The sequence below is a fragment of the Lycium ferocissimum genome, chromosome 6, assembly GCF_029784015.1.
Source record: "Lycium ferocissimum isolate CSIRO_LF1 chromosome 6, AGI_CSIRO_Lferr_CH_V1, whole genome shotgun sequence".
Lineage (NCBI taxonomy): Eukaryota > Viridiplantae > Streptophyta > Magnoliopsida > Solanales > Solanaceae > Lycium > Lycium ferocissimum.
This window is the reverse complement of record NC_081347.1, coordinates 55180525-55324703: the sequence shown is the minus strand read 5'-3', so window position 1 is coordinate 55324703 and position 144179 is coordinate 55180525.

Below are 144179 nucleotides of genomic sequence, written 5' to 3'. Positions count from 1 at the left end.
TCTCGATGATAATCATGCTCATGTATATAAATATAGGTCATACTTCTGAGGAACGTTCAGCCCGATCCATATCCCATATAATAGTGTCGAGGAACGTACGGCCCGATCCATATATCATCATCAAGGTGCACCAGCTGATCAGGTGGTAATGCGTATATAATGCCTATCCATTTTCCCATACCCCATGTACGTATAATATAAGCGTATATAACGACTTCTGTTCATGGGTCAATATGCATATGTATATGAATGCAATGCATAACTGAAATGTATACATAGAACTCTCGGAGTGACATAAGGTCATATTACCTCCGATGGACAACTTTTGAGCTAACATTATCAACATAAGTAATCTCAAGACCCATGAATAGAAGGAATAATCATACGGGGTATAGGGACATCAAAGACTGAAATACTCCTAGTGTTTCTAAGAGTAGAGTAATATGAAAGCTCATTTAATCGCTTATTGGCTCATAACATCGGATCATGCCAAAATGAAGAAGGAATAGCCTTAACATACTTTAACGTCTTCTTAATCGCTTAATGTTCTCCTTTCACGTTCGCAAGGTCTACATTTGAAAGGATCATACTAAGGTTAAGTCTTAAAGACACTCTTAAGTTCAAAATAGAATAATTCATGAGCTAGCGAAAATTGGGCGAAAGATTTCCCCGTTTTATCGACTTCCATTATATCATAAAACAAATCCCAATCAACAATGACATTATCATCAATTTCGTAATTAAAAGACTTCATTATATGCCCAAAAATCCTTTTCATAACCACCACACAATAACAATTACTCTATGTACACTCGTATACCACACTTCCTCATCATCATTACTACCATTCATAGCAAGATTATACCCAGAGTACTCCAACAATTACAACTCAAGTCAATTTATTACCCATAACATCATCAACCCACCTTATACAGTCCGTATAACTTATACGGTCCGTATAAATGGACCATATAATCCCACCATGGTTGCACCCTTCTCTGGAATGGTTATACGGACCATTATATGGGCCGTATAACTTATACGATCCGTATAAGTGGTCGTACAACCCAACATTTTCCGAAACTTTCTCGCGTCGATTCATTCAACTCCTATTCCTTATGGAACCTTATTGGCACTTGCATAACACTTCATTAACCATCTAAGGAGCCCTATAGCTCCTCCTCAAGACATTACTAAATAATTATTAGCTCAATTGTTACGAAACCTTCTCAACATAACTTGTGTTTCACTTTCTTTGACGAACTTAGTTCCACCGGTTCGTATGACTTCAAAATTTCATGGTACGCACTTAAGGTTATCAAATACTCTCATTTATCTCGTAGGACTTCATGTTCATGTTAAGCTCGCGTTGGTCTACTAACAATGCAACAAATCTGAAATCTCTGAGATGTAATAGCCAAACAACAATAACACCAACAATCACTCCTTAGCCTTCCTTTTTCGTTGAGCCTCAAGTTCACGAAAGTCTAGGCATATTCGAAATCTAAATTATAAATCATGAAGATCAATACCTATATTGCTATCATTCAAATTAGGTCAAAACCAACCCTAAAATTTGGGAAAATGGGGCCCACAAGGTCAAAACAGGAAATTCAGGGGCAAATTATCCAACTAAACACTAGGTGATCAAAACCCATCAACCAATTGCTAAATTAACTCAAGGATTCATCCAATTTCGAAATCTAAGGAAAACCCCCAATTTTGGTTGTAAACCCTAACTCTTAAGTTCAAGAATTCAATACTAATAATGGAAGCTATATGATTAACAACCTTATATTCAACATAATCTACAACCTTATATTCAACATAATCTAGTATAAACCCAACCAACAAATCTTGATTTAGAAGCCTAGATAAAATATCCATTAAACCCACTTTAGTCTTCTTTTACTAATGAACTAATAAGGAAAAGGGGATTCTAAGATAATTAGGAATTATGAAATAGCAAAGGGATTAGAAGGACTTACCACTAAGAATCTTCTCTAAGAATCCTCTAAAATTATTCACAAGAGCTTAATTTTCGAAATGGAAATAAATGAGAGACTTAAGGCACTTAACACTTCATTTAATGAACCAACTGCCCGTCACCCGCTTCCGCAACAATAATACCACTCCGTCAGTGCCGCCCCAGTTGTCCCATGACCGTTATAGTGGTCTTGCCCAAATGGCACAGACCGCTTTAGCGGTAGGGTGACCGCTATGACGGTACTGTTGCCGCGATGCTGGAGCCGCTAAAGCGAGCACCAGACACCAGAAAACTATCGCCAATTTCACAATTCAACTTGAATTCTCAACTAACTCCCGAGGCCCTTTTCTCACAAACCACATACACAGACACACATAAAAACATGCTACGAATGCACTCGTGGCCTCGGAATTGCCAACGGAGGTCTCATTGATCGAGTCAACCCTCGTTACCTCAATTCTAACTTCCCAATCTAAGTCCCACAATGCATCCAAGTGCATTGGGAACCGAACCAGATATGCACACAAGTTCTAAATGACCATCCGAACCTCTCAGAATCAACGAATTTTTGATAAAGGTCCGTTTACCCAAAAGTCAACTTTAAGTCAACCCTTTTACGCTTTAAGCCTAAATTTCACAAAAAGTCACCCGAATAAAATCTAAACACCTTGAAAAGTGTGTCAACGGTCCCCTCGGGTCAAAAGGGAGATGACCAAGCTCGGAAAAGGGTCAAAAGGGTTAGAAATTCAATAACGACCAAACGGATCGTTACATCAGATACCAATTAAAAAATCGCTCGTCCTCGAGCGACAAGGAAGGGAGAGTGTAAAAATGCTCGAATCGGCAATAACTGAAGATATCGGCTACGCATGTCAGACTTCTCCTTACAGGAAAGATTCTCATCGAACAAAACTGAACCCCAACGAATGATACAGAAAACACCAGAACGGTACTTCTTCAACAAAGAACCATGGAAAACCGGATGAACAATTGACAGATCTGGTGAAAAACTAACTCATAGAACAAGGGTCCAACAACAGGTAGTCTCAATGGCCAATACACCTTGGGCTCACTTTCCCTCCTTCCCAAATCACAAGTTAGCCTTGCCGAGTGTAACATTAAAACATGATCGTTCACTCTACCAGTCACAACTCTCTAACTTAGCTCAAGCTCCAGTTCTTGTATCTCCGCTTTCAAATTTCCTTCACAACTGATCCTCGAATAACAATTTGCTCTTACCCGAATTCTCTGATTGTATAACACCGCAATCCTGAACGCAATCAATAAGCCCCACCAACACTTTCCGAAACCAACACAATCCTTTGAAACCTGGTCACCAACCATAGCCCATTCTGAACCCATAAAATGCTTTGATTCCGCTAAATCCTTCTCCCACATCTTTTAAAGTCGTCACTCGCACCGTAATTTCTTAGAAACATATGAACACAAATACCAAAATTATGAACTCATAACTTACCCTCGCCAGAAAGAATCCTTGATTCATCTGCGATCTCTACACAATTCTATCAAAACTAATCTTACCGGAAGCCAACTTGGCCAGTTCCAAATCTTTTTGAACCTTCAAATCACAATATAGGAACCATACCACTGAATATCTCATCGAGCAAACAACTGATCACTATAGAGACCTCTCGCGCAACAGTTCCTCCTAAAATCTGTACTAGGCTCATTGCATACTCTTATTCTTTCTCGAATAACAGTTCTCAGAAAGTATCATCAAATTCACTAGAAAACTATTACAAAGCTTGATAAATCTGTCATACCCCAAATCTGAGCCGAAATTTTTCGAGTCCTTAGATGTCTTCCTGGAGGTGTAATAATAGACCTTTAAGCTTAACTCGAACCATGCTGACCCTGAATGAATGCACAACTCTCGAATATCACCAATAGTCATTAGAACTGACTCCGAGTTTCGAAACCAATCACAGCCATACCATGCATAACAAATCTTGTCTATCATTTTTGACTCCACAAGTTGAGTCCTATCCAAGTTATCAACTTAGTACCGAAGAGCTGTACCTTACGCTTTCAATCTTCATATTTCTCAACCTTTCCCCAATACATAATTCTGATACAACCCCGAACCTTTCGACGCGAAACCTGAAGCCTCATATAGTAATTATATAACCATCGAGCCTTTCATAGTATCACCTTGATAATATAACTCTAGTCCTCACATGATAGGAATTCCACAATCTTCTCTCTTAAGGCATGCTAACTTATCCACTGTAGAATGTTACGAAACTTATCCAATGGTGTACCACCAAGCCACTTTTTATAAACCTCAACATGTCGGTTCACTGAAATTTGCTTCTCATTAGTCACTGATCACGAACCTCACGGAGCTCTTTCATATCACATAGTCCATTCCTGTAAATTTCCTCCTTAAGCTCATGCAACAATCACATCTCAAATGGAGTATGCAAGAAAATGATACTACAATCCATACTGACTCAAGAAATCCCCAAAATGTACCTTTTTCTTAATGATTCACAATCAACTATACCTTTTCTCGACTCGTCAATTTCTCAATTTCTAATCAATTCATGATCATCAGTACCGTAGTAAATCCTCGAATCCACTCAATCGAATACTACATAATCATAAGTTCTGCAATCTAACCGAATCAATCTGGGAGATAGGATGATACCACACACTTTGCACATTAGAGTTTTCTTAACGCTTACAACTCAAAATTGAACACTCTCTAAATCCAGCGTATCAAACAACAAATACTAATATCCTCATGTATCTCATTGAAGAGTCCTTGCCCGAATTGCCTTACTCAATATCTGAACTGTTATCCCGTACTTAACTCAGTTAACCCATCATCGATCTACCATTTTAAGTATCCATGTTCAGTAATCCCTTACTCAAATCCTTAACGTTACTAGTCCTCGAAGAATCACCTCTCACCTCAATTATCAAATCTAAACACCTCTAACCACTCGCACCCCAATCCCTCTTTTAACATCGCTAGTAGCGGGATCTAGACAATTTTACACAACGAATACAAGGTTCCTAACCTTAGTCCACCACTGATCTCTATTAGTCTATGACATAACCGAACATACCAACTCATCCATAAACTCTCAAGCCATTTGGTACTATACAATTGCAACCAAGCTCTCACATCATAACTCTTGTTTCAATGATTTTCTTGCTTCCCTTAACCTCACAAATCCCGATCAACCTCATCGGTCACTCTTTTACTGTACACCATGATATAATGCCCCCGCAGTCCAACACAACTCACGTACTCATGTTTCCTCACCTCAATTCTTACGAACCTCAATCTCCTGAACTCAATTGCAAGATGCCTCATTTAACCCTTCAGTTCCTGTATTCTATCTCAAATCACTCTATCACTATCAACCAACAACACTCAAATCCACTCGATCCTCTAAACCATTCATCCCTCTGAGCCGACCGAACCACAAACAATATCAATACTTCTCCTCAAATCGAAGTGTAGCAACTAGCAACTTCCCAAGTCATTAACTCATCACATACGCCCATAACTGAAGTCATTTATATCAGTCGATTACTAGATCCTCAGAAGCCTATAACCCAGTCAAATTTACCGACCAACGATTAGACCATAGCATTTACTGGCTAACAGAGTATTCCTTTAATATTAATGAGCTTATATCGAGAATGAATTTTAGTACCATATCTCCGAGATATCATGTGAACCTGTAAGTACAACCATTGCCAACCCATGCCTAATTATTCCCACAAGATTCAATACTCTATAATAACCATAACTCAGAAAACCACCTCCATCAGTACCGATCCGTTATGCTGAACCCCTTTTTACCTTTCACAACTGAACACGAAATTCTCCCTCACATTAATTGCAACCTTATCCTGATAACCATGTCAGATACCAATTTTTCCTTTCCTAATATCATGGAAAGTACTCATATCCAAGATATTCTAAGAAGTCTTACTTCACTACACACTTGCACAAAAGCTTCCTTCATGTCCTTATTGTCAACTTCTTTTCTTTATTACCCGCGATTACAATATGTTTGCCCTCATTCGATGGCCATCACCGAACTTGCACTTGTTCTCACATACCGAAGTCTAATACTCTAACATTGCTGAATCATAGACCCGCCATTAGTTCACAAGTGTCACGCATACTGTCATAAAGCCCTGACGAAGCTGAAGTCAAACATATCGTATCATTGAGCAACCCACTAGTGTTAAGAGAAAATTGCACTTTGTCACTTCCGAGCAACCCAACGCTGAAACATAGAGGCCCTATAACCCTCTGAACTATCTTCTTATTTCTCACAATAAATGAGTCTAATCGTGACTAAGTACAGTAACCGAGTCTAATCGCGACTCCACACAATCGAAACCTCAGGCTATAACTAGAGACTGAACTTAATCACTTTCCCAAATCAGAATAACATATCTCGCACCAAACCACCATACGTCATAGATCAACCATTCACATAAGAATTTAAGGATGAGAGTCCACCCTCCGTAGGTGATTAAGATAAGAAAGTTCAGATACCAATTGGAATCGACTAGATACCAATTTGAATAAAGTCACACGAGAGAATGAAAGAATTTAAAGTTTTCTAAATGTCTTATAGCCTCTCGCAGATAAGTACGGAGCTCATCGTACCGATACACAAAACTCTACTAGACAGGCTCTAGTATTATAGACTGGGTAACCTAGGGCTCTGATACCAATTTGTCACGATCCAATTTAGCTAAGTCATACGAGCACCTATCTTTTTCATCACGGTAAGTAAACCCTCAACCCAACGATAGTGAAGATGTAAATATATAATTAAATAAGCAGAAGAGAATAAATCACGTAAGTCTGACGATAATAATACAGAACAAGTGCAGAAATAACAAAATACACTCCAGAGTCTAGTCTAATCCATACAAGAGCATCTAACTAAAATCTACAAATCTTAATATCAATAATACATTAAGTTTGAGTATGTCTTGGAATAGAAAATAAGACATAAATAAAGAAGAATATTCAAGGCAGTGGACGTCTCGTGCTTACCCTGTAGACTCTAAGTAAATCTCGAAGCGACTATCAGCCACAAGAAAGAGAAATAGATTCTACAGAGTTAACGCAATCATAAAAGAATGCGGCCAGTGCGTTACAGTCAAGATAAAATCACAAGATTTGGTAGGTATCATAAGCCGACTAAGTATAGCTAACATAATTCAGATAATAAAGCAAGATAAGCAGATAAATCAACAAGTATAAGTCAAACACAAGTCAAAGCCAAGTACACGTTATTACCTAGGTTGAAGCATCAAAACCTAAGTATGCCAAGTCTCAATATATCCAATTCGAAACAAACAACACAAGTAAATCACCAGATCATCACAATATAAGCCATAATGCAATGTAATGCAATGATGTATGAATGCAATAAAATGCAATGCTGTGTACACATGTACTCCGGACGGAAGTATCGACATCTCGGTAGCATAACTGTAACGACCCATTTTGTTGTTATCGTGATTATTCCATTTTTTCCCTTGTTGACCCATTCTTGAGTCTCGTTAGAACTATTTAGACCTGAGGAGATAGTTAGCATGACTTCCTAGCCATCATTTTGGGCTTTAGAATGATTTTCAGAAAAATTTGGCTTTAAGCGGAAGCCATTTGACCGGGAGTTGACTTTTGGGCAAACATACTTTTTCAAGAAATTCATTAATCCTGAGAGGTCCAGATAACCATTTGGGAGTGATTGGTGGGTTTGGTTTGGTTCCTAATGCACTCGGTTACATTTTGGGACCTGGGTTGAAAATTAGTTTTGAGGTATCGGGGGTTAACTCGGTCAACGAGATCTCTGATGGGAATTCTGAGGCCACAAGTGCATTCTTAGCATATTTTTATGTATATCCACATATTTGATTTGTGTTCGGGAGGTTCCGAGATGGTTCTGAGAGTCAATTTCAAGTTTGGAAGACACTAGAAAATTCTGGTGTCTGGTGACCGCCATAGCGGTAGGATGACCGCCATAGTGGTAAGGTGACCGTCGTAGCGGTATACCTCCATAGCGGTAGGGTGACCGCTGTAGCGGTAGACCGCCATAGCGGTAGGGTGACCGCCATAGCGGCCGACGGGCCAGATTTTCAATTTAAAAACCCTCAAAACCCTTAGACATTTCCCATAACTTCTAAACTCATTGTAAACACTCTTGGAGGTGACTTAAAGGTCTAGAGAGCCATTTTCTTCCTTGGGTAAGTGTCCTAACCTTATGTATATCCATTATGATCTTCTAAACATGATTTCAACCTTATGATCACTAGAATCAAGTAGGGTTTTTATGGGTTTCATGTGAAGAAAGGTTAAAAATGAAATTGATTCTTAGATGATGTTTAATGATGAAATTGTTGTTGTTCATGCTAGATAATGTCATATCTAGGCTTATTAATCATTAATCTTCCATTCTAAGAGTTGAAATTCTTGAATTAAAATTAGGGTTCTTAGACCCAAATTTGGGAGTTTTCATCTTAATGATGATTTTGAGGATTAATTTAGTATTCCTATGATTAAAGTAATGGGTTTTGACTTTTTAGTATTGAATTTTATATTTTGGTCATAAAATTTTCGTTTTGCCCTTGGAGCCCTTTTTTCCTAAATTAAGGGTTGAAATTTGACCCGAATAGAAAGTAGCCAATATGGATATCATTATTCATGGTTTCTTACATAGAATTCATATATTATAGAGTTTTATTATTTGGAGATGCTTCGAAAGACAAGGCAACGTGTGGGTTCGTGGCACCTATTCGGCGCCAGGTAGGTTATGGCTTTCCCTTTCAGGAGACTCCGGTTAGTTTCCCATATTCGTGTATTAGAAGGAACGGAGAATTCATGTGTAGGAATTGGAGATTTGGGATGGAATCCTAGGATGTTATTGATGTGTGATTGTGTGTTCGGGCTTGTGGCTTGTAGATTATGTAGGATGTATGATGTGGCTTCCTTCAAAATCGGTGGATTTTATGTGACTTGGGAGCAGGGGACGAAACTTATTTTTGTGCCTAATGATGAAAATTTCCCGTAATATGTGATTACTTGTATTATGCCATTAAAAGTGAATCTAGTGGATAAATGTGAGGATAAAATATACCAATGATTATGATTGAGTCCAAAATGAGTTGTGACGAGGGATTTTGAGTGTAGGGTGAGATTCGTGTTCCTAATTTAAGGAAGTGGCAAAAATGTATATCGATTGGTTAACCTGTTGTGTTGTGTTATACAGTTCTATTGTGTTGGCTTGATGCCATATGTAGTTGTTAGATATCGAATTCTGTTTGTCATTCAGATTGGGATGGATTTGACATACCCACTGTTGGTGTTGTAATATGATATATTGTTGTCATACCCATTGTTGATATTGTGGTATAGATACATTGTTGGTATTGCGATATTGATATATTGTTGGCTTACCCACTGTTGGTATTGTGATATGATACATTGTTGGCGTACCCGTTGCCGATACTTGTGATATTGATATATTGTTGGCATACCATTGTTGGTACTATGATATGGCACATTGTTGGCGTGCCCCATTGTTGGTACTTGTGATGTTGAACTTGATTATAATGATTGATATATGCATTGCACGCATTCTCTCATATTCATGATGTATGGCTGACACACGGTGATGATTCGGTATCGTTGATTGAGAGGAACTGATATTTGCCAAACTCTTTTACTTGAGTGGCTGTGAGATGGTCGATGTCGGATGAGCTATTCCGGCATCGTTGTTTCATGGCCGATTCCGATGTTATCTCGGAATTGTTTTTAGTGCATGGACTACGTGGGTCCCCCAGAGTGGTGCCAGTGAGACTCTCCCTGTGAGAAATTAGCCAAGGTCCCGTCTATTTATTGGTTAAAGGTCCGGGACGGGTGGCACTTAGACTTCGCGAGTCACACAGGGTTGTGCTACCTAGACGTTGATATTTCCGTCAGGAGTACATGTGTACACCTCATTTGCATGGCATGGCATTGCATTCATACATCTTGTACTGCATTACATTGATACATCTTACATTGCATTGCATTATGGCTTATTTGAGATGATTTGGTGTTTACTTGTGATGAATGGATTCTGATTGATTTATTCAGACTTGGTACATTTGGGATTAGATGCTTTACTTAGGCAATGACATGTACTTGGATCTGGATTTATTTATCGAACTTGTTGAGCTATCCTACAGACCATCTGTAAGATTAGTTATATGTTTGGTCTCTATGTGATGTAGGATAATGGGTGTCTTAATGATGAGTTGACTACTAGATTGAAATGATCGATTTAATAATATGTAAGTTCCGAGATCGTTGTGAGCTTGACTGGTGAATTATTAGAGTGAATTTAATGCTTAAAGGTATTGATACACAGTGTGTGGTAGATAGACATATGACTTGATTGGATTGTTATCCTGATTATCTGTGAATTTTTTTACTGATATGTGTTACTAACCATTGTCGACCTATGATACTTACTCGGTACGCGTGGTTTGTACTGATATTGTACCTGCTACACCCTTTTGGGGTGTAGATTGTTTCAGGTGATTGATCGAAGCATATGTGGAAATACGTGGTGCCTACCTGGAAGGCCTCCTCCCATTTCATTCCGGGACAGAGGTTGAGTTTCAGAAGGTAGTGGTAATCTGAAGTCATTAGTCGCTCTTGTACTAGTCTAACTTGAGTCATGAGAACATGGATTAGTGCCGTAATCATGTATTTGTTTTAATCATATGAACACTTGAGTTTATTACATAAATATTATGATATTCCGCTGTTATTTCTAAATATATATTGGTTTAAATGAATCGTCTTTATTTAGTTGATGTGTACTCAATGAGAGGGTTCGCGTACCGAGATGGGAAGGATAGGTGCCCGCGTGATCCCGAATTGGGTCGTGACAAGCTAGTATCAGAGCTTAGGTTACTAGTGTACTAGGTGCAAGAGCAATGTGTAGTAGAGTCTCGTCGAATGGTACGGAGACGTCTGTGCCCATCTGCGAGAGACTATGAGGCATCTTAGGAAAAACTCCATTCATTCTTTCTCTTCGTGCTACTTCTGTCAAATTGGTATCTAGGCGGGTCCAATTGGTATCTAGGCGATTCCAATTGGTATCTGTGTATGCTTGTTGTGTTCTCCCTCGAATGGCAGAAACCCGTTCTAATTTCTGTGCGATCGGTTTCGTATGTCAGGTTGCGATATTATATGAGATGTACATCCTTGATTCGGACGCTTGACCAAGTTCAGTTTTACTTATTGCTTTAGTTTCCGTTGCGGGAATTTGGTTAATACTGTTTCATTGATTGGTTCCTTGAGAGATGGGGAGTTGGTAAGAAGAGTCGAAGAATATCTGCGCATCCTTGTTTCATCCTCCCTCAAAACAATGAACACTCGTTCTCATGCATTTTATTCTCATACATTATGTGGTGGTATGGTATGAGAGGTGTCATATCGGTTTAGATGTGTGGCCTAGTTCAGTTCTACCTTGGGAAGAAGGTTTCGACTTCGATGATGTCACGACCCAAACCGATGAGCCGTGACAAGTACCCGACCACTACCAATCGAGCACCCTTAAACTCGCATCTGCTCTATACTAGATAACCTGGTGGCCTATCTTTAACTGATGTCTGAGCGATACCGCTCGCTATAGCGTTCGTGTAATGAGCTCTACCGCAAGGCTTATAAATCATGCATGTAGATACATACTCACGGGCGTACATACAAGAATGACAACAGGGGCTGACTTGGCCACTACACGTACTGTACACAAAATAATAGATAACAGGACTGCACGGCGTTCCAACTGTACACAACTGTCTACAGACCTCTATGGAGTATACTGTAGAAAAGACAGGACAAGGCCCTGTCACACCCATATATGTACATATCAAAAATAGCATACCAAAGGGCTATAGCTCCGGTCCGAATGGAGCTTGCTGGCTGGAACTGGAAAGAGGACCTACGGGTCTGGCTCATTCGGCTGGCTATCTGAACCTGTGGGTATGAACACAACATCCACAGGAAGGGACGTCAGTACGAACAGAGTACTGAGTATGTAAGGCATATATGATAACATAATAATGAATTATAGAAGACATAAGAAGAAAGTATAAGCCTTGCCTCTTAAGGCGGAATCATGTATGCTCACCTTTACCTTTTAAACATATTACACATACATACATAATCTGTCTGAATCAAATAACATCATTAGCCCGCGTCCGGGGTAATCATCTCACGCCGCCCACTAGTGGTGCTGCGCGGCCATCTAGGCACGGTGTAATCATCATCATATACTTATCATGAAGCATGCATAGGAGCTCAAATAAAAACTGTAACTCTATCGGAGTGATGTAAGGCCGGTAACCTCCGATTATTTTATGGAATAATCATGTTCGTCATGTCTCACCTTGAGGGAACTAGCATTATGAGGCAAGACTATCAATGAAGAATAACATCAGGGGAAAACATAGAATAAAATCATAAATCTCATAAAGCGTCAACTCATACACTTTGGATTCTTTAGAAATAGAGTCATCATCAATGAATAAAATTGAGAAAAATCAAGAAATAGCTCACCATTCTCATATTCACATTGAAATCATAAGCTTGGGACCTTTAAACATGAAATCATCATCATCATAATCGTCATAGAAATATATCATCATCATCATAATCGTCATAGAAATATTCTCCTCTTTGACATCATTGTTGTCATTGTAAAAACATGTCCATCGTTGTTGTCATAAGAGCTTACGGAATCATAAATCTTTGATTTGGAAAATACGAACATTTTGGAAAGCATTTATGGATTATCAGGAAAGGAGTCATGCCTTTGAATCATAAACTTCTAACTTGTGGAAGTAATGAGGTTATGAAAATATGTAGGGAATTATAACATAGGAATTTCTAGAAATAGAAGCATCGTCATCATAAAACATGCTTATCTTTAGCATCATAAGAACTCTATGAATCATGAATCTCTAGCTTTTGAGAATAAGAACATTCTTGAAAAACATTTATGGATTCACAGAAAGGGATCATGGGACATTTGGAAAAACATCTATTGGATTCATAAGAAATTAATCATGCCTTTAAAAGAAAGGGACTAGCCTTAACATACCTTTTTGGTCGCCTTAACTTTAACTACTCAACGCTTGTGCTCCCAGGCTAGTAAATCTATATTCAAGAAAATTTATACTATTGTTAGACTCACCTTTATACTCTTGTCTTAATTCTTCAAATAAATCTTTCTAGAATGCGAAATTTCGGCGAAGATCTCCTCTGTTTATATGCCTAGCCCAAAATCGTAATTCAGCAACCAACAACAACAACATCAATACCAACATTAACAACATCACTTTCAACACCAACATGTGCCATAAAACAGCCCACACGTTGTTTTCCAACTTCCATGACTAACCAACTTACTATACAATTATTTAAAGACTTTGTCTCCGAGAATAAACCGGTATTAACGTAAATAGAAAGAGATTCATACCTTACTCTTGTTAAAACAGCAATATCCTCGATATCCACTTGAATCCATGTTAAAATCCACTGCAAAACAATACTAGAATCACAACCATGCGTTATCCGGGCCTTGATTAACGCTTCACCACTTGAAAATCACTCAAACCCTCAATTTTTTTACGACAAAATTGCCTTTGTGTTGCTGCTCTAAAATCTAATTTTTTTTGGTGAAAAAAATAGGGATTTTCCCCTTTTATAAGGTTCAAATTCGGGTCGGGTCACCGTTAGCAAGATCTTTATGCACGTCTTTGCAGCGATTAGTTTGTAGCACGCGTTTCTGCTTTGTCAGCTGAACTTGTAACGTCCATAATTCTCTACTCTGATGTCCTATCGATGAGCGGTTTGTTGCGTTGAAAACTAGACTCGACGAAATTCATTTTAGGCTTTTGAAATATCTTAAAACACTTCATATGCTAAGAGATATTTTTCCCTCAAGTTGGACCAAAATTTTCACATGAAACTTTACCCATCCTTTCTCCAAAGTCATACTACTCCATTTCTTCCACTCATTTCCTTACAAAACCTTCCGGTATACCTTGTATACATCCTTCACTCATTAAATATACTTAATAATGCTTGCTTATATTCCAAAGTGATTTTACTTAACCATAACTCAACATACTTATGTTTCAAATTTGATAAATGCTTTTTCGAAGATACGGGGTGTAATAGATGAGGTTTGTGATAGTATGCGTGGCACAGGTGAACTTAGGGCAGACAATGATTTTGCAATGGTTAAGTTTTTTTTTTTTTTTTTTTTTTAGTATTGATATGCGAGGACGAGAGTGAGTTCGCTAGGGATTACCAGATTCGACGAGTATAGTGATTGCGTGTGGTAGATAAGAGAAGTTGAGAGTAAGTACTAAAAGGATGATATCGTGAGAGAGCATACAGAATCCGAATTCTTAAGGGGATTGGTATTGGTACTTGTTGTGTAGATGGAATTGAGTCGTGATAAAAAGGATTTGGATAGAAAATTCCTGAGCACTAAAATGGAAATAATTGGTATCTGGCATGCTTATGAGAATGTGTTTGTCACTGTTACGAGAGTGAGATTCTAGTAACCAAGCAACTGTTAGGAGTTATGTCTAGTATCAGATTGAGGTTGAGAGCCTTTGTGGTCGTTGTGTGGCTTCGGTGGGTTTTGTTGTTTATCGATGTTGTTATCCTATTGAGTTGATGATATAGTCGTTTGAATGGTTAGGTGTGGTTAGGTTCGACAATGGAGACGTTCTAATCTAGTGAATCAGAGATGAGGCTTAAACCTATTTGAGTTATATGGATCATTTTGGAATTCAAAAAAAAAATAGGGAATGGAATAAGGGAACCTTGGTAGAGGAAAGTGGGTCATTTTAGACCAAGTATGTGCTTCGTTGGATTTGGAGTCTAGTCCGGTTAAACTCTAAAGCGTTGAAAGGTAACTCTAATGTGTAAAGTGTGTGGTGTGATTATATCCCCAAGGTTGGTTCGGTAGTGTGCAAGACTTGTGATTTGCCGTAATTAATTTAGCGGCTTCAAGAATTGGTTAGTGTTAGTCGAGGGTGGCCAGAATTAGGTACGCCCTTGGGAGTACTCGAGTCTATTTGAATAGTGGTTCTGTTATCTAGTATGGAATGGATGAGCTTGTGATTGTTGTGAAATTTTGAGAAAGTAAGTTTATGAAATGGGTAAGTGATAAGAAGTTGTGACCAGTGGCTGAGTGAGAAGTAAGATTTCAGATAACCGACATGTTGGGTTTATAGGAAGTGGCTAGTGTGGTACCCTTTGGATAGTTTCGCAAAGACTTTGCAGTGAATAAGTTAGTGTGTGTTTGAGAGAAAGGATTTGTAGAAATTCTCAGTATGTTATAGCTATCAGTGTTTCTAAGATGGAATCGTGTTGTGCTAAGTGTTTCATGTTATGAACAACATTGACAGAATGACTTTGGATATTATGGGTCCGAAATGATTATGCTTGTTAGTGCCAGGGATTATGAGATTTAATTCTTTTAGAAGTATTATGAGTTATTGAGATATTACAATGGAAAGTTTGATAATTAAAAGATTAGTTTATGAGTGCATATGTCCTTAGTGTCGAAAAATTTGGGTTGTACCAGGTATGTATATTGGGTAATGTTAAGGAATTTGAGGTTGCATTCGCAAGATTTAGTTATCCAGGACCTTGAGAACAATTTGGATAAGTTTCAGCTTTTAAAGCCGAGAGCGGTAACTTATAGTTTGCTATGCGCAGTAAGACTGTGATGGGTTTCAGATATTGGAATAGTTGTGTGATTACTGATATATTCTGAAATGGTGCATTCATTGTGGATCATTATGGTTTGAATGGAACCAGTTATATCGAGATTGTAACTCCAAGAGAACTTATGGGTTCCAAGTAAATCAGTTTATGGATGCGATAATGAACGCCTGATTTTTGAGGTTTGTTATTAGTAGTCCTTGTGGTATCTCACTAGAGTCCCCCTTCAGTTAGTACAATGGGTTGTAATGATAATGGTTGTGCTTCAGAGAGATTCTAGGATTTCGATAAGGCTCCGTTCTGATCATTGGATATTGGCAGGTCTTGCTCTATGCGATACTCGATGGTAAGTTCCTAGATAAGTGATTTGAAGAGCTAAGGAGACTTAAGACTGACCAAGTTGGCTATGAGAAAGATAAGTTCCGATAAAATGGCTTAGAGTTTTCTAGAAGGTTTAGGATTCTCTTTTGGGGAAGAGTAAGTCATGGCTTCAGTTTGTATTGTGTACTTCTAAGAAATTATGATTCAAGGAACGACTTGGAAAAAGGGTGAATCAAAAGGATTAGCTAGCTTAGAATATCTTACCAGATCAGAGTGTTTTATGATTTAGTTATGCCTGAAGGTTCGTGCCATTTGATTTATGTATATGAGATCCTTGTTTGTTCTAGAGGTATGGTAATTGGGTCTTTCAGCTAAGTGCGAGCAAGTTACGGTTTGGGTTTGGTTCTTGTTGTAAGAGCTTCGTATAGGTTGGGATATGATTTCCTTGGTTACCGTAAGCTTGTACGACTCTCGTTTTTCGCTCGAGGATGAGCGATTGTTTAATTGGTATCTGATGTAACGACCCGTTTTGTCGTTACCGTGATTATTTCGTTTTTGCCCTCGTTGACCCATTCCTGAGTCTCGTTTGAACTATTTGGACTCGAAGAGATAGTTGGCATGACTTCTTAGGCATCGTTTTGGGCTTTAGAATGTTTTCTAGAAAAATTTGGCTTTAAGCGAAAATCGTTTGACCGGGAGTTGACTTTTGGGCAAACGGAATTTTTTTGAAAATTCATTGATTCTGAGAGGTCCAGATAACCATTTGTGAGTGATTGATGGGTTTGGTTTGGTTCCTAATGCGGGTTTGGTTTGGTTCCTAATGCACTCGGTTGCGTTTTGGGACCTGGGTTGGAAAATTAGTTTTGAGGTATCGGGGGTTGACTCGGTCAACGAGATCTCTAATGTGAATTCTGAGGCCCCGAATGCGCTTGTAGTGTGTTTTTATGTATATCTGCATATTTGGTTTGTGTCCGGGATGGTTCTGAGGGTCAATTTCAACTTTGGAAGACACTAGAAAATTCTGCTGTCTGGTGACCGCCATAGCGGTAGGATGACCGCCATAGTGGTAGGGTGATCGCCGCAGCGGTATACAGCCATAGCGGTAGGTGACTGCCGTAGCGGTAGTCCACCATAGCGGCCGTCGGGCCAGATTTTCGATTTAAACCCTCAAAACCCTTAGACATTTCCCATAACTTCTAAACTAATTGTAAGCACTCTTAGAGGCAACTTGAAGGTCTAGAGAGCCATTTTCTTCCTATGGTAAGTGTCTTAACCTTATATCTATCCATTATGATCTTCTAAACATGATTTCAACCTTGTGATCACTAGAATCAAAGAGGGTTTTTATGGGTTTCATGCGAAGAAGGGTTAAAAATGAAATTAATTCTGACATTATGTTTAATGATGAAATTGTTGTTGTTCATGCTAGATAATGTCATATCTAGGCTTATTAATCATTAATCTTCCATTCTAAGAGTTGAAATTCTTGAATCAAAGTTAGGGTTCTTAAACCTAAATTTGGGGGTTTTCATATTAATGATGATTTTGAGAATTAATTTAGTATTCATATGATTAAAGTAATGGGTTTTGACTTTTTAGTATTGAATTAGGTATTTTGGTCATAAAATTCCCGTTTTGCCCTTGGGGCCCGTCTTTCCTAAATTAAGGGTTGAAATTTGACCCGAATAGAAAGTAGGCAATATGAATATCATTATTCATGGTTTCTTGCATAGAATTCATATGTGATAGAGTTTGATTATTTAGAGATGCTTCGAAAGACAAGGCAACGTGTGGGTTCGTGGCACCTGTTCGGCTGCCAGGTAGGTTATGGCTTCCACTTTCGATAGACTCCGGTTAGTTTCCCATATTCGTGTATTAGAAGGAACGAAGAATGCATGTGTAGGAATTGGAGATTTGGGATGAAATCCTAGGATGGTATTGATGTGTGATCGTGTGTTCAGGCTTGTGGCCTGTAGATTATGCAGGATGTATGATATGGCTTCCTTCAAAATTGGTGGATTTTATGTGACTTCGGGGTAGCGGACGAAACTTATTTTTGTGCCTAATGATGAAAATTTCCCGTAATATGAGATTACTTGTGTTATGCCATTAAAAGTGAATCCAGTGGATAAATGGGAGGACAAAATGTACCAATGATTGTGATTAAGTCCAAAATGAGTTATAACGAGGGATTTTGAGTAGGGTGAGATTCGTGTTCCTAATTTAAGGAAATAGCAAAAATGTATATCGATTGGTTGACCTGTTGTGTTGTGTTTGACTGTTCTATTGTGTTGGCACGATGCCATGTGCAGTTGGTAGATATCGAATTCTATTTGTCGTCCAGATTGGGATAGATTTGACATGCCCACTGTTGGTGTTGTGATATGATATATTGTTGGCATACCCACTGTTGATATTGTGATATAGATACATTGCTGGCATACCCACCGCTGGTATTGTGATATTGATATATTGTTGGCATTCCCACTGTTGGTATTGTGATATGATACGTTGTTGGTACACCCATTGCCGGTACTTGTGATAATTATATATTGTTGGCATACCATTGTTGGTATTGTGATATGGTAAATTTTTTGGCAAACCCCATTGCTGGTACTTATGATGTTGAACTTGATTGTAATGATTGACATATGCATTGCACGCATTCTCTCATTTCATGATGCATGGCCGATACCCGGTGATGATCGGGTATTATTAATTGAGCCGAAATGATATTTGCCAATCTCTTTTACTTGAGTGATTGTGAAAAGGCCAATATCCCAAGATCCATTCCGGAATCGTTGATTATATGAAACTGGTGTTTGCCAAACTCTTTTACTTGAGTGATTATGAGAAGGCTGATGTTCGAGTTTTAATTCCGGAATCGTTGACATATGCATTGCATACATTCTCTCATATTTATGATGCATGGCCGATGCCCGGTGATGATCCGGTATCGTTGATTGAGCGAAACTGATATTTTGATAAACACTTTATTTGAGTGACTGTGAGGTGGCCGATGTCGGATGAGCTATTTCGGCATCGTTGTTGCATGGCCGATTTCGATGTTATCCCGGAATTGTTGTTAGTACATAGACTCCGCGGGTCCCTCTGAGTGGTGCCGGTGAGACTCCCCCTGTGACTAATTGGACAGGGTCCCGTCTGTCTGTTGGGCAAAGATCCGGGACGGGTGGCACTTAGACTTCGGGAGTCACACTGGGTTGTGCTACCGAGATGTCAATATTTCCATCCGGGTACATCTGTACACCTCATTTGCATGGCATGGAATTGCATTCATACATCTTGTATTACATTGCATTGACACATCTTGCATTGCATTGCATTATGGCTTGTTTGAGATGATTTGGTGTTTACTTGTGATGAATGGATTTGGATTGATATATTCAGACTTGGCACATTTGGGATTAGATGCTTTACTTAGGCAATGAGATGTACTTGGATCTGGATTTATTGATCGAACTTGTTGAGCTATCCCACAGACCGCCCGTAAGATTAGTTATATGTTTGGTCTCTATGTGATGTAGGATAACAATTGTCTTAATGATGAGTTGACTACTAGACTGAAATGATCGATTTAATGATATGTGAGTTTTGAGATCGTTGTGATCTTGACTAGTGAATTATTAGAGTGAATTTAATGCTTAAAGGTATTGATATACAGTGTGTGGTAGATAGATGTTTGACTTGATTGGGTTGTTATCCTGTTTAGTTGTGAATTCTTTTACTTATATGTGTTACTAACCATTGTCGGCCTATGATACTTACTCAGTACGCATGGTTTGTACTGATATTGCACTTGCTACACCCTTTTTGGGGTGTAGATTGTTTCAGGTGATTGATCGAAGCATATGTGGAAATACACGGTGCCTACCTAGAAGGCCTCCTCCCATTTAATTCTGGGATGGAGGATGAGTTTTAGAATGTAGTGGTAATCTGAAGTCATTAGTCGCTCTTGTACTAGTCTAGACTAGGTCATGGGAAGATGGATTGAGTCTGTAATCATGTATTTGTTCTAATCATATGAACACTTGAGTTTATTACATAAATATTATGACTTTATTTCTAAATATCTATTGGTTTAAATGAATCATCCTTATTTAATTGATGTGTATTCAATAAGAGGGTTCGCCTACCGAGGTGGGAAAGATAGGTGCCCGCACAACACCGAATTAGGTCATGACAACAACCCATGGGGGACCCGCGAAGTCCATTTACCTCATGGTTTCGGTACAAACCTTAGCAACCATGTCACTCAATCCATGATTCTGGGACAACCATCAGATATCGGACTCTCACGTGACTCTCATGCAACTGAGCCCAGCTCATCCAAGTGTTTTCCTCAAGTATCATCAATGTATCAACAGTATATCGTGAAGGATGAGAATGTGTGCAATGTTTGAGTCAACATGAATAATCAGATCAATATCACAAGTACCTGTAACGACCCGTTTCATCTTTAATGTGAATTTCAAAGAAACCCGCGACTCTGGCTCCTTAAAAATGTCTTCGTTTAGTTATGTTTCGGGAATTTTCTAACTCAATCGAAAATCATTGTGCACATCGCGTGAGAGATTGAAAAGTAGGCCACCAGGCCCAGATGGGCCGCCACAACGCTTGTTTAGGCGCTACAACGTCACAAGCACTGCCACAGCGGTAATAGCAAGTGGCTAGTGGCGGCCACTCAGCCGCTCTAGCGGCACCGCTAAAGCGATAAACATACCGCTGGGGGGGGGGGGGGGAGGGGGTCACATAGTGTGAAATACCTATTTAAGACTTCATTTCGGGATTTGACCTCATTTTTCCAAACCCTAAAGAGTGCAGCCGCCTTTGGAGCAATTATTGAGCCAAAAACGATATTTCCTTTGGAAAGGTAATCCTTCTAACTTCATTCATTCATTCTTCACATTAGTGACTCTTATTAAAAATCCCTCACTTAGAAACCACAAAAATGGATATCATAACTTCCTAGACCTAAAGAGATGATTAGTTAGTTGTTCTTGTTATGGATTTCATTGAATCATCCCCTCTTGTTCATCACCCTAGAATGGTTCCAAGCTAATTTTCTCATTTCCTTACAAGCTCTTAAATGGGTCTCTTCCATAAAGCTTTAAAATGGTAACTTTACCTAGCTAAAGGCTTAAATAGTTGACCTTATCCATGGAAGGAAATGGATAGATCACCTAGTTTACAAGTATGAATGAAATCTAGAGGTAGGTTAAGTGTCCAAGCATTCCTTATTAATTCGAAGTTTCCTATAAGGGTTATAATGATGATTTCTATTCTTGGGTCTCATGTTTTCTCAAGTTCCTTTGTGCCGATCTCGACGGGACACTCAAATTGAAGAATCAACGGATGTTCGTGGCACCCGCTGGGCCTTGAGGTGGGTTACGACTTTCTTTTTTGGTAGACTCTGGTTAGTTTCTCATATTCATGTATTAGAAGGAACAGAGATATTGTTGGCGTACCCATTGTGGGTACATGTGATATTGAGTATGATTATTGATGTTGATACATGCATTACACACACTCTCATTCTTCATGATATACTGTTGAGATACTGATGATACTTGATGAAATACTGTGATGAGCAGGGCTCGATTTTTACTTGAGTGACGTGAGAGTCCAATATCTGATGTTCGTTCCCGAATTGTGGATTGACTGAGTGTATGGACTCTGCGAGTCCCCCAGGGTGGTGCCTGTGAGAACCCCCCGTAGACAAAGATCCGGGATATCGTCTGTCTTTTGGGAAAAGATCCGAGACGAGTGGCACTTAGACTTCGCAAGTCATCTTAGGTTGTGCTATCGAGATGTCGATATTTCCGTCCGGAGTACATGTGTACATAACATTTGCATGGCATTGCGTTGCGTTGCGTTGCACCCATACGTTAATTTGCATTGCATTCATGTCCTATATTGAGATAACTTGGTGTTCAACTTGTGATGTTGTTTTCAGATTGGACATATGGAAACTTGGTACAGCTGGATTTAGATGCTCTAGTTAGGCAATGATGTGTGCTTGGTTCCAAATATGGATGCCATATACTTGTTGATTTAGCTCGTAGATCATTCATAGGATCAGTTATATGTTTGGCCTCTAACAGATGTAGAATAAAAAATATCATCATGATGAGTCGACTTCTAGACTAAAAACGCATGGTATAATGATATGTGATTTATGTGATATTGTTGTGGAATTGACTTGGGAATTATTAGATAAAAGTTTATGATTTTGAGGGGCTTGGCGTTATATTGAGCGATAGATAGATGTATGACTTGATTTAGTTACTTATCTTGTTTATTTGCGAATTCTATTACTGATATGTGTTTCTAACCATTATCGGTCTATGATACTTACTCAGTATGCGTTGATTGTACTGATACTGCTCTTGCTACACACTTTTTGGGGTGTAGATTATTCCAGGTAATTATTTGCGATGTGTTCAAAAATGCGCGGTGCCTATCCCGAAGGCCTCTTCCCACTTCTTTCCTTGATAGAGATTGTTTCTTAGAGTAGTGTTATAATCTGGATCCTTTAGTCGCTTTTGTACTAGTCTAGGCCAGGTCATGGGAAGTCGGAATGAGTCTGTAACTATTAAATTGTTGTAATCTTTTTAATCTTAAGTTTATTGAATAAATTGATCTCCGCTACTATTTATATATATTTACTGGTTTAACTGAATTGTTTTATTGGTTGATGTGTTATTTTATTGAGGGTTCGCCTACTGAGGAGGGAAAGGTAGGTGCCCGCACGATTCCCAATTGGGTTGTGACAAGTTAGTATCGCCGAAGTTACCGGCCTCACAAATTCAAGAGCAATGTCTAGTAGAGTCTCATGGAATGGTACGTAAACGTCCGTGCCCATCCACGAGAGGCTATAGGGCATTTAGAAAATTCCCCCTTCTTTCTTTCAAATCATGCTACTTCAGTCAAATTGGTATCTCGATGGATTCAATTGGTACTTGGACGGTTCCAATTGGTATCTACGCAGGAGAGTGTGTTATGTTGTTGCTCAGATTTTGTTTGTTCCGTGAGTGCAAAATCGTCGAAAAAATTTAAAGTGTATTATTTAGTGGTACTGCCACAGCGGTCCTTTAGCCGCTGTGACGGCACCGCTATGGCGGTTTATTCACCGCTGTAGTGATTTATCAGCTTCCCTCATGACCATCGTTACGGTGCCATCTCCGCCGAAGCGGGACCGCTATAGCGGTCTGAGAGGCCGCAGATGCGGCGTGCTTGAAGATCAGAGCCCCGAGTTCCCCTGTTCCATTACCTTACCTGTTCTGAATTCAACCAAAAACAGAATGCACAACAACAAGTCTACCAACAGCAGTCCCATGAAATAAGCCCGACAAGGGCGAGAAATCATCCAAGACAACTTATTACAACCCAAATTATCCTAAAAAACAAAAAGAAATGGCCCAAAACAAAGAACCAAACCACCAGGATCCAACAAAAAGCAAACCAACAAAATTGTTTCAAAAGCATCCAACCCAACAAGGTAAACCAAATAAAAATATTGTCTGGAAATAAAGGCCCTACAAGGGTAACCAAGCATCATATAAAGGGGAAGGGGATCTCTAGGCTGCCAACATGCTAGTCGCACCATCATCATCCGAGCAGCCACCACTAACATCATCAAATCCACCCTGGTCACCATCCTCCCAGGGCACGCTCTCGAAGGAGTACTGCTCAGAGTCATCATCATCCTCAACTGGCATCAGCATATTGGGGTATATATTACACCACACTCCCTTGACACCCCTCCAAGACCTGATGTTAAGCTTGTCACGTGATTTGTTCTTCATCCTCTCCCTGTCAAAGTCACAACGAAGCTCACCGTGGTTTTTAGCCAGCGTGGTATATGCAGTCTCGAGGTTGAGTGAATCCCCTATATTCTTCTGGGTATCAAAATACCCCTTCATCTCCTCCTATGTGGGGTAGCTAGCAGCAGCTCCTGATAAACTGGAACCGCCAAAAGCCGTGGACATCGTCTGAAACATGGCCACCATCTCATCAAAGCGTGAATCTATACAATCAAAGGGACCCCGAATACGGGGAGCCTCGGTCCCGCACCATCCCCGGCTCCAAGAGTCGCCCCGCCCTCCGCTCCCCCCCCCCCCCTCTCGTCTGCATCGTCCACCTTCCTCCTCTTCCGACTAACAATTGCGATCCCGAAACCCTTCGCTCATAATAGATGAAAAGGGGGATCAGGCTGGACTCAATCATTATTATCCTCCTCTGGAACCTTAGCACTCTAGCATAAGAAAGTGATCAGAGAAGGGAACATCAAGCTTCCCCTACCTCTATCCGCGAACTCCTTCCACTCCATATTAACCTGCGCCCCCATATTTATAGGTATGTCGGTACGAACGTAAGCAATAACAAGGGCACGGGCATAGGTCACATCATAGGTGTTCAATGAAGGGCGGACCTGATGATTAATAATGTGCAACTATCTCTTAGCTTCAGCAGTAAAACGATCACTATATATCGCTCCCCTACCATCGGCCCAGGAGGTCTTCTCTATATCATCCGCCTGTACCAATTTGGAGGCCAACCACATAAAGACCTTCTCCGCTGCCTTCTCCACATAGGGCTCCTCCGGATGATCATCCAACCGATAGACCCGATTGATAACCCTTGACCCCACTTTTACTGGAGTACCCCTCACTATGATTACCTAGCTGGGAGTATCCCAATCAACGGAAGGCAACATGGCAAAAATTCCCTTACCCATGACTCATTACAATTACTCGAATTTCGGACCAAATGAGTCCACTTTGTTGTTATCAACCTGTTCCAGAAATTAGGAGCCCGCCTTTCCACATTTGTCATGTCAAATCCCCACTCCAATAGTAGAGGAATGGACCTTTGGCTCAAGTGTAGCCATTTGCTTTGGCAAGTGGGGAGCTTTTCATATGTGGGCACCTCCTCATTTTGGGGTACCGCCCTTTGGTTTTGAGGTGCCTCCTCTTGATTTTGATACATTGTACCTGTAAAGGAATTAGAAGTGTGTTAGTTTTCATGTCTCAACAGCTTCATATCATTCTAGTAAGAATCAACATGAAAAACTCGGTAAAGAAATATCCTCGGGCAGAAAGCGCACACCTAGCAGACCCGCAGTACAACCGTAGCTACCGTTGACCGTCATGGCGCAAGACCGTACTAGCGAAAACATACCACTACAGCAGTCTCACCCAACCTCTTAATGACCGCCACAACGGCAACACTGCAACGGTCAATCAACCGCTTTAGTGACATGGTCTTGCCCGATAGAAACCCCAAATTTTCAAATTTCAAACCCCATGTTTCAAGTCAAAAACTTGTTTTAAAGCATGGATCAGGCAGGAAATCAGTGTGCATGAAGTTTAAACCCCATTGGGGTGCTATTCTAACAACAAACTAGCCTAAATTTTGAGAAAACTCCAAAATCTATTCCAAGAATTTTCTTTACAGTGTTCAAGCTTTGCGGCTTAAATCTATACTATAATCACGCTACGCTCGAGGGGAAGGCTATCCTAATGATTAACTGTTCAGATTACTCCAAAAATTCATCCTAGTGGTGTGTCAACCTAAAACCCAAAAACCCCAACTTTATACTACGAAAATTCCAACCCCTAGGTTTGTTGTTTCTAAATGCGGTGTCATTGTTAACTATGGAGCAAGTGGAAACAAAATTTTACCTGATCTTGTCGCGAAGGAGTGAATGGAAGTGGATTCTTTTTCCTTGGTTCTTCTTCTTCTTCTTCTTCTTCTTCTTCTTATTGGGGAGAGAAAAGTGGGTGAATGGGGAGGCTTTGTTAGTGTTAGATAGGGAGAGTAGGGTATTGGGAGAGTTTTATTTGAAATAGGACTGAAGTGGGTGTAGGAGTTTTGAGGAATTTGGAGAGGTTTTTCGGATAGGTTAGAAGTGGGAATTGAAGGGATAGGGGCTGTTGCCCCCTTATATTCTGCCAGTAATGGCCACTGTGGCAGTACCGTAGCCGCTGCAGCAGTGGCGCCATAGTGGTCAAGAGGTCGTTATGGCGGTCTACTAGATTTCATAGTGGCCGCATTGGCGGCATATGTTAGCGTTTTGGCGGGACCGTCCCAGCGGTCATATAGCCGCTGGAGAGATTGACCAATGCAGTACATGGAATTCTTGATATGTCTTGGGTATATTCGAGCCTTACGTCTCATGGTGGACTTCTAGTAATTCACTCCTTGCCCTTGAGTCCTTCTTGCCTTGATACCTTGTGAAGCTTTTGTAATCCAACCGACCAAATTTGCTCGGATTGTAGTACGAGTTATGAGGATAGGTGACGGTTACCAATATAGTATGGGTACGTGAACCCGGAATGTCAATTGTAATCGAGTGATTTTTTTTGTTGAGTTATGTCTGAGTGCGCTAAGTCACGGAAGGTTCCTTGATTACGTTATTCGTCCTATGTCCTTCTGTTAAATTCGGAGTACAAGAGCAAGAATGTACTATTAAGTCCTGGTTGCTATATATATCACCCATCACCACCTGTTCATTCCCTTGCCATTCGGGGATGAACGGTTGTTCAATTGGTATCTGATGTAATGACCCGTTTCGTCGTTACTGTGAATTTCAAAGAAACCTACAACTCTGGCTCCTTGAAAATGTCTTCGTTTAGTTATGTTTTGAAAAGTTACTAACTCAATCAAAAATCATTGTGCGCATCGCGTCATAGATTGAAGAGTGGGCTGCCAGGCCTAGATGGGTCGTCACAGCGCCTGTTTAGGAAATATAGCGTCAGAAGCATCGCCACAGCGGCAATAGCAAGTGGTTAGTGGGCCTCCATGGCGGCCACTCAGCCGCCCTAGCGGCTCCGCTAAAGCGGTGAACATACCGCTGGGGTGGTCACGTATAGTGAAATACCTATTTAAGACTTCATTTCGGGATTTGACCTCATATTTCCAAACCCTAAAGAGTCCAACCACCTTTGGAGCAATTATTGAGCCAAAAATGATATTTCCTTGGAAAAGGTAATCCTTCTAACTTCATCCATTCATTCTTCACATTAGTGATTCTTATTAAACATCCCTCATTTAGAAACCACAAAAATGGATATCACAACTTCCTAGACCTAAAGAGATGATTAATCAGTTGGTCTTATTATGGATTTCATTGAATTATCCCTTCTTGTTCATCACCCTAGAATGGTTCCAAGCTAATTTTCTCATTTCCTTACAAGCTCTTAAATGGGTCTCTTCTATAAAGCTTAAAAATGGTAACTTTACCTAGCTAAAGGCTTAAATAGTTGACCTTATCCATGGAAAAAAATGGATAGATCACCTAGTGCTGTTATGAAAGAAATCTAGAGGTGGGTTAAGTGTCCAAGCCTTCTTTATTAATTCGAAGTTTCCTATAAGGGTTCTAATGATGATTTCTATTCTTGGGTCCCATGTTGTCTCAAGTTCCTTCGTGCGGATATCGACGGGATTCTCAAATTAAAGAATCAACGGATGCTCGTGGCACCCGCTGGGCCTTGAGGCAGGTTACGGCTTTTCTTTTTGGTAGACTCCGATTAGTTTCCCATATTTGTGTATTAGAAGGAACAGAGAATGCATGTGTAGGAGTTGGAGATTTTGGAAGGATCCATAGTATGGTATTGTTGTGTGATTTGTGTGTTCGAGCTTGTGGCCTGTAGATCCCTTAGGTTTTTTGCATTGGTTTCATTGATGTCGGTGGTTTCTATGTGACTTGGGAGAAGTGGTGGATTTATACTTTTCTATGGGTTGAGGGTGAATTTCTGTAAGACATGCCTAGATTGTGCCATGCTATTATAGTGGGCCAAATCAGCATTGGGCAGAGGAAATGTACCTGTGATTGTGTATAAATTCTAGGTTGGTAGTAGATTTGTCATGTAAGAAGGAAGTGAAATTATCACATTGTAATGATGGCTAGATATAAAAAGGGAAAGTGGTAAGATTATGTTGTGACTGATTGTTCTATGGTGTTGGCTTGATGCCACGTGTTGATTCTAGATATTGGAATCTGTTGTTCCATCTTGGTTATGATATTATTAGCGTACCTACTGTTGGTACTTGTGATTCGGTTATATTGTTGGCGTACCTATTGTGAGTACTTGTGATATTGAGTATGATTATTGATGTTGATACATGCATTGCACACACTCTCATTCTTCATGATATACTGTCGAGATACTGATGATACTTGATGAAACACTGTGATGACCTAGACTCGATTTTTACTTGAGTGACGTGAGAGTCCGATATTCGATGTTCGTTCCCGAATCGTGGATTGAGTGAGTGCATGGAATCCACGGGTTTGCCAGGGTGGTGCCGGTGAGAACCCCTCGTGGGTAAAGATCCGGGGTCTCGTCTATCTGTTGGGAAAAGATCTGAGACGAGTGGCACTCAGACTCTGCGAGTCACCTTGGGTTGTGCTATCTAGATGTTGATATTTCCATCTAGAGTACATGTGTACACAACATTTGCATGGCATTGCATTGCACCCATACGTTAATTTGCATTGCATTCATGTCCTATATTGAGATGACTTGGTGTTCTACTTGTGACGTTGTTTTCAGATTGGACGTATAGAGACTTGGTACAGCTGGATTTAGATGCTCTAGTTAGGCAATGATGTGTACTTGGTTCCGAATATGTATGCCATATACTTGTTGATTTAGCTCGTAGATCATTCATAGGATCAGTTATATGTTTGGCCTCTAACGGATGTAGAATAAAAAATATCATCATGATGAGTGGACTTCTAGACTAAAAACTCATGGTATAATGATATATGATTTATGTGATATTGTTGTGGAATTGACTTGGGAATTATTAGATAAAAGTTAATGATTTTGAGGGGCTTGGTGTTATATTGAGCGATAGATAGATGTATGACTTGATTTAGTTACTTATCTTGTTTATTTGCGAATTCTATTACTGATATGTGTTTCTAACCATTGTCGGCCTATGATTCTTACCGCACGCGTTGATTACCGAGCATCGCTCTTGCTACACACTTTTTGGGGTGTAGATTGTTCCAGGTAATTATTTGCGATGTGTTCAGAAATGCGCGGTGCCTATCCTGAAGGCCTCCTCCCACTTCTTTCCTTGATAGAGATTGTTTCTTAGAGTAGTGTTGTAATATGGATCCTTTAGTCGCTCTTTTACTAGTCTAGACCAGGTCATGGGAAGTCGGAATGAGTCTGTAACTATTAAATTGTTGTAATCTTTTTAAATCTTGAGTTTATTGAATAAATTGATCTCCGCTGTTATTTATATATATTTACTGGTTTAAATGAATTATTTTATTGGTTGATGTGTTATTTTATTAAGGGTTCACCTACCGAGGAGGGAAAGGTAGGTGCCCGCACGATTCTAAATTGGGTCGTGACAAAGACCAAGCATGGGTACGCCAACCATATCATGAAAGACTACTCAAGTCATATAGAATACTATCGCTGTATCAACATCAACTAGTGAGGTACCACAATATCATGAACAAAATATATCAATAGTATCCAATATCTAATATTACCACGCAACATCAAGCCAATAACAATAGTACAATCAAGTCATAACACAACGGGGTGGCTAGCCCCAATCACACAACAGGGCCCAACCTAAGACAATATGGGCCCAACCTAAGACAATATCCAACCCAACTTCATATCCGAAGGTTTACATGCTTTCTCTGACTATATCATCTAAATATATGCTTCGCTACACGAAGTCTCACCAAGGGTAAGCCATAACCTACCTGGATGGCCGGACAACAATAACACCAACAATCACTCCTTAGCCTTCCCTTTCCACTGAGCCTCAAGATCAAGAAATTCTAGGCATATTCGAAATCTAGGTTACAAATCATGAAGATCGATACCTATATTGCTATCATTCAAATTAGGTCAAAACCAACCTTAGAATTTGGAGAAACGGGGCCCATAAGGTCAAAACGGGAAATTCGGGGGCAAATTATCCAATAAAACACTATGTGATCAAAACCCATCAACCAATTGCTAAATTGACTCAAGGATTCATCCAATTTCGAAATCCAAGCAAAACCCCCAATTTTGGGTATAAACCCTAACTCTTAAATTCAAGAATTCAACACAAATAATGGAAGATATATGATTAACAACCTTATATTCAACATAATCTAGCATAAACCCAACCAACAAATCTTGATTTGGAAGCCTAGATAAAATATCCATTAAACCCACTTTAGTGTTCCATTACTAATGAACTAATAAGGAAAAAGGGATTCTTAGATGATTAGGGATTATGAAATAACAAAGGGATTAGAAGGATATACCACCAAGAATCCTCTAGAATTGTTCCCAAGAGCTCAATTTTCGAAATGGAAATAGATGAGAGACTTAAGGCGTTTAACACTTCATTTAATAAGCTAACTGCCCGTCACCTGCTTCCACGACAATAATACTACTCCAGCAGTGTCGCCCCAGCGGTTCCATGATAGCTACAACAAATTAAGTACCCACTTGGCACGTATCGCTTCGGTGGCAAAAAGGATGAGCATCGGTAGGTACCATGCGTGACGCTCGGTGCGCCTAAAAGCGGGCACCAAACACTAGAAAACTATCCCCAATTTCACAATTCAACCCGATTTCCGACTAACTCCCGAGGCCATCTGCTCACAAACCACATACACAGACAAGCATAAAAACACACTACGAACGCACTTGTGGCCTTGGAATTCCTAACGAAGGCCTCGTTGACCGAGTCAACCCCCGATACCTCAATTCCAATTTTTCAACCTAACTCTCACAATGCATCCAAGTGCATTGCAAACTGAACCAGATAAGCACACAAGTTCTAAACGACCTTCAGCACCTCTCGGAATCGACGAATTTTCGATAAAGGTCTGTTTACCCAAAAGTCAACTTTTAGTCAACCCTTTTCGCTTTAAGCCCAAATTTCACAAAAAGTTGCCCGAATCAAATCTAAACACCTCGAAAATCATGTCAACGGTCCCCTCGGGTCCAAAGGGAGCTAACCAAGCTCGGGAAAGGGTCAAAAGGGTCAAAAATGCAATAATGACCAAACAGGTTGTTACCGTAATAGATCAATTTTAATTAAGGGTTATTTGGTAATTTTATCTAAAACGAAAAAAATGGAAAAAAATGAATTTAGTGGGCCAAGCCCAAAAAGGAAAAGGAAAAAAAATTAAAGACTTTAAAAGTCTGATGGTCATAAGACGTGAAACATTAATAAAAGCTGAAAGAAAAACAAAAGACACGAGAAAACAGATAAAGGAAAAAACCAGTAGAAGAAAGGAAAAGAAAGGGAGAAAGAGAAGGGAAAATGGGGGAGAAAAAAAAAAGAACTTTCACCCCAAATCATCAAGGTAATGACTCTACTCTCTTATTTAAGTTTATTATCTAAATATGGGGGATTTTTATGATGTTAACATGGGAATATTTTGAGGACTTGGCAAAGTTTAGCCCTAGGGTTCTTTAACCTAAAACATTAATTTGAAGGGGCAAACAGTGTCAGATTTTAGAATTCTACATATCGTTAGAATCGTCTCGTCGAGAGCTTTTCGATAGCATATGCCTTGTCAGATTTTTAACCTATTGACCAGAGGGCATTTTCATCCTTTAAAGTTTGACTTTGACTATTTAAGCCTGTAATAATATAGAGTGGTTTACCCTAATGATTTTGACCATTCTAAATCCATTTTTGTGTAGTTTGAGGCGATCCCGAGACTCGAGAACACAATTTTGATTTATTGGGAAGTGCGCTTGAATTGTGAATTTGAGGTAAGTGAGACTTTAAGCATTGGGCACTTGCTTCCCAAAACCTGTTTTAAAAATATATTCTGTCTGCCTGGTCTATGCGTTGGGGCAAGCATGTGCTTTCCAGAATAGGTGGTCCTCAAGGCCAGCCGCATATACATTATTTTCAAATACTCTAAAACTCTATTTATAAATTATTTCGTGATGTGATATGGCTGTGAGCCATGAGATTGGGGCATTGTGCATGCTTCCCTTAGCGTTGTGTGTGCTTCTTGATTTCACTAGTGCATTGTGTATGCTTCCCGAGCATTGTATATGCTTCTTAATATATTTGGCACATTGTGTATCTTCGTGGATTCATGGTGTTGATTAATTCTTTAACTGTCATTTATGACATGTCTTTCGTGTAAATTGTGTTGAGATATATAATATACTTGATAAACAGTGGTTTGGTTTGGACCTTGGTTGATATTGTATAATGATGTATTCATGTGCATAATACTTTTGTGCTTGTTATGTATTTGTATTTTCTAACACTTGTTCCAGGGGTATTTATAGTGACGGGTTGAGGATCTTACTGGGTTATATTTACGTATAACTCACTCCTTACCTGTATGTCCATGCAAATACTGTTGCTAGAACGAGGCTTGTGGTTGAAGATTTCGTGAGTGGATTCTGTTGCTGAGGTGAGCTACTGCATTGTTCGTGGAGGCGGTCATTTCAGCTTTATCTAGTTTATTTCTAGTTATATCCATTATTTTGGGTTTACATGCCCGACATTCAATCTGATATAACACTGTTAGATGCTCCATGATCTTAGCGTGGAATTTGGGCTAGAGATTCTTTTATCTTAGCATTAGTTGGCTTTCATTAATCGGTTATGGATTTGGTTGTTGACTATTTCGTATTTTATTATTAATAATGTCGTTGGACCTGTAGTTATTTTCTTTTAGTGCTTTCATAAATGATTAAGGGTATGATATATGGCTCGCCTGGCGAGTTGTGTGTGTTGGGTACCAATCACTTCTAGCGGATATTTTGAGATGTGGCAGGACATGAAGTCACTAGTACAAGAACGACTAATCCAATACAAGTTGTCACCACCCATTTTAGGATTGTGCGGGTACCTATCATTCCTACCTCGGTAGGCGAACCCTTAACCCAAAACAAATACATAACCACGTAAGAACGAAATTCACTATCTTTCAACATATTTTATAATCAAAGCGGAAGTCAAACCAATATGCATATATAACTAAAAATAGCGGAAGTGCTTACAACAATTGAATAAATACACAAGTTCCTTTTCCCATGACCTGGTCTAGACTAGTACAAGAGCGGCCAAGATTGGAATACTGAATACAACTATAACTCTAAGACTCAGTCACCATCTCAGAATGAGAATGATGGAGGCCTTCCAGATAGGCACCTTGCATCTTCCGGAAAATTTCAAATCAATCTATAACCTGAAAAACTCTACACACCAAAAAGGGTATAGCAAGAGTAGTATCAGTACAACACTAGTACCGGTAAGCATCATAGGCCGACAATGGTTAAAAGGACATAAAGGCAACATAATATACATATAAGCATAGTAAGCAACTAAATCAATGGCACACATCACCTACCACTCGCCTCAACAAGTATACGATCCTCATTCTACTAAGCTCATACTTAGGGGTTCATTTAACTGACTTACTTTATACTCCCTTCTAACTCATTTAACATACAATAAAAAATTCGCCTCAAGTATCAAAAGTCAATTACCATTTACACTATTCACTCTTAGAATCAGGAAGTTATCTCGTTATTCTGATGTTCATTATTAACCTGATTTAGGAAGCCAATCATAGACAACAGGACCAACTAGCATCAAATTATAAGAGATTCAAGATCATGACCTATGGTTATAGCAACCAAACCCAACTGTGCCAAGTCGCTGATATAGCAATCCGAATCAGTACATCACAATAGTGTCACAACACTCAATAGAAACCAAGATCAATGTAATGTAATAATGTATGTAGGATGAATGCAATGCATATGCAGCTTTGTACAACATGTCCCAGACGAAATGACTCCACGTCTTGTCGATCATAACCCATGGGGGACTCGCGAAGTCCATGTATCACTCGCTCCGGAATATGATCTCGGATCACGAGCACACTCTTATGATCTCGGCAAAGACCTCGGGCATCGGACACTCCATTTTTCCCGACAAGAAACCTCAGGCAACGAACACTAATCTCACTTTTACGCTCTCTAGCAGAAACCTCGGAGGATACACTCTCTCACATATTATCATTAGTACCAGAACCATGCATATGTCAATGTATCATAGAAATGCGTATGAATATGATGAAATGTGATATCAACAACCAATGTGATCATAAACAGTACCGCACATGGAACACAAATAACATCAACAGTAAGGCTACGCAATAAGCCACAATGAATCACCATTCTCATTTCAAAAGATCGAGCGAGTAAGTATCGCAATATCAAATCCATGATATATCACTAACCAAAATTACCAACGTCTCAAGTATCAACGAATTAACAAGTAAATAGATCAAGATGAGTCAATGACACCACATCGTTCCTTTATTTCCTTACTACAATAACATACGGTAAATACGCTTTCTAACTCATCAAGTCAAACACTAAAGGTCTGGTCTAAGATCATTCCACGTTCCATTAACTCATTTATCATCTTCAATACCAATTTAAGATTCAATATCAATAAACAAATGACTTGATTGTACATGTCATACTTGAAATTCTTATCAACAGGATGTATAAGACAAGTGCCATACGACTAGTCTCCTAAGTCACATAGAATCCAGTATTACGCAAAGAAACGCCAACATATGAACCTAGAGAGTCTACAGGCCACAAGCTCGAACACATAAACCACATAACAGTTCCCATACCAATCTCCGAAATCCTATACATGCATTCTACGTTTCATCTAATACACGTATATGTAAGTCTAACCAGAGTCTACCAAAGAAGGGAAACCGTAACCTACCTCAGGGCCGAACTGGTGTGTGAACATGCACTTGGAATCCATCTTCCAACTTCGTAGCAAGCTTGTAGGTCCGGAAGGTTTAAGAACGATGGATGCATTCGAGTGAGAGACAATTGAGGAATACCGGGGTCATAGGGGTAAAATCGCCATTTCTAACATACTCAATCTAGATTATTGCTTACGCTATTTCACCTCCTTTATGGAGAACAAGATTTTTACCTAAACCAAACTTTCCTTTCTACTACACATAAACCATTATTAGCCTCTAACAATTTAACCCATTTAGGAAAAATAGAAGATTTAGGCTTTAGAACTTGCTATTTAGTCTAGATTTGCAATAAAGAACTATCTTGAAGTTACTAATTATTCTAAGTCAATCATTACCACATTTACCCAAAAGGTCTTATAACATTTGGGAAAGTATCCTCATTTAGTATTCTACCATAATCATAAATGGTGTGTGAAGAAAAGGGGAAATTAAAGGAGAAGATAAGAGATTACCTTCCTATCATTTTGGTCTAAAGAAGCTGAAAAACATCTCCAGTTGGCGGCTGTAACTTGGGTAAATGAATACTAGGTCAAGTCAACAAATGGGTTTTAAATAGGAAAATAACTGTCTGTCAACCGCTGTGGCGGTCTAATGGTCGTTGTGGCGGCACCGCTTCAGCGGTAGCCCCTACACTGGGACGATCCATTAATAATCCTCCAATCCGCTTCAGCGGAACTTCATGGCGGCAGGTCTATCCCTATAGGTGTATAACTGGGCCCAGTGGCCCAAATTCAATATTTTACACGTGACTCGCACTACTGGTCTGATTAAGTTAGCGATTTTAAGAGCGTAAGAATCTAGAGGTGTTTTTAAGGGGGTCAAGGTCGCGAATTTCCCGAAAGTCAAAGTAGCGATGAAACGGGTCGTTACATCAGATACCAATTAAACAACCATTCGTCCTCGAACGGCGAGGGCAGCAAAGGTACAAAGAATGGACTTAGCAGCCGAACTTGCAGGAGTCAAAGGTGTTCATCATTTGTGACAATAACAAGGAAATATGTACTGCCACGTATGGAAGTTGGTCAGTGAAATATATGAGAAAATCCTCGATTGATTTGGAACAACTTATTGCGAAAATTTGGGCCAGCCATAATATGAGGAGTATTTACTTAAATCAGCTAGAATAATGAAAGGCGCGAAGGAAGTAACACTAAGCTTAACGATTTTTTTCAAAAATCATTATCGCTTCCGTCCGGTCTTATCAATAAGGATCATCATACACGAAATTAACTCTGGCAGCTTATAATTGAGATGGCTCGGCTAATATTTTATGAGGAGATTTGAAAGGGTAATAACTCAAGGAATCAAGTTTTGAGAAAGAAGTCAAACGTCTACCAATCACAGATATAGCAGAGACACAGGGCAATTTGCGAACGAATAGGGACCATTGGATCGTATGCGTCTCACGAAGTAACCTTCAGATTAAACTCAAGGCAATAAGCGAATCATCGAGTAGTTCACCGCTCTTGGCCCACCAGGAGCCACATGGGCGGGGTATAGGTCTCGGGGTACCTTGAGATGAACAATGATGTTGACATCTAATTTTTCCCTCCAAAAATTTAAATTACCTAGTCATGCTTCTTGAATATCAAACAAGTAAAATAATTGTTCAGAGAAGCGAAAAATACTCTCTAGACTGCTTTTGTAATATTTTGTCATTTCATTCGGCAAAATACCATAATATATATTTTATATATGTTACATATGATTATTAGTATTTATTATGTCATTTACGGCCTAATTGTTCAACTTAATCCTTTTTTTTAATTAACAAGTATTTTACTTTGTTAAAATCAAGAAGCTTAATTACATATTGAATAAATGATTCATCTCAGTTTTATTTCAAAACGACTGTACTGGTTTTAAATGTGGCTATATCTTTAACGGTTCAGCCATAATTGAAACACAAAAAGTGCTACTCCCTCTATTTCAATTTATGTGAACCTATTTCTTTTAATCCGCGCTAAATGAATGGCTCTTTCCTCTTTTAAAACAAATTCACTTTATGAAATGATTTACAACCACACAAATATTCAAAGACTTATTTTGAACCACAAGTTTCAAAAGTCTTCACTCTTTTTTAAATGTCGTGCTCAATTAAATAGGTTCACATAAATTGAAACGGAGGAAGTATATTTTAAAGTCAATTCTAGCCACACTTCAATTCCCATATTAGTCCCCATTCTTACAAGCCATTTGAGCTCAAATCTCAAAAGCCCAGTTCAGTAACAAAATGATCCGACCCATCCCAAAATTGGGATTTCATCCCTTTTCATCTTTGCCCAAGAAACTGAACCAAACGAGCCCTAAGGCTTTTCAGCCACGTTCACAGCAAAATTACAACGGTTCCGGCTAAAATTAGCAAAGCTTCAGCGATATTTTGCTTGCTCCAGGTCTTGCTTGCCCATTTTGGGTAATAGCATTGATGATTCTCGTCCATCTTTCCTTGTCCAGCTTGCATACGGTAACTTTTTCTTTTCAATTTCGTTTTGGTTTTCTTTTGCTTGACTTCTCAAGGAAGATTCGGATTTCAAAAGCTTTTAAACAGTTTTCGGACTCAAAAAGTGTCCCACATTGATTCCAAGCATAGGAGACCTAGCTTTTGGGGTTTCTATAAATAGATCCCCATTTCTTCATTATCAAACAAGTTTGGAATACCCCAAGTTCTGAACTTTTCAAATTATTTGGCTTTAAACAAGAAATTTCTCTTGCGAGTCGAGTACTTGAATTATCGGAACAAGTTAAAAATAATTTTTTCGAGTTTGAGTTAGTCGTGGTCTTGGTTCGAAGGTGATCGAATAACTCCCGTCCCCCCCGTTGCTGCTTGGCAAAAGGGTAATTATCTTTCTCGTCTTAAGTTTTATTTATTTTGAATTTTCTGTAATAGATTAATTTGGTTTTAATGTTAAGTTGATGATTTGTAATGTAAATTTCCTCCTTGTCTTAACGTTCTTTTATCACTTTAGTTATGTTAGTTTAAATTCACGTGGAGTGTTTGGTTTTAATTTTATTGGAGTAAGTAATTAGTGTACTTTTTCCCTCATATGTTAAGTATGCTTGCTGTGTATTTGTTTCAGTATGAGCTAGATTAGTTTAAGATTATGTAACATTAATTAGACTAAGGATGAGGATTAAGGTATGTGTTTAAAGTTGTACACTGTACACTGGTTTGGTATACTTGTTAGTATGACTTTGCTCTAGTTTTTGGCAAGTGTTTTTTTTTTTTTTTTTTTTTTTTTGGGTCGATGTTGATATATGAACTTAGCTATGTATTAGGTGTTTTAAGTTCGAAGTGTTTTGTTTAAGCACAACTAAATCACAACCATGTCCAACTTCAGTTTGTTCCTTTTCTGAAACTAAATCAGTGAGTAGTCTTAGAGAATAAGAGTTCTTTCTGTTCAGCAACATTCAAACTATTTTTTGATTTAAATGTCTGATTTCTTTTTGTGTGGTATTCTTACCATCAATGTGAAGTAATTAAAACGCAGGGAAGTTATTGTAACGGAGAAATCCATCGACTAGTTGATTAAAATTTAATTTTGCTATCCAGATTTTGGGAGTAGGCAGTTCATGTTCCTATTCTTCCCTAAGTTTTTTTTTTTATAAGGGTAATGATCTTGGTTTCCAGAATCAAAATTTATTCTCTCTTTATAAACACACTTAGCCTTTTATTTCCAAATTTCTCATATGTTAAAGCATGTCTTGATGAGTTGGAGAAGCAAAAATAATTAATGGTATTTGCCATAAGGCTGTCATCTTCCCTTAATACTTTGGTTTGTTCAAATGGTTGAAGTTGTTCTAACTTAAGTATTTTTCCTGAAAAGAATTAGTTATTGTTTTTCTTAAAAGCGATCAGTAGAAGTGTTTGAAGATCTCTTTCTTTTTTGTGAAAAATGTTAAGATGACCAAATGCCAAACTTCTAAACTATTTTTTCCTATTTTAACTCATCCTGGCTTTCTAAATATCATAAGAATAGCCGACTCTGTCCATGTTCACTGTTAAGGTTCCTGCCCGAATAGTTTAAGTTCCCTATTTTTTCAGTTATCATTCAGTGAAATGTAATATCCTCTTCCTCTTGTTAATCAATGAAGCATGCTTTTATTTTTACTTTTGGGACAGTGATCAGCCTACCATTCTTTAGCTTTAATTTTGAAAAAGAAAAGAATAATTTGTATTCCTCTTTGCCCTATTTCAGTTAGTGTTTGTTGTGCTAGTTGATTTCTTATGGTGTAGTTTTAAGTAGATTTGTGTGGGGTTTAGCTTTGAGCGACGTTTGATAAGTGTAAGGCTACAAAAGTTCTGGTATTTCATTGCTTGAGTTGTTGCACAATTGGTGATATTTTCAAGTCTCACTTGTTTTACTTCCTAAGTATTTTGGTATTTGTTTTTAGAACAAATTTTCTCTTTTAGTAACCTGAAGCATGAATTGGTTTAGTTCACCATGTAGTTCCTTTCCAAACTTTAACAAGCCGATTTGTAGGATTACTTCAGATATTTCCTATTTTTTGAATTTTAAAAAAATAGTAACTGATTTTGCCCAAACTCTAAGATCGGGTAAAATTCCCTGAATATTTTCTTTTTCTCTCAACTAGAAGGTAGAAGAATTGACTCCCTCAATTCTATGTTCGGCAGCTGTTTTATAAGTGTCAAATTAGAGTTCTTATATATATATATATATATATATTGATAAACAACCTGAGAATAGTCCCCAGCTTGTTTAATTGTACCCTTTCATGAAGGGTTAAAGAGATTCAATCTATTGATCAACTGTTCTTATTTAATGGGCTTGATTAACCTAGCTTTTAAAGTGTTAACTTTGCATCAAAATTGTTTTGAAGTGTTCATAGCTGTTTGGTGTGATTTTACTAGTTGTTTCCATAAAAGTGTTCTTTTATTTTAGTTATATTTTTGAGTTCCGTAGTCTCTTAAAAGCCAGCATGTGTGCCTAGTCTTGCTTGATTAGGGGTTTGAAATTACTAGACGCATTGGAATGATTAGTTGTGGCTCAAACATTTTTTCAAAGCTCCTTTTGTGCCAGGTGCTAGAACCCCCAATGTTCTATTGTTAGTTTTTTAAGTTTCAGCCTTATTCTTAGTATTGTTATATTGAAGAACCCTAGTAAGTGAATGATTTTGGATTCAGCCTTCACCAATTTTAAGTAGCCGCTAAGGGTTAGTTTAGTATTTGGTTTCAGTCATCTTAAAATCCCTTGGAGATCGTCTTCACTCTCCTTGCTTAAAATACATTGAGTTTGGTGCTCTAGGCAGTCACTAATGATGAGAAATGCTTCCTTTAAAGTGTTTAAATTCGTATGTTAGTTTAACAGTAAAATTACCCGGCATGTATGCCTTTGTGATGAGTTTCATTTCATTTGGAGTCCCTCCTTGTTTATGTGCAGTGAACCATGATAAAGTTAAACACATATTCTTCCTTTTCTTTTAGCGTGATGAGATTCATTACATTTATTGCTAAAAATCAATCCTTATTTTTTTTAACTAAATGCAATTGTTGACTTTAGCCCTTATTTGATTCTTATGTTTACAATTGAGGTGCTGATTAAATGCTTCAAAACCTGTGAGATTCATCATAAAAATGTGATTGGCTTGAGCATATTTTAAGTAATTTATCTATTGTCTTGCATACATTAATATTCCCTGAGTATTAGGTTTCTATGTCCGGATGTTTGAATCAAGTTTGGCTCCATACTTAGAAGGGTTTAAGGACAGTGTAATGCCTCCCATAGCGGCTCTACATCTAACTTATTTGATGGCCATGTTTGAAGGATTGATACTACTGGTTGAGGACTGTAGGTTTTCTTCTGATTCCTTGAGAAAAAAAAAATCTTTTTTTTTTTAAAATCAATTACTCTTTGTTGATTAGACTTTCAAGTATAAAGGTGTTGTTGGGGTCTTTAGCTTGTTTCAATTCGGATAGCCTCTGGAAAAGAATGCCATTTTTTGTGAAGAAGCTCATGTTACTTGTTTGGAGTATAGCTAAGAGAAATATATATTAGAAGGGCTGTTGTATTGTTATGACCTCGCGTTAAAAAGGTCAAGTTAGTCGCTTGCCTGTGTGGTGCTTGAGTGATGAATTTGATGACGACTTGCTATACCAAATTTCTCTGTTTGATAGTATCAAATCTGGCTTAAGTACTTCCCATTCATGCTAGTTGTAAAAAATATGTCTTTAACAAGTGTTCTTCAAATAGGCAGATTCTCAGATTCTTTATCTTTGGAGTTATCACTTATATTTGTCTGACTTGTGATTCTTCAATATTCATAGTTACATTATGAGCATGGTTTGTTGTATTCATTTACTCTTAAGGTCTTGAGCTTGACTCATTTTGTTATCCTAACCCACTTTTCCACTTAGACTGAGTTGGATTGCCGTCTTCTTTTATTTGTTTTGGCTGCTGCTTTGTTGGAAATTATTTCCGGATACTCATTCTTCTCTACCCTTCTTTTCTTTGCATGACATGGGGGATTTTCAAATCCTGAATGTTATCGTGTTGTTGTGCGGTCTGTTGCTGCATCTTTGAGTCCCACTCCTGCTTCAAGTTTAAGTGAACAGATGCTACACTTGAGACCTCGGAAGCTGCTCCCACATTCGGAATAAATGGCTGTAGCTTGAAGGGGATATTTGCCACATTTAAAGGGCTGAGCTTCTGCTGCATTTTGAGCCAACTGCTGCTGCATTTTCTTTAAGTCAACAGTGTGCTTAGTTGCAGCACTTTGATGATTCGTTCGCTGCATCGCAACTGCCCTATTAAGGCAGTGTTGCTGCATTTTGAGGCTGTCTTGTTGCTACCCCTTTAGTTGAACTAATTTGCTACTGTTTTTGAGCACTTTTATGGGTTATTTGCGGCACTTTAAGGCAGCCAGTTGCTGCACGATTTGGCCAAAGTATCGCTGTGCTTTGTGGCTGCAAGATGTGGCACTTTTGAGACAATATTGAGGGCAAAATACCTGTTGTATGGCTGCTGCACTCCAGCCAGATTGGGGCCAAGTAACTGCTATAGTCACGTAGATTTGTTGCATTTTTTTTTTTTTTTTTTACCATACAGTTGCTGCATATTTGGGAAAATTATCTGTTGGATTTGAAGCCAAATGTCACAACCCATTTTACTAGGTCGTGCGGGAACCTATCATTCCCGCTGCGATAGGCGAACCCTTATCCCAACATAACCAATTCAAGTAAAGGCGGAAGAAATAAATATAGAATAAGTCTCAAATCATCCATGTAAGATAAATTGCGGAAATGCTAAATACAACCCTATAGATCTAGTCATATAAGAGCATTAACTAAATACTACAAGTTTGAGAGATGGTAAAGTCTCATAATACAACTGTCTTTAAACAAGAGTAATATAAGTAAGTAAAAGAAAGAACATCCGGATAGCGGCCGTCATCTTGCTCACCCTGGATGACTCTATAGCAGCCTGGCCAATCAATCACGAGGGAAAATAATGGAACTTGTCTAATACTCTGCATCCATAAAGAATGCAAAGAAGCGTAGGTCTTACCGGCCGACTAAGTATAGATAACATAATGCAGACAATAAAGCAGGATAGACAGATAAATCAACAAGACACAATCAGAATTAAGTATCCGTCATCACATAGGTCGAAGCATCTAAACCCAAGTATGTCAAGTCTCAGTATATATACAATCCGAAATCAAATAACAGAAGAACAACACTGAATCATCACAATATAAGCCAAGATGCGATGCAATGCAATGCGATAATGTGTGAATGCAATGCAATGCCATGCAAATGTTGTGTACACATATACTCCGGAAGAAACTATCGACGTCTCGGTAGCACAACTCAAGGTGACTCGCAATGTCTAAGTGTCACTCGTCCCGGATCTTTGCCCAACAGACAGATAAGACCCCGGATCTTTGCCCATGGGGGTTCTCATTGGCACCACCCTGAGGGACTCGCGGAGTCCATGCACTCACTCAATCCACGATTTCGGAATGAACATCGGATATCGGACTCTCATGTCGGTCAAGTAAAAAGAGTTTTCATCAAGTATCAATTCACTCAATCCACAATTTCGGGACGAACATCGGATATCGAACTCTCACGTCACTCAAGTAAAAACTGAGTCCAGCTCCTCCCAATGTTTCATCAAGTATCATCAAGGTATCAACAGTGTATCATGAATGGATGAGAATGCGTGCAATGTATGTGTCAACATTAATAATCTGATCAATATCACAAGTACCAACATGGGTACGCCAACAATATATTCAATGTCACAAGTACCAACATGGGCACGCCAATAACATATCAAAGTCACAAGTACCAACATGGGTACGCCAATAATATATGTGTCACAAGTACCAACATGAGTACGCCAAAAATATATGTGTCACAAGTACCGACATGGGTACACCAACAATATCAGTGAAGACTACACAAATCATATAGAACTCTATCCTCGTACCGACATCAAGCTATAAGATACTACAATACCACAATCAAGATGGACAACACATTCCAATAACTACTAACAACACGTGGCGTCAAGCCAACACAACAGAACAATCAGTCACAACACAACGGGGTGGCTAGCCCCAATCACGCAACAGGGCCCAACCTAAGACAATATCCAACCTAACTTCACACCCAAAGGTTCACATGCTTTCTCCGACAATATAATCTAAATATATGCTTCCCTATACGAAGTCTCACCAAGGGTAAACCATAACCTATCTGGATGGCCAAACAAAGAAACATCAACAATCACTCTACAGCCTTGCCTTTCCGCTGAGCCTCAAGATCAAAGAAGTCTAGGTATATTCGCAATCTAGATTAGAAATCATGAAGATCGATACTAATATCGCTAGCATTCGGTTTAGGTCAAAACCCAACCTTAGAATTTCGAGAAACGGGGCCCACGAGGTCAAAACGGGAAATTCGGGAGTAAAATATCAAATTAAGCACTAGGTGATCAAAACCCAACAACTAATTGCTAAATTAACTCAAGGATTCACCTAATTTCGGATTTCAAGTAAAACCTCCAATTTTGGGTATAAACCCTAACTCTTAGATTCAAGAATCCAACACTAATAATGGAAGACATATGATTAACAACCCTAGATACATCATAATCTAGCATAAACTCCAACAATTTCATCATTAATAAGCCTAGATAGAAATCCATCAAAACCCACTTTGTTCTCATAACTTTAGGAAGATTCTAGCATGGATTAATGATAACTAGGTGAGATAATGTATCAAGATTAGGTAGATAAGATGGTTGAGTTTACCTCTAAGAGTTTGCCCCAAGAAACCTTTAGAAAAGCTTCCAAGATGAACCACTTTCGGAATAATAAATGAATGAAAAGACTTGAGGTTTTATATCATTAAATACCTAGTAACTGCCCGTCGGCCGCTGTTGCGACCACCCGGCCGCTATGGGGGCCACCTGACAGCTGTTACGGCCACTTGGCCACTTTGGTGGCCACCCGACTACTTTTGTGGCTGACCGCTATGGCAGTCACCGGGCCGCTTTGGCGGCCACCCGACCGCTTTGGAGGCCACTAGACACCAAAATTTTTCTAGTGTCTTCCAAACTTGGAATCGACACTCGAAACCATCCCGAAACCTCTCGGACACAAACCAAATATGCAGATATACATAAAAATGCGCTACGAACGCACTCGTGGCCTCAAAATTTTCGACAAAGGTCTCGTTGACCAAGTCAATCCCCAATACATCAAAACTAATCGTTGACCAAGTCAATCCCTAATACATCAAAACTAACTTTCCACCCCAAGTCCTAAAATGCACCCGAGTGCATTAGGAACCGAATGGAATATTCACACAAGTTCTAAATGACTATCTGGACCTCTCATAGTTGGTGGATATCCGAAAAAGTTTCGTTTACCCAAAAGTCAACTATGAGTCAAACAGTTTTCACTTAAAAGCCAAATTTTTCAAAAGTCACATTGAAACTCACTCCAATGCCTAGGGAACCATGCCATATGTCCCTGCGGGTCAAAATGGTACTAATACGGCTCGGGGACGGGTCATCGAGATGAAATCGTCAAAAATGCAATAACGACCGAATGGGTCGTTACGTCAGATACCAATTAAACAATCGCTTGTCCTCGTGCGACAAGGAAGAGAACAGGGAAAGATACTTGAGCCCACAACAATGGAGGATATCTCGAACACATATCGGGCTTCTCCTAATAAGAAGGATTCTCATCGAACAAAACTGAATCCCGACGAATGATATATGAGCCATCAAAAAGGCACTTCTCTAACATAGAAGCATGAAAGACCGATAAACACCTGATCGGCCTGGTGAAAACTAACTCAGATGACAAAGGGTCTAACAACAAGTAATCTCAAACAGGCCAAAGCACCTCAGCTCACTTACCAGTCACAACTCTGTAAACTCAGCTCAAGTTTCAATTCTCATATCACTATGTTCCGATTTCCCTCACAATTGATCCTCAAATAAATGTATCACTTTACTCGAGTTCTCTGATTTGATAAAATCGCAACTCTGAACGCAATCAATAGGCCCCATAACTACTTCCCAAACCAATGCAATCCTCTAAAACATGGTCACAACCATAGCCCATTCTGAACTGATGAAATACTCTGGTTCCGCTAACTCCTTCTCGCACATCTTCTAAAGTGGTTACTCATACCACGTTATCTTAGAACCATAGGAACACACCTACTAAAATTCTGAAACCATAACTTACTGTCGCGAGAAAGAATCCTTGATTCATCTTAGTTCTTTGCGTAACTCTATCAAAACTGATCTTATTGACAGCCAACTTGGCTAGTTCCAAATCTTCTTAAACCTTTAAATCGCAATACAGGAACTTACCACTCAATACCTTGCCGAGCAAAGTCCGTCGGAACCCAACTGATCACTATAAAGACCTCTCGCACAACAGTCCCTCCTCAAATCCATACTAAGCTCATTATATACCATTATTCTGTATAAGTAACTATTCTCAGAAAATAAGAACAGAAAATACCGTCAAATCCACTGGGTAACCCTAACAAATCTCGGTAAATCTGTCATACCTTAAATCTAAGCCGAAACACATCGAATCTTTAAATCTTTTCCTGGAAATATAACCATAGACCATCAAGCTAAACTCGAACCATGTTGACCCTGAACGAATGCCCAGCTCTCGGATGCCACCAATAATAATTAGAACTGACTCCGAATTTTGAAACCAATCATAACCATACCATGCATAACAAATCCCGTCCATCACTTTCGACTCCACAAGTTGAGTCCTATCCTAGGTATTGACTTAGTACCAAAGAGCTATACCTTACAATTTCTATCTTCATGTTTCTCAACCTTTACCTAATACGCAAATCCGATTCAACCCCGAACTTTCAACGCAAAACCTAAAGCCTCATATAGTAATTACATAACATTGAACCTCTCATAGTATCACCTCGATATGTTCATAAATTTTCTGAAAGTATCCAATCGTACACTATCGCTCGAAATCTCACGCAATTAACGCCAAGTCCTTAATAACTAAAAGCGCTTACCCAAACTGTCGAGTCAATATTATTTGCATTCATACTTTATTACCACGAGCAAGATCCTTCCCCGAAAATATAACTCAAGCCTCACATGATAGGAATTTCACCATCCTTTCTCTTAAGGAACACTAACTCATTCACTGCAGAATGTTACGAACTTTTCCAACGGTGTACCATCACGCCACTTCTTATAATCTCAACATGTCGGTTCACTGAATATGATTATTACTAGCTGCCGATCACGAATCTTACGGAATTTTCCTCATATCACTTAGTCCATATATAGTCTTCCTTCCTTAAGCTCACAGAGCCATCATACCTCATCTGAATATGCAAGACCATGATGCCACAATCCAAATAGACTCTCGTAATCCCAAGATGTATCTCATTCTTGCCGACTCTCGATCAACTATACCTTTTCTCGACTCATCAATTTCCCAATTTCTAATTAATTCACGATCACCAATATCGTAGACAATTCTTGAATCCACTCAATCGAACACCGCATAATCATAAGTCTTGCCAACTAGCCGAACTAACCCTGGAGATAGGATCGTACCACAAAAACACTATCTAAATCCGGTGTATCACACAACAGTATCACTCATATCCTTATGCATCCCACTGAATCGCCCTTGGCCGAATTTTCTTACTCAATTTTCGATTTGGATGCCGAACTTAACTCAGTTACTCCATCATCGTCTTACGTATCTTAATCTCCTGAACCCGATAGCAAGATGCCTCATTGTAATCCTTCAGCTCCCGTATTTCATTTCAAATCACTTTTATCACTATCAATCAACAAACGATCAAATCCACTTGATCCTCTAAACTAATCACCCATTTAAGCCTGACAACCACAAAACAATATCAATGCTTCTTCTCCCACCTAAGGGAACAACCGGTAGCTCCTCAAGTCATTAACTTATCGCATACGCTCATAATTGAAGTCATTTCCATCAGTCGATTACTAACTCCTCAAAGCCTCTAAGCCAATCAAATTCACTGATCAATGATGTGCCTATGGAATTTACTTAATAACTGAATAGTTCTTTAACATCAACTAACTTATATCAAGAATAACCTTTAGCACCAGTCGCAAACTTATCTTGACAACCATGCCAGATACCTTTTTTTGCTTCCCAATCTCTCAAAAAGTACTCATGCCCAAGATGACCTACGAAGTCTCACTTGACTACGCGCTTTCCACCCAAGACTTCCGTCATGTCCTTATTGTCAACTTCTTTTCTTTATTAACCGCGATCACAATACGTTTGCCCACATTCGATGATCATCACCGAACTTACACTTGTTTTCACGGACCGAAGTCTAATACTCTACCATTGCTGAATCGTCAACCCGCCATTGGTTCACCAGTGTCACATGCGCCATCATAAAGCCTTGACGAAGCCGAAGTCAAACCGATCATATCATCGAGCAACCCACTATTGTTAAGCCATCTTTGCACTTTGCCACTTCTGAGCAACCCAACACTGAAACATGGAGACCCTGTAACCTTTTGAACTATCTTCCCATTTCTCACGAACTTCCACAATAATCGAGTCCAATCGTGACTCTACACAATCGAAACCTCAGGCTATAACCAAAGGACCGAACTGGATCACGCGTCCGAATTAGGATAACACATCTCGTACCATACCACGACTCGTCATCGATCAACCATTCGCATAAGAATTTAAGGACCGATTTCCATCTTCTGATGATGATCAAGATAAGAAGGTCCAGATACCAATTGGAATAATCTAGATATCAATTTGAATAAAGTCGCCCGAAAGAATGAAAGAAAGTGAGATTTCCTAAATGACCTATAGCCTCTCGCAGATAAGTACAGAGCTCATCGTACCGAATCACGAGACTTTACTACACACGCTCTTGTAATTTAGACCGGGTAACCTAGGGCTCTGATACCAACTTGTCACAACCCCCGTGCGGACACCTATCATTCCCGCCGTGATAGGCGAACCCTTATCCCAAAATAACCAATTCAAGTAAAGGTGGAAGAAATAAATGTAGAATAGGTCTCAAATCATTCACGTTAGATAAAGCGTGGAAATGCTAAATACAACCCCATAGATCTGGTCTGATTCATACAAGAGCACTAACTAAATACTACAAGTCTGAGAGATGGTAGAGTCTCATAATACAACTGTCTCGAAATAAGAGTATGACAAGCAAGTAAAGGAAAGAACATCCGGGCAGCGGCCGTCATCGTGCTCACCCTGGAATGACTTTACAGCAGCTTTGCCAATCAACCACGAGGGAAAAGAATGGAACCTGTCCAATACTTTGCATCCATAAAGAATGTAGCAAGTGTAGGTCAGTACAAAACAACGGTACTGCCAGGTATCATCGGCCGACTAAGTATAGATATCATAATTCAGACATTAAAGCAGGATAGGCAGATAAATCAACAAGTATCAATCAAAAGACAATCAAAATCTAGTCTCCGTCATCACCTAGGTCGAAGCATCTAAACCTAAGTATGTCAAGTCTCAGTATATATACAATCCAAAAATCAAATAACAGAAGAACAACACTGAATCATCACAATATAAGCTAAGATGCAATGCAATGCCATGCAAATGCTATGTACACATGTACTCCGGACGGAAATATCGACGTCTCGGTAGCACAACCCAAGGCGACTCACGAAGTCTAAGTTCCACTCGTCCCAGATCTTTGAACAACAGACAGACGGACCCCGGATCTTTTCCCACGAGGGGTTCTCACCAGCACCACCCTAGGGGACATGCAGAGTCCCACTCACTCAATCCACGATTTTGGAATGAACATCGGATATCGGACTCTCACGTCACTCAAGTAAAAATAGTTTTCATCAAGTATCAATTCACTCAATCCACGATTATGAGATGAACATCAGATATCGGACTCTCACGTCACTCAAGTAAAAATCGAGCTCAGCTCGTCACAGTGTTTCATCAAGTATCATCAAGGTATCAACACGAGGTATCATGAATGGATGAGAATGCATGCAATGCATGTGTCAACATCAATAATCTGATTAATATCACAAGTACCAACATGGGTACACCAACAATATATTCAATGTCACAAGTACCAACATGGGTACGCCAATAATATATGTTTCACACGTACCAACATGGGTACGCCAACAATATCAGTGAAGACCACACAAATCTTATAGAACTCTATCCTCGTACCGACATCAAGCTGTAAGATACTACAATACCACAATCAAGATAGACAACATATTCCAATATCTACTAATAACACGTGGCATCATCCAACATAACTGAACAATCAGTAACAACACAACCGGGTTGGCTCGCCCCAATCACGCAACAGGGCTCAACCTAAGACAATATCCAACCTAACTTCACACCCAAAGATTTACATGCTCTCTCTGACAATATAATCTAAATATATGCTTCGCTATACGAAGTCTCACCAAGGGTAAGTCATAGCCTACCTGGATGGCCGAACAAAGAAACACCAACAATCACTCTACAGCCTTGCCCTTCCGCTGAGCCTCAAGATCAAAGAAGTCTAGGCATATTCGAAATCTAGATTAGAAATCATGAAGTTCGATACTAATATCGCTATCATTCAGTTTAGGTCAAAACCCAACCCTAGAATTTGGGGAAACGGGGCCCACGAGGTCAAAACGAAAAATTTGGGAGTAAAATATCAATTAAGCACTAGGTGATCAAAACCCAACAATTAATTGCTAAACTAACTCAAGGATTCACCTAATTTCGGATTTCAAGTAAAGCCTCCAATTTTGGGTATAAACCCTAACACTTAGATTCAAGAATCCAATACTAGTAATCGAAGATATATGATTAACAACCCTAGATACATCATAATCTAGTATAAACTCCGACAACATCATCATTAATAAGCCTAGATAGAAAATCCATCAAAACCCACTTTACTCTCATAACTTTAGGAAGATTCTAGCATGGATTAATGATAACTAGGTGAGATAATGAATCAAGATTAGGTAGAGACGATGGTTGAGTTTACCTCTAAGAGTTTGCCCCAAGAAACCTCTAGAAAAGCTCCTAAGATGAACCACTTTCGGAATAATAAATGAATGAAAAGACTTGAGGTTTTATATCATTAAATACCTAGTAACTGCCCATCGGCCGTTGTTGCGGGTACCTGACCGCTGTTGCGGCCACCTGACTGCTTCTACGGTGAACCGCTATGTCAGCTACCTGACCGCTTTGGCGGCCACCAGACACCAGAATTTTTCTGGTTTCTTCCGAACTTGGAATCGACACTCGAAACCATCTCAAAACCTCTCAGACACAAACCAGATATGTAGATATATAGAAAAATGGGCTACGAACGCACTCGTGGCCTCGAAATTTCCGTCGGAGGTCTCGTTGACTAAGTCAACCCCCGATACCTCAAAACTAACTTTCCAACCCAAGTCTCAAAATGTGCCCGAGTGCATTGGGACCGAATATTCACAGAAGTGTTAAATGATTATCTGGACCTCTCGTAGTTGACGGATATCCATAAAAGGTCCGTTTACCCAAAAGTCAACTATGAGTCAATGGTTTTCACTTAAAAGCCAAATTTTCCAAAAGTCACATTGAAACTCACTCCAATGCCTAGGGAATCATGCCATATGTCCCTGCGGTCAAAATGGTACTAATAAGGCTCGGGAATGGGTCAACAGGGTCAAAAATGCAATAACGACCGAACGTGTCGTTACACTAAACCATTGCTGCGCTCTGGGCTAAAATTTACTGCTTTAAGGCCGTCTTGAAACAGCAGCCACACATTGAAAAAACTTGGTATTTTCAAAATGAACAGATTACTATACTTGGGAATTTTCACTGATCCGAACATGATACTACACTTGGGTCGATGAGAACATTTAATTTGAGGCCATGCCTTGTCCGGAAAGGTTATCTATCAGTTTAGGCATTGATGGTCTCATAGTATAGTAATAAAGTAGGAACACACATGCATTTGGCGAGGCAACTAGAATGGCCACTAGTCTGCAGTCAAGAAATGTTTCGGATTCCTTTGCTACATTCGGAAACATGAGTCTGAGCCTCCGTAATCAAAGATCTCAAAATTTCATATGAGTCTAAGGGATATTATTATTTATATTGATAAATTTCAGCCTATAGGGTGGCATATCATTTGACTAACTATTTTCATTTCAATCTTTCGAGGTACATCTAATTAATATGGGTTCACGAGATGAGATTCTACCAAAGACAAAGTGAAGTAACGTTGAAAGCTCGACAGCTCGGATGAAGGACTAGAAGAGCATAGAAGAACAAGAACAAGACTGCTGAATGATTTGGGCCCAAGGCCGTAAAAAGCTAAACTTTTCTTCCCCTTCTTGTAGTATAGTTTTACATTATTTTCTGTGTGAACACGCCAAAAATGCATTTGTATGGATATTGAAACCCTTATAAGTTAGAACCTAGGATTTAGTTAAGCAATATGAGTAGGGCCCGAATATGTTTCAAATTAAATCCGAACGATAAAAGAGTTGTATTCCATTTGTTTAAAGTAAATAAAAGTGAAAGAATGTTTTCTTGTATAAAAAATGATTATCATTGAATACATCTTTAAAAGTATATTCCATAACTTGAGGAATTTAAGAAAAGAAAGTAAAATAAATCTTTGGGCTAGACCCAATTTAAAAGAACTCAAATGAATGAAATTTCCCTCGAAGTCCTAGTTTGGGAAAATTGTTCTGAGGATACGGTTGACCGAAGAGATAAAATATGGATAATGTGTGAACTAATCAAAGATTATACATAGACATGTATACATATTTATTTACAAACACATGGCATTATTTCTAGATGGGGAGTGCCCTATATAGTTCCTTATAAGTAAAAGGACAATTTTTTTTTTATCCAGATATTTTCAAACCCGAACTTAAAATACCCTCACTTAAGGAAATTTGTTCAACTTTTTAAAGCTAAAATGATATGCGATGATAGTATATTGTATACGGGAAAACTAAACAAAACATAAGCAGTTCATACAAAATCACACATTGAAGCTCGAAGGTCAACCGTACGCTACGGGTCCTTAATACTAGGGTGCCTAACACCTTCTCTAGGGGAGCACCAGAACCCTTACCTAGAATTCTGGATTATGAAGGATTTTTCACTGTATTTGAATAAACCCTTCACCACTGATTTTTCTAATTTTCTAAAAATTAGGTGGCGAATCTTTTTCAAAACAAGTCCGAAAGAGCACTACGAAGTTCGTAGTAGCTTTTGTGCACTCGTGTAAATACGAATCGTAACAGATGGCGACTCTGCTGGGGATTATAGGTTCTAACCATAAGGGTTTCAATATATTGTGATTATTTGTATAGACTTCTTATGTGTTTACTTTCCTGTATAAATAAACTATCATCGTATGCATATCAGCCTGTTTTTTTTTTTTTGGTTGCCCATGAGGTTCTTTTTTTAGGATTACTTAACATAGCCTAAATGTTAAATGATGAATGCCTTAGAATAAGAGGGTAGACTATTAAGTGAAGCCTTAAACAATAGAATAGTATAATATAAAGGTGATATTAAGCTCATCCTAGTTCTAGAGGTTTTTAGTTGTTGTCATTTGATTGTGGGATGAGATAAAGGGTTGAGAGCGCTTCAGAGGAGTAAAAGGAAGGTCAAAGCATAGAATGGGGTGCTGACCAGTCCTTCCTGGCCTCCTTTTTACTAAAGAAGAAGGTCTAGGAAAGGATTTGGGTGGGGGAGGGGGATGACCCACCTTGTACTGGTTCTTCTATAGGACTTTAAAGTCATTTTCCCTTGAGTTTCATTTTTATGACCATGAGACCCACAAAAGACCTTTAGTTGATTAGGAAGAGGTTAATGAGACCTTGGATGGATTTTGTTAAACTGTGACATTAAAGTCAACGTAGATTAATCAAATAGATCCTTTTAGGTTAGGTTTGGCTAAAGATAGGTTAGAATAGTCTACTTGAAGATTCTAAGTTAATTTGGTTCTAAAAATCAAGCCGTCCCACCTTTAAGGTTAGTAGGATTGATTTAATGACAGGATAAGAGGATATGAGTGCAGATATGCAAGTTGTGAACCACTTGGCAAAGGGAAGTATTTTTAAAGAGACCCTGGAGAAGAGATTGGGAAAGAACCAAGTCTAACTTGGATCATGATATCATTCTCCCAGATAAAAGGTTGTCACGATATGCCCTATAAGTTTATGAGGTAATACTTGTCATATGTACACATTTGATCTTCATTTCCTATCATTGAATTAGGGATCGATTAAAGTGAATTCAATCCTGCATAAAATAGCTGCCTTTAGCCTGAAAATGGACCTGTTATTATAGTTTTAGTTAGTTCACTTAGTTCTTATACTTTCTAGAGCTTGGGAAAGGGAAAAGGGTGAAGCAAAAACCTTAAATAAGTTTGTCCTTAGTCTCAACAAGTCTTCAGTAGGTTCAGGGACCTTATTGTTTATGTCCAGTCTTGTAGACAACTTTAGTTTAGTAATTTTGTTCTTTGCCCTATCTAGCTTTCAAATGAAATACTTGTATTGATTATGAATGTTTGTATTCAATTTGATACCTGTTTGGATTGCATGAAGCTGATTATCCTTCTCTTCTTGGTTTGATAAATGATGAATGATTGCCTTGCTAAGATTAAGTCCAAATTTGCTTTAGAATTAGTTTGAGAACCACATTGCCTAAAAGGAAATTAATTAGATAGTTAATAGAGTCAAAGACTTAAGGGAAGCTTGGAATGACTTGGAGTTGCTTGCAACTCAGTTTAGTACGGTCAACTTGATTTGATGATTGATAATCCTAATTGAATCATAAGATTAAGGTGTCACTTGGAGAGATTAAAAGTTGCTTGCAACCAAGTCCAGCACGGTATCACCAATAGACAAGAGGGGACAATTTAAATGATTAAGCTCGGAAAGGTCGGAGTTATGTCAACCTTGCCCAGTACCTCTTAATCATAATAATAACAGGAATAAGAATTTAGCTGGCTGAAAAGAGGGCATTAGTGAAAACTGCTTAAGTTAAAAAGAGGTGAATACATGACATGTATATATAGGTTTGATAAGACCTGATCCTATTAGATGTATCATGTATATGCAGCAATACATCAGCATTATATGAGTATATGCTAAGTCAAAAATGGGATAGAAATCACCATAGACTTTAATACTTAGTGTTTAATGGCTTGCGATATGAATCTAAGTGTTCCAGCCCATTAGAATAAATATAAGAAGGCCCATTTCAGCCTTAAGCTAATATAAGAGATAAGTCTGGACTCGGGTAGGAACTGTTAAGGCGTTTGTGGGATTGGGCTTGCCAGGCCCATTTCCTGGGTTTGTTTTGACACTATTTCAATCTGGCATCACCGTATACGCATATACTGTGACGATACGCCTATATGCTTGGTGACATATGACCAGTGAATCACAAGCCTGATAGTTTTGTTACCAGTTAGATGGTCAAAATCCTCTCCACCCAGTTAGCTCCTTAGGTTGTCTTTGAAAATCATCCATTTCGGCTGAATCCTAGACTATTCAGCCACAGGCAAAATGAATGCTTCGTTCATTATAGCCGATGGACTAATACAATTGCCCTTTTGAGGTTCTCTGATTGACTCGTGGGGATCACCGAAAGTGTCTTCTTTTACAACAGAGCTAAAGTCACGATCCTTTTTAGCCCACCCATACGCTACGCTATGCTACAAATGTAAAATCATTCAAAAATTCCATCCGTCGTTCATTCAGACGCTACCAATCACTACCCACCCTTCCATAGAGAATTAGTTTTGGGTGTGAACTATGCAAACATGATTATTGTTCCAGCAAGATACGTAGGCAATCCTACATAAGGGTACGGTCTCCCACTATTTCAAACTACGGACCCTCAGAGCGGATCTAGGGTATGTCTTTGAATCAGTCAAGCTCTTCAAGTCTTCATTTATAAACATTTTGAATTAAGTACCCTAAGGATTGAAACTGGGGCAACTTGTTCAAAATGTTCTACAACTTTGTTCAAACTCCAAAATGACCCACTCGAATAAACAACTCCTTTCACGAAAATTCAAGCAAATAAGGATGCGCCTTATGTGACATCCCTAAATAAGCTGTTTAGCCCTCGACTCTCTTAATACTTTTTCTGAGGTTTATATTCCCATCATCACTAGTCTATCATGAAACTTTCAATGGGATCAACACGAGTCAATCATTATGCCACTAAGGAAATTTTCTACAAGCTTCAAGTCGGCAAGGACAAGAAAGCTATGAGGCGACGAGCCTCAAGTCAGCAAGGACAAGAAAGCTACAGGACAACGAGCTTTAAGTCAGTGTCAAGAGCTAAGCTAATACGCTAAAGAAGGATACGTAACTCCCCAATAAGTCAAACCTATGTCGGCCCCATCCATGGCAGAAGACGCGTAGGATGCTCGCTTTTTGAGGTCGTCCTTTCACGAGATCACTACTTAAGAACACAAGTGTCTAGTGCAAACATAATTTAGCATTACGACAACTTCAATCCCCCTTTGTTCGAAAATCAAGGTGACAACGTTCTCAAAGTAGTGTGGAAACTATGTCCATGTAAAGTCTTCTTTATGGATGTGTCGCCGGCCACATTTATAACTAAGAGGTTGCATGCCTCTTTTCCCTATGCTTGAGTGACGGACACCATTTGTCTCTAGTAACTGGCTCAAGTCTTTGAGGTACATATGGGCAACTCAAATCTGCCCTAACTCATATGATTAGCAACTCAAGTCAAGTTTTTCCGAAGTCATTCTGATTCGCAAATGCTATCCCAGTCTCATACATAATTCGACACAGGGGCAAACAGATCCATTTTTTTTGTCTCACTCCATGAACTACACAGTGACCTGACTTCCTAAGATGGGGTAGATAGGCAGTCCTTTAGGACTCAATAACGTTTTAGGAAAAAACACAATTCCTCCATTCTGAACAACGTTTAACCTGATTCCTGATACAACAGGATACGTAGGCGCTCTTCAAGCTCAGTCATACCAATTGAAAAATCCAGGAAACCTCTAGGAAACCTCAGGGACGCAGAATTCCAGAGTATGAGTAGCGATGCAAGAATCAGCCAATACTGATCCTAAACTGGGGTAGAATTTTTTAGAAGACCTTAAAAATTCCCTTCAAGACAATTTATAAGAGAAGATGATTGACACAGATCGCACACTGGAGCAGAATTTTTGAAAGGACCTCAAAAATTCCTTCACAACAACAATGGCACAAGAGTCAGCCAACACGAACCCTCAACTGGCACAGAATTTTTGAGAGAGGGTCTCAAGAATTCCAATCCAAGGTCGACACAACCTAGATCGCGGCAACTTGCTACCCAATCAAATCTCTCAGATGTCTAAAACACTTCTAGCAAACAAAGTAGGGACACACCTTATGTGACATCCTGAAATAAGTTATTTTAGCTGTCAATATCAAAACCACTCCTCAACACGTAACGAACTACGAAAAGGCATCCATTAAGACGAGGATTGCCATCAAGATCGAATGTTTTCATACCCAACTTTGTTCATTATACCTTACTAATTCCTGTATAAGGATTTTTTTTTGCAGGGAATGCCGTCAAGTATCAAGTCTCAAGGAAAAATGTCCTAGGATCTAGTCCAGATAATCTATCTATGATCTTTCCCCTCAAACTAGTTAGGGAACTACCCAGTCTTTTTTGTTAAAATGAATGCGGATGGGCGTCTGCTTTCTTTGAGAATTAGATTGTACAAGGAATTTCTAGGGATTCCCCTCAGTCGGCTAAAGGCGCAATGGATTGAGAAGGAGATAAAGTTGAAAACAACCGGTTGAGAAGAAGACAATGAATGGAATGGTCCGAAAGTCGCCCTCTAGCCAGTAACTAGCCCGTCACTATGGAGTTAGGTGTACACTGCCACTTTTCTTGTTCATTCTTCGAATGACGCTAGTGGAAAGAAAAGGGCAGAGCTCTATGCTCACTCAACCATGGGCTTTTTTCGATTTTAGAAAGGGACATATTGGTTCGTATTTTAGAAAGGGATGTATATTCCACCTATGTCCACTTAGTGGCACACTAGTGCCACTCCATCAAAACAAGAGACGCTCATTAGGTAGACGAAATGGAAATCAAGTCTTTGACAATGACCTAGAGATATCAAACAAAGCCTATCTTTGACGGATTTTAAGGTAATTGTTGTACGTTCACGTCGAAGTTATCGATGACTTTCGAGATGACCACAATGCTGGGCCAACTTCAAAAGATTCACATCACTCACATATTAGAGGAATCATAAACCATGTCGAACACAGGGTTCTTGGTATTTCAATTTATCTTTTACCCGTAAATAGGATTTATTAGTTGTTTTCCCGGAGGTGGGATTTATTACCTGTTTAACAAACAAAGTGGGACGCTAATCACTAGAGTGAGAAGCTACCTGGTAACACAAAACGCTAATCACTATAGTGAGACGCTAACCGATAAAATGGGACGCTAATCACCAAAGTGACATACTAACTGATAAAACGGAACGCTAGTTACTAAGGTGAGATGCTAACCGACGAAATGGAACGCCAATCACTGTAGTGAAACACTAACCAAAAAATGGGACGCTAGTCATCGAAGTGAGTCGCTACCCAAATGAAAATGAAACTATCATTTAAATTATTTTTATTTGCCACAAGGGCCATTCAACAAAATGAAACATAAACCATTTCATTCAAACAACAGCCATAAAGGCCACTTCGTTCAAATGAAGACAACAACATCCATTTCATTCAAATAACAGCCACAAAGGACACTTCGTTCAAATGAAGACAACAACGGCCACAACGACCATTCAACAAACAATGGCCATTTCATTCAAACAACATCCACAACAGGCCATTTCATACAAACGGACCACAAAGGCTGGTCAAAAACACAACAAATATCATTCAAACAACATCACCAAAAGAGGCCATTCATACAAACAATGACCGCAGGAGTAAAAAGTCACAACAAATATCCAAATCCGAAAACATAAAAGAGAAACATTCATTCATTGTTAGGCTCAAACGATGTAAATCCGGTCACAAAGGCCGCAGTCTTCGTTGTTAGACTCAAACTATGTAAATTCGGTCACAAAGGTCACAATATTCATTGTTAGAGTCAAAGATGATGTAAATCCGGTCACAAAGGCCGCAGTCTTCATCTTCAGAGTCAAACGATGTAAATCCGGTCACAAAGGCCGCAGTATTTGTTGTTAGACTCAAACGATGTAAATCCAGTCACAAAGGCCGCAGTCTTTGTTGTTAGACTCACACGATGTAAATCCGGTCAAAAAGGCCGCAGTATTCATTGTTAGAGTCAAAGATGATGTAAATCCAGTAACAAAGGCCGCAGTCTTCATCTTCAGAATCAAGCGATGTAAATCCAGTCACAAAGGTTGCAATATTTGTTATTAGACTCAAACAATGTAAATCCAATCACAACGGCAGCAGTCTTGTTGTTAAACTCAGACGATGTAAATCCGATAACAAAGGCCGCAGTATTCATTGATAGAGTCAAATATGTTGTAAATTCGGTCACAAGGCCGCAGTCTTCATCTTTAGAGTCAAACGATTTAAATTCAGTCACAAAGGTCGCAATATTCATCATTAGACTCAAACGATGTAAATCCGATCACAAAAGCCGCAGCCTTCGTTTGTAGACTCAGACAATATAAATCCAATCACAAAGGCAGCAGTATTCATTATTAGACTCAAATGATTTAAATTCGGTCACAAAGGCCACAGTCTTCATTGTTAGACTCAGACGATGTAAATCCGGTCACAAAAGTTGCGGTATTCGTTGTTAGAGTCAAATATGAAGTAAATCCGATCGCAAAGGCCGCAGTCTTCATCTTCAGAGTCAAACGATGTAAATTCGGTCACAAAGGTCGCAGTGTTCGTCGTTAGACTCAAACGATGTAAATTCGATCACAAAGGCCGCAGTCTTCGTCGTTAGACTCAAACGATGTAAATCCGATCACAAAGGCCGCAGTCTTCGTCGTTATACTGAGATGATGTATATCCGGTCACAAAGGCCGCAGTATTCATTGTTAGACTCAAGTGATTTAAATTCTGTCACAAAGGCCGCAATCTTCGTTGTTAGACTCAGACGATGTAAATCCGGTCACAAAGGCCGCAGTATTCGTTGTTAGAGTTAAAGATGGTGTAAATCTGGCCACAAAGGCCGCAGTCTTCATCTTCAGAGTTAAAGGATGTAAATCCGGTCACAAAGGCCGCAGTATTCGTTGTTAGACTCAAACGATGTAAATCCGATCACAAAGGCCGCAGTATTCATTGTTAGAGTCAGACGATGTAAATCCGATCACAAAGGCCGCAGTATTCGTCAATAGAGTCAAAGATGATGTAAATCTGGTCACAAAAGCCACAGTCTTCATCTTCAGAGTCAAACGATGTAAATTCGGTCACAAAGGCCGCAGTCTTCGTTGCTAGACACAAACGATGTAAATTTGGTCACAAAGGTCGCAGTCTTCATTGTTAGACTCAGACAATGTAAATCCGATCACAAAGGCTGCAGTATTCATTGTTAGACTCAAATGATTTAAATATGGTCACAAAGGCCACAGTCTTCGTTGTTAGACTCAGACGATGTAAATCTGGTCACAAAGGCCGCAATCTTCGTTGTTAGACTCAGACGATGTAAATCCGATCACAAAGGCCGCAGTATTCCTTGTTAGAGTATAAGATGATGTAAATACAAGTTGTCCATGTTACATCCCGTATTTTGTACCCTCGGGTAAGTCGAGGCAAGTGACACAAGTTGCGTATGGAAAATTGTAAAGTGGGAATATTAAGAAAAGGTCAGGGGTAAAAAGGTAAATTTGCATAATGACTCACGGAAATACGGAGAAAGGCTAGGGGCAAATTTGGAACTAAGGAAAAATATTTTCATGAAAATGGAGAGATTTGCTAGAATTTTCAAGAAAGGGGGCCACTTGGCCGTGGCCCCCACTTGCAAAACATGGCCAAATTAAATCAAGCCATACAAGGGACCATTTGGTTGATTACTATTGGAAGGAGTTAAGTATATAAAGAAGTGGAAAGATGACTTGTTCATCTTTTTTCCCCTAGAATTTTCAAGAAAGCAAAGCAAGAAAGAGAGAGGAAAAATATATGGCCATTCGGCCCTAAGAGAGAAAAAAAAACCGAGAAAGAAAAAAAAAAAAAAAAAGAGAGAGTTCACAACTTGTTTCTTCATAGCCAAACAATCCTTTGAAGGGTTCTTAGTGAAGTGGAGTGATTTGTGAGCAAGAAGGACTCATATTCATAAGGTTGTTGATTTGAGTCAAGTGAAGAGTTTGAGGAAAAGGTAAGGTTTAATTCTATTTCTATGTGTTATGGATGTTTAAGTATGTTGGTTGCATGAAAATGGATGAAATTCATGTGTTGTGGAAGTGTGTGTGGAGCCGTGAGTGTGTGTATGTGTGTATGTGTTGTGTTGTGTTGTGTTGTGTGTTGGTTGTTGTAGTAATGTATGGAAAATATGGAAGTCCATGAAAAGTATGCATATAGGGGTGTTGGCCGAATTCAAGTAGTGGTAAGAGGTGATGAATTGATTTTATTTAGAATGGAAATTGTTGTTATGATAGGTTCTATGGTGTTAAAATAAAGATTTAATGGTTTGGAGGAATGAAAATTGGATTGTTGTGATTGAATTTGAAGAAAGGAAAAAAATGTTGTTGTTGTTTCATAAATTGGAAGATGTGGGTAAGTAGTATGTTGATGGTATTGTTGGAATATTATGCGAATTATATTGTATTAAATTATATCGAATTGTATGGAAATTGTTGGAATTGTTGAATATTGGATATATAGTTTGAAATGCTCTTGGTTTATGTTTGAATGACCTTAAATTAGTATGTGAAAATGAACATATTGATATTGGATTGTAAGTGTAAAGTTGGATTTGGAGTTGTTGGGTTATTTGGAAAATAAGACTATTTGCGCTAGAATGCGTTTTAGTCGATTGTTGATGTTGCTTATATTGTTGTTGGTATTGTTGGTTGATAGTTTGGCCGGGTTTGAATTCCCGGATTGTTGTTGAGAAAAAATGGGCCAAGTTGAACTTGGTGGAATGGAATATTTACGAGAGAAGTCTTTGCAAATTTCGGTAGCCAGGTATTGTTTTAAGAATTCAACTCTAAAGGCACTAATCATGTTTGGTAAACATGACCAATTTGTAGATTTTGGCGAACTTGGAGCTTGAGTTTGGAGACGTGAACAAAGCGTAAAAGGTATGTGAAGCCTACCTCTCCTTCATTTGGCATGTCCTAGCTAGTATAGGTTGAAATCCGACCCTCGGGAAAAGTCCTACCCCTCGGAAACGACACCTAAATTTATTCACTATTCATTCAGTAGAATTGAACCCAAAACTTGTACTTTAAGGAAAAGAAATGTTCAAACGTCCGAAACCTTTGGAAATGAAACTGAAATGTCTTGAAACCTTCGTGGATGACCCAATGGGACATAATGACCGTGTTTTCATGTTTGTCACTCGAATCTCGATATACGTGCACATCGGTTCCCATTACTTCTTTTATAGAACCTTTATAATCCTGTTTTAAGTTTTCTTGTGGTGTTGCTATTCATTGCTAGTCTCGTCTTATAATGTTTGTTCTTTCAAGGTGAGACGAAGCGACCGTGATTATTCCATAAGGTAATCGGGGGCTACCGACCTTACGTCACCCCGATAGACACATAACTTTCTTTGGGTTCTTATGCATGTTTTGCTTATATGATATGTATATGACATGTATATGATATGTATATGAAAATGGGGAATTTTGGGGAATGGATACATGTTGCGCTATAGACGCATTGCCACACAGTCGGTGGCGTAATTCCATCACGGACGCGGGATGCCGGACGCGGATGCCGGACGCGGGACACATGTGGGAAGCCGACGTATTTCGGCGACATGACTTGTTATTTTCACATGTATATGACACGAAATGTTTTGAATAAAAGTATATGATAAGCAAGCATGACGTCCGCCGAAAACACTTACGAGTACGATTATCCTTTATCTCACTATATATGATCTTTGGTCTCGCACGTTGTTATTGCTCATATGTTACATGCTTCAACGTATTATTTCTATGGCTTACATACTCGGTACACGCTCTAAATGCGACCCCTTTTCTTGGGGAAGTGCGTCTCGTGCCACGCGAGGGTAGACGGGTTGACGGGCTCGACTCTAGGAGCTTTCCGGTGCAACATGTACATTGAAAGGCGCTCCAGTTGTTCCGGAGCTACTATTTTTGGGTACTACTCTTATGTATATATTTGAAACACAGTCAGTCACTTGTAATTACATGTATTTTGTTTAGAGGCTCGTAGACAGATATGTACCGTCAGATGTTTCACAGCCTAGTTGTCCTTGTCACCGTGTGATATGTCAGTACAGTTGGTTATCACTACCCGTGTACATGTATGCTATTATCGATGTTGATAAGAAAAAAAAATGCCAGTGTTCATACGGCCCACTTAGTAATAGGAACAAGACATATGACAGGGGGTGCCCGGTACAAGTATCGGGTACTCGTCGCGGCCCCTAGTTGGGTCGTGACAGTCCACCCTAAAATTGCGAAACTTTACTTTATTTCAAAACTGGGTCGTTGTCGCGACCCAAACCGATGAGTCGTGACGAGTGTCTGACCTCTAGTGACCAAACACCCCTATACTCATATCTGAACTATACTAAACATCAAGGGCCCATATCTAGTCCGGAATGCCATCTTCGGAATGTCTTCCTCTTTCACCCTAACCTGATGACCCCGATCTCAAGTCTATTTTCGAGAAATATTTGGCGCCTTGCAGCAGATCAAATAGATCATCAATCCTCGGAAGCGTATACTTATTCTTCACAGTCACCTTATTCAATTGCCTATAATCAATACACATTCTCAAGGATCCATCCTTCTTTCTTACAAATAATATCGGTGCTCCCCACGGTGATGTACTGGGCCTAATAAAACCCTTCTCAATTAAATCCCTCAACTGCTCCTTTAATGCTTTCAACTCCGCAGGTGCCATTCTTTAAGGAGGAATAGATATTGGCTGAGTATCCAGCAATACATCGATAGTGAAATCAATCTCTCGCCCTGGCGGAATGCCTGCAAGCTCATCTGGAAACGCCTCTGGAACTCACTAACCACAAGAACAGACTAAAGGGTCGGTGACTCTGCTTTTACTTCCTGAACCCGAACCAAGTGATAAATGCACCTCTTTCTAATCATCTTTCTTGCCTTAAGGTAGGAAATAAACCTACCCCTCGGCGAAGTAGCCTTGCCCTCCCACTCAAGGAGGCGGCTCACCCAGAACTGGAATCGAACTACCTTCGTTCTGCAATCAACATTAGCCTAATAGGAAGCCAACCAATCCATACTGATGATCACATCGAAATCAATCATGTCTAACTCAATCAAATCTGCTATGGTACGGTGATTACAAACTATCACTACACAGCCTCGATATATCCGCCTAGCTATGACTGGATCACCAACTGGTGTCGACACCTCAAATGGTTTAATCGATTCAGGCTCTATTCAAAACTTTTCAACGACAAATGGAGTAACATATGATAAAGTGGAACATGGGTCAATCAGTGCATACACATCATAAGAGAAGACTGATAATATACCTGTGATGACATCAGGAGACGACTCACGATCCTGCCTACCGACTAGTACATATACGCGATGCTGAGGACCGCTCGAGCTAGATGTTCCACTCCTTCCTCTACCTCATCCTGCGGTGTCAAAACTTGCCACGAAGGAGCGTGCTGAAGAAGAACCGACCATAGACTCGTAGGGTCGAACCGTACCCCACTCTCTCTCATCGGACACTGCCGCATCTATGACCTGGCTGGCCACAAGCATAATAAACATCTGATCCCAGCCGGCACTGACCTACGTGTAACTTGCCACATTGGGCACACCGCAGCAAAAGGGGTCTCATCTGGCCTGACTCTGGTCTATACTGAGAAGCCGAAGCTCTAGAACTCTGACCCGCTCCGGAATAAAAAGACCGATCATATCTCGGACTTAAAAACTGCAGAGGTGCACTCCCTACCGAATGGAATGGATATCAGGGATACTACTATCTCTGTCCTCCCCTGGACTCACCCCTGATACCTAAAGATCTGGCCCTCTTACCATTGCCCCGGTCACGGTCACGCTCTGTCCTCCGCTGACGCTTGCGGTTCTCTAAATTCTGTGCATATACCTGTATACGGGAGTTATCCATGCCTGGCTGTAATGCGGTAGTCGTATAATCATCTATCAAATGTGGCCCTAAACCCGCAACAAAACGATGAACTTTGTCCTCCATCTCAGCCACCATGGTAGGGGCATATCTAGCCATAGAATCAAAATACACATAACACTCCTGGACACTCATACTACCCTGCTCAATACGCATAAACCTATCTGCTCAGGCTCGTCTGACTTCTGGAGGTAAATAATGGCGAATAAAAGCATCTGAAAACTCTTGCCAAATAGCTGGACGGGAATTCTCTCCCTTAGATAGCTCTTAAGTCTGATACCACTGTACTGTAATATCACGAAGCCTATATGAAGCCAACTCCACAGACTCGACCTCATCCATGTGCATAACCCTCAAGGTCCTCAGCATACCATCAATGAAGTTATGGGGGTCCATATTTTGCTTTATCACTGAAAACTCTGGAGGGTCTAATCCGACGAAAGTCTTAACCCTCGAATTACCAGCCCTATCTGCCTGATCAACACTAACCCCTGCCACTGAGCCTGGGCGGCTGTGAATAACTGTACAACATCCCGTACATCCTGGCCCGGTGCACCTAGCTAAGGAACTGGGGCAGGTGCGGGAGGTGAGGTATGTGAAGTCTGAGATGGGCTCTCAATCTGAATCTCATCCCAAGTCCTAGTAGCCCGCACTAATGTAGGGTGAGGCGAAAATGATGTTTCTATAAGTAAGAAAGGTTATTTAACAATCCTAGTTAAGATTTCAAGGATGTTAGAAGTAAGAGGAGAAAGTTCCTTAAGAAGGGCAAAGTCACGATAAAATTTGGGCGAGTTTCCTCTATTTTTCTTACTAGCCAAAATTAACACACATTTTAACACTTCGCGCGAGAAAATACCAACAAAGGCCACACGGGGCCAACATATCCATATATACATATATACGGGCGAGCCGGCAACAAAGGGGGGCCAACATGCATATACGTGGCGGTGAACCGCCCGAAACATATCACATATATATACACTGTACAGACATAGCCATAACCCACGTACATATCCACAGGCCTCTAAACAGAATAACGAAATCATATGACGGGACAGGGCCCCGTCGTACCCCTGAATGATAATGTACATATACATCAGAAGATAATATATACCAAAATATATGAGCTCGGAAGAAGGAGCGATCCCGAGAAAAATGAATAGGTGTCCTAAGCGGGTGGATCACCAAGGCGAGCGTACGTACTGCGGGCATGAACGCGGCCCCGAAGACAGGGGGTCAGTACGGAATATGTACTGAGTATGTAAAGCAGGAATACAGAATCATAAGTCGAAACAGAAGATGCAGAAATTAAGTACAATATGCAAATGTCAAAATACTTATGTAAAAAAAAAAACATAAATCATGCATAGGCTCTTAGAACGATGGTCGCCCGCCGACAATGGCGCCATACCACATCATACTCCAGAAGGTTTCAGATCTCCGACACCCGACGGATCATATCATATCATAAAGCGTACCCCCGTAACGCCAAATATACACGGTACCCGGCCGAAGGGGACACGGCGTACCGGAACACATCATACTCCGGAATATATATATCATAGCGCGCACGAACATAACCGGCCCGGATCCGGCGGACGAGGTGACAACAATGAGCACGAGCGGAGTCGTGAGCATACATATGCATAAAATCATAATCATAAATCATAAAGTAAGTAAGAAGTCCACATGCCAAAGTTTAAACGAAAATAGTATTAACTTTTTCCTGAAAATCATTACGGAAGCATAAAAAGCCGCGGGCCCCACGGACGGGTGCCGACCCCCATCCGAGCCCGACTATGGTAGTTAGGGGAAAGATAGGTCTTATGAACATACATATTATGTTTGGGGGCGTTCCGAGCTCGTATGCAAAAGTTACGGACGTTTGAAGTTCGGGACCTCTTTGTAGTCAAAATCTTTTTAAGTCTTTTGAAACTCATTTATTTGAAAACTTAAGAACCTTATATTGAACACAATAATGAATCAATCTTTAGGATCGAATAAAGTACGTATCTAAGCTCGGATTTAAGAACGAGAATGACCTCGAGATGTGGGTCATAGCCTAATAGCACTAGGACATGCCAAATGAAAGAAAGCGACGCCTTACATACCTTATCCGCTCGCGAGCTAAATCAAGCCTCAAGTCTCAAATGCTCCAAAATCTACATAACACCCATTATGCTAACATTAGCCACAAACTTTTAGGCATTCAACATTCAAGCGAACATTAAATTCTAACGAAATTTCGGCAGCATTTCCTCTATAAATGCACCAACCCCGAGATTCAACTCGGCCAATTTCAACAACAACCAAACCAACAACATCAATAGTCAATTCACAATACATTCCAACATTAATATCCCATTTCCAACACATTCCAACATTAAACACATTTTGCTACATACTTAGGGACATTCCAATATATTCAACTATACTCATATAATCAAATTGACATTAAGGCTCATACGTTCCATTACTAATCCGAACCCATTTAAATCATATTCAAGAACACTTTAAGCAATTCTCACAATTTTTCAAACAACCCAAACTTTGTCCCAGCTTACCCGAAATGCAGCCCAAACCGAGAACAACTACTCCCCTTTCTTTCTTTAAATTCCATAAATTATACTACTAAACCATGCATAAACAATGTCATTCCTCTTAATTACAAAATTTACATTACAAGCCTAATGGCTTCCAAAACAGCCCGCATTCTTCACAACATCAACGTGGATCATTCAAAGGTTCATTAACGATACAAAACTCACAACGACAACAACTAGAGCCTTAAGTAACATTTGTCCATTCTTGGCACAACCATGGCCTATATTCGGCCACCTTTCAACACACACACACATATAATTTACACTCATTCAACACATTACAACGACAAGGAAACATACTACATATAATTCAAGCTACCATTCCAACACAATATAGGATATGCACGGCTACAAGCCATGCATCCACCATGGCCACGGTTCAACTCCAACATCCAAGTTTTCATGAATTTCATGCATGTTTGCATACTACAACATGTCAACACCATTCACACCACATAAAAGAGAATTAATTCTTACCTTTTCTTCTTCACTTCACACGTTCACTAAGGTGGTGAACAAGAGAAACGGATGGCTTATCAATCCAACCAACGCCTCCACGTTAACAAGCACCCTTGAATTAGTTGTTTTGCTAGAAGAACCAATTTTTTTGGATGAGATTTCTTGGCCTTGGTTTTTCTCCTCTATGGCCGTATGTCTCTCTTCTTTCTCTCTTCTTCTTATTTTCTTGATTTTTCTAGAAAATAAATGAGGAGAAAGATGACTTAGTCATCTTTTAAGTTGCCAAAGAAAATAATTTATGTGGCCATGGCCCACAAGTAGTTGGCCGGCCACTTTGGCCCTTTAAATTAACATAATTCACAAGTTTTCTAATTCATTTTTGGCCCCAAATATTTCCTTAATGATTTCCATGCCAACAAAGTCATATACCACTTATTTAAAACAAAGTCATGATTAAAGAAAATCCCGACTTCTTGTCTCGGAATAGCCTTGTATCCTAACTTGTCATCATTAACTCAAATTATCCCGTTGTTAAAAATACGGGATATAACATCCTCCCCCCCTTTAGAACATTCGTCCTCGAATGTTAGACTTGTCCTACGGGGTCTTATAGGCAAGTTTGGGGGAGTTCTTTTATAGCTATTACATACAATCTATTTATTACTCGACGCGTAGGTAAGTAAGGAATTTAGATTACTGTGGGCTCCGGAATAAGTGAGGATACTTCTTCTTCATCTTTCCTCCGCTTCCCGGGTCATTTCCTCCCGATTATTATTTCGCCACAGCACCTTGACAGAGGCCACATTCTTGTTCCGCAATCTTTTTTCCTGGCGATCCAATATAGCTACCGGTTGCTCTTCATAGGATAGTTTTTCTGTGACCTGGATATCATCAACAGGAAATATTCTGGAAGGGTCGCCAATACATTTATGGAGCATAGAAACATGGAATACCGGGTGTACCGCTCCCAAATCAGCTGGTAGATTCAATTCATAAGCAACTTTGCCTATTCTCCGAACAATTTGATAAGGCCCGATGTATCTTGGACTGAGCTTCCCTTTCTTACCAAATCTCATAACACCTTTCATAGGCGATACCTTCAGGAATACCCAATCACCAACCTCGAACTCCAAGTGCCGACGTCGATTATCTGCATACGATTTCTGTCGACTCTGGGCCGCTAATAACCTCTCTCGAATAAGCTTTACTTTGTCCACCGCTTGTTGGATTATATCTGGACCAATTAATTGAGTTTCTCCAACGTCGAACCAGCCGATCGGTGACTGCATTTCTGCCATATAGAGCCTCGTACGGTGCCATCGGATCTTTGGAGTGGTAGCTATTATTATAGGCAAATTCAATTAATGGCAAGTGTTCATCCCGGCTACCTACGAAATCGATAATACGGGCCCGTAACATATCTTCTAGCGTACGGATAGTACGCTCGGCTTTGTCCGTCGGACGAGGATGAAATGCTTTGTACTAAGACTCACACAGGGTCCCCAATCCTTCTTGGAATGATCTCCGAAATTTCTTTATAAGGCGAGGTGCCTCTGTCGGAAATAATAGATGTGGGAACTCCATGAAGCCTTACTATCTCTTTAATATACAATCGGCGTAATCCTCGGTGAATAAGTGGTTACGGCGGGAGGAAATGGGCTGATTTTGTCGGCCTATCAACGATAACCCGGATAGAATCATACCTCCGTGGAGTGCGGGGCAACCTGCAATGAAGTCCATGTTAATTATTTCCCACTTCCACGTCGGTATCTCCATTTCCTGCAATAAGCCGCCGGGTTTCTGGTGCTCAATCTTGACCTGCTGGCAGTTTGGACACTGAGCGACGAATTCCGCGATATCCTTTTTCATGCCATCCCACCAGTATAAACATCTAAGATCGTGGTACATTTTTGTGGCTCCTGGGTGACCGAATAACGGGCATAGTGTGCTTCGCCCATAACCTGCCGTCGTAGATCTGCAACCCCAGGTACACATAATCTGCCCCTGTATAATAACACCCCATCCGATGAAACCTCGAACGGAGTCTTCTCTTTTTCACGGGCTGTGTCTCGATAATGCACCAGAATAGGATCTTCATATTGGCGACGCTTAATTTCTTCCACAATAGAAGATTCGGCAACTTCTCGAACAGAAATCCCGGCATTTCCCGGATTCGGCTACAAACGAACTCCAAGGCTTGCCCGGTGATGAATTTCACGAACTATTTCTTTCTTTTCGATGGAACATCCGCCAGGCTACCCATAGATTTGCGGCTGAGAGCATCTGCGACAACATTGGCCTTCCCCGGATGGTATAGAATATCAACATCATAATCCTTCAACAGCTCTAACCACCGTCTCTGCCGCAAATTAAGCTCTTTCTGCTTAAAGATATATTGGAGACTCTTATGATCTGTATAGATATCAACATGGACGCCATATAGATAATGTCTCCACATCTTCAGGGCATGAATCACCGCTGCGAGCTCCAAATCATGAGTGGGATAATTCTTTTCATGTTTTCTGAGTTTTGTCGGGAAGCATATGCTATGACTCGGCCGTCTTTGCATTAATACACAACCCGGGCCAACACACAGAAGCATCACAATAAATGACATACCCGTCGGCCCCTCGGGAAGTGTCGGGGCCCGGAGGCTGTAGTCAATTTCTCCTTCAATAATTGGAAGCTCCGCTCACGGGCATCGTCCACTTTGGAATTTGGCTCCCTTACGAGTTAGCCTTGTTAAAGGCGGCGAAATGGAAGCAAATTTCTCCACAAATCTTCTGTAGTAACCGACCAATCCCAGGAAGCTACGGACCTCTGTCGGCGTTGTAGGCGGGGCCAATTTTCACAGCTTCGATCTTCTGGGTATCTACCCGAATACCGTCAGCTCCAATAATATGTCCCAAGAATGCCACTGATGTCAGCCAGAATTCACATTTAGAAAATTTTGCATACAATTTCTGGTGCCGCAATACTCCAAGTACCGTCCTCAGATGGTCCGCGTGCTCTTTTCGACCGAGAATAGACCGAATGTCATCAATAAACACGATCACGAACATATCCAAGAACGGCCTGAATACCCGATTCATAAGATCCATGAATACCGCCGGAGCATTCGTCAGCCCGAAAGACATAACTCTGAATTCATAGTGCCCATACCGGGTCCTGAAGGCTGTCTTGGGAATATCTGCCTCCCGTACTCGCACCTGGTGATAACCAGACCGCAGGTCTATCTTTGAAAAACATTTGGCTCCCTGCAACTGGTCAAACAAATCGTCAATCCTGGGGAGGGGGTATTTATTCTTTATAGTTACCTTGTTCAGCTGCCGATAATCAATGCACATCCGCAGCGAACCGTCTTTCTTTCTCACAAATAATACGGTGCTCCCCAGGGCGATGTGCTGGGTCGAATAAAGCCCTTCTCCAGTAAATCTTTCAGTCGCTCCTTTAATTCCTTTAGTTCTGCTGGTGCCATTCTGTACGGAGGAATAGATATGGGCTGAGTGTCTGGCAACAGATCTATGGTGAATTCTATCTCCCGTTCCGGAGGAAGACCTGGTAGCTCGTCTGGGAATACATCTGGGAATTCATTTACCACTGGAACAGACTGAATATTCGGTGTTTCAGCTTTTAAATCATGCACGCGAACCAGATGATAAATATAACCTTTTCTGATCATCTTTCTTGCCTTGAGGTATGAAATAAACTTACCCCTCGGCGTTGCAGTATTACACCCCCATTCTATAACCGGTTCGCCTGGGAACTGGAAGCGGACTACTTTCTTTTGGCAATCAACATTAGCATAACACGAAGCCAACCAGTCCATACCCATAATAACATCAAATTCGATCATATCTAGTTCTACCAAATCTGCCTTAGTGCAACGATCACAGACAATTATCGAACAATCTTTATATACCTGTCTAGCGATAATAGAATCCCCTACCGGAGTGGCTACCTCAAACGGTTCTATTGGTTCAGATTTAATCCCAATTTTATCGGCAATAAGAGGAGAAATATATGATAAAGTAGAACCAGGATCAATCAATGCATATACAGCTCGAGAGAAAACCAATAATGTACCTGTAACCACGTTAGGTGATGCCTCCTGGTCCTGACGGCTAGCTAAAGCATATATGCGGTTCGAGGGACCGCTAGAACTAGCTGCTCCACCACGGCCTCTACCGCGGCCTGACGGTGCCGGTGTACCTCGCCCCGCAGGGCGCGCATAGCCACGGATGATGAAGATGAACCGGCACACGAACACCGTGGGGCTGCGCCGCGCCCCCTGCACCGGCCCTGAGCGGGCAATCTCTCATCACATGGCCCTGTCGGCCGCAGGTAAAACAGGCACCTGTGGCGCGATAGCACTCGCCAGGGTGCTGCCTCCCACAATAAGTGCATCGAGGTATGGGTGGCCTTGACTTAGGCCGAACCTGCTGCACTGCTGTGTGAACACGAAGCCACGGAGCTCTGTCCCGCTCCCGAATATCCGACAACTTTGTCGGGTCTCACACTGCGACTGTGGGGGTGTACTCCGGGCTGGCTGAGAGGAATGTCTGTGTCCGCTGCTGCTGAGGCTGTCTGCCTCGTGAATCTCCAGAATACCCGGCTGATCTAGCCCTCTTGGGCTGGCGTCTATCATAGTCCCTGTCGGGCTGGCGCCCCCTGTGCCGCTCCTCCATGCCCTGGGCATATGCCTGTACTCGGGCGATATCCATGCCGGACGAGCGACCATCGACATACAACTATCGATCAAATAATCATCCGGCCCCATAACAAGCGGGTGTACCACCGTGTCGGCCATGTACGCCACAATATGAGGAGCGTATCGGCTAAAGAATCAAACTCCAGGCTGTACTCCCGGACGCTCCTACCATTCTGCCGCAAATGTATAAACCTGTGAACCCTGGCGCGTCTGGCCTCTGGGGGTAGAAAGTGGGCAAGAAAAGCCTGCGTGAACTCATCCCATACGGCTGGTGGCGCGCCCTCGCCCCGGGACGGCTCCCGCGACTCAAACCAATTGGGCTGCGATATCGTGCGGCCGATACGACGCCGGCTCCGCGACTCGGTCTCGGAGGCCCTAATAAGTCGCGGCGTACGCCGCATCTCTCTCGATGAACTCACGAGGGTCCTCCTCGGGCTTTGACCCGAAGAACTCTGGCGGATTACAGGTCGAGGAAATAACGAGCCCTCTGACTATCACGTCCGCCGGCATAATCATCTCCGGCTCCCACGTCTGCGGACACCGCCTGCTACCCGGTCGGTCAACGGTGAACGGCGTCCCTCATGGCCCCATCCTCCGCCCCGGTGAGGAGGGCGGAGGCTCGGGCACTCGAACCTCGGGAACGGGCGGTGGAGCCGCCGCACTGTCCCGTCGGCTAGCTGCTTTCTCTGTGCCCTCGATGGTGATGGGTGGCCGGGCGGCCGGCCGGGGCACAACCTCGGCTCGGGCGAGCACGGGCCACAGTAACTCTCTGGGCCCTACTAGTCTCTCCCACGGCAGTGGACTTGCCATTCTGGGCAGCCTGTCGTCTTTCTTGGGGGCATCGCTGAAAACATAACAGATCGTTAGAAAAGAAGTCATCCTAATAACACAGCTCTATCGCACGATCTAAGATCAGAAAGAAAGACAGTATCCTAAATGTCCTGTAGCCTCCTGTTTATAGATGTGGTGCACAACACACCGATAAACAGGACTCTACTAGACACGGCCTGTGGACATTCCGAGGACGAACCGCTCTGATACCACTTTTGTCACGACCCAACCCCGTAGGCGACTAGCGCGACTAGCGCCCGACACAGGCACCGTACGTACCAAAGTCCCAAAAATAGTAACTCAAATATTTAATAAAATTTGGGCGAGTTTCCTCTTGTTTTTCTTACTAGCCAAAATTAACACACGCGCGAGAAAATACCAACAAAGGCCACACAGGGCCAACATAACCATATATACATATACAGGCAAGCCGGCAAGGCTGCCGTGGCGGCGAACCGCCCAGAACATATCACATATATATATATATACTCTGTACAGACATAGCCATAACCCACGTACATATCCACAGGCCTCTAAACAGAATAACGAAAACATATGACGGGACAGGGCCCCGTCGTACCCCTGAATAATAATGTACATATACATCGAGAAGAAAATATATACCAAAATATATGAGCTCGGAAGAAGGAGCGATCCCGAAAAAAGGCGAATAGGTGTCCTAAGCGGGTGGATCACCAAGGCGAGCGTACGTACACTGCGGGCATGAACGCAGCCCCCGAAGACAGGGGGTCAGTACGGAATATGTACTGAGTATGTAAAGCGGGAATACGGAATCATAAGTCGAAACAGGAGATGCAGAACATTAAGTACAATATGCAAATGTCAAAATACTTATGTAAAAAAAAAACATAAATCATGCATAGGCTCTTAGAACGATGGTCGCCCGCCGACAATGGCGCCATACCACATCATACTCCGGAAGGTTTCAGATCTCCGACACCCGACGGATCATATCATATCATAAAGCGTACCCCCCGTAACGCCAAATATACACGGTACCGGCCGAAGGGGACACGGCGTGCCGGAACACATCATACTCCGGAATATATATCATAGCGCGCACGAACATAACCGGCCGGGATCCGGTGGACGAGGTGACAACAATGAGCACGAGCGGAGTCGTGAGCATACATATGCATAAAATCATAATCATAAATCATAAAGTAAGTAAGAAGTCCACATGCCAAAGTTTAAACGAAAATAACATTAACTTTTCCCCGAAAATCATTACGGAAGCATAAAAAAGCCGCGGGCCCCACGGACGGGTGCCGACCCCCATCCGAGCCCGACTATGGTAGTTAGGGGAAAGATAGGTCTTATGAACATACATATTATGTTTGGGGGCGTTCGAGCTCGTATGCAAAAGTTACGGACGTTTGAAGTTCGGGACCTCTTTGTAGTCAAAATCTTTTTAAGTCTTTTGAAACTCATTTATTTGAAAACTTAAGAACCTTATATTGAACACAATAATGAATCAATCTTTAGGATCAAACAAGTACGTATCTAAGCTCGGATTTAAGAACAGAACAACCCCGAGATGCGGGTCATAGCCTAATAGCACTAGGACATGCCAAATGAAAGAAAGCGACGCCTTACATACCTTATCCGCTCGCAAGCTAAGTCAAGGCTCAACTCTCGGATGCTCCAAAATCTACATAACACCAATTATGCTAACATTAGCCACAAACTTTTAGGCATTCAATATTCAAACGAACATTAAATTCTAACGAAATTTCGGCAGCATTTCCCCTGTACATTCACCAACCCCGAGATTTACACTCGGCTAAATTCAACAACAACCAAACCAACAATCAAACTACAACATCAATACTCAATTCACAATATATATTCTAACATTAATATCCAATTCCAACGCATTCCAACATTAAACACATTTTGCTACATACTTAAGAACATTCCAACAAATTCAACTACACTCATATAATCAAATTAACATTAAGGCTCATACGTTCCATTACTAATCCGAACCCATTTAAATCATATTCAAGAACACTTTAAGCAATTCTCACAATTTTTCAAATAACCCAAACTTTGTCCCAGCTTACCCGAAATGCAGCCCAAACCGAGAACAACATACTCCCCTTTCTTTCTTTAAATTTCATAAATTATACTACTAAACCATGCATAAACAATGTCATTCACTTAATTACAAAATTTACATTACAAGCCTAATGGCTTCCAAAACAGCCCGCATTCTTCACAACATCAACGTGGATCATTCAAAGGTTCATTAACGATACAAAACTCACAACGACAACAACTAGAGCCTTAAGTAACATTTGTCCATTCTTGGCACAACCATGGCCTATATTCGGCCACCTTTCAACACACACACACACATATATATTTACACTCATTCAACACATTACAACGACAAGGAAACATACTACATATAATTCAAGCTACATTCCAACAACAATATTACATATGCACGGCTACAAGCCATGCATGCCCCATGGCCACGGTTCAACTCCAACATCCTAAGTTTTCATGAATTTCATGCATGTTTGCATACTACAACATGTCCACACCATTCACAACACACATAAAGAGGAAAATTAATTCTTACCTTTTCTTCTTCACTTCACACGTTCACTAAGGTGGTGAACAAGAGAAACGGATGGCTTATCAATCCAACCAACGCCTCCACGTTAACAAGCACCCTTGAATTAGTTGTTTTGCTAGAAGAACCAATTTTTTTGATGGATTTCTTGGCCTTGGTTTTCCCTTCTATGGCCGTGTCTCCTTCTTTTTGTCTCCTTCTTTGCTTTTCTTGATTTTTCTAGAAAATAAATTGAGAGAAAGATGACTTAGTCATCTTTTAAGTTGCCAAAGAAAATAATTTATGTGGCCATGGCCCACAAGTATGTGGCCGGCCACTTTGGCCCTTAAATTAACATAATTCACACAAGTTTTCTTAATTCATTTTTGGCCCCAAATATTTCCTTAATGATTCCATGCCAACAAAGTCATATACCACTTATTTAAAAACACTGTTAGCATTATATGTAAATGTGCTAAAATGGGTATGAAGTTGCTAGTATGAGTTGAACATGGAGGTGAACATTGGAGGCTTAGTGTAATGTGATTACTTGAATTGGATATTATGAGCGTATTATGGATGTTATTGTGGTTGTTGGGAGTTGTTTTGTGATATGGTGGAAGCTGATGAAATAGGAAAATGCTGCCCAATTTTCATTAGACTATGAATTGTTCTAGTTTGAATCTAAGAGTATCATTAAGGCTTAACCATGTTATAAATCCTTGTAAATGTAGATGATTCAAGCTTCAACGGTGAACGGTAGATAGTTGAGAAGAAAAAGAGGTATGTAAGGCTAACCCTTCTTTCAATAAGGCATGGTTCCTTGGCTATATATATCCTTTCATGAGTTCTATAATGTCCTCCAAATGATTCTATCTCCAAAGTTACTAAAGCTCATGATCCTCGATACTTTCATGATTTCATTGCATCCTTTATATGATAGTTAATCCTCCAAGGATAGACGTAACAAAAACGATAATGGTCATGATGTTGATGGTGGTTATGGACTCTTAAATATACGTATCTAAGTATGTATGACTATTATGTAACGCCAAGCTTATATGGCCGAGTATGATATCTATGACGCGCACACCACTGTAGTAAATACCATCGAGCCTTGGTAGGGCCAGGTATGTATAATCACCGAGCCTTGTCATAGCGGGGTATGTGAATCTACCGAACCTACATGGTAGGGTATGATATGGATATGAATATGTATATGAATACGGATACAAATATGGATACGGATATAGATATATGTATATGTTTGTACGTATGTGCCCGAGCACGCATTAGAAATGGAAGGTCTTATGAAAGACAAGTGAGTGAGTAATGATGATGATGGCTTTATTATCTCCCAATTTTCCCATCTTAGGCTCTTTCTTATGTTGTCTATTATGCTCCTATTATGATGTTGATTATGCTTTACATACTCAGTACAATATTCGTACTGACGTCCTTTTGTTGTGGACGCTGCATCATGCCCCAGTAGGCGAGGAGAGTCTTCTATCCATAACTTTCTTATTCGGGGACTACTTAGGGGAGCTCCATTTCATCCCGAGCTACAAACCGTATTATTCTTTTGTGTACATACATGGGCACGGCGGGATCTGTCCCGCCTATATGATGTTACTTACTCTTTTTTGAGGCTCGTAGACAGTTGTATATGGTTAGATGTCTTGAAGCCTTGTCGGCTTATATTTTGTATATCATTTCGATGGCCTCGTCGGCTTATGTATATTGATGTGCACATAGTTGTTAATGATGGTATAAATGTGTTGTTGCCTAATGAGTTTAGCATTATTGATTTATAGCATTCATGAGTAAGCTATGTGGTCTACCTAGATGTGAATATGAATGTACGATAAGAGGTACCGGATGGGTTAGCACTTGCCCGTCATGGCCCTCGGGTCGGTCGTGACAACGGTGGTATCGGAGCGATTACGTCTAGGGTGTGTCTACGAGCCGTGTCCGGTAGAGTCTTATTTATAGGTGTGTTGCGCACCACGCTTATAAACAGGAGGCTGCGGGCATTTTAGGAATGAATGACCTTCTTTCTTCATAAGATCGTGCGATAGAGCTATGATATAAGGACTTCTCTTTCCTTAACCGTGTGTTATGTATTTCAGAAATGCTTGTAAACAGAAAGGCTACAGCAGCCCTAAAGGGCAAGACAGTGGCAGAAAAGCGGGCTGAAAGAGCACCGCCAACGGATATTGAGGAGGGTGAGTCCCAGAATGTGGCTCGATCTCAGTCCTCCCATTAAGTGCCTATTTCTAAGGAGCATGAGGGAGCCCCAGCCCCAGCTCCAGCTCCTCCACCGGATGCTTCGGGCCAAGATGTAAAAGTGGCCATTCATTTACTTACTCACTTTTGTCACGACCCAACCGGAGGGCCGCGACGGGCACCCGGTGCTAACCCACCCGAGCACCTCTTAACATACTTTCACATTACATCTAGGTGAGCCACATAGCTAAATCATACTTTTCATTCATCATCATACTAGTCACATTGGGCGGCAATTCATTTATATCATCATTAGCAACCATACCAATATCAATGTACATAAGCCGACCAGGCTAGCAAAAATAATATCCAAAATATAAACCGACAAGGCCAAATACATCTAACCATATACACATGTCTACGAGCCTCTAAGGAGAGTATGTCATATCATATAGGCGGGACAGGACCCCGCCGTGCCCATAATTATGTACACAAAAGAATAAGTACCAAAAGTCGTAGCTCCGAATGAAATGGAACTCCGTTATGTAGTCCCTGAATAATGAAGCTATGGATCAAGTACTGTCTCCGCGCCACCTCGCGGCATGACGCAGTCCACAAACAAAAGGACGTCACAAAGAATGTACTGAGTATGTAAAGCATGATCAACATCAATATGAAAGCATAATAGACAACATATGAAATAGCATAGGATGGGAGATAATAGTATCATCGTCATAACACTTACTTGCTTTTCATAGGGACATTCCATCTCTATTGCGTATCCGTGTACATACATCCATATCCGTATCCGTATACGTATCCGTACTCATTTACCTTTCGTATCCATTTTCGTATTCATATTCATATTTCCATTCATACTCATATTCATATCATTTACATAGCATACCCGACCATGAAAGTTCGGTGATTCACATACCTGGCCCTACTAAGGCTCAGTGTTATACATACCTAGCCCTACCAAGGCTCAGGGTTATCCATACCCAATCATGGTGCGCGCGCATATATATATATACGTATTTACTATATTCTACCCGGCCATATAAGTTTGGGGTTCCATAATAGCCATACATAGGCACATATACATATAAGCTCATAAGCATTTTTAGCATCATTACTATCGTCGTTCATTACATCTATCCTTAAAGGATTACTCGTCATATAAGGAACTTAGTACAATCGTAACATATCGAGGATCATGAGCTTAGTAGCTCTTTAAAGATAGAATCATTGGAGAATATCATGGGCTCATAGAAGAATAGATATTTGGCAAAAGAACCATGCCTTATGAAAGAAGGGTTAGCCTTACATACCTCTTCGTTCAACTATTCTATCACGTGCACGCTCTTCTTCAATGCTACGTTCATTAGAGTACATACTAACATTAGAGAATCGATAGCTTAGCATACTTGACTAAAGCTAGAGAAAATTGGATAGCATCTCCTTTATTTATACAACTTCCTCCATATCATATATCAACTCCCAAACATCAATAATAACATTCACAACATCATAACAATAGCCTTTATTCATCTACATTATCCTAACTTCTCAATTCACTTCCAATCGTCCATATTCATGGTCATATCACACGATTACGTTCATTCATATACGATGTCTATTCCATGTTCTCAATGTCATCTATAACATTATTATAATCATAACATATCAAGAATCATGACTCAATCCAAACATTTACTCAAAAGTGACACTATTTCCACATTCATGACCCATTTTCTATTTCCTTCTACAATCCAAGTGTTTCAACGTTCAAATACCTTAAACAACATGGAAATACCATAAAACTTACCTTAGATGGTGTAGGAATGAACCTTACAAACACCTCACTTGAGCAAAACCCTAGTTTCACCTTCACTTGGATTTCTTGTTTTGGATGAACTTTAATGGGTTTCTTACACTTGATTCACTTGGTTTGATGAAGTTGAACACTAATATCTCTTGAAATCTTATGGGAGAAATGTATAGAGACGTTCTAGAGAGAAGTACAAGTGAAAGGAAATGAAATAAAATGAAACTTGGATCCCTTATTAAATACACAACCGTCCCGACCAACTTCTACGACTAACATACGGTCCGTATAAATTGTTCCGACCGTATGTCCGGCCGTAGATTTGGTCCGAGAAAGGTGCTAACTGGGGCCGATTATACGGCCGAACATACGGTCCGTATGTGTTATATCCTGTATTTTGTACGTTGGGGTGTTCCGAGCTAACTACGATAAGTTAAGGACAAGACTATTCCGGGATACGAGGTTGAGACCTTTGACCTCCGGTTTTGTTTTAAGGCATGAGTTGCTTATGATTTTATTGGTATGGAATATTAAGAAAAATTTGGGGTCAAAAGTGAATTATTGGAAGTTAATTATTTTTCATGAAATAAGCCAATGTGGCCGTGTGGTTATGGGTGGTTCCCACCCATGGCTTGGCAAATTTTAATTCATCCAAGCCATGTGTGGGCCATGGGACATTTGGATGAATAATATATGATCATATTAGATGACAAATAAGACTAATATTCATCATCTTCCACTCTAGAAACTTGGAGAAATATTGAGGAAAGGAGAGGACCATATTCGGCCATGGCTGGCCGAATTGGACTCCTTCAAATTTATCAAAGAAAAATAATTTCTTCTAGCTTTTCAACTCATTGGAAGGTCCTTATTAACATGGAGTGGTTGTTGGAGTAAGCCAACCATTCATTCTTGCAAAGCACCAACCCTAGCCAAGTGAAGAACTAAGTGGAAAAGGTAAGGTTCAATCTCCTTTTACATGTGTTATGGATGATTTGTGTATGTTGTAGAGTGTAGAAATGGATGAAAATCATGAAATTTATGCATGTTGATGTTGGCCGTGTATGGGCTGATTTGGTGTAGGCATGTTGAACTAATTTTATGTAGTATTTTGGTTGTTGTTGTTGTGGATTTTATGATGATAATGAAAGCTTAATGATTCAAGTTGAAGTTGTAATCGTTGTGGGCTGAATTGGAAGTTAATGTGATTTTAATGTAGTCTCTTGTAATTATGAAAATGGAGTTGTTAACGTGTGGATTGTTGATATAGTTTATGAATTTGGAAGAAAGAAATGTGTTGTTGTTGTTCCTATGGAAATTGGAAGGTTTCGGGTGAGGTTGTAAGTTGGTTGGGCCGTTTGGTTTGTTGTGTGGATTGTTTGAAATATTCTTGTGTTTTGTTTGAATGGTTTCGAATTGGTACTTGAATGTATGAGCATTGGCGTTGGCTTAATTGTATGTGGTGATTTGAATGTAAATGAAATGCCGTCAAATTATATAGAAAAGAGTTACTAACGTTAGAATGCGTTTTGAATGACTTGTTGATATTTTTAGTATGGTTGTTGGTATTGTTATTGATGATTTGGCCGAGTTGAATTCTTGGGGTTGTTGAATTTACAGGGGAAATGCTGCCCAAATTTCTGTAGATCAAGTGATAGCTTAGAATTGGATTCCTAAGTGCTTACGACTAATGTTTGGTGTCTAACGACGTTATTGTAGATCTTGGAAAGCCCGAGTCGTAAGTTCGGATTAGCTTAGGAAGCGGACGAGGTATGTAAAGCCTAACCTTTCTTTCTTTTGGCATGTCTTAGTGGTAAGTAGGCTATGATACGAGCCTCGGGGTAATTCCATTCTTAAGATCCGAGCTTGTATATGATTCTTATTCTCTTCTTAAAGTTGACTCTTTTAATGTAGTCGAACTAAGGTCCTTATGTTTTTATATGATTGGATTTCAAATGTTTTAGAAAGAATTTTGTCCTTAAAAGATTCCGTAACTACGAACGACCGTAACTTTCATAGACGAGCTCGGATCGCTTCGAAACGTTCGTAGGAGATTCTATAATGAATAATATCTCCAACTTTCGTAGGCGGGCTCGGATTGGTTTGATACTTGTCCGTGGGCCCCGAGACTCTTCTATGTTTGGTTCTAACGACTTTCTGAAAGGACTTAATGTGACTATCGTCCTAACCCTCGAGCATCTACTACTTACTTATCTATTGAGTCTATAATGATGATTTTTATGCATATGGTTACTCACGACTCTGCTCGTGCATCTTGTTGTTATACCACCGCCGAGTCCCGGACCGGTATGTTATCGTGCGCACTATGTTATATTCCGGAGTATGATGTGTTACGATTCACCGAGTCCCTCGCTAGGGGGCCGGGTACCGCTTTTATTCTGGTGTTATGATGTGTTATGATGTTATGATGTGTTATGGCGTTATGATGTATTACGGAGATGTCGAGAATATGAAATCTTCCGGAGTATGATGTGTTATGGCGCTAGCGACGGGAGGGCGACCATATTCCTCAGCCCCATGCATGATTTGTGTTTTAATAAGTAAGCATTTTGATATTCTGGATATTGCATTTACTTTCTGTACTTCTTGTTCCGATTATGATCCTGTTTACTGTATTTCATGCTTTGCATACTCAGTACATATTTCGTACTGACCCCCTTTCTTCGGGGGCTGCGTTTCATGCCCGCAGGTACAAATACTCGCTTTGGTGATCCGCTAGCTTAGGATTTCCACTCAGCTATTTTGGAGCGCTCCCTTGTTCCGGAGCCTATATTTTGGTGCAGACTCTTTCGATGCATATGTATATGTCTACTCATGCGTACGGCGGGGCCCTGTCCCATCATATGATTTTGTTATTGTTCTTAGAGGTCTGTAGACACTTACGTATGGGTTGTGGGCAGTTATTGTACAGTTGTGTCTGTGTGGTTTGTGTTCTGGACGTCCCCCCCTGTATTATGATGGCCTTACCGGCTTATGTGCGATATATATGCTCATGTACGACGGTTTGAGACGACATCTGATCTTTGTATATGTCTCCTCTGCTGAAAGTTGTGACTACAATATGTATATATATTTGTGACAGCTTTGGGGCGACGTCTTACTTTCTGTATATATAAATCATTTGTATGTTGTTTCTGGTTAATGGGTGTGTACGGGTGCCCAGTTCAGGCACTAGTCGCGGCCTACGGGGTTGGGTCGTGACAAAGATGTTTTATACGGCCAGTATGTTTCGCCGTATAATGCCCAGTCATTTCGAACTTGTTTTCGTCGACTCGTTTGATTTCCAATCCTTATGGAACCTTCTTGACACTTGTTTATCACCTCATTAACAATCTAAGGGATGTTATAACTCTTCTTCAAAGCATCATTAAATCATCATTAACTCGTTACTCGTAAATCTCTTTCAATACTTATCATATGCCTTGCCTTCTCTTGGCAAATTTCCTCATATAACATCGAATGTCTTTGAGATCTTACTTAGGGTCATCAAATGTCATTCCTTAGTTATTACAATACCGTATACTTCGTGCTCTTTGTTAGTCTATTCACTGTGCATCAACGAAAATTTTTTTGAGGTGTAACAAGTTGGTTGCCTCCCAGACACAGCAGCAAGGTACGGGGCAAGGTGATAGGGTTGTTAGTGCAAGGGCCCGTGATTTTATTAGCTTGAACCCTCCGAAATTTTTGTCAAAGCCGGAAGAGGACCCTCAGAATTTTATCAATAGAATGTTAAGGACACTTCGGTTAATGCATGGTTTAGATGTTGAATCGGTGGAGTTAGCATCCTATAGATTGAGGGATGTCACGGTTCATTGGTGTACAGTTTGGATGGCTTCGCGGGGAGCCAATGCACCTCCCCCGGTATGGCAAGAATTCGTGGATGCCTTCTTCCGGCATTACTTTCCTCCAGAGGTTCGGCGGGCTAGAGCCGATAAATTACTGAATCTTAGGCAAGGCAGTATGAGTGTTTTAGAGTATATTCTCCGCTTCAATTCTTTGGCTAGGTATGCTTCGGCCATGGTAGCAGATATGGGTGACCGAGTACACCTATTTGTTAGAGGCCTAGGGCCACATTTGATGGATAGGTGCTTGACTGCATCCCTTCAGGAAAACATGGATATCTTACGCATTCAAGCCCATGCCCAGAATTTGGAAGAAAGCCAACAACAAAGAAAAAAGTGAGCGTGAGTATGATAGAGGGTATAACAAGAGGGCTAGATCTTCGGATCCGATGAGTGAGTTTAGAGGCGGGCCGAGACAACAATTTTCTAGACACTCAGGCCATGCTATGACTAGTGCGTCTCCACGGTTTACAAGCCAGAGATTTGATAGGTCTACTTATTCCGGGCCGAGTCAGAGCTTCAGGGCTTCAGATTCTCAGTTCAGGGGTGATTCGGGTCAGGCGAGGCCACCCGTGCCACGATGTTCCCAGTGTGGGAAGTTACATTGGGGCCAGTGTCGACTAGGTTCAGAGGTTTGCTATGCATGCGGTCGGCCAGGCCATATTATGCGTGATTGCCCCTTGATTGGTGGTAGGGGTAGGACCTAGCCTTCAGGATCGGTAGCCTGCTATTCATCATCCATAAGCCGTATAGGGCCAGGTTCACATACGCCAATCAGCCATGGTAGAGGTAGGGGGAGAGCCCCCAGTTCTAGCGGTCCTCAGCACCGTATTTATGCTCTGGCTGAACGCCAAGATCTTGAGCCTTCTCCTGATGTTGTCACAGGTATATTATCGGTATTTTCTCATGACGTATATGCTTTGATAGACCCGAGCTCCATATTGTCGTATGTTACTCCATATATTGAGGGTCGATTCGGGGTCGAACCGGAGACGATCAAACCTTTTGAGGTGTCTACACCCGTTGGTGAGCCAGTAATAGCTAGTCGAGTATATAGAAATTGTGTAATTGTTATTTGTGACCATCGTACTATGGTTGACTTACATGAGCTAAAAATGGTGGATTTTAATGTTATTATGGGCATGGATTGGTTGGCTTCTTGCTATGCCAATGTTGATTGTAGAATGAAAATGGTTCGCTTCTAATTTATGGGAGAACCAGTTTTAGAATGGAAAGGGAATACTGCATCACCAAAAGGTAGGTTTATTTCCTATCTTAAGGTAAGAAAAATGATCACAAAAGGTTGTATTTACCATCTAGTTCGGGTTCAAGATGTAGAAGCTGAACCGCAAGCTCTTCGGTCGTCCCCCGTAGTGAATGAGTTTCCGGATGTGTTCCGAAGAGCTTCCGTGCCTCCCTCCGCAGCGAGAGATTGATTTTGCTATAGATGTCTTTGCGGATACTAGACCCATATCTATCCCTCCTTACAGAATGGCTCCCGCAGAGTTAAAAGAGTTGAAGGAGCAATTGAAGGACTTGCTCAAGAAAGGCTTTATTAGGCTTAGTTCATCCCCGTGGGGAGCACCCGTGTTGTTTGTGTGAAAGAAAGATGGATCCTTGCTAATGTGTATTGACTATCGGTAACTGAATAAAGTGACGCTCAAGAACAAATATCCTCTTCCAAGGATTGACGACTTATTTGATCAATTACAAGGTGTCAAATGGTTTTCAAAGATAGATTTGAGATTCGGGTATCATCAAGTGAGAGTTAGGGAGAAAGATATCCCTAAGATAGCCTTCAGAACAAGATATGGCCACTTTGAGTTCCGAGTGATGTCATTTGGGCTAACTAATGCACCGGCAGTATTTATGGATTTGATGAACAATGTGTTCAGGCCCTTCCTAGATTTATTTGTGATTGTCTTCATCGACGATATCTTGGTGTATTCTTGGTCCGAGGCAGAACACGCGGATCATTTGCGTACCATTCTTAGATTTCTTCAGACTCGAGAGTTATTTGCCAAATTTTCTAAGTGTGAGTTTTGGTTGAACTCAGTGACCTTTCTGGGGCATATCATTTCAGTCGATGGTGTTCGGGTAGATACCCAGAAGATTGAGACCGTGAAGACTTGGCCAAGGCCCATAACTCCTACGGAGGTTCGTAGTTTTCTGGGCTTAGCAGGTTATTACAGGAGGTTCGTAGAAGGCTTTTCATCTATTTTGGCACCACTCACAAAGTTAACCCAGAGATCAGCTAAGTTTCAATGGACAGATGCTTGTGAACGTAGTTTCCAAGAGCTAAAGAATAGATTAACTTCTGCCCAAGTCCTGACACTTCGAGAAGGATCAGAAGGTTATGTTGTGTATTGTGATGCTTCAGGCGTTGGGCTAGGCTGTGTATTGATGCAACATGGTAAGGTGATTGCGTATGCTTCAAGGCGATTCTGGCGTAACATGAGAAGAATTATCCAACCCATGACCTTGAATTGGCCGGTGATTCATGCACTAAAGATGTGGAGACATTATTTGTATGGTGTCCATGTGGATATTTATACAGATCATAAGAGCCTTCAGTATATCTTAAAGCAGAAAGAGTTGAATTTGCGGCAACGGCGGTGGTTGGAATTATTGAAAGACTATGATGTTGACATTTTGTATCATCCCGGAAAAGCAAATGTTGTGGCTAACGCTCCTAGCCATAGATCCATGGGAAGTTTATGTGATGTGCAGCTAGAGAAGAGGGAAATGGCTCGTGAGCTCCAGCAGTTAGCTAGCCTAGGAGTTCGAGTAGTGGACTCAGGTAGTATGGGAGCTACCATCCAGAATTCAGCGGTTTCGTCGTTAGTAGTGGGAGTGAAAGAGCGACAATACGAAGATCCCATGCTAATTCATTACAGGAATATGCTCCCTCAGAAGGGGAAGTCATCATTTGAGATTTCTGGAGACGAAGTTCTCCGATGTCGAGGCAGGTTATGTGTTCCTGATGTTGCAGGTTTACGCCACCAAATATTGAAAGAAGCCCATTGTTCCCGTTATTCTGCCCACCCCGGAGTAACAAAAATGTATCATGATCTTAAATCTATTTATTGGTGGAATGGGATGAAGAAAGATATAGCGGAATTTGTAGCTCAATGTCCCAATCGTCGAAAGTGAAAACCGAGCACCAAAAGTCATGGATTGTTGCAAGCCATAGAAATTCCAACTTGGAAATGGGAAGTAATTAACATGGACTTCATTACGGTGCTTACTGCCCCGTTCGGACGTAAGTATGATTCTATATGGGTGATTGTAGATAGACTTACGAAGTCAGCTCATTTCTTACCGGTCAGAACTACATATGTAGCAGAAGATTATGCAAAGCTTTATGTTAAAGAGATAGTGCGGCTTCACGGTGTTCCAGTATCGATTATCTCTGATAGAGGGACTCAATTTACAGCAAATTTTTTGAAATCTTTCCAAGAAGTTTTGGGGACTCAGGTGAGCCTAAGCACGGCATTTCACCCACAGACAGATAGGCAAGCCGAACGTACCATTCAGACCCTTGAGGATATGCTACGGGCATGTGTATTGGATTTTGGAGGTAGTTGGGAGGATCATTTACCGCTTATTGAGTTTGCTTATAATAATAGTTATCATTCTAGCATCCAAATGGCACCATATGAGGCTTTATATGGGCGAAAGTGCAGATCCCCAATTGGGTGGTTCGAGGTAGGAGAGACTAAATTGATAGGGCCAAACTTGGTCCAGAAAGCTATAGAGAAAGTTAAGCTCATACAGGATCGATTATTAACAGCTCAGAGTCGTCAAAAGTCCTATGCGGATAATCGTCGAAGGGACTTAGAGTTCCAAGTGAAATATTGGGTATTCTTAAAGGTGTCGCCGATGAAAGGCGTAATGAGGTTTGGTAAAAAGGGGAAGCTTAGTCCCCGGTACATTAAGCCTTATGAGATTGTGCGCAAAGTAGGCAAAGTGGCTTACGAATTAGATCTACCCCCTAATTTGGAGTCAGTTCATCCAGTTTTTCATGTATCGATGCTTCGTAAGTGCATCGGAGATCCTTCTAGAATTGTACCAATAGATGATGTCCAAGTCACCAAGCAATTATCTTATGAAGAAGTCCCCATTACCATTTTAGATAGGCAAGTACGAAAGCTCAGAACCAAAGAGGTGGCTTCAGTTAAAGTTTTATGGGAGAATAATAATAGAGAGGAAATGACTTGGGAAGCCGAAGAAGACATGAAATTCCGGTACCCACATTTATTTTCACCCTCAAAGGAGACTCAGGCAGAGACGCCATTATCCTCAGGTATTTTCTTGATGTTTTCTTGGTCGTGTGTGGCCATGATATTTGCCGTTGTTGTTGTAGCCCTGTGGGTCAATGTATTTTAGGTTGCTGTGTAGGATGATAGTGCTATATTATAAGGGAAACTCTGGCAAAATTTTTATAAAATCCCCGAGAACCCAACATTTGAGGACAAATGTTCTTAAGGGGGGGAGAATGTTACACCTCGGAAAAATTTCATGTCCTCATGAGGTAGATAGACTAATGCAGGGTGAGGCGAATATGATGTTTCTATAAGTGAGAAAGGTTATTTAACGATCCTAGTTAAGATTTCAAGGATGTTGGAAGTAAGAGGAGAAAGTTCCTTAAGAAGGGCAAAGTATATGTGGTGTTGTGGAAAAGTTCCGTAAAGTACCGAGCTAATGTTGACTTAATGATGTCTTAAAGGATGAGTTGTAACTCTCCTTAGATTGGTAATGAAGTGTTAAACAAGTGTCAAGAAGGTTCTATAAAGATTGGAGACCGAATGAAACGACGGAAACCATTTCAGGAAAGTGGAGTTATACGACCACTTATACGGTCCGTATAACATTATACGGTCCGTATAAGGGGTCCATATAACCCCCAACAGGAAGATGTTTTTCCTGATGGTGAACCACGACCACTTATACGGACCGTACAATGTTATACGGACCGTATAAGTGTCCGTATAACAACCGACGGGCTGAGTTATTTTCAAGTCTATAAATGTGATCCCACTTCATTATTTTCATTTTAACGCTTCTCCACTTCTCTCCAAGTCTCTAGAACATTCCATACATTTTATATACAAGAATCCAAAGGAGATCCAAGGCTCATATCATTAATCTAAGGGAATCAAGTATGGGGAAGCTCTTAGGGGTTGCTAGAGTCAAGAAAACTTTATGGATTAAAGCTAGCGTTTTTCTTCAAGTGAGGTATTTCCATCCAAGGGTTATTCCTACTCAATCAAAGGTAAGTTTTATGATCATTTCATGTTATTTGGACTATGGATAGGTTGATACACTTGGGTAGCAGAGGAAAGTAGAAAATGAAGTCTAAATGTAGCTTTTATGATGTTTATGAGTAGTAATCTATATGTAGTCATGATTCTTAGTATGATATGAGTATAACCATGTTATGGAAGGTAATAATGGTGATGAAGAAGCATTATATGTAAATGTGCTAAAATGGGTATGAAGTTGCTAGTATGAGTTGAACATGGAGGTGAACATTGGAGGCTTAGTGTAATGTGATTACTTGAATTGGATATTATGAGCGTATTATGGTTGTTGGGAGTTATTTTATGATATGGTGGAAGTTGATGAAATAGGGAAATGCTGCCCAATTTTCATTAGACTATGAATTGTTCTAGTTTGAATCTAAGAGTATAATTAAGGCTTAACCATGTTATAAATCCTTCTAAATGTAGATGATTTAAGCTTCAACAGTGAACGTTAGATAGTTGAGAAGACAAAGAGGTATGTAAGGCTAACCCTTCTTTCAGTAAAGCATGGTTCCTTGGCTATATATATCCTTTCATGAGTTCTATAATGTCCTCCAAATGATTCTATCTCCAAACTTTCTAAAGCTCATGATCGTCGATACTTTCATGATTCCATTGCATCCTTTATATGATAGTTGATCCTCCAAGGATAGACGTAACAAAAACGATAATGGTAATGATGTTGATGGTGGTTATGGACTCTTAAGTATACGTGTCTAAATATGTATGAATATTATGTAACACCGAGCTTATATGGCCGGGTATGATATCTATGGCGCGCACACCACTGCAGTTGGGTACGGATACCACTGAGCCTTGGTAGGGCTAGGTATGTATAATCACCGAGCCTTGTCATAGCCGGGTATGTGAAACTACCGAACCTTCATGGTCGGGTATGCTATGGATATGAATATGTATATGAATACGGATACGAATATGGATACGGATATAGATATATGTATATGTTTGTATGTATGTGCCCGAGCACGCATTAGAAATGGAAGGTCCCTATGAAAGACAAGTGAGTAAGTAATGATGATGATGGCTTTATTATCTCCCAATTTTCCCATCTTAGGTTGTTTCTAATGTGTTCTATTATGCTCCTATTATGATGTTGATTATGCTTTACATACTCAGTACAATATTCGTACTGACGTCCTTTTGTTGTGGACGTTGCGTCATGCCCGCAGGTGGCCAGGGAGACAGGCTTGATCCATAGCTTTCTTATTCAGAGATTTCTTAGAGGAGCTCCATTTCATCCGTGGCTACAGCTTTTGGTATTATTCTTTTATGTACATACATAGGCACGGCGGGGTCCTGTCCCGCCTTTATGATATTACTTACTCTTTTTAGAGGCTCGTAGACAGTTGTATATGGTTAGATATCTTGAAGCCTTGTCGGCTTATATTTTGTATATCATTTTGATGGCCTCGTCGGCTTATGTATATTAATGTGCGCATAGTTGTTAATGATGGTATAAATGTGTTGTTGCCCAATGAGTTTAGCATTATTGATGTATAGAATTCATGAGTAAGCTATGTGGTCCACCTAGATGTGAATATGAATGTACGATAAGAGGTACCCGGGTAGGTTAGCACCGGGTGCCCGTCATGGCCCTCGGGTCGGGTCGTGACAGCGAGTGGCCTCACCAGACACTCTCTTGCCGTTCTGGGCAGTTGTAGCTTTCTTGCGAGGTATCGCTGGAATCATAACAAATCATTAGAGGGTGAACTCTTAACACATGGCTCAATCGCACGACCTAAGAGAGAAGGAATGACAATTTCCTAAATGTCCTGCAGCTTACTGTTTATAAGTGTGGTGTACAACATACCCATAAAAGAGTCTCTACTAGACACGGTCTGTAGACAACCCTACGACAGAACTGCTCTGATGAGTCGTGATGAGTGTCTGACCTAAAGTGACCTGTCACGACCCAACCCCGTAGGCCGCAACTAGTGCCCGAGCTGGGCACCCGTACACACCCATTAACCAGAACAACATACAAACAGCTTATACATATACAAAGATCAGACGCCGGACCATAGCTAGCATAACCGGATTACGTACATACGAGAAAAGTGAAAACGTCGCCCCAAATATATATATATAAATATATATATATATATATATATATATAACTTATATAAGGCAGATAATATCACACATAAGCCGGTAAGGCTATCATAGTATAGGGGGACGTCCAAATCACAAATCACACAGACACAACCGAACAGTGATTACCCACAACCCACACATATGTCTACAGACCTCTACGAGTAACAACAAAACCATATGACGGGACAGGGCCCCGCCGTACCCATGAATAGTCATATACATATGCATCGGAAGAGTCAGTACCAATACATAGGCTCCTGAACAAGGGAGCGCTCCAAAATAGCTGAATGGAAAGCCTAAACTGTCGGATCATCACAACAAGTATTTGTACCTGCGGGCATGAAACGCAGCCCCCGAAGAAGGGGGTCAGTACGAAATATGTACTGAGTATGCAAAGCATGAAATATAGTAAACAGGATCATAATCGGAACAAGAAGTACGAAAAATAAATGCAAAATCCAGAATACCAAAATACTTACTTATCAAAACACAAATCATGCATGGGGGCTCAGGGAATATGGTCGCCCGCCCGTCATTGGCGCCATAACACATCATACTCCGGAAGGTTTCAAATCTCCGTAACCCGACATATCACATAACACATCATAACACCATAACACATTATAACACCAGAATGTACACGGTACCCGGCCCTCTAGCGAGGGGCTCGGCGAACCGGACACATCATACTCCGGAATATAACATAGTGCACACGATAACATAACCGGCCCGGGACTCGGCGAAAGATATAACAACCATATGCATGAGCAGAGTCGTGGGAGACTATATGCAGTTTAAAACATTTCAAAACCTCCATAGAATAGTCAAAACGAACTATAATTTAAAACCAAGAGAATAGTCAAATCAAGTTTCCCCCGAAGGTCACTCGGGAACATATCAAATATAACTTTAGAAATCATGGTTACGTTTCAAATTCATATGGAGTAGCTTATGGAAATCGAGAACATAATCGTCATTACAGACTCGATAGGTAAGTAAGTAATCGACGCTCGAGGGTTAAGACGATAGTCATGCTAAGTTCCTTCAAAAGTCGTTAGAACTATACAAAGGAAAGTCGCGGGACCCACGGACGAGCGTCAACCCAATCCGAGCCCGCCTATAGAAAGTATAGTCATTATACGCTATAGAGCCTTCTACGAGCATAACGAGGCGATCTGGTTCTGTCTACGAAAGTTACGGCCGTTTTTTTTTATATAGAACCCTTTAGGAACAAAACTTTTTATGCAAACTTTGAAATCCAATCATACCAAAGACAAAAAGACCATAGTCCGACTGAATTAGGAATAGTAACATCAAGAAGCAAATGAGAATTGTAGACATGCCAAAAGAAAGAAAGAAAGAAAGTGAGCTTTACATACCGTTCAACCTCCTATTAGCTACGCGTATTTGTCCGAACTCATAAATCTACATTTAAAGGGATTCACGCTACGTTAGTCTCTTTATTTCACACTTGTTCCAAATTTCAAACCAAACCATTCTATATTCTCGAAAATCGGGCAAGACATCTCCCCCCGTTTATATGCCTAGCCCGAATTCTCAATTCACTAACCAACAACATCAACAACAATACCAATAGTATTAACATCATTTCCAATACCGACGTATGCCATAAAATAGCCCGCACACTATTTTCTAAATTTCTCAACCAACCAAATTTGCGATATAACTATTTAATAATTTTATTTCCGTAAAGGAGTCGGAATTCATATGAACAACATCAATAACAACAGCCTTCACATTTTACAAGTTAAATACATTTATTTTCATCCAAAATTCTCTTCAAATCTCCTTCCATAATTCACAACACCAACAAACGAATTTATCAGGCTATTCCCTCCGTGCTAATCCGTTAAAATTCTAAATGAACTCGTTAACAATGAAAAGGAACCGTAATCATACCTTAAGCATGCAGCCCCCACGTTATCACTCTTCTCCTTGGTTGATTTTTAGCTCAAATTGAAGACAACGCAGCGTACAACACTTTCTCTTCATGGGCTTCAGAATTCGAGGCTTAGATTTTGGTCAAAATTGGTTTTTCTTCTCTCCAAGGCTCTTCTCTCTCTCTTTCCAGAATTTTCTGGTGTTCTTGGTCTGAAAAATGAGAGGAAAGGGCTGAAATTTCACTTAAATAGGCATGGGTCATGGGCCTAACTCGATTGGGCCCGGTTTGGGCCTAGCCCACTGACCTTTCCGCCTTAAAATGTCCATATCTCCTTATCCCGATGTCACCTATGGACCCACGACCTATGGTTGGAAAGATAATTCAATTATCTACAACTTCTATCTTTGGTGTTTTTCCAAATTCCAAACTTATAATACCGTTTCTGCCCCTCGAAGTCAGATCACCCGAAAACGTTACTTAAAAATATTTGTTTGGAGGACTTCCACTTTGATTTGGCTCAAGGGTCCTTCTTGAGTTATGTTTAACTTCACATACGTGATTCATATAAATTGTCGCATGTCCCAAAAAAATCTCAATGTGTGGGCCCCACCTCAGCTTGCGAATAATCCGACGTACAAAAATACGAAATATAATACTTGTCAACGTGAGTTTAAATTATGAAGCAACAACATGATTGTCAATTTTTAAGCACGTTAATAAGGACCTTCCAATTGGTTGGAATACTAGAAGAAAATATTTTTTTATCACTATTCATGGTCACCAATTTTGGTGCCATGGCCGAATACTCCCTTTGGTTGTTCTTCATATTTCTCTAAGTTTCTAGAGTGATAAAATGATGAACAATGTCTAGCTTGTCATCTAATGTGCACATATATGATTCATCCAAATGTCCCATGGCCCACACATGGCTTGGATGAATTTAATTTGGCCAAGCCATGGGTGGTACCCCACTCATATGCCACACGGCCACATTGGCCTTTTTTCATGAAATAAATACTTTCCATAATTAACTTTTGACCCCAAATTTTTCTTAATATTCCATACCAATAAAATCATAAGCAACTTATGCCTTAAAACAAAATCAAAGGTCAAAAGTCTCTACCTCGCATCCCGGAATAGTCTTGTCCTTAACTTATCATGGTTAGCCCGGATTATCCCAATGTACAAAATACGGGATATAACATCCTTCCCCCCCTTTAGAACATTCGTCCTCGAATGTTAAACTGGTCTTACAGGGTCTTATAAGCACTTTGGGGGAGTCTCTTTCATAGCTGTCACATACAGTTCATTAATCAATCAACATAACCCATCTGGGAATTTGGATTACCTGAAGACATAGGAAATAGGTAGGAATACGTATTCTCCATCTCTTCCCTGATATTGTTCCGCCACAATACCTTAACGGAGGTTATGTTTTTAGTACGCAATCTTTTCACCTGACGATTCAGCATGGCTATAGGCTGCTCCTCGTAGACTAATTCCTCTGTCACCTGGATGTCATCTAGGGAAAATACTCTGGAAGGGTCGCCTACACATTTGCGAAGCATTGACACGCGGAAGACTGGATGCACTGCTCCCAAATCAGACGGTAGGTCTAATTCCTAGGTAACCTTGCCTACCTACGGACGATCTGATAAGGTCCAATATACCTCGGACTGAGCTTCTTCTTCCCACCGAATTTCATAACACCCTTGATGGCTGACGCTCTCAGAATTACCCAATCACCAATCTGGAACCCTAAACGTCGACGTCGATTATCCGCATACGATTCCTGTCGACTCTGAGCTGCTAATGACCACTCCTGAATAGATTTTACCTCATCAATGACTTGCTGAACCCTATCTGGGCTAATTAACTTAGTTTCGCCAACATCGGACCAGCTAATCGGTGAACTGCACTTCCTGCCACACGAAGCCTCGTACGGCTATCTGGATACTAGAATGGTAGCTATTATTATAAGCGAACTCAACAAGTGGCAAAAGATCATCTCAGCTATATCTGAAATCAATAACACAGGCCCACAACATATCCCTTAGCGTCTGGATAGTATGCTCGGTCTGTCCGTCAGTCTGAGGGTGACATACTGTATCGAGATTCACTTGCGGTTCAATGGTCAGCGTCATTAGTCCTTACATCCTCGTCACTATTTTACCTTTACATTCCGAGTGCTCACTCAACATGACTTTGTTGCTAGTGGGTATAATGGTTATGTCCCTTAACTATTCCTCCTAGTTCCTTCCCAGGACTACTTCCGTCGATCCAAAGTATATATATACGAAATGGTTCCGCACCCTTCGCTATCCTTCACAGTACAACTACACTTATGGCAACTCATAATTCGAGTTCAAACTAAATCCTTGAGCTCTTGCCACAACTATTCCTTTAGCTTTTGCTACAAGCTTGTTTCTTTAACCTTTATCCCTCAAATCTTACCATACAACCCAAAAGCATAGGGCTACGGAAATTCTTACTCCCTTACGATTCTCTTATAACACAAGTATACGTGTCTTCAATTTCCTTACATCGGCAATCGTTTGAACTCTAGCTCCAAGCTAGTAAATTTTCCCCTCTGGAGCATAAGGACGTCATAATCTCTTTCAAGTCCAATATGTTCTTCCCCCCTTTATTAAGGAGGTCCTAATACATTAATAGTTTTTTTTTTTTTTTGCTATCCATCGTCGTGGTCACTTATCTTGCGAGAGTTAGAAATCTCTTGGCATCGTTGCACGGCCTATTCATTCTTTCCTTTACTTCTCATTCTTCTTTTGTTCCATACTACCACACTCTATCCCTTTCACGCGCCTACCCTCAAATTTTTATCCAAATAGTGCCATGCTTTGCCCGTCGCCTCTCTTGGAGGCTTTACTCCCTCACGTTTCATACTCTTTTGCTTTCTCCGACATTTTGGCCCCTTTATCTTCCATCTACTCACTTTCTTTCTTTCCAAATATCATTGTATTAGAACTTCCCGAGCTTAACCTGTAGTGAAAACAAAGATCAACTCGCCTTATAACATTGGTGCCATTTCATTTCCTTCTACTTGAACTTCATTACCCTGTCCGACTAATGCCTTCCAATATGTCACAACGTCGATTACTGGGATGTACATACCCGCTGATATAGTCATGTATGGGATGTCATATACATACGTATACATAATTGCTACCATCTTACTTACAAAATATTTCCAAACGCTATTCAACTCACCCTGATTCTAAAGCTGTAATGCGCCTTCTTTCTTTTCACTGGTTCAGTCTGCCTCGTCCTATGTGACCTCTTAAGGTTCCTGCCCACTCTGTATACTCTGATTTCTCTTAGGTTACCCTAGCTTCCCATTTGTCTCCCCTGCGTCCGACTCTACAGGACTTTTAGTACACTTCCCAGGGGGTCACCCATCCTGAAATTTCTCCCACTCCAGCACGCTTAACTTTGGGACTCTGATGAAATGCGGTGCTCTAATGCTAGTATGATCGCGTCCACCTCACCGCATGACCCTCATCACCTAATCCGGAGTAAATCGAAGTCTTAACAGATTTCAAGACATCCTCATAACACATCTCCCGCCGAATCAGAAAGGGTCTCTTACTCCAATCAATGATTATTTAATACTCGTAGTCATCCCAAATTCTCAGCTAGGTGGCACTTATATTCCAACGATAAATGTCCAAAGTTCCCTCGAAGTAGTATTTTTACCTCAACCTACATCACCTGTTTCTTTTGATGAAATTATATTGCACCACCGGTTCCTTAAGCCTACCGTCTTTGTCGCTTAGAGATCCCATTATTTTTTAGGTGAAGTCGTGTGCACGCAGTACCCCTTTATGCTCTATGCCTTTTTACCCTTACTGTGTACCCAACACAGGCTTCTAACTTACTCAAAAACATACCAGGTTCGTCGCAATAATAGCCTTATCTTGTCACCATATCGTCGTACTACACCTTTAATTCATAACTATGCATTCCCTTTTCGTTCCATATTCGTACTCATTTAACTACGTCTATCTTGGGTGCTTCCTTTAGTATCCCCTTACCATATTTCTCCCGTCTATGCCCATCCTTCTTTTCTGCGCGCGATGAATTTTATAATACCTCTATGTCCTTCGGAAAATACTACTCCTACACAATCCCTTTCTCGTTTTCAAATCATATTCTGTTCATCCCTATTTGTTCTTATCATACCAGTCATTTCCTAGCACTCATTCTACCTCGTTGCTCATCTTTCTATAGTTTGGTCTTTCACCGTTCCGTCACTGATATTACTCGTGTTCTCGGCTACACATGTCATCATCTATTACCGCACTGTTGTCTCGCTCCCTTTCTTTTCATCCCCTTTTTCCAATTAACCCCTTCTTTTTTTTTTTCGTGCTCGCTATCATTTCCGCTTTCTCATAATCTCTATCCTGAACTTTCCCCATAGAAGGACTTCATGAACTCCCTTTTTTCTCAATAGCTCGCCGTTATACTTTAGTCACCTAGATCACGTCATATCTTTTAGTCACTTCCTCGCTTAGGCTTTGCTCATTTTCATAACAATCCTTATTATATTCACGTAATATCCTGTTCGTGATCAATCTTATAGCGGCACATTCCTTAACTTTTTGCCCTTTCTGGTCAATCTTATCCTTAATATCTCACAAGCTGTCCTATCGATACATTCATATCCATCACAATTCTTTTTCCTCTGTACTCTTGTCTCAATCATACTATTATTTTTTTCTAATTATAAACCCGTCATAATTTATCCCTGCTTATCAATTCAGTTGGTACCTTAATATAACACTCTATCAAGATTTACCAACCTCTTCTAAGTCATCTCTTAATATCACAAGCCCTTTTCAAATTCTTTTACCATATCGATATCGACCTCCTAATTACTATTACCATCAATCCAGCCGTTAATTTATTTCTCAAGGTCAACCGTACTTGCACCTTAGTCAAATCCTATCCTTACTATTGACACGACCTTTCAAGGCATACCACAAACCCCTATCTCATTCTCTGTTTATTTCTGGGAAAATTTCGGCAGAGTTTCCTCTATATTTCTTACTATCTCAAAACCTGCACGCAGGAAATACCAACAATGCCTCACAGGGCCAACATATATATACCTATCATATCATATCGCAGCCACACAGGGCTCTCAATATTAACAACAATATGAAAATGATGGACTTACCTCGTATGTCCAACTCGAACTCGCACCTCGTTACCTTTTCCCCGTCCATTTTTTTTCTTCCAATTTTTGACTTTACATTTCAATCGTACCTCAATACCTTACCTGACATATATATTTCGTGCCTTTACTTACCTGCGCGCTTTGTAACTTCCAACATCGTCAATCACCTTCTTCTGTCGATGTCGTCCTTCCGCTGAAATCAAAAGTTAGTACGAGGAATCTCATTTCCTATGACTTGGCTCTATCGCACGATCTAAGACAGAAAAAGGGTCACTGATTCCTAAATGCCCCGCAGCCTCAATTTATAAGTGTGGCCGGCTTCACACCATAAACAAGATTCTGCCGGACACGGTCTGTAGACAATCCAAGGACGAACTGCTCTGATACCACTTCTGTCACGACCCAACCCCGTAGGCCGCAACTAGTGCCCGAGCTGGGCACCCGTACACACCCATTAACCGAAACGATACAAACAACTTATACATATACAAAGATCGGACGTCGGACCATAGCTAGCATAACCGGATTCGTACATACGGAAAAGTGAAACGTCGCCCCAAAGTTGTCATAATATATATATATATATATATATATATATATATATATATATATATTGCTGTCATAACTTTCAGCAGATAATATCACACATAAGCCGGTAAGGCTATCATAGTATAGGGGGACGTCCAAATCACAAATCACACAGACACAACCGAACAGTGATTACCCACAACCCACACATATGTCTACAGACCTCTACGAGTAACAACAAAACCATATGACGGGACAGGGCCCCGCCGTACCCATGAATAGTCATATACATATGCATCGGAAGAGTCTGTACCAATACATAGGCTCCTGAACAAGGGAGCGCTCCAAAATAGCTGAATGGAAAGCCTAAGCTGTCGGATCATCACAACAAGTATCCGTACCGCGGGCATGAAACGCGAGCCCCGAAGAAAGGGGGGTCGATTTAAATATGTACGAGTATGCAAAGCATGAAATATAGTAAACAGGATCATAATCGGAACAAGAAGTACAGAAAATAAATGCAAAATCCAGAATACCAAAATACTTACTTATCAAAACACAAATCATGCATGGGGGCTCAGGGAATATGGTCGCCCGCCCGTCATTGGCGCCATAACACATCATACTCCGGAAGGTTTCAAATCTCCGTAACCCGACATATCACATAACACATCATAACGCCATAACACATCATAACACCAGAATATACACGGTACCCGGCCCTCTAGCGAGGGGCTCGGCGAACCGGACACATCATACTTCGGAATATAACATAGTGCGCACGATAACATTACCGGCCCGGGACTCGGCGAAAGATATAACAACCATATGCACGAGCAGAGTCGTGGGAGACTATATGCAATTTAAAACATTTCAAAAACTCCATAGAATAGTCAAAACGAACTATCATTTAAAACCAAGAGAATAGTCAAATCAAGTTTCCCCCGAATGTCACTCGGGAACATATCAAATATAACTTTAGAAATCATGGTTACGTTTCAAAGCCATATGGAGTAGCTTATGGAAATCGAGAACATAATCGTCATTACAGACTCGATAGGTAAGTAAGTAATCGACGCTCGAGGGTTAAGACGATAGTCATGCTAAGTTCCTTCAAAAGTCGTTAGAACTATACAAAGGAAAGTCGCGGGACCCACGGACGAGCGTCAACCCAATCCGAGCCCGCCTATGGAAAGTATAGTCATTATACGCTACAGAGCCTTCTACGAGCATATCGAGGCGATCCGGTTCTGTCTACGAAAGTTACGGCCTTTTTTTTTTTTTGATATAGAACCCTTTAGGAACAAAACTTTTTATGCAAACTTTGAAATCCGATCATACCAAAGACAAAAAGACCATAGTTCGACTGAATTAGGAATAGTAACATCAAGAAGCAAATGAGAATTGTAGACATGCCAAAAGAAAGAAAGAAAGGGTGAGCTTTACATACCATTCAACCTCCTATTAGCTACGCGTATTCGTCCGAACTCATAAATCTACATTTAAAGGGATTCACGCTACGTTAGTCTCTTTATTTCACACTTGTTCCAAATTTCAAACCAAACCATTCTATATTCGTCGAAAATCGGGCAGCATCTCCCCTGTTTATATGCCTAGCCCGAATTCTCAATTCAGTAACCAACAACATCAACAACAATACCAATAGTATTAACATCATTTCCAATACCGACGTATGCCATAAAACATCCCGCACATTGTTTTCTAAATTTCTCAACCAACTAAATTTGCGATATAACTATTTAATAATTTTATTTCCGTAAAGGAGTCGAAATTCATATGAACAACATCAATAACAACAGCCTTCACATTTTACAAGTTAAATACATTTATTTTCATCCAAAATTCTCTTCAAATCTCCTTCCATAATTCACAACACCAACAAACGAATTTATCAGGCTATTCCTCCGTGCTAATCCGTTAAAATTCTAAATGAACTCGTTAACAATGAAAAGGAACCGTAATCATACCTTAAGAATGCAGCCCCCACGTTATCACTCTTCTCCTTGGTTGATTTTTAGCTCAAATTGAAGACAACGCAGCGTACAACACTTTTCTCTTCATGGGCTTCGGAATTCGGGGCTCAGATTTTAGTCAAAATTGGTTTTCTTCTCTCCAAGGCTCTTCTCTCTCTCTTTCCAGAATTTTCTGGTGTTCTTGGTCTGAAAAATGAGAGGAAAGGGCTGAAATTTCACTTAAATAGGCATGGGTCATGGGCCTAACTCGATTGGGCCCGGTTTGGGCCTAGCCCACTGACCTTTCCACCTTAAAATATCCATATCTCCTTATCCCGATGTCACCTATGGACCCACGACCTATGGTTGGAAATATAATTCAATTATCTACAACTTCTATATTTGGTGTTTTTCCAAATTTCAAACTTATAATACCGTTTGTGCCCCTCGAAATCAGATCACCCGAAAACGTTACTTAAAAATATTTGTTTGGAGGACTTCCACTTTGATTTGGCTCAAGGGTCCTTCTTGAGTTATGTTTAACTTCACATACGTGATTCATATAAATTGTCACATGTCCCAAAAAAATCTCAATGTGTGGGCCCCACCTCAGCTTGCGAATAATCCGACGTACAAAAATACGAAATATAATACTGTCAACGTGAGTTTAAATTATGAAGCAACAACATGATTGTCAATTTTTAAGCACGTTAATAAGGACCTTCCAATTGGTTGGAATACTAGAAGAAAATATTTTTTTATCACTATTCATGGTCACCAATTTTTGGTGCCATGGCCGAATACTCCCTTTTGGTTGTTCTTCATATTTCTCTAAGTTTCTAGAGTGATAAAATGATGAACAATGTCTATCTTGTCATCTAATGTGCACATATATGATTCATCCAAATGTCCCATGGCCCACACATGGCTTGGATGAATTTATTTTGGCCAAGCCATGGGTGGTACCCCACTAATATGCCACACGGCCACATTGGCCTTTTTTCATGAAATAAATACTTTCCATAATTAACTTTTGACCCCAAATTTTCCTTAATATTCCATACCAATAAAATCATAAGCAACTTATGCCTTAAAACAAAATCAAAGGTCAAAAGTCTCTACCTCGCATCCCGGAATTGTCTTGTCCTTAACTTATCATGGTTAGCCCAGATTATCCCAATGTACAAAATACGGGATATAACATGACCAAACACCCCTATACTCAAATCTGAACCATACTAAACATCAAGGGCCCATAAGTGACTAAAACTGATCTCATACTGCCTCATGAAGGGGTGACATCATGAACTCTGTACATTTACATGCATACAAGCTGACAAAACAGTGCAAGCCAACTGGGCCGCTATATATACTATACACAAAAGAATAGGAGCCGACAAAGCTACATCATCTGACATACACATACACACACGTCTACTGACCTCTAGTGGAATATAAAACTGTAGAAAGGACGGGACAGGGCCCCGTCATACCCATATGCATATGCATCTCCAAAATAATGGCATACCAAAATAGACTGCAGCTCCAGATTAAATGGAGCGCACCAACTACTGCTGAATAAAGGTCCTACTGAGCGGGACCGCCTGTCTGTCTACTTGTACCTGCGGGCATGAATGTAGTCCCCCAAGTAATAGGGGAGTCAGTACGGATAATGTACTGAGTATGTAAGACATAAGAGTAACATAAGTATAAGTATAAGAATCATGAACGAAATCTGGAACTCAAAGCTAACTGACTGTCTGCATAGATTTGTACGAACAAGTATCTGTATAACTGACAATGCCTCTGTGGGAGCATAATCTGCATGCTCTCAATGCTAATAATGCTAATGTATATAAATATAGGTCATAGTACTGAGAAACGTTCAGCCCAATCCATATCCCATATAATAGTGCTGAGGAACATACGGCCCGCTCCACATATCATCATCAAGGTACACTAGCTGATCAGGTGGTAATGCGTATATAATGCCTATCCATTTTCCCATACCCCATGTACATATAATATACGTGTATATAACGCCTTCTGGTCATGGTTCAATATGCATATGTATATGAATGCAATGCATAATTGAAATGTATACATAGAACTCTAGGAGTGACATAAGGTCATATTACCTCCGATGGACAACCTTTGAGCTAACATCATCAACATAAGTAATCTCAAGACCTATGAACATAAGGAACAATCATACGGGGTATAGGGACATCAAAGACTGAAATACTCCTAGTGCTTCTAAGAGTAGAATAATATGGAAGCTCATTTAATCACTTGTTGGCTCATAACATAGGATCATGCCAAAATGAAGAAGGAATAGCCTTAACATACCTTAACGTCTCCATAATCTCTTAACGTTCTCCTTACACGTTCGCAAGGTCTACATTTAAAAGGATCATACTAAGGTTAAGTCTTAAAGACATTCGTAAGTTCAAACTAGAATAATTCGTGAGCTAGCGAAAATTGGGCAGCATTTCCCCTGTTTTAACGACATCCATTATATCATAAAATAGCTTCCAATCAACAATGAAATTATCATCAATTTCGTAATTAAGAGACTTCATTACATGCCCAAAACTCCCTTTCATAACCAACACACAACAACAATTTCAATACAACTCTATATAGACTTGTATACCACACTTCCTTATCATCATTACTACCATTCATAGCAAGATTATACCCAAAGTACTCTGACAATTACAACTCAAGTCAATTTATTACCCATAACATTATCAACCCACCTTTAAACTTCCTCTTTTGCTTTCTTTCCCTCAATCAAGTTATTCAATAACTAGACATTCTTAATAACATGGAAACAACTATAAAAACTCAACTTAATCACACAAGAGCAAGATTTGAATCAAATCATTCACTTGAGTGAAACCCCAACTTCAACACCAAAGAAAATCTTGAGTGCTACAAACCCTAGTGAGCCTTCTAACACTTGGATCCTTTGATTCTTGCTATTTGATCTATGATCTCTCTTGAGTTTATGTGTATATGCTTGGAGGAAGGTTCTAGAGCTTTCAAGACTTGGGAAAATGTTGGAAATGAAATAAATGAACAAGGGCCGTCCATATATAAAAAAAATAAAAATTGGCCCGACCCAATTATACGGCCATTTATACGGTCCGTATAACTTATGCGGTCCATATAAATGGATCGTATAATCCCACCATAGTTGCACCCTTCTATGGAATGGTTATACAGACCATTATACGGGTCGTATAACTTATACGGTCCGTATAAGTGGTCGTACAACCCAACATTTTTGGAAACTTTCTCGCGTCGATTCGTTCAACTCCCAATACTTATGGAACCTTATTGACACTTATATAACACTTCACTAACCATCTAAGAGGACCTATAGCTCCTCTTGAAGACATTACTAAACAAATATTAGCTCAATTATTGCGAAAACCTTTCCAAAAATGACTTGCATTTCACTTCCTTTGACGACCTTAGTTTCACCGATTCATATGACCTCAAAATCTTTTGGTACACACTTAAAGCTATCAAGTAATCTCCTTAATCTCATAGGGACTTCATAATCACCTAGAGCTCGCGTTATTCTACTCACAATGCAATGGTGGGCACTATGAGTTCTGTGTTATGCCGTTCGGGTTAACTAATGCTCCAGCTGTGTTCATGGACTTGATGAATCGCGTATTCAGGCCCTTTCTAGGTCTGTTCGTGATTGTATTTATAGATGATATTCTGTTTTATTCGCCGTCAGAGGCGGAACATGCAGAACATTTATGAGCAGTGCTTAGAATCCTTCGAGACAGAGAGTTGTATGCCAAATTCTCCAAGTGTGAGTTCTGGTTGAACTATGTGGCTTTTCTTGGCCACATTATTTCAGATGAAGTCATTAGAGTGGATACTTAAAATATTAAAGCTGTGAAGAATTGGCCAAGGCCCATGACACCAATGGAGATACGTAGTTTCTTAGGTCTGACTGGTTATTACATAAGGTTTGTGAAAGGGTTTTCTGTCACGACCCAACCGGAGGGCCATGACGGGTATGCGGTGCTAACCCACCCGGGCACCTCTTATCATACGTTCACATTACATCTAGGTGAGCCACATAGCTAAATCATACTGTCTATCCATCATTCATACTATTCCCATTGGGCAACAATACATTTATATTACCATCAATAACTATGCCCACAACAATGTACATAAGCCGACGTGGCTAACAAAATGATATTCACAATATAGGCCGATAAGGCCAAATACATCTAACTATATATATACATGTCTACGGGCCTCTAAGGAGAGTATGTCATATCATATAGGCGGGACAGGACCCCGCCATGCCCATAAATATGTACACAAAAGAATAGGTACCAAAAGTTGTAGCTCCGAATGAAATGGAGCTCCGCTACGTAGTCCCTGAGTAATAAAGCTATAGATCAAGCCTGTCTCCCTAGCCACCTGCGGGCATGACGCAGCGTCCACAAATAAAAGGACGCGCACGAAGAATGTACGAGTATGTAAAGCATGATCAATCATCATTATAGAAACATAATAAACAACATAAGAAATAGCATAAGATGGGAGGTAGTAGAACCATCGTCATAAACACTTACTTGCTTTTCATAGGGACCTTCCATTTCTAATGCGTGATTGTGTACATACATCCATATCCGTATCCATATTCGTATCCGTACTCATTTACATTTCATACCCATATTCATATTCATAATCATATTCATATTCATTTACATATTCATATTCATAGCATACCCGACCATGAAGGATCGGTGTTTCACATACCCGGCCATGACGAGGCTCGGTGATTATACATACCTGGCCCTACCAAGGCTCAGGGTTATCCGTACTGTTATACCCCGTATTTTGTACGTTGGAATATTCTAAGTTGGTTGCGACAAATTATGGACAAGACTTTTAATTTTCGGTTTTGTTGATTTTTGTTTTAATGCACAAGTTGCACATTCATCTTTTCATTGGCATGGAGTGTTAAGGGTAAAATTGGAATAAGAAAAATTTGGGGTCAAAAGTGAATTATGGAAAGTTAAGCATTTCATGAAAATTAAGGGCTAGAAGTGAAATTTTGGAAACTTATTAATTCATGAAAATGGCCATATGTGGCCATGTGTGTGTGTGGGCCATAGGGCCACATGTGTGAATTATATATGTAGAGAAAGATGACTAATTTAAGTCATCTTCATCATTTGTTATCTCTTAGAAATTTCAAGAAACTTGAAGAAAAATGAAGAAGGAGGAAACGGCCAAGGAAGAAAAAAATTGAAGGTCAAAAATTGATCATGGAAAAATATTTTCTTCTAGGTTTCCTACTAATTGGAAGGTTCTAATCAACATGGAGTAGTTGTTGGAGCAAGAAAATCGTTCGTTGTGGTTATGAGCAAGTCTAGCCGTATAGAGAAGTTGAAGGGAAAAAGGTGAGATTTAATCTTCTTTATGTGTTTTATGGATGATTGTGCATGTTGTGAAATGTAGAAGTGAATGAAGTTCATGAAAATATGGTGTTGGGGTTGTGGCCGTGTATATATGTGTGTGGTGTAGAAATGATGAACTAATTTTATTTAGTATGTTTTGGTTGTTGTTGTATGGATTCTATGGTGAAAATGATGATTTAATGGTCTAAGTTGAAGTAGAGAACGTTAATGGGCTGTTTTGAAGATAATGTGAATTTAGTGTAGTTTCTTGTATTGTTAAGGTTAATGTTGTGAATATGTGGATTATTGGTGTAGTTTATGAATTTGGTAGGAAGAAAATGTATTGTTGTTGTTCTTATGGAAATTTGAGGTTTCGGTGGAGTAGCATTAATTGATTGTTTGAAATATTGTGCGATTGTTTGGAAATGTTCTTGAATCGTATTTGAATGGTTTTGGGTTGGTATTTGAATATGCGATCGTTGATATTAGTTTGAATGTATGAAGTTGAATTGAATATGCATGAATGTTGTCGAATTATGTAGAAAGGAGTTATTAATGTTAGAATGCGTTTGGAATTGCTTAGGATATTGTTGATGTGGTTGTTGGTAATGTTGTTGGATATTTGGCGAGTTGAATTCTCGGGGTGTTGAATTTACTGATGTCGCTTCAAATTTCGTAAATAAAGTGCGAACTTAAAAATGGGATTCCGAGGTGCCTATGAGTAATGTTTGGTGTCTAATGACGTGTTGTAGATTTTGAGAAGCCGAGACTTGAGTTTGGATTAGCTTAGGAAGCAATCAAGGTATGTAAAGCTTACCTTTCCTTCTTTTGGCATGTCTTAGATATGGCTAAGTTATGATATGTTATGAGCTTCGGGGGTGATCATATCCTTAACGTCCGAGCATGTTTACGATGCTTATTTGCTTCTTGATGATGGCATCCTTATATGGTTTATATGTCCTTGATACGATTGGATTTGAAATGCTATGTATATGGTTTTGTTCCGAAAGGATCTTATGTTTAAAAATGTCCGTAACTTTCATAGAAACCGGATGGCTTTGATTTGTTCGTAGAAAGTCCTAAAAGTGAGTAACGTTCGTAACTTTCCGAGGCGGACTCGGATTGGTTTGACGTATAACTATGGTCCTTTGATATATTTATGACGTTTGATATGTTTCCGAGTGATGTCCGAAAGATGTTTGATATAACTTTTGTCCCGACTTTCAAATGACAGTCCGTTTACACTATTTCTTATTGTAGTCGAATTATGATCCTTATGTCTTTTGTATGACTAAATTTCTAAAGTTGCAAAAAGGTTGGTTTTCAAAAGAATTTTGTTCCTAAACGAATCCGAAACTACGAACGCCCGTAACTTTCAAGAAAGGGCTCGGATCGCTTTGATATCTTTGCAAATGATTTCATGACGAGTAATGACTTTGATTTTCATAGGCGGGCCCGGATTGGGTTGATGCTCGTCCGTGGATCCCGCGATTTCCTTCTGTATGGTTCTGATGGCTTTTGAAAGAATTTGATATGACTATTTTTTCGGCCCCCGAATATGATTATATACTTATCTGTTAAGTCTAAAATGAGGATTTCTATGCATATGATTCCGATACGTAACCTTGGTTTCCGAAGTTCGGCTTGATATATTCCCGAGTGATATTCGGAAGAAAACCTGATTTGACTATTGATTCGGTTTTGAAATAACAGTTTGTTTTGATTATCCGATTGGGTTTGCGTAAATGTTTTGCATTGCATATGGTTTCCCACGATTCTGCTTGTGCATTTTGTTGTATGTCTTTCGCCGAGTCCCAAGTTTGTGGTGATCGTGCGCACTATGTGTGATATTGCCGCCGGATATTTGACCGCGGTACGTGTGATATTGCCGCCGGATATTTTGACCGCGGTATGTGTGATATTGCCGCTGGATATTTTTGACCGCGGGATGTCGTGTATATGTGATATTGACCGCCGGGTATTTGTCCGCGGTATGTCGAAAATATTGACCGCCGGGTATTTGACCGCGGTATGTAGGATAATAATGACCGCTGGGTATTTGGCCGCGGTATGTCGGATAATATTGACCGCTGGGTATTTGACCGCGGTATCTGGCATTTTGGATATACACTTACTTTCTGTATCTTCTGCTTTAAATACGAAGTATGATGTGGTATGATATGTGTATTTTGGAATAGGATCGCCCATTAATGACTCATATGATATGTTCTATTTTCCGTATACGTGAGACAGAATGTTTTTCAAACGAAAGTTAAGTAAGTATTTTGGCATTCGATGGTTATATTGGTCTTCCGTACCGCTTATGGTAATTGTACTGGATGCAAGCACTTTGATTTTCGGTTGTTATGCTCACTTTCCTACCCCGTACTTCGGTTATGACTTCGTTTTCGTATTTCATGTTTGCATACTCGCACATATTTAAATGCATCGACCCTTTTCTCCGGGGTCGCGTTTCATGCCGCGCAGTACCCACGATGAGTAAGTGATGTTGGCGGAAGATATTCCGACCGGATTGGCGAGCTCCATTTCTCCCAGTGCCGCCGAGTCCGAGTGTTTTTTGTATAGTATCCGAAGTTATGGTAGAGACTTGCGTACGTTAATCGTGTGCGTGATATGTTTGTTTTGTAAGCGCTACGTAAGCCGATGTATTATTATGCATTATGTTACGAACTTCATATGTTTACAGATTTCATACGATGCTAGTTTTATTTGATTCGACAAAGAGGAAATGCGTGTTTGTTTTCAAAAAAAAAAAAAAATTCATTATGTGCTTGTGTCATGTTTTGCGGGCCCGATGATTATGAGTATTACGAAAGTTACGGGTTCGGCTCGCCCCTGTGTAAGGGTCGGGTGCCCATCACACCCTATCGGATTAAGGGTGTGACACGTACCCAACTGCAGTGGTGCGCGCGCAATACATATCATACCCGGCCATATAAGCTCGGGGTTGCATAATAGTCATACATAAACATATATACATAAGAGCTCATAGGCATCTTTGACATCATTACTATCATCGTTTTATTACATCTATCCTTAGAGGATCACTCATCATATAAGGAATTTCATAGAATCGTAACACAACGAGAATCGTGCGTTTTAGCAGCTTTAGGGATAGAATCATTTGGAGGACATCATAGGCTCATGAAATAATAGATATATGGCCAAAGAACCATGCCTTATCGAAAGAAGGGTTAGCCTTACATACGTTGTTGTTCGACTATTCTATCGCTTGAACGTTCTCCTTCAATGCTCATGTTTCTACCTTCATTAGAGTTATACGAACATTAGAAAATCAATAGCTTAGCATACTTGAAAGAGAAAATTGGACAGCATCTCCTTTATTTATACGACTCTCCATGTCACTCTCACGTTCCTACGAGCGAACTAATTTTTTTTTTTTGAAATCTCTACGTCAAGTATACATAACAAATCTCTACGTCAAGTATACGAAATATTCCTTTGTTGCTTAGAATCAAATAAAATATGTAACTATACGAACTTGTATCGTAGTACGCATCGACTCTGGAACCCACGACTGCGTCCGCAAAGTCTCTAACTCGAACATATCGTCATGGCACACATATACCGTGACTCGGCGACTCTGGACAAGTGGAGCCTACCAATTCCGCCGGACATCTTCTATGCTAGCTTCGGCTCGTGCGGGTTTACTGCGCGCGCATGAAACGCAGCCCCCGAAGAAGAGGGGTCGCATACGAGCAATGTACCGAGTATGTAAGACATGAATAGTAACATGGAAAGAGATGTAATCATGTACAACAACAAAGATGAACTGTAGAACATATTATGTAAATCTGTAACCTGTACTTATAAGTGCCCTTGGGCAGATACTGTGCTTTCGTAGCTTTCCTTACTCATATATATATACATATATACATAAGAATAGAATATATATAATATTGCCGAGGCGTCGGCAACCGATCCATTTAACCATAATATGCACATCCCGCGTCCGGGCATCCCGCGTCCGGGACGATATCATGTGCCATACTCCAACCGATCGGTGGATACGCGTACATAACGCTCGCCCTTATCCCTATTTTCCCCGTAAATATATGCATATTTCATGTATAAATATCGGCGTCTATAGCGCCCCGTCTCTTTCATCATATACATATATCAGCGTCTATAGCGCTCTGATTCTTTTTGTCATAGGCACATACTTATATCATATATATATATTCCAGCGTCTATAGCGCTTTGAGTCTGCTATCATATATGTATACTTATATCATGTATATTTATCGGCGTCTATATAGCGCTCTAATTTCGTTATCATATATATATGTATGTCGGGTACACATATCTATCGGGGTCATAAGGCATAATTCCGTGTGTTTAAAATCCTTAGAATAGTCATTACCTATACTAGACTCGGGATATCCGAAAGATTTAGCATCTCCATATTTTCATTGTTATAACGAACACATCGTCAATATATCTATCGTAGGCATTTCATGTACTTTGGAACCTTTAGATATAAGATCGTTCTCGTCATAGCCATTGAAAAACGTAGCCTTGGCTATTTCGTCATATACCTTTTCTTATTACGGCATCATTATTATCATCATAGAACTATGGTCGTCGTTTTAGTCATTAAGGCGTTCAATATTGTAAAACTTGGTTTTTGAAGAAAAATGAATATTTTGGAAAATCACTTGTAACTTTTAGTAAAGAAAATCATGCATTGGGGTCAAGGGTTTAGTTAAAACCACTACTAATTTGATAGTAGGAACGATAACCAAAAACTTTTATTAGCTATAGCGAGGAAGTAAGCTTAATGTAACAATAAGAAGGGGTTTGGGAATAGTGGGCCCGCCTCGATCGAATGAGGCGGCGTACACAATTTACGTATAATACGTTTCATAATGTCGCTTATGGAAGTCTTAGGGTGATCGGGTCTTATTCTTGCAAGTTCTAGGGTGTTTCGACCTTTCTTTCACTATTCGAGCACTTTTGGTTCAATGCCACTGAATGAATAGTAACTACTTTTCAATCTCGGATTTCTAGAGTTAGGGAAGTCCCCGAGGCGCGAAATCAAGCCTATACGTCTAAGACATGCCAAAGAAAGAAAGTAAGGTCTCACATACCTTTTTCCGCTTCTTACGCTCCTCCAAATTCAAGCTCCAAGTTCGCCAGAATCTACATATTGGTCACATTTACCAAATGTTAACTTGAGCATCTAAAGGTGAATTCTCAAAATAACACTTGTCTACCAAAATTTCGGCAAAGATTTCCTCCGTAAATGCGCCATCCCCGAGATTCTAGCTCGGCCCAATTCAACAACAACAACCCGAGAATGGAACTCGGCCACAATACCAACAACAATGCCAACAATTCAATTCAATTAGATTCCATTCAATTCATATAACTTTCAAACGATTCAATCAATATACTACTTCATCCAATACTTTCCAATTCAATAAGAACATTCAACAATACATTTATTTCTTTCAAACTCATAAACTATATCAACATTTCCATAAGTTACCAACATCATTTTCATCAACTCAAGTGACTATATTAAAATTGCATTATGCTCCAAATCAGCCCACAACAATTATAATTTCCATTGGAGTCATCAACCTTCATTTTCATCACATAATCTACAACAATCAATAACCAAAATACTATATAAAATGAGTCCATTATACTCTACTAAAACAGCCCCCACACGGCCTTGTCTTCAACATGCATAATTTCCATGAAGTCCATCCATTTCCACACATTACAACAACACACAAACATCTATAATACATACTCCAAACATGCTAAATAAATTAGTTTTTCACTTCTATATTTTGCAACATATACACGGCCACACATTAACATATGGCTCAACTTCAACAACCCTATTTTCATGTTTTTCATTCATTTCCACATACCACAACACCCACAAACCATTCATAACATATAAAAGGGAAGATTGGATCATACCTTCTTCATTCCACTTTCCTACACGGCTAGGCTTTGCTCCTTGCAAAACGATTGGTTTTCTTCTTCCAACAACCACTCCATGTCGACGAGGGCCTTCTACTTAGTAGGAAAACACGAAGGAACAAATTTTTCTTGATCATCTTCCATGGCACCATTTTTGGTCGCCATGGCCGAATACTACTATGTCTCTCTCTTCATCTTCTCTTTTCTTTTCTTTCTTATTTCTTCAACTAAAAAGATGACTCCAACTATATATATATATGTCTTCCATTACTTTCCATATTTATTATTTGGCCCCTCAACTAAGGAAATTTTATCACATAATCCCTCTCTTTAATTTCTCTAGAATTTTCTTGAAATTCCATGGCAAGGATGACTCATTTGTCATCTTTCTGCTCTAACTCGAACATATCGTCATGGCACACATTTTTTTTTTCTTTTTCTTTTGTGTCACATGGCCAATTTGGCCCTTTTTAGAATTTTCATGAACCCTTGGTGAAATTCCCGTTTTGCCCCTCGACTTTTCTCAATATTACCATTTTGTCCCTAACCTTCCACATTATTTTCACGACCCATTTTATATTCCGCGAATTTCTCTTCTTGCCCTTAGCCTTTCTCAATATTTCCACAATTCCAATATTCATAAATAATTTTCCCAACGACTCCGACACTAAAATTATTTTAGAACATAGTCTTGTCCTTAATTTCTCACCATTGTCTCGCAACATCCGGACGTACGAAATACGGGCTATAACATCCTCCCCCTACTTTAGAACATTCGTCCCGAATGTTCGAATGAGGCGGCGTACACAATTTACGGGCGTTATAATGCTTATGGAAGTCTTAGGGTTCCTTATAACTACTCTTTCGAGCACTTTTGGTTCAATGCCTTTAGTAACTACTTTTCAATCTCGGATTTCTATCCCCGAGGCGCGAAATCAAGCCTTCTAAGACATGCCAAAGAAAGAAAGTAAGGTCTCACTTTTTCCGCTTCTTACGCTCCTCTTCAATCGAACTCCTTGGTCTCATTTACCAAATGTTAACTTGAGCATCTAAAGGTGAATCCTTATATGTCTACCAAAATAGTCCTTTTATGAAGTCTTTGTTGATACCTTATTCCATTCAATTCATATAACTTCCTTCAATCAATATCTATGCCTCCAATACATAATAAGAACATTCAACAACTCTTTCAAACTCATAAACTATATCACATTTCCATAAGTTACTTTTTCATCAACTCAAGTGACTATATTAAAATTGCATTATGCTCCAAATCAGCCAACAATTATAATTTCCATTGAGTCATCAACCTTCATTTCATCACATAATCTACAACAATCAATAACTACTATATAAAATGAATCTTTTCCGAATATAGTACACATTTTCATCTCTTTGCATATATATATACATTTACTATCAACTAACCCATTTTCAAGTTTTTCACTTTCCACATACCACTATTCAAGCCTATCCTTTCCTAATTCTCCTTGCAAAACGATTGGTTTTCTTCTTCCAACAACCACTCCATGTCGACGATGCGCCTCACGAAGGAACAAATTTTTCTTGATCATCTTCCATGGCACCATTTTTGGTAGTCATGGCCGAATCTACTATGTCTCTCTACTTCATCTTCTCTTTTCTTTTCTTTCTTATTTCTTCAACTAAAAAGATGACTCCAACTATATATATATATGTCTTCCATTACTTTCCATATTTATTATTTGGCCATAAGGAAATTTTATCACATAATCCTCTCTTTAATTTCTCTAGAATTTTCTTGAAATTCCATGGCAAGGATAGTTTTCCTTAGAATTTGGCCCTTTTTAGAATTTTCATGAACCTTCATTTGTCTCTTATGTTTCAATCTATTTTCACGACCCATTTTGAATTTCTTATAAACTTTCCAATATTCATCACTCCGACACTAAAATTATTTTAGAACATAGTCTTGTCCTTAATTTCTCACCATTGTCTCGAACATCCGCAAATACGGGCTATAACATCCTCCCCTTTTAGAACATTCGTCCTCGAATGTTCAATTGACCTTAATTATAATGCTCGGTGTCTTAATGCCCGTTATTTTCCTCTTAATCGAACTCCTTGTCTCCTCCTCTCCTTATATGCCGATAGTCCTTTTATGATCTTTGTTGATACCTTCCTATTACATGCTTACATATCGGGGACAATCGAAGTCTCTCCTTATTTTCCGGTACGGCTTCCAAGGCATATATATATACATTCTATCAACTAACCCACGTCCTTTCTTCAAGCCTATCCAATTCTATTTTACCCTTTTTCACTTTCCACCGAGGTAGTCTTTCTCGTCTTACGCATCCTCTTATAGTCTCCAACCATTCCGTACATCCTAGTTTTCCTTAGATTACCACTTTTCGTCTCTTATGTTTCAATTTATAGAATTTCTTATAAACTTCCCGAGGGGGTCACCCATCCCGGTGCTCCCACCCACGCTTAACTTCAAAACTTCGAAATTCGGTGTCTTAATGCTTTGTTATTTTCGCGTCTACCTCCTCACATGACCTTTATTACATGCTCGGGGCCACGAAGTCCACATCCGTAACACGTCCTTTCTTTTGCAAACATTTTACACATCAACATCTCATTTTTTTTTCCTTTCATTTTGTCGCCACGCCACATCCGTAATCCTTCCGTCAACACATCAACATCTCATTTTTTTTCTTACTCGTTCACGCATCCCCTTTCTCTCCTCCGTCGCACGCGAAGCTTATATAAGGAATTTCTTTCTCCTATGACTTGGCTCTATCGCACGATCTAAGACGAAAGAAGGTCAACCATTCCTAGATGCCCCGCGACCTCCCGTTTATAAATGTGGCCGGCTTCACACCCATAAACGAGGACTCTACCGGACACGACTTTGCAGACAACCCTTGGACCGACCTGCTCTGATACCACTTTGTCACACCCCGATCTCACTAGGGTGTGATGGGCACCCGACCCCGTAATCGGAGCCGAGCGAACCCACTGACTCTTCCTACGTACTAATTTAATTTTTTTTTTTTGAAATCTCTACGTCAAGTATACATAACAAGGCTGCTGAAATATTCCTTTGTTGCTTAGAATCAAATATAATATGTAACTATACAGAACTTGTATCGTAGTACGAGATCGACTCCTGGAACCCACGACTCTGTACGCAAAGTCTCTAACTCGAACATATCGTCATGGCACACATATACGTGACTCGGCAGCACTCTCTGGACAAGTGGAGCCTACCAATTCCGCCGGACATCTTCTATGCTAGCTTCGGCTCGTAAATGGGGTTTACACGCGGCATGAAACGCGGCCCCCCCGAAGAAGAGGGGTCGGTACGAGCAATGTCTTGAGTATGTAAGACATGAATAGTAACATGGAAAGAGATGTAATCATGTACAACAACAAGATGAACGTAGAACATATTATGTAAATACGTAACTTTGTACTTATAAGTGCCCTTGGGCAACATCGTGCTTTCGTAGCTTTCCTTACTCATATATATATACATATATACATAAGAATAGAATATATATAATATTGCCGAGGCGTCGGCAACCGATCCATTTAACCATAATATGCACATCCCGCGTCCGGGCATCCCGCGTCCGGGACGATATCATGTGCCATACTCCAACCGATCGGTGGATACGCGTACATAACGCTCTGCGCCTTATCCCTATTTTCCCCGTAAATATATGCATATTTCATGTATAAATATCGGCGTCTATAGCGCCCCGTCTCTTTCATCATATATACATATATCGGCGTCTATAGCGCTCGATTCTTTTTGTCATAGGCACATACTTATATCATATATATATATATCCGGCGTCTATAGCGCTCGAGTCCGCTATCATATATGTATACTTATATCATGTATATTTATCGGCGTCTATATAGCGCTCTAATTTCTGTTATCATATATATATGTATGTCGGGTACACATATCTATCGGGGTCATAAGGCATAATTCCGTGTGTTTAAAATCCTTAGAATAGTCATTACCTATACTAGACTCGGGATATCCAGAAACAGTTTAGCATCTCCATATTTTCATTGTTATAACAGAACACATCGTCAATATATCTATCGTAGGCATTTCATGTACTTTGGAACCTTTAGATATAAGATCGTTCTCGTCATAGCCATTGAAAAACGTAGCCTTGGCTATTTCGTCATATACCTTTTCTTATTACTGGCATCATTATTATCATCATAGAACTATGGTCGTCGTTTTAGTCATTAAGGCGTTCAATATTGTAAAACTTGGTTTTTGAAGAAAAATGAATATTTTGGAAAATCACTTGTAACTTTTAGTAAAGAAAATCATGCATTGGGGTCAAGGGTTTAGTTAAAACCACTACTAATTTGATAGTAGGAACGATAACCAAAAACTTTTATTAGCTATAGCAGGGAAGTAAGCTTAATGTAACAATAAGAAGGGGTTTGGGAATAGTGGGCCCGCCTCGATCGAATGAGGCGGCGTACACAATTTACGTATAATACGTTTCATAATGTCGCTTATGGAAGTCTTAGGGTGATCGGGTCTTATTCTTGCAAGTTCTAGGGTGTTTCGACCTTTCTTTCACTATTCGAGCACTTTTGGTTCAATGCCACTGAATGAATAGTAACTACTTTTCAATCTCGGATTTCTAGAGTTAGGGAAGTCCCCGAGGCGCGAAATCAAGCCTATACGTCTAAGACATGCCAAAGAAAGAAAGTAAGGTCTCACATACCTTTTTCCGCTTCTTACGCTCCTCCAAATTCAAGCTCCAAGTTCGCCAGAATCTACATATTGGTCACATTTACCAAATGTTAACTTGAGCATCTAAAGGTGAATTCTCAAAATAACACTTGTCTACCAAAATTTCGGCAGCATTTCCTCTGTAAATGCGCCATCCCCGAGATTCTAGCTCGGCCCAATTCAACAACAACAACCCGAGAATGGAACTCGGCCACAATACCAACAACAATGCCAACAATTCAATTCAATTAGATTCCATTCAATTCATATAACTTTCAAACGATTCAATCAATATACTACTTCATCCAATACTTTCCAATTCAATAAGAACATTCAACAATACATTTATTTCTTTCAAACTCATAAACTATATCAACATTTCCATAAGTTACCAACATCATTTTCATCAACTCAAGTGACTATATTAAAATTGCATTATGCTCCAAATCAGCCCACAACAATTATAATTTCCATTGGAGTCATCAACCTTCATTTTCATCACATAATCTACAACAATCAATAACCAAAATACTATATAAAATGAGTCCATTATACTCTACTAAAACAGCCCCCACACGGCCTTGTCTTCAACATGCATAATTTCCATGAAGTCCATCCATTTCCACACATTACAACAACACACAAACATCTATAATACATACTCCAAACATGCTAAATAAATTAGTTTTTCACTTCTATATTTTGCAACATATACACGGCCACACATTAACATCCATGGCTCAACTTCAACAACCCTATTTTCATGTTTTTCATTCATTTCCACATACCACAACACCCACAAACCATTCATAACATATAAAAGGGAAGATTGGATCATACCTTCTTCATTCCACTTTCCTACACGGCTAGGCTTTGCTCCTTGCAAAACGATTGGTTTTCTTCTTCCAACAACCACTCCATGTCGACGAGGGCCTTCTACTTAGTAGGAAAACACGAAGGAACAAATTTTTCTTGATCATCTTCCATGGCACCATTTTTGGTCGCCATGGCCGAATACTACTATGTCTCTCTCTTCATCTTCTCTTTTCTTTTCTTTCTTATTTCTTCAACTAAAAAGATGACTCCAACTATATATATATATATATGTCTTCCATTACTTTCCATATTTATTATTTGGCCCCTCAACTAAGGAAATTTTATCACATAATCCCTCTCTTTAATTTCTCTAGAATTTTCTTGAAATTCCATGGCAAGGATGACTCATTTGTCATCTTTTTTTTTTTTCTTTTTCTTTTGTGTCACATGGCCAATTTGGCCCTTTTTAGAATTTTCATGAACCCTTGGTGAAATTCCCGTTTTGCCCCTCGACTTTTCTCAATATTACCATTTTGTCCCTAACCTTCCACATTATTTTCACGACCCATTTTGCGAATTTCTCTTCTTGCCCTTAGCCTTTCTCAATATTTCCACAATTCCAATATTCATAAATAATTTTCCCAACGACTCCGACACTAAAATTATTTTAGAACATAGTCTTGTCCTTAATTTCTCACCATTGTCTCGCAACATCCGGACGTACGAAATACGGGCTATAACACTCCATATCATATATCAACTCCCAAACATCAATAATAACATTCACAACATCATAATAATAGTATTTATTCACCTACATTATCCATATTTCCCAATTTACTTCAAATCATCCATATCCATGGTCATAGCACACTATTACGTTCACTCATATACAATGTCTATCCCATGTTCCAAATGTCATTTATAACATAATCATAATCATAATCACAACATATCAAGATTCATGACTCAATCTAAGCTACTACTCACAAATATCACTATTCTCACATTCATGACCCATTTTCTGTCTCCTTCTACAATCCAAGTCTTTCAACCTCTCAATACCTCAAACAACATGGAAAGACCATAAAACTTACCTTATATGGTGTAGGAATGGACCTTGGGTGGAAACACTTCACTTGAGCAAAACCTAGTTCCACCTCCACTTGGATTTCTTGTCTTGGATGAGCTTTAATAAGTTTCTTACACTTGATTCTCCTGGTTTGATGAAGTTGATCATTAATATCTCTTGAATTCTTATGGGAGAGGTGTGGAGAAACGTTCTAGAGAGTTCTAGAGAGAAGGGGAGTGAAGAGAAAATGAAATGAAATGAATTTGATCCCCTATTAATAATTCTCTATCTGTCCCGACCAGATTCTACGGACTAACATACGGTCCGTATAAATTATATTGACCGTATGTCTGGCCGTAGATTTGGTCTAGTGAGGTTGGCAATCTGGGCTGAATATACGGCCTAACATATGGCCGATATTTTATACGGCCGCATGTTGGGCGTATAATACCCGCTTTCCGAACTCGATCTCGTCGACTCGTTGATCTCCAATCCTTATGGAACCTTCTTAACACTTGTTTAGCACCTCATTAACAATCTAAGGGATGCTATAACTATTCTCCACAACATCATTAAGTCATCATTAATCGTTACTCGTAAACCTCTTCCCAAGACATAACGCATACCTTGCCTCTTGGCAAACTTCCTTCTCTTTACCTCGAATGTCTTTAAAATCTCAATTAGAGTCATAAAATGCTATTTCTTACTTATTGAAATATCGTATACTTCGTCTCCCCCGCTAGTCCATTCACTGTGCATCAACGGGGAATTTTTCGAAGCGTAACGTTTTCTTCTCTTTCAGCCCCATTGACCATGTTGACTCAGAAATCAACCAAGTTTCAGTGGACAGATGCATGTGAGCGGAGTTTTCTAATATTGACGGAAAAATTGACCTTAGCACCCGTCTTGACTCTTCCAGAAGGAATAGATGTCTATGTGATATATTGTGATACTTCGGGTATTGGTTTTGGTTGTGTATTGATGCAGCACGGTAAGGTTGTTGCTTATGCGTTTAGGCAGTTGAAAAAGCATGAGAAGAATTATCAACCCATGATCTTGAGTTAGCTACGGTGATTCATGTTTTGAAATTGTGGAGACATTATTTATACGGTGTCTATGTTGATATCTATACCGATCATAAGAGCCTCTAGTATATCTTTAAGCAGAAGGACTTGAATTTATGCTAGAGGCAGTGACTAGAATTGTTGAAAGATTATGATATCAATAGTTTGTAACATGCTGGAAAGGCTAATGTAGTAGTTGATTCTCTTAGTCGTAAATCCATGGGTAGTCTAACCGACGTGGGAGAAAAAGAGATAGTCTGTCCAGAAGTTCGCCGATTAGCTTGCCTTGGAGTTCGGGTGATAGACTCGTGTGATACGGGAGTTACAATTCGGGATACGGTGATGTCATCCTTGGTAGCCGAGATAAAGGAAAGTCGATTATGAAGATCTGTTCTAGTCCATTATCGGGATACGAGTTCCTCAAAAGAAAAGACACCTTTCGTGATTACAGGAGATGGAGTGCTCAGGTATCGAGGTAGATTATGTGTTCCTAATATTGTAGGCCTTCGTTAGCAAGTTATAGGGGAAGCCTATTATTCTCGCTATTCTATTCATCCGGGCACAACAAAGATGTATCATGATCTCAAAGAAGTTTATTGGTGGGATGATATGAAAAGAGATGTAGCGGAGTTTGTCGCTCAGTGTTCAAATTATCAGTAAGTTAAAATCAAGCATCAGAAGCCTGGAGGTTTGTTACAAGCTATGGAGATCTCGACATGGAAATAGGAGGTAATTAATATGGATTTCATTACAGGGTTTCCCTATACTCAGCGGAAGTATGATTTAATATGGGTCATAGTTGATAAGAGGCACAAAATCAGCTCATTCCTACCCGTCGAACTACTTATTCGGTGAAGATTGTGCAAAGCTCTATCTTAGGAGATTGTATGACTTTATGGGGTCCCTATGACCATTATCTCTCGGATAGAGGGGCTATTCATAGCTAATTTTTGGAGATCTTTTCGGTATGGATTGGGGGACTCGAGGTGAGTCTTAGTACGCTTTTCATCCGCGGACCGATGGACAAGGTGAGCGTCTTATACGGACCTTTGAGGATATCTTGAGAGATTGTGTACTTGATTTTCAGGTCTAGGATGACCGTTAGCCTCTTATTGAATTTGCTTACAATAACAGATTACCATTCCGGTATTCAAATGGCTCCTTGCGAGGCTTTGTATGGACGAATGTAGATCCCTTATGATGGTTTGATATTGGAGAAAATCGATTCATTGACCCGCATTTTGATACGCAAGTTAGCTGACAAAGTGAAAATAATTCAGGAAAGATTGCTAGCGGCTCAGAATCGACAGAAATTCTATGTAGATAATAGATGACGTAAGTTGGAATTTGAAGTAAGCGATTGGGTTTTCCTAAAAATTTCACCTATGAATGGAGTGATGAGATTTGTCAAGAAAGGTAAGTTGAGCCCTCGATACATTCGGACCGTACGTAATTATTCGTACAATGGGTAAGGTGGCATATGAGTTGGAGCTACCTTCGCGTTGGAGTCCGGCATTCGATTTTCATGTCGATGCTTCATAAGTGCATTTGGGATCCTTCCCCGTAATCAGTACTGTAGATGATGTTCAAGTCACCGAGCAACTATCCTACGAAGAAGTTCCTATTGCCATTCTTGATAGGCAAGTACGGAGACTCAAAACCAAAGACGTAGCTTAAGTTAAAGTCTTATGCAGAAATAATAACAGAGAGGAAATGACATGGGAAGCGGAAGAAGACATGAAGTTCAGGTACCCACATTTATTTCCATCTCCAGAGGAGATTCAGGCAGGGACACTATTTTCCCCAGGTATGTAATGCTTTCTTTGATGTTTTCTTGGTCGTGTGTGGCCATGGGTGTTGTTGTTGTTGCAGCCGTGTGAGGCGATATATTTTGAGTTGTTGAGACAGGATGGTAGTATCATATTATAGGGAAGACTCTGGCAAAATTTTTGTAGAATCCCCGAAAGCTTAACATTCGAGGACGAATGTTACTAAGGGAGGGAGAATGTTACATCTCGGAGGTTCGGACCGTTGCATTGTGAGTAGACCAATGCGAGCTCTAGGTGATCATGAAGTCCTTATGAAATTAAGGAGAGTACTTGATAGCTTTAAGTGTGTACCACAAGATTTTGAAGTCATATGAATCGGTGAAACTAAGGTCGTCAAAGGAAGTGAAATGCAAGTCATTTTTAGAAAGGTTTTCGCAATAATTGAGCTAATATTTATTTAATAATGTCTTGAGGAGGAGCTATAGGGCCTCTTAGATGGTTAGTGTTATATAACATTTCCCCAAGACTTAAAAGCTCTAGAACCTTCCTCCAAGCATATCCACACAAACCCAAGAGAGATCATAGATCAAATAGCAAGAATCAAGGGATCCAAGTGTTGGAAGGCTCACTAGGGTTTGTAGCACTCAAGATTTTCTTTGGTGTTGAAGTTGGGGTTTCACTCAAGTGAATGATTTGATTCAAAGATTTCTCATGTGTGGTTAAGGTGAGTTTTTATAGTTGTTTCCATGTTATTAAGAATGTCTAGTTGTTGAATAACTTGATTGAGGGAAAGAAAGCAAAAGAGGAAGTTCAAAGGTGGGTTAATGATGTTATGGGTTATAAATTGACTTGAGTTGTAATTATCGAAGTACTTTGGGTATAATCTTGCTATGAATGGTAGTAATGATGATGAGGAAGTGTGGTATACGAGTGTATATAGAGTTGTACTGAACTTGTTGTTGTGTGTTAGTTATGAAAAGGAGTTATTGGCATGTAATGAAGTCTCTTAATTACGAAATTGATGATAATGTCATTGTCGATTGGGAGCTATTTTATGATATAATGGAAGTCGTTAAAACAGGGGAAATGCTGCCCATCTCATGAATTATTCTAGTTTGAACTTAAGAGAGTCTTTAAGACTTAACCTTAGTATGATCCTTTTAAATGTTGACCTTGCGAACGTGTAAGGAGAACGTTAAGTGATTAAGGAGACGTTAAGGTATGTTAAGGCTATTCCTTCTTCATTTTGGCATGATCCTATGTTATGAGCCAACAAGCGATTAAATGAGCTTTCATACTACTCTCTTTCTTAGAAGCCTAGGAGTATTTCGGTCATTGATGTCCCCATACCTGTATGATCGTTCCTTCCTTTCCATGGGTCTTGAGATTACTTATGTTGATGATGTTGACTCGAAAGGTTGTCCATCGGAGGTAATATGACCTTATGTCACTCTGAGAGTTCTATGTATACATTTCAGTTATGCATTGCATTCATATACATATGCATAATGACCCATGACCAGAAGGCGTTATATACGCGTGTATTATATGTATATGTGGTATGGAAAAATGGATAGGCGTTATATATGCATTACCACCTGATCAGCTGGTGCACCTAGATGATGATATATGGAATGGGCCGTACGTTCGGCATTATTATATGATATATGGATCGAGCCGTACGTTCCTCAGCACTATTATATAGGATATGGATCGGGCTGAACGTTCCTCAGTACTATGACCTATATTTATATACATTAGCATTATTAGCATTGAGAGAATGCAGATTATGCTCCCACAGAGGCATTGTCAGTTATACAGATACTTGTTCGTACAAATCTATGCAGATAGTCAGTTAGCTTTGAGTTCCAGATTTCGTTCATGATTCTTATACTTATACTTATGTTACTCTTATGTCTTACATACTCGCATGCATTATCCGTGCGACTCCCTATTACTTGGGATTGCGTTCATGCCCGCGTGTACGGGTAGACGAACGGACGGCGGTCCGCTCAGTAGGACCTTTATTCAGCAGTAGTTGGTGCGCTTAATTTGATCACGGAGTCGGCGCGATATTTTGGTATACCATTCTTTTGGAGATATATATGCGTATGGGTATGACGGGGCCACATCCCCGTCCTTTATATAGTTTTCTATTCCACTAGAAGTACGCATGAAACAGGTGTATGTGTATGTCGGATGATGTAGCCTTGTCGGCTCCTATTCTTTTGTGTACGGTATATGTAGACCAGTTGGCTTACCTTCGTTCTTCGGCTTGTATGTATGTAAATGTACGAGTTCGCTGATGTCACCCTTCGTAAAGGGCAAGATGAGATCGATTTTAGTCACATGCTGGCCCTTGATGTTCAGTATGGTTCTGATATAAGTATAGGGGTGTCTGGTCACTAGAGGTCAGACACTCGTCACGACTTATCGGTTTGGGTCGTGACAGTCGTCCACCCTAAAATTATGACACTTTACTTTATTTCAAAAGCAGGTCGTCCATCCTAAAATTGTGACACTTTACTTTATTTCAAAACCGGGTTGTCCACCCTAAAATTGTGACGCTTTACTTTATTTCAAACCGGGTCGTCATCCTAAAATAGCGACACTTTACTTCATTTCAAAACTGGGTTATCCACCCTAAAATTGCGATACTTTACTTTATTTCAAAACGGGTTGTCCACCCTAAAAAGCGTGACACATTGGGCTGACCACGTCGAAGTGGAAAGCCACTTATTGCTAAAGTGGATTGTCCCAGGACAAGACACTTAGATTTGAGATGTCGTCATAAAGACGTCGCTCCCGATTATGTTTATAGTGCATTTTCGACTAACGTTGTTACTTTAAATTTTTCAGTATAAGAAGTGGACTGCGCCAAAGAGGACATGCCACAACGTGGAACTTTTGCTTAGCAGCGAACTGGGGCACATTGCAGAAGAGAGGAGCAGACTCTTCGGGCAAGATTTGAGGATCACCTTTCTCCACCATAAAACTACACCCTTGTAGAAGGCATGTAGGTATTCTTTTCCATGTCAAAAGCACCCTGTTAAGAAGAAAAGAGTCATTATCTTTGAGTTTCGCACCCAGTATCTACACTGGGGCATAATCAATTTTTTTTTAAAATCTAGGTGACGACATACTTAAAGTATATGAAATTATGTCCGTGCAAGGACTTAATTATAAATGTGTAGCATGCCACATTCATAGCTTAGAAATTGCAAGCCTCTTTTCCGTACTCAGAAGTTTATAGTCATCTATCTCAAACCAAAGGTTACTTCCGCATAAGGAATACCCTTTTCTACCGATCGAGTCGAACTACATACGGCCTAATTCCCAAAGGTAGGGATATGTAGGCGATCTCATTATCAGAGCCCGGCCGTAATCCAAACCTCCCCCCCAATCATGTCCCAAACTCCTAATCTCATAAATTCAACACTAGGACAATTTTGGAATTTTTGAAAAAATCAAGTCGAACTACAAGTGGCCTAAATTCTCATACAACCTGAGATATGTAGGAAACCCAAAGACCAGGGTACGGCCATAATTTTCTAAAAATTACATGCGCTTTTCGCTTTAAGAGATGAGTTGATTTGGTCAGACAAAAATCAGGTTGTTCGTTGCCCAAGGACAACTCCGCCGTCCCTGCACAACGAAGGGGCAGATGTTGACACCCTATTTTTACCCTCCAAAAATTCAAATTAACTAGCCAAGCTTCTTGAATCGCAAACAGAGTACATGAATATAGAAAAAATCAAAAAATACTTTCCAAAAACAGCTTCTGGTGATATTTTGCCATTTTCATTGGCAACATACCCTAATATATAAAATGTATATTTTTTACGTATAACTTTAAGTATAAATTATGTCAATCTTATCATTTTGAAAATCAATTTGCACAAAAACAAGTGTTTTAATTATGTATGTTTTTTTTTAAAGTCATCACGACTTAATTACTATATTAAGTCTCTTATAAAATCAATTATTTTACTTTGATTAAGTAGAGAAGCTTAATAGTTAATTGGATAATTAATTCATCTCAATTTTATTTTAAAAGATTGATTTCGTTTTGATTAAAAGGAATTGGTTTCAATTTGAGCCAAAGTGGCTAAGTTTGCACAAGAATAGGTTACAATTTAAGTACAACTCTAGCCACTTTTTTCAATCCAAAATCAGCCCCCACATTTTAATTCCTTTGGGGCTAAAAGACTTCAGCCCAAATATCTCACAAATACCCGGCCCATTTTTGTTTTAATTCCCCAATACCCCAATCAGCCTTCATTTCCCAAAACATCAGCCCCAAATGAACCCTAACTTTTGTTCAAACGAAGCCAGCACGCGTTTTCGCCATTTTGGGAAGAGATTCCTTTCACTTTCTGCTCCTTCAGGACTTGTTCATCCATAAAAGGCAATCCATTCAATGCCCTTGTTGTCTTCTGCCAGCAAGTCGAATTAAAATGGTAACTTTTTTTATTTTCGCTTTTTCTTTTATTTTCCAGTACGAATTACAGCTGTTCAAGACTAAAATTCAAAATTCAAACAAATTTCTGATATGGGGAAAGTCCCACATCGGTTCAAAGTCAAAAAATGGTAATCTTAGTTCTTCTATAAATAGAGAACCCATCTCTTCATTTTACAACAACACAAGTTCAGAGACCAAAAAAATTGGGTTTTCACACCCACAAAGGGGTTTCTACACCCCAAGGGCTTGAATACTCAGAAACAAGACAAAAGTCCTGAGTTTTGAGGAAGTTCTCGCTAAAACATAATTTTTGGAAGTCGATTTTCGCTCGTCGGAATCGATTGGGGTGAAAGGAGGTTCATCGTCAACTCTCGTCGCCCCCGTCACTGCTCGACAAAAAGGTAAACTTCTTTCCTTCTCTGTATTGTTCTGTCTATGTGTTCATGTATTTGTTTAAATTAGCCAGTTCAATGGCATGATTATGTGATTTACTAGTGGATTAATTAGATGCCTTTAATTAGGAACAATTAGTGATTCTTATGTATTATACGGATAATTCCAAGTTTCTATCTATCTAATTGTTAATTCGAGCATTTGTTATAAGCTTGGCAACATGCTAGTCATATGATAAATGAATAGGACTTGTAACTGATTTATAGCTCTATTATGTGGCAGATTGCTTCATTATCCATGCTTAGCCTAGTCCATAAATATGTGCTAAAGTAGCTAGTGGTCATATCTATGACCAGTTCCTTTTGAAGAGGAATAACTTAAAGATCAGGAACAGAAACGAGCAGTGGTATAAATCATTGTGAACCAACTAATTAAAAAGATGATTTGGATCTGGCAATGGTATAAAAACTGGAAGTTTTGCTTAAATGCCATATAATCTTTTACTGAAACATGAAGCTGATAGACTTGTTTACCTGGTTATGATCTATGTGATTTTATCTTTTCCATTTAAGCTTTTATGTAGTCAATCCTGGAGGTCCCGGTATTGGGATGAGTCCTAAAGAAATATAGAAAGGGACCATATGTGTGCTATGATCATAAAATCAAAATCAACATTCAATTATAGGGATAGGTACTAAGTATCAAAATACAAGCCCTTAAGATGTATTGAATGTCTAGCATGGTCTGTTAATTAGAAAATGACTAAAAATCGGACAACTTTGAATTAGTAGAAGGTAAGCCTAGTCATCTAGGCTAACCATATGGATTCTCTAATTGAAATACTAGTCCAGCTCTCCCTGTTTGGAATTCTAGGGTGATTGAAACGTAATATGTCACGACCCAAGCCGCCATGACTGGCACCCACACTAACTCCTAATGGGTGAACCAACACATAAGTAATCTAATCATTCAAGTCCTTTTTTATATTAACCAATTAAACCAGTTACTAGCCATTCAAGCACAAGAAAATCAAATTAAGTCATGCCATATAATAATGAAGTAAATGCGGAAGTTCTAACTATTACAAACCCCAAAATCCGAAAGTCACCGTACAAGGACTCTAATCTAAAACATGTCTAAGGAATGTAATCTATCTAAATAAATAACCAATAATGTCTGAAATAAAAATAGTCATCATAAAAGAAGATCTTCGGGCGGCCTGGCATGGATAGAAGCTCACCCTAAATCTGTCAGCAACGACTTCAACGCTAGATATGAGGTCGGGTAGCAATCTCTGGATCACAATCTGCACTCAAAGATTGCAGCAAGGTAGTACCACTCATTTCCAAAACAAACCTTGGAACACGAGCCCATAATCTAGGTCACATCCTCACCTCGATCAATGTGCCTTTTTCATATATATATATATATATATACACACACACACACACTAGTATTTCTTGTCCCCTTGTTTTCAATACTCGAATCATCATTTAGTATCACAATTTCACCGAGAAGATCATATTAACTTCTCATCACAATAACATCAAACTGTAAGTTCAACACAATGAATAGTGGCACGAAGCCCACACAGTCACTCAATCAATTTCATATAGGTTCAACCACACACACATCATGTTTGAATACTAGTCATACTTTGGCCTATCGAATTCACAACACATACAATCAACTAATCAAAGTCTAACTCAAGTTGACCGTAACTGTTACACCTCAAAAATTTCCCCTTAGCATGCAGCGAATAGACTAACGAGGGACATGACGTAAATGAGGTTTGGAAAAGTAAGAGATAGTAATTGATGGTCCTAATTAAGATTTCCAAAGACATTCGAGTTAAGGAAAGAAGTTGTTAAGAGAAGTGAGTCGTATATCGAGTAACGAATAAGAATTTCGAGTGTTTAACTAATAGTGTGTGAATGATGCCCTAAGGAAGAGTTATAACGTCCCTTAGAATGGTATTGAAGTGATGAAGAAGTGTTAAGAAGGTTCCATAAGGATCGAAGATCAAACGAGTCGACGAAACAACTCTCGGAAAAACTGGGCAATCTACGGCCAAACATACTGGCCATATAAAAGGTATGGACCGTATGTCCAACCGTAGATTCACGGCATACAATACTCCACCCGGACCGGATCTACGCCATTATACGGCCGTAGAAAACATACGACCGTATGTTGGTCGGTATAACTTGTCTGGCCGAACTCATTTATATAAGTGACCTCTTTCCATTTCATTTCATTTCATCTCCCACCTCCACACTTCAAGAAAGCTACAGAACACTCCAAATATTTCATCCATGAGAAAACCATAGAAATCAAAGATCAAAAACAAGAAATCAAGAGAATCAAGTGAAAGAAACCCATCAAAAGTCATACAAATCAAGAAAACCCAAGAGAGATGAAATAGGGTTTTTGTGCAAAGCAAGGCCTATTCCTTCATCATCTAAGGTGAGTTTCATGACCTATTCATGTTATTTGAAGTATTTATAAGTTGAAACACATGGATTGTAGAAGTGTATAGCAAATGGGTCATCAAATGGATGAATAATGTCACTTTGAAATAGTAGTTGGAATGAATCATGAAAATGATTGTGTTGATGTAACAATTGCGCCATAAATGACGTCTAGAACATGAAATGAGTATTGTATGTGAAAGAATGCGATGATGGACTTTTGTCATAATTATGGAGAATTGTAGTGAAATCATGAATTGTGAGCAATGTAATTGGATGATGCCTATTGTTTATGATATTGTAATTGTTGATATGGAATATGGCGGAAAGTAGTATAAACAAAGGAAATGCTGCCCGATTTTCTATAGCCTTAGTAAGCACGCTCTCATGATTGTCTAACTAATGATACGAATCACATCAAGGTATTAACGAGTGCATTAAAAGAGGACGGCAAGCAATCGAGTAGTTAAACGACAAAGGTATGTAAGGCTCAACCTTTCTTTCTAAGGCATGACTCTATGGTATGAATCCTCCTATCTTCCTATGACCTCTCTACATATGAATATATCGGAATGATGAGTCTACGTTATAAAGAGCTCTCGTGAGATAAAGTAAAAAGGTATGTTGTGTATATGATGATGAGCCCAAGTCTAGAGATCCTAAAACTTATGGCACAAGATTCCTACCAGTTAATGACCTTCATACGATCCTTTATTATTACTTATTGTTGCTAGACCTAGTTTATGATGTTCGTCTCTTTCCTTGCAAGGCATGATTTTCCTCCTTCTCCATGAATCTTCTAAATTCCGAAGAACTAAGAGCCTACGTTCCTGAATAGTCCTACGAGAGAAAGATAGGAGATATATTACGAGTACGATAGTAATGACGATGAGTCTATGAATATAAGGAGCTACAAATGTGTAAGATAAAGAAGAGATACAAGGCACAAGTATGATAATCGATGATGATGAGCTAACTCTAAAGAGTCCTAAAGTGAGAGATGATGCCCACGAAGTCAATAATTCTAAATATGGTTCCATTGGTGTTTCTTCTTATATACACTCACCTCAAAATGTTAGTCCCCTCAAGGTGAAATGCGATGATTGATTACTCCATACGGTAGTCGGGGTCGCACGACCTTATGTCACCCCGACGTAGCTATAGTCGCCTCCAAGTCCTAATGTATGTATATGTAAGGAAGCTAAATCATGATAAAGCCTTGATATTATGTTCCTATAAAGCCAATGGCACAAATTATAGTCTATTGATGTTGATTAGTATATACACTCACCTTATGTTTGTTCCTTCAAGGTGAGGCAGAATGCCCATAAATGCTCCATAATGAAATCGGGTGCCCACGACCTTACGTCACCCGATAAAGTGTAATTATCTATGAGTCTCTATGCATGTATTTCTATAAGTATTCTATCATGAGTATATTATAATGAGCATATAATGAGCATGTTATAATGAGCATGTTGTAATGAGCATATGATGATATCACACCGCGCCTATACGGCGGGCGACATACACCATGGCCAATTGGTACGGGCGCGGCCACCGGCGTGAGATGATACCCCTTGACGCGGGAGGCCTAGACGCGGCTAATATTATTGATTATCACACCGCACCTATATGATCGGGCGGCTTATACACTTATGCATACATGACATGATGATGTTTATGAGAGTAAGCCAAAGACGCACTAATTCTTTTATGATACAATCGGACAAAGTTGCTCCTCATTTGATGTCTCCCTTATTTCATTGATGACTTGTTATTGTTTATGCCTTACAAACTCGGTACAATATTCGTACACGACGTCCTTTCGACGTCGTGTTCATGCCCACAGGTAGACAAGGGGACGGTGCAGATCCATAGGAGCCTTCAGCAGATTTACAGGAGCCCTCCTTTATTCCGGAGGTGTTATTTTGAGACATTATTTTGTGTATATATTTTGGGCATGGCGGGGTCCTGTCCCGTCCAGGTGTCTAGTGCTCCAGTAGAGGCTCGTAGATACGCAGTGTGGGTATTATGGTCCCATAGTCTTCATGTATATGTATATATATTATTTTGATAGCCGAAGGGCTTATGTTTATACAAGTAAAAATGTTTCAAATGTTAACAGTTTTCCATGATTATGAGCATATAGAATAAATGGGATCAGATAAGTAGCAGCATAAGCGGTGTTCGGTGGTTGGCCCCGGATACCCGTCATGGCCCGTAGTTAGGGTCGTGACAGTAACCTACTCCAGACGTAGAGCTGGAACAATGCGAATCACACCGCTACAGCTTTTCCCTTTCGTAAAGCCTCGAAACGCTCAAAATCTAGAAATTAGAATGCTCAATGAGTCATAATTACACTAGTCACAAAATCAATTCAAGAACACCCTTCCTTTTAGCCCCATTCCCATGGATGAATGATTTCTAGGTGTAAAACAACCTAACAAGGGCCTTAGAAACCACCAATCATCAATTTATAAAGATATCTAATCAAAACATCAATTTCAAGTAATATCCATGGGCAAGCTACCATTTTATGAAACCCTAAGTCTCAATTCACTTATCTCATGGACCTAATGGTTCAATTCTTGATTAAGAGGAGTTAACCCAAGCCATTAGATGATAAACACATGATAACAATCATAACCCATCAATTATAGAAGGTCTATTAGGTTCTAGGGTTACTATTACTAATTCACCATTAGAGACTCATAAAAGGGATGATAATCATGAAGATGATAACGTACCTCTCAAGAATATTCTTGCAATAGCTTAGAAATTCTCCCTAGGTGCTTGTGGGGAGCTATTTTGGAATTTTATAAATAAAGAATTCGGAACTAAGTGTCTAAAATCCAGCTACTATTTTATGTTGACCGCTACAGCGGTCGTTATGCCGCTGCGACGGTCTCGCTATAGCAGCCAAGTGCCCGCTATAGCGGACCACGCTAATCCTGACCTCCGCCATGGCGGGCCTGGCCCTGCTATAGCGACATCGCCATAGTTGTCCAATGCCCACCATAGAGGAAACAATGGAAGGATTGACCGCTCGGCCGAGGGCTCACCGCTATACGGTGCCGCCATAGCGTACCTACCCCGCCCGCAATGCGTACCTTTGAGGTAGGAAGCTCGCAATTTTTCCCAGTTTTTCACTCTACGACCCAACATTTCATCTGAGGTCTCACAAACACAAACAAAACATGCATATAGCCATAAAAACACTATACAGACTCACCTGTGGCCTCGAAATTCCCAACGAAGTTTTAATTTCCTACGTCACCTCCCGATGGACTCGACACAATCAAACAACAAACACAAACAAGCTAAGTTTTCAGTTCTTAGACTTATACGATCGAGTTTCTATTAGCTCATTCTACCCTTGGGAAGGTTCTATTTGGTGGGGCGATCCTACATTTTTTCATAATGACCGGGAGGGTCGTTACACCAGATACCAATTAAAACACTGTTCGTCCCCGAACGGACAAGGATGAGGAATCTAGGAAATTTACCTGACTCAGCGAAAAGCTGAGGATACTTTCTATGCATATCAGATTTTGTTTCCCAAGTAGCTTCCTCAACTGGGCGATTCTTTCACTGAACTTTCACGGAGGCTATTTTCTTGGACCTCAACTTGCGAACATCCCTATCAACAATGAACACTATTACAAAGGAGTCTAGAAAAAGGCTTAAAAACATTGTTCATCAAATCCATGAACACAGCTGTGGAATTAGTAAGTCCAAAAGACATAACCAAGAACTCATAGTGTACATACCTGGTCCTGAAAGCTATTTTAGGAACATCCTCTGCCCGAATCTTCAACTGGTGATACCTTGACCTTAAGTCAATTTTAGAGAACACAGAAGCTCCCTGTAACTGATCAAACAAGTCATCAATACGGGGAATGGGATACTTGTTTCGGACAGTTACCTTATTTAACTGACGGTAATCAATACTCATACGCATAGACCCATCCTTCTTTTTAACAAACAATACAGGAGCACCCCAAGGAGAGGCACTCGGGCGAATAAACCCCTTACTCAAAAGATCTTGCAACTGCTCTTTCAATTTCTTGAGTTCTGCTGGCGCCATCCTATAAGGTGGAATAGAGATAGGACGAGTCCCTGAGTCTAAATCAATTCAAAAATCAATATCACGGTCAGGTGGCATACCTGGCAAGTCCGCGGGAACACATCCGCAAACTCACGTACTACTAGAACAGAATCAATGATGGAGTATCCGCACCGGTGTTACGATACGAGCTAAATAAGCTAGACAATCTTTCTCCACTAGCTTCCTAGCACGAAAAAAATATGACTTTTAAGGAGGGGACTAAGGTTACCCTTCCACTCAAATCTAGGTACCTTGGGCAAAGCTAAGGTAACAGTCTTCGAGTGACAATCAAGAATGGCATAATGCGGGGACAACCAACTCATGCCCAAAATGACATCGAAATCTACCGTATCTAGGATCTCAAATCTGCCCAAGTACTATACCCCATAAATGTAATCGTACAAGAAGGGTAGACTTATCGCACCACCACCGAATCCCCAACCGGAGTAGATAAATGAATAGGGGTATCAACAGTATCACACATCATATCCAAACCCACAACAAAATATGTAGACACTAAGAAAAAGTAAAGCCCGGATCAAATAAAATAGAAGTCATCCAGTCATAAAATTATATAGTACCTGTGATGACAGCATTGGAGGCCTCAGCCGTGTCTACCTGGGAAAGCATACAAATGATCGCTCCCTCCTATAGCCTGTGAACCACCGCGATTACCCTGTCCAGTTTGAGCCCCGCCCCTGTTGGGCTGTTGTCCGCCTCTGCCTGCCTGAGAACAGCCTCGGTTAGGTTGAGCGCCACCCCTACCCACGGTGTGGCTGCCCTGCCCTCCCGGTGCACTGTTTTTACCTATTCTATCTAGTGCAAATGGAGCTCGGGGAGCCTGATACTGAGTCCCCTGTCCACCCTGTCTTAATATGCCCTACCTCACCGCACTCGTAACATGCACAATCCGGGCCGTAGGTCGCCGACCGACGAAGTCGACGAAGCAAGATAACCCCTATGCCGACTTGAAGATCGATAATCGGCCCCGACGGGCCCCGCAGACACTTGCATCGCGATCGAACCGACGTCCCGAATACACCCGTGAACTCGACCCTCGGCGAAGGAGTGACGAAATTCCCACCCCTTCGGCTTTTTCTACTCCGTTTGTATGACCGTCGTTTGATCCCCTCAATAACACAGACGTGCTCCACTACCTCCTGGAATGAAACGCCAGTTGCTACAAGCTGAAAAGCTGATAGCTAAAGTCCAGTGTTCAATCCCTTTACGAAACGCCTGATCCTCTCCTCCTCAGTAGGCAGCAACTGAAGAGCATATCGAGACAAAAAATGGAAACGGGACTCATAAACAGCAACAGACGAGTTCCCCTGATCAATATTAGCAAACTCATCTTTCCTTTTGTCCCTCAGAGTACGCCGGACATACTTATCTAGGAACACTGAATGTAACTAAGCCTAAGTCAATCAAGAGAGACCCAACCTAGCTCGCACCCACATATGCCCTCCACCATAACTTCTGGCATCACCTAAGAACCGGAAGGTCACAAACTCCACACCGTACTTTTTCACAGCCCCCATCTTATGGAGCCTCTCATGAAAATCTATGATGAACTCGTACGCATCCTCTAACTCAGTACCATAGAATACCGGAGGCTTCATTTTAGTAAACCTCAAAAACAAATCATGCTCCTCATCAGTCATTACCGGCCCTGCAACTGGCCTCGAAAAAGCCTCAAAACTCGAAACTTCATCCAAGCGAGGTGCCACTGCTGCAGCATGCTGAACCCCCGGAGCTTGAACTCTATCCGTACCTGGAGCTGCTATCCCTGTGCCCCTACCTACTGGAACTGCTGGTATAGCACTAGCCTGTGCTAGCCCATGCAACCACCCGCACTCGCGCCATCGCATCCGGCATACCAGAGCAACCGCATCCCCGGCGAACCGGGCATCGCCGCCGGGCCGAGATGGGCGCGGCTGCATCTCCCGCGGCCTCATCAGGAGCCACTGGAGGCTCGGATCTACTGGGACTCTGCCCCCAGCCAGTGTCGCCCCTCTACCGGCTCCTCTGCCTCCACCTCTGCCTCTGGCTACCCCCGCGCGTGTTCTCGCCATCTGCGAGAGAATGAAGGATAGTCAGATACCAATTTGAATCATCCAGATATTAATTGGAATCAAATAGCACGAAAGAAAGAAAAGGGAATTTTCCTAGTGTCCGGTAGCCTCTCGAAGATAAGTACAGACGTCTTCGTACCGATCCGCAAGACTCTACTAGACATGTTCTTGTACGACGAGATCAACAAACTTAAAGCTTTGATATTAACTCTGTCACTACCCAACCCGCCATGACTAGTACCCACACTAACTCCTAGTTGGCGAACCAACACGTAAGTCATCTATTCATTCAAGTCCATTTTTATATTAACTAATTCAACCAGTTACTAGCCATTCAAGCACCAGAAAATCAAATTAAGTCATGCCGTATAATAATGAAGTAAATGCGGAAGTTCTAACTATTATAAACCCCAAAATCCGAAAGTCACCATACAAGGACTCTAATCTAAAACATGTCTAAGGAATATAATTTATCTAAATAAATAACCAACAATGTCTGGAATAGAAATAGTCATCATAAAAGAAGATCTTCGGGAGGTCTGGCATGGATAGAAGCTCACCCTAAATCTGTCAGCAACGGCCTCAACGCTAGATATGAGGTCGGGTAGTAGTCTCTGGATCACAATCTGCACTCAAAGATTGCAAAGAAGGTAGTATCAGTACAAACACTATGTACCAAAGAGCTATCAAAGGCCGACTAAGATTAGTATCATGCATACATCATAAAATCAACAAAATAGACAAACCAGCCAAAAATACGAAATCAATAATCCAACAAAACGTCAACCAAGGATATTAAGAATCAAGTCACGCAATGATATCAAGAATCAAATCAACAGAAACAATAACGGGAACAAGTCTACCAACACTAACCATATACTCGCTTTACATACATGCTAACTTATGTCATTACTCAATAGTCATGACCTACAGGGGACCCATGGTGTCTATGTATAACTCGCTCTGAATACTTATCGGACCCGAGCCATAAATACTCCACTCCGAAAAGAACCTCGGACGCGGTCCACATTATGTACTACTCATTTTCAGAACGAACCTCGGATCACGAGCCCATAATCTAGATCATATCCTCACCTCGATCAATGTGCCTTTTATATATATATATATATACACACACACACTAGTATTTCTTGTCCTCTTGTTTTCAATACTCGAATCACCATTTTGTATCACAATTTCAACGAGAAGATAATATTAAATTCTCATCACAACAACATTAAAATGTAAGTTCAACATAATGAATAGTGGCACGAAGCCCACACAGTCACTCAATCAATTTCATATAGGAGTTCAACCACACACACATCATGTTTGAAGACTAGTCATGCTTTCTCCTATCGAATTCACAACACATAAAATCAACTAATCAAAGTCTAACTCAAGTAGAGGGTAACCTACCTCAAACGAAGCGCTGGAACAATGTGAATCACTCCGCTACAGCTTTTCCCTTCCGTAAAGCCTCGAAACACACAAAATCTAGAAATTAGAATGCCCAATGAGTCATAATTACTCTAGTCACAAAATCAATTCAAGAACACCCGTCCTATTAGCCCTATTCCCATGGGTGAATGATTTCTAGGTGTAAAACAACCTAACAAGGGCCTTAGTAACCACCAATCATCAATTTATAAAGATATCTAATCAAAACATCAATTTCAAGTAGTTTCCAAGGTCAAGCTATTATTTTTATGAAACCCTAAGTCTCAATTCACTTACTTCATAGCCCTAATGGTTCAATTCTTGATTAAGAGGAGTTAACCCAAGCCATTAGATGATAAACACATGATAACAATCATAACCCATCAATCATAAAAGGTCTATTAGGTTCTAGAGTTACTATTACTAATTCACCATTAGAGACCCATAAAAGGGATGATAATCATGAAGATGATAACGTAATGATTGAAAGGTATGGTTGAGACTTACCTCTCAAGAATATTCTTACCCTAGCTTGGAAATTCGCCGTAGGTGCATGTGGGGAACAGTTTTGGAGATTTAAGAATAAAAAATTCGAAACTAAGTGTTTAAAACCTGGCTACTATTTTCCGTCGACCGCTATAGTGGTCGTTATGCCGCTGCGGTGGCCTTGTTATAGTGGCTAAGTGCTCGCTATAGAGGATCACGCTAATCCTGACCTCTGCCATGGCGAGCCTGACCCCGCTATAGCGACATTGCCATAGCAGTCCAGTGCCCGCCACAGCGGACAAAATGGAACCCAACTGACCGATTGCAGCGAGGGCTCACCGCTATAATGGTTCTGCCATAGCAGTACCTACCCCACCGCAGAGGTACCTCTGAGGCAGTAAGCTCGCAATTTTTCCCAGTTTTTCACTCTACCACCCAACATTTCATCCGAGGCCTCACAAATACAAACAAAACATGCATATGGACATAAAAATGCCATACAGACTCACTTGTGGCCTCGAAATTCCCAATGGAGTTCTAATTTCCTATGTCATTCCCCGATGGACTTGACACAATCAAACAACAAACACAAACAAGCCAAGTTTTTAGTTCTTGGACTTATACGATCGAGTTTCTATTAGCTTATTCTACCCTTAGGAATGTTCTATTTAGTAGGGCGATCCTACATTTTTTCATAACGACCGGGAGGGTCGTTACATAATATCAATGGCTATTGTTTGGATTTAGTTTGAAGTATAAATTATCCCTTTTTTAAGCTTTGTGTTCACTATGATGTGCTATTAAGATTCCAGTGGTGTGTCTTCCCCAATGAGCTTCACAAACTACTGATTCCTCTTTATGTTGTCTATATGCAAATAATTCTTTTAAAACATAACTGGCTTATCAAAACTGTCCAAATTCAGTTGTTCTAGTGAGATTAGGTGCCATCTAGACCTTAATAATTGCTGGAGATGTTCTCTGAATATTGTTGAGTTCCAATAGTTTTCCAAATCTATAGCAAATCTCTTTTCACTGTGCTATTTAGGACAAAACAGGATGCAAATTAGTGTGATTTTGTAAGATGGTTAACTTTGTTTAAAGTGATGATTTCTTCTGAGAACTGCTGGACTAATAGTTTAAGAAAATTGACCTTTCCTTTAATTTAAAATGCTGGTCCTGGAACTAGTTAGGAATTTCATGAATATTATTACTGTGATTTCCTTTTTCTTTAGCCAGCTGCTGTTACTGCTTGTTCTGGTTGGAATGACTATATGATTCTAAGAGAAAGATTGAGGGAACATCTTTTATTGACACTTAACATCTCCTATTACATGTATATTTTCTAAAACTGAATCTGGATCTTAAATGATAAACAAAGGCAAGCTTAGGGATTGGTTTAACCTCCTCTAATAGCCTACCTTGCCGAGGTTCAGAAACCTTTGGATCTTGTATGGCATTGGAATATGGATGGCGGTAACCCCCTTTTTATATCTTGTCTTTGAAAGTGTGGTGGTTTAGTCTGATGATTCATGATCAGTTTTAAGTTTACTTTTATTTTTTTCTTTAAAATGTTGAGTTTGTTTGATGTTGCACTTAGCTCTACTCATCTCTTCAGTTATTAGACTCATGTATGATTCAAATTTGTGAAATAAAGTTGTGCTTGACTCTGTTTCTTTCTGAGGAGTTTGTTGTTGCTGTGTATTTGATAGATAAGTTACGTGCTTAGGTGCATAGATCCTAGGTGTTAAAAACCCCCATTGCTGTCCATTCTCTATCCTAAAGAGGGAAACTAGTAAAGCTCATGTTTCGATTTATCTATCTCTAAACATGTCTAGAAATAGGTTGTTCACTTTATTATGAATGATTTTCTAGAGTAATAGCAAAGATAGAAATGTTCTGATCAAGACTAGGTATTATCCCTGACGTGTGTTAAGAATCTCAAAACCCCTCAAGACACCAGTTATAAACTCTATTGCCCTTTTGGAATCTATCCTTTCTAGTTCAAATCAGTGATCCTTGAGTGTAATTTCAACTTTGTTCTCTTAAGTTCTATTCTGTCATTGGAAGTAAGTTCCAGTCATCACCCTGGTAAAGCTTCAATGTTCAAATTTGGAAAGAACATGTTCTTATTAGAAGAATCACTTTTGGGCTTCAATAAATTTGGTTAGCTAGTCTTCTTTGACTAATCTATTCCTTCTTATATCTGCAAAGTGCTTCAGATTGTCAATGTTGTTTCAAGTTTGTTGTTCTACCCTTTGAGCTTAATATTGTGTGATAAAATCTGTTCCTACTTGGTGAGTTCCAGTTATTTTGTCTCCCTCTATTTGACTGCACATCTTGTTGTAAAGGGAAGATGAAGGTAGTTTACATGATAGTTTGAAAGAATAGATCATTGTTGATATATGCTTGTGTTCATATTTAGAAATATAACAGGTTCACTATCAGAACCCCCTGTTTGCATCAGTTTAGCTAAGCCTAGAGTAAGAAGTCACTGTTTGGGCATACAAACCTTAAAAAGTTGTTCATATAAAACTAAAATGGCTAAGTACATTTGCTTTGGCTCATGAATTGTAGTATGTGCTTATTTGGCTGTTCTTCATTAATAGTCCTGAATGAAATGTTTGAAGATCCGTTAATAAGCTCTTATTTTAAAGCTAAATGAGTATTATACAATCTGTCTTGGGATTCTTTTTTTTTTTGTTATAGGCTCATCCACTTTTGAAACCTTAGCCTCAGTCTTTGTTTGTTACATTAATCCTTTAGCATGTCAAAATACAGCATGCTCTCTTGTTAATAGTCTTCTAAGCCTGTATTTTCTTGATACTTATTTTTCATTCTCTCTTTTGTTTGCATAACTTGGGGGACTTCTCCCAAATCCCAATTGTCCATGAAATGCTGCCAAAGTTGAGTTTCTGCTGTACTTGTGAGTCCTTGCAAAGGAGGTTGAGTTTGAATAAGTTTGTTGTTGTCTGCTTGTTGTGCTTTGAGCTAAGTTTCTGCTACATCTTTTGAAGCCACTTCTACTACAATGCATTGTCCCTGTACTTTGCAAACTGCTGCACCTCTGTAATACTTTACTTGTTTTGTTGATCTATTGTTGCTATTTTTGAGAACTCTGCTAGCCATTGCATTTGTGGGTTGTTTCTCCTAAAGAATAGCCTGCTCTCTTATATAAATTGCTGCACATTGGGACTGCTACATGCTTGAGTTGTATTGTTGTCCATTATGCGATGAGATGCTGCTTGTCGCTGCTGTTTCTCTGAGTTGTTACCTTGACGAAACTGCTATGTCCTTGGCTGAAGTTTGAAGTGCCATTGTTGCAATTAAGCTGCTGCACATTTGGCTGAAAACACTGTGCCAATTGTTGTGCTTAACTTTTGTGCCTTTGATGAGGACAAACATTACATCATGAGCTGCTATAATTTGGGGTAAAGTTGTCCACTGCCTTTGAGGTAAACTGTTGTTATTCATCATTGTTGCGTTTGCTGTGCTACCTAGTTTGTAGTATCTTGTCATTTGCTGCACTTGCAAAATCCTCAAGTATTGTGCTTTGACACTTGAACTGCTATACACAATTAATGCTACACATTCTGATACCCTTGCTACTGTGTGAGACTGTTGTGCTGAGCTGGTTAAATTGGTTCTTGTCACTTGTTGTGCTTCTTTCACTTTGAGTTTGAGAACATGTTGTTCCTTGAGTTTGGTTTGCTACAGTTGATCCATCTTAAACAACTACTGCTATTGGGCATATGATATATTGCTTGTGGGAAGCTGCTATATTCGAATGGAAAAAAGAAAATAAAATGCCGCTATACTTTTGGGCAAAATAAGCTGCTACTATACTTCTTTTTGGTACGTTGTTTCCCCCTTATTCAGAAAGAACAGATGCCATATTTGATGAAAGTAAAGCAGCAGCTGCTGCTATGTTCTTAAAAAGGAACAGATTACTACATTGGGAAAGTCCACTGATTAGAATTTGATACTACACTAGGGCCAATGAAAAAATGATTTTTGAGGCCATGCTTAGTCCGGAAAGGTTATCCCTCGATTTTGGCAAGGATGATCTCGCATTGATATCACGAGGTAGGAACCGATATGCGCCTGGCAAGGCAACTAGAATGGTCACTAGTTTGCAGCCGCGACATCATCCTGGCTCTTTTGCCATATTCGAAACCATGAGTCTGAGCCTCCGTAATCAAAGCACTCAAAGTTTGATACGATTCCGAGGGATATTATATTTTATGTTCCTAAACGTCACCCTATGGGATGGCGTGTCATTTTGACTAACTACTTTCCTTTTCATTGTGCAAGGTACCAAAAAACAAGCGCGGAGAGCAAGTCTTAAGGACGAAGTAAAAGGATCAAACATTTAGAGCTTGGGACGAAGGACTACAAGAGTACGGGATTTGGGCCTAAGGCCTACAGAGCTAAGTTTTCTTCCCTCTCTTTACTTTGTATAAAACATGCCTATTTTATACGTTTACATTCATCTTATATGAACGTGTTTTTTTGTTATAAATGTTTTGGTATAGATATTGAAACCCTTATAAAATATACTTTTAACGACATGTTCAAAGATAATCAAATTAAAAGTATATTTTATAATTTGAGAAAGCTTAAGAAAAGAAAGTAAAGAAACATTTGGGCTAGACCAACTTAACGAATTCGAATAAATGGAATTTCCTTTAGGGTCCGAGTCTAGGAAAATAGTTCTGACGATATGGTTGACCAAAGAGATAAAACGTGGATAACGTATGAATTAATAAAAGTCTATACATATATATATATATATATATATATATATATATGTATGTATGTATATTCTTACAAAACAAACACATGGCATCAGTTATTGATGGGATATGCCCAGTATATTATCCTTCTGAGTAAAAGGACAATATTATTTTATCACGAATGTTTTTAATCCGAACTTAAACTACCCTTATTTAAAGGGAAATTCTTTAATTCTTTTAAAGCCAAAATGTTATGCCATGACAGTTTTTTTATACGGGAAACTAAACAAAACATAAGCAGTTCATACATAATCACACATTGAAGCTCGAAGGTCAACCGTATTCTACGGATCCTTAATACTGGGGTGCCTAACACCTTTCCCGGGGAATCACCAGAACCCTTACCTAGAACACTGGATTACAAAGAATTTTTCACTGTATTTGAATAAACCCTTCACCACTGGTTTTCCTAATTTCTTAAAAATTAGGTGGCGACTCTTTTCCAAAATAAGTCTGAAAGAGCACCAACAAGTTCATAGTAGCTTTTATGCACCCGCGTAAAATGCGAACCATAACAAGGGACCCATGATGTCCATGTACCACTCGCTTCGAAACTGACCTTGGATCACGAGCCCATAACTAAGCCAAATCCTCACCCCCCCCCCCCCCCCCCCTCAAATGAGCCTTAAACTAGGCCACATCCTCATCCCCTGTCAAATGTGCCTTTTATATATATATATATATATACACCTAATCACAAGATGAATCTCAACGTATTTCTAGTTCAACACCCAATATGAAACATGATCAGTCAATACTATCCATGTCAAGGTGTTACATCTCCCGTTTTAGTGCAAGGAGATTTTGGCTAAATTGGTGGCATACACCTTCGGGACGGTAGTCCGCACCAGAGCTTTAGTCGCAAGACATTTTACCTTGCACGTGTACAGGAGTATAAGTATGTATTCTTGACATCATGAAGGAATTAGAAGTGAAACGAATTAAATCGGAGCAGGGCGGAGTAGTTTAGAAAACTACTGAAACAAGTCCACGTCGACGGCCCAAGGGACAGACTGTCGACACGTCGACGAGCCGTCGCCTGGCACCGTCGATGAGGTTCTGCAATCAGACGTCTCAGGCGGAGAGACGACGGCGCATGTCTACTGGCCGTCGTCGACCCTGCACGTCGACCCACCGATCTGGAAGTTTCCAGCCCTGGGTATAAATATAAGCTCCCACGATTTTATTTCATTATTTCTCCAAAAACAGACTCTATACCTCTCTAAAACCCTCTCTCTATTTCTACAACAATTTATACCAAGAAATTAAGATCAAAAGCCAAGATTTAAGAGATTCATATACTAGGAAGCTATTGTGGTTTGGAGAGCAAGAGTTCCTTTGGTACGCAAGATAGGATTTCATTCTAACGGAGTAGAGTGACTCAAGGCTTGTTCCCAAGTGCTTAAGGTGAGTTTTTATGTTTATTTCCTATTATTGAGAATATTGAAGGGTCAAGACTTAGATTTAGAAGATAGAATATGGAGCTTAAATGTAGAATCAATGGTATTACCGAATAAGAGTTGACATGAATCATGACTCTTGGACGTATTATGAGCAGTAATCTGTTATAAATGATATTAAGAAATACGGGGAGAAACATTACAGGAGGATGAATGCAATATTGCATTATGACCATGGTTACTACGGATGTCTCTTGAAACGGGAGTAGGAGAATTGAATGATGTATGGTTGATTAAGATTGTGGATTATGAGATTATGAACGTTCTTATAAATGTTGGGAGTTGTTATATGATATGGAGAAAGTTGTAGAAACTAAGGAGATATTGCCTAATTTTCATTAGCTTTAGTTCAAATATACTTATGTTATCGATTATCTAATGCTAGTATGACTTATCAAGGTAGAATTGCGAGTTGTAGATAACGCAAGTAAAATAGTGAGTCGAGAGATACAAGGTATGTAAGGCTAGTCCCTTCTTTTCTAAGGCATGATACCTATGACATGAATTCTCCTATTCCTCCGTGACTTCCTTATATTCCATGAACTATGGGTCTATGTTGATAAAGAGCTTCTTATGAGTTAAAAATAAGAGATATGTTATGAGTACGAATACGATAAAGGTAATGATGA